Raw genomic sequence first — 112,352 nt, forward strand, 5'->3', positions numbered from 1 at the left:
GCCACATGACCACCAAACGCTGCTTCCTCCCTCCCCTTCTCAAGTGGAACTTTCTATCGCAATTATCCTATGTTTCCTCCATCATTATGACTCAGGTGTGTTGGGGACAGTTTACGTCGTAACTTGGCCTCCAGAGCCGGGCCCAGGGGCCCCGCTGATCTCAGTGAGTGCACGTCAGCCCAGCCCCCCATTCCTACTTGGTTGCCCAAGACGCACCCGAGGCCAGAGAGCCAGCCCAGGTCTCGGCACACCCGAGGGACCCGGGGAGCCGAGGTGCCCTCCTGGAGACCCCGTGTTCCTCAGCTGTAAAACAGGGAAACCCACGCGCCTATCTTGCAATGAGGTCACTGGCATGATACGTGCTTGATAAAAGGTCGTTGTCATTTTTACAGGGCCGGGGACCCAGTGCCCACTGAGCCTTGGAGCCACGCCTTGTCGCTTGCTTCCACCACGGAAAAGAACAACTATTGAAAACTTCTTCCCTGTTTGAACAACTGGGATGTGGATTTACGTGAGGAACCCGCAGGGAGCACGGTGTCTGCATGAAGGGGCCCAGGAGTGGCGTCTAGGAGAGGCCTCGTCCGTCTCTTCGGGACACCCCGGAGGTCCTGAGCTCACTGAGAAGGTTTCAAATGGTTTCCTAAACAAAGCGCTGACGCCCTTCCGACAATACTCTGCTGGGAATCAATTCTCTGTGTCCCGCCTTCTGCAGGGGGTGTGTTCTTTCTTGGCCACTCCTTCTGACTACGGGACTCTGAGCTCGGGACTCTGAGCTCGTTAACATGACCATCAAAGTACAAAACTAGCTTCTCCGTCTTAAATAGCAGGGGGGCCCGAGGTCTTACCAACAGCGGACCACGAACTATCCCCGTCAATGGATTTGCTGTCAGAGGCACACATTTCAAAACCAGTCAGTTGGACGGTTATTCGTACATCATTTTTATTTTTATTTTATTTTATTTTATTTTTAAATTTTTTTCATGTTTATTTTACTTTTTTGAGACAGAGAGAGACAGAGCATGAATGGGGAAGGGTCAGAGAGAAGGAGACACAGAATGGGAAACAGGCTCCAGGCTCTGTCAACACAGAGCCCGATGCGGGGCTGGAACTCACGGATCGCGAGATCATGACCTGAGCCGAAGCCCGCCACTTAACCGACTGAGCCACCCAAGCGCCCCATCGTACATCATTTTTAAACTTAGGAAACATTCCACCCATACAACAGAGTACAGATACTACAAAAAGAAGGTACGAAGAGAAAAGGAAGGGGACCCCAATGTTGTCACCGTCCCGGTTAACAGATTGTCACCGACCCCAGCCTGTCAGGCTCTCGCTTTGCACCCTCCGCCATTCCCACTGGGGGAAACCACAATCCTGCATCTGGGGTTTGCCTGTTTCTTTCTGTTTCATGGTCTTCGTAGGTAAGTATATACGTATATACCTCGAAACAAGATGTCACTGATGTTGAATGTTTAGATATTTATGTGACTGGAGCCACCTGTATGTGCCCTGCTGCAACTTGCTTTTTTGATCAACATGTTGTGGGATTTATTCACCATAATGGGTACAGCTGTGATTTGACAGGAGTTTCGTGGCGTCCAGGTTTCTGCAACAGAAATAGTGCTTTTGTGAGCACTCCTGTGGGAGTTTCTGGGCACACTGCTAGAGTTTTCTTTAGGGCACACACTTAAGAGTGGAATTTCTACGGGGCGCCTGGGTGGTTAAGTCGGTTAAGCGTCCGACTTCAGCTCAGGTCATGATCTCACGGTTTGTGGGTTCGAGCCCCGCGTCGGGCTCTGTGCTGACAGCTCAGAGTCTGGAGTCTACTTTGGATTCTGTGTCTCCCTCTCTCTCTACCCCTCCCCAACTCGAGCTCTGTCTCTCTCTCTCTCTCAAAAAAAAAAAAATAAATAAACATTTAAAAATGTTTTAAAAAAAGAGTGGAATTGCTGGGTGAAAGTTTTATGTGTCTTCAACATTACAGCCTAATACTGAAAAGGTTTTCAAAGTGGTTGTACGAATTTAAACCCTTCCTCCTTTCTTTTCCCCTCCCTGCAGCTGACTCAATTTTGGTCATACACAGTATTGAGTGACTTTAATTTTTGCTCGTCTGGTGTGTCTTTGTCTTTGTGTGTGTGTGTGTGTGTGTGTGTGTGTGCGCACTATATAAAATTTGCCGTTTTAACCATTTTTAGGGGTATAGTTCAGTGGTTTTTAAATTCATTGACTTTGCGGTGTAGACATCACCGTCATCCATCTCCAGAACGTTCCATCTTCTCCAGGGGACACAATATCCCGATTAAACAGTAACCGCTCCCCCAACCCCCGGGGACTCCCACTCTATTTTCTGCCTCTAGGACTCTGACTACTCTAGGGACCTCATATCAGTGGGATCGTATACTATTTGTGCTTTTGTGTCTGGCTTATTACACTCCACATAACGTCCTCAAGGCGCCTCCACATTGGAGCACTCAGAGTTTTAATTTGTGTTCCACGTCCCGTAATGGCGCGTGTCTGTGTGTTCTCCAGGGCACTGGGGAGAGGATCTGGGATCATGCAATTGAGGGAGCTGCCAGCCGGCCCGCTGTGTGCTTCTTATCTGCACAAGGGATGCTGAAGCTTGGAGACCGCAGGGCAGGGAAGGATGCCCTCTTAGCCAGCTCGGGCTGCTACAGCAAAATACCACGGCAGGGTGGCTTAAACACAGTTCTGGAGGCGGGAAGCCCAAGATCAGGGCTCTAGCCTGTTTGGTTCCTGGTGAGGGCTCCCTCCCGGGCTTGCAGGTAGCAGCCTTCCTGCCGTGTCTTCACGTGGCCGTGCGCACAAGAAGAGAGGGACAAGACAGAGACCGAGGCGCAGACAGACACACACACAGAGGTCTCTCTTCTCATTATTATTAGGGCACCAACCCCATCAATCACCAACCCACCCTGTGACCTCATTTCACCTGAATTATCCAAAACCCCATCTCCACATACGGTCACGTTGGGGGTTAGGACTTGAACATACAAATTTGGGGGATCATAATTCAGTCCACAACAGATGTAACAAATGGGACGGCAAAGACAAGCTGGAACCCACGTGCATGGGCTGGAGGCCATGGGGCCAGACGGTTGCCCGTGACCTTGATGCAGGTGTCCTCCAGAAGCTGGGGCAAGGGTTCATCGACACAGACCTAAACACACACGCCTGGCCCAGGAGTCGGAGAGGCGGGAGGATCCGGGGAAAGGCCTGGCCACTACCTTGTGCAAGGAGGTGCATAGCTGACCAGCAACACGATACGGGAGCAGAAACCAGACCTGCTTCACTTCTGGCCTCCAGATTCCCCAGGACCCCTTATGGCCCGACCCCAACAGGTGCACACAAGACAGGGAGTTCTGGTGATGTCGTGTCATTGCAAAGCCACCTCCTCTCCTAAAAGTGCCAGAACTTTTATGTTCACACGTGTTCTATAATTCACCAGAACCGCCTACACATACGATGCGATAGAGGATTCTATCGCCATCTTTAGCCACGCGATACTCGGTCTGCATTAGACTTCTCCACCGATCTGCATGTCGCCTGTTAACACTTCAAGACACCTGTAGTTCTGTTTCTTGGCTCTCTGGTCTTCCCTATTCACTGTCTTCTTTTCCCCACACCAGCATCGTTGCACAGCTTTTATAATGAGGTCATCAGATCCTATCTCCTGCAACTGGTCTTCTGAGACCGTTTATTTGGAAATAATCCTGCCGTGTCTTTGCTCCCTGTCAGGCGTGTCTTGCCTGTTTTTGGCCCTGTGTTCTTTCACGCTCTTGCATATGTAGTTTAGACTACATCAGTGAGCGTCACTACACATGTGTCAGAAGTTTGGATGCTGTTGTGCTAAATGTGTGATGTCCATTGGAGGGGACAGTTGACATCCTTATAATATTGAATCTTCTATACATGAATTGTGTTTCTTTCCATTTATGGGGTTTTTCGTATCTTTCAGTAAAGGCTTATAATTTCCTCCATAAGAGTTTTCACATATTTTTGTAAGATTTATTCAAGGCAACTAATTTTTTGTTACCTTTGTTGGGCTTTTTTTTTTTCAACTTTTTATGATGACACGGTTCAAAGATGCAGAAAGTATGGAATATTAGTATAATGAACACATGTACACGCTCCTCCTACAGCCAATTAGATGGCTTTTTCTGATGAACCCTTTGAAATTAAATTGCAGACATCATGACCCTTCATGCCTCAATCCTTCCACATGCCTCTTCTGAGAATGACATTCTCCCACCAAATCATGCTACCATTGTTACGTAAATGATACGTTTAAAAAGAACATTCTAGGGGGGCCTGGGTGGCTCAGCCAGTTAAACATGTGACTTTAACTCAGACCATGATCTCATGGTCCGTGAGTTCGAGCCCCACATTGGTCTCTGCTGACAGCTCAGAGTCTGGCACCTGCTTTGGGATTCTATGTCTCCCTTTCTCTCTCTGCTCTTCCCCTGCTCACTCTCTATCTCTCTCTCTCTCTCTGAAAAATAAATAAACATTAGAAAAAATAAACACATAAAAAATAAATAAAAAGAACATTCCAGTGGCTAGTTGGTGACGTAGAAGAAAGGAGACTTTTTTGTGCACTGTCTCTGTATCTACATTGACAGACAGCTAACCTTTCTTACAATCCTACTGATTTCCTCTTGAATCTTTGAGGTTTTGTAGGTACACAGTCACATCATCTTCAAATAATGACAGACTAGTTTCTTCCTTGGAAATTCTCATCAGGTTAATTTCTCACCCTGGCCAAAACATTCCGTACAATGCTGAATAGAACTGGTGTTAGCAATAATCCCTTTCATTTCACCACGAAGGGTGATGTTTGTGGAGATTTTTATAGATCTCCTTCATCAGATAAGAAAGCTTCTTTTTATTTCATCTTTGCCAAGGACTTTTATTTTTTATTATGGAGGCATGCTGAATTTTACTGAATGTTCTTTTTAAATCTATTAGGGAAGGTTTGTTATTGTGTTGAACTATACTGATAGCTTTTTTAATGTTAAAGCAATAGTATATTCCCAGGAGAAATCCAACCTGATCACAATCGTTTTTTGTAAAGTGTTGGATTCATTTTGTTAATGTTTGTTTAGGATTTTTACATTTATATTCATGAGTTAGATTGGCTTGTAATTTTCCTTGAACAGTCTTTGCTGGTTTGGACCTTGATAAATAAAAGAATTTTTTGTTTGTTTGTTTTTCGATTTCTTGGAAGAATTTTTGAAAGACTAGAATAGGAAGTTACTTAACTGTTCCTTTAAAAGATTTTTTAATGTTTATTTATTTTTGAGAGAGAGGGAGAGTGAGTGGACAAATGGAGGAGGGGCAGAGAGAGAGGGAGACACAGACTCTGAAGCAGGTTCCAGGCTCTGAGCTGTGAGCACAGAGCCCGATGCGGGGCTTAAACTCACGAACTGTGAGATCATGACCTGAGCTGAAGTCGGATGCTCAACCAACTGAGCCACCCAGGTGCCCTCTTAACTGTTTCTAGCAATTAACCTGGAAAATCATCTGGCCAATTATTTGGTGTAAGCGTCTACTAATTAATAAAGACTGCTCATTATGTTGTGCACAACTTCTATATTTTTACTGATGTTTATTTGTTTGCTTGACCTTTGATGGCTATGAGAGAAGAAGGCAGATTTGTAAAGATCTCATAACTGTATAAATGTTCCTTTATACATTTTTGAAAACTCTGTTGTTAGGTATATATAAGTTCACAACTATTATATTGTCCAAGCGATCTGTTTACTTTATCATTATAAGTGACCCTCCCTTATTTCCAATAAAGCCTTTTATTCTCAGATCTATTTTGTCCATTATTAATAAAACCAAACCAGCTTTCTTTTACATATGTCCATTCTACAGATGTCTCATAAACAGCATAGCACATGTCTTAAAAATTAGATGATCAGATAATTTATATATTAAAAAAATCCATTCCTATTAACTGGACAGCATAGAGCATTTACATGTAGTATGACTACTGATGAATTTGCATACACTTCTACATGTATACTTTGTGCTTTCTATCTGTCCTGTTCTTTCTGGGTTCACTTTTCCTCCTTTTCCCTCCCTCATTCTTCTTTGCTTCATTTTGTTTGACTTCATTTAGTTCTTTCCCACTTATTCCCTTTTTTCCTCTTTGCAGTTGGACATATCAACATATACTCTATTTCTTATTCCTTTGTAATTATCCTTTTAACAAGCATATCAGCAATGTCTAATGTTAATCAGTATATTTATTCTCCTCCAGAGGAATCCAATCATTCAAATACGTTGATCTTGTTCATTCCACTGGGGATACCACTGTTTTCATGCTATTATTTTCTGATATTTTAGCTCTATTTGTTGTTGTTGCTGTTGTTTCTACTCTGCCTTTGCAAATTACACATTATCAGGGGTGCTGCTTTTTGTTGCTTTGGTTTTTTTTTTCTTTGAGAGATAAAGAAAGAGCAGGGGAGAGACAGAAGGGGAGAGAGAGAGAGAGAGAGAGAGAGAAAGAGAGAGAGAGAGAGAGAGAGAGAGAGAATCCCAAGCAGGCTCCATGCTGTTAGTGCAGAACCCCATGCAGGACTCAATCTCACGAACTGTGAGATCATGACCTGAGCTGAAATCAAAAGCCCCACATGGGACTCAATCCCATGAAGCACGAGATCATGATCTGAACGGAAATCAAGAGTCAGACGCTTAATCGCTTAACCAACTGAGCCACCCACATGCTCCTCATGGGTGCTGTTTTATGCTGTCAATGTTGTTTAGATTTATCCACATTTTTACCACGTCCTTGGCTCCCTCCTGCCTCTGTGTGTCAGTCTTTCCTTCTGGGATTATTTTTCTTCTTCCTGAACTACATCCTTTTCAAGTTTCCTTCTTGTGGTCAATACTGTCTTGATTTGTCTGGGAATGGCTTTTCCCTCTTCCTTGAAAGAAATTTTTTTACAGGATATAAAATCCTGGGTTGCCAGTCACTTTCTCCAACACTTTGAACATTTGATTCCTTCCTATGCTGCCTGTCCTGGGAGGGGGTGGGGTGGGGAAGTCTTCTGCTCCAGGAGGCTTTTCGGGTTTCCTCTTTATTTTAAGGTTTCTGCATTCTTACTATAGGATGTTTAACTATGGATTCCTCTTTTTCCTGCTTTGGATTTGTTGTGCTTCAATAATCTAAAGATTCATGACTTTTATCAATTTTAGAAAAGTTTTAATCATCACTTTTACTTCATTCTTTCTGTTGTCACATTTTGGAGATCTAATCAGACCTATTTATCTTTTTTTTTTTTTTTTTTTAAGTAGGCTCCATACCCAGCAAGGAGTCCAACACGGGGGCTTGAACTCACCACCCTCAGAATGAACACCTGAGCTGAGATCGAGAAAGACGCTTAACCGACTGAGTCATCCAGGAGCCCCGGGACATAGTTTAGATCTTCTTCCTCTATTCTCCATACCACCTAGCTTCTTTTTCATACATTTTTAAAAATAACTTAGTCCTTTTGTGTGCGTTTTGGATAAATTCTCTAGGTCTGTGTCATGGATTCCCTCTTCAGCTACTGGAATGCTTCTTTTTCTTTGGAAGTTCTCTTTAGTGTTTCTCCCTGCAGGTCTGCTAAGTTATTTTTACAGATCCTTGCTTCTTATTCATTTGTAGAGTCTCTCTTTTTTAAAATATAGCGAACATACTTATTTTCTCATTTGTATCTAATAACTCCAGTAGCTATGGTCTGATTCCACGGCTTGTTGTTCTCGCTGACTTTTTTCCTAACGCCTTCTATTTGTTGTTTTAAACTAAATTAACGCTCTCTTTAATTGTGACTGTATAGGACTCCCCCCCCCCCCCCGTGCTGAGGGTGAATAGTCAGGGTCATCCAGAGAAAACAGAACTAACAGGATAGATCCACCTCTCTCCTCTCTCTCTCTCTCTCTCTCTATCAGAATCAGCTCATGTGATTATGGAGGCCAAGAATCTGCTCTCTGCGCACTGGAGAACAGAAAAGCCAGCGGCATGATTTAATCTGAGTCAAAGGTCTGAGAATCAAGAGCACCAGTGTTGGAGGGCGGGCATACATGGATGTCCCAGGTCAGGCAGAGAGAGCATACTTCGCCCTTCCTCTGCTTCCACATGGATTGGTGAGGGCAGTGCTCAGTGTACTAATTCAAATGCCAATTTCTTCCAGAAGCACCCTCACAGCCACACCCAGGAACAATGTTTTACCAGCAAGCTGGACCTCTTTTAGCCCAGTCGAGGTGACACATAAAATCAACCAACACAAGCAGCATTCCACGAAAGAGGACCCAAGTTGGCTCTGGCCATGTGCTGGGACATCCCCAATCTAGAACCACCTTAGATTAAATTCTTGGCCCGATGTTTTCTGGTCACCAAGGTAGTGAGAATTTAGGCTCAAAACTTAAACTGTCATAGGAGGACCTGTTTGTAGTTACAAATTCTCAGGGGAGTATTATTCCTTCTCTACAGAGAGCTAAGACTAAGATACAGACAAGTTTGTTGGTCATCACCTTCCAGTGGGATGGATAGCAATTTTTTCTTTGCATCCTCTTTCTTTCTGAGAGAGCTTTGTGTGTTTTGACGTGCTGTGGTGGTATCCTAGCCAACTTCCCACCTTGCTGAAGCCTTTGACTTTGCCATTCACCCTCATCCCCTGGGCGTAAAGCTCTTCAGAACATTTGATGGCTTCAGGATGTGTGCCACTGTGGCTCCTTCCTCCCTTCCCCGGATACAGACCCACACTTCACTTTTGTGTCCGGGAAGTTCCCAATTCTTCTTGCAAATTCGGCTGTAATTTTTTTAACGTGTACTTATTTTTGAGCGGGGGGGCGGGGGGGGAGCACAAGATCCCAAGAGGGCTCTGCACTGACAGCAGTGAGCCCAATGTGGGGCTCAGACCCACAAACCGTGAGGCCATGACCTGAGCCGAAGTTGGATGTTTAACTGAGCCACCCAGGGGCCCCAGTGCAGCTGTAATTTTAAAGGACATTAACAGGGAACCCTGGGTGGCTCAGTTGGTTAAAGGTCCAAATTCAGCTCAGTCCATGATCTCATGGCTCGTGAGTTGGAGCCCCGCGTCAGGCTCCGTGCTGACAGCTCAGAGCCTGGAGCCTGCTTCGGATTCTGTGTCTCCCTCTCTCTCCCCGCCTCCCCCACTCATGCTCTGTCTCTCTGTCTCAAAAATGAATAAACGTTTAAAAATATTTTAATGAAAAAAAAAGTAAGGTTCTGCTTTCATTGTATCACAGCTACTCCCCTTGGTAAGCCATTCTGATTTGCCGCCTGTATCCATGAAAGAGGTGGCAACGTGGGCCTAACTTGGGAGCCGATGTGATGCTGTGGTTCAATGATGCCATGAAGAGCTGGTTTTCTAGTCTTCTCTATGCTGTCATTTTGGAAGGAGGAACTTTCTCCACTGCACAAGGCAGTAGGTTTCTGGACGTTCCCTGAGAAGAAAATCCCCAAGCCCCTCCCCTAAGCCCCTCACCTCACGGGCCATGAGCCAGTCGTGAGCTCATCCCTGAAGCAGGAATTCTGGCAGGGAACGGGACAGAGCGGCTGAGCCGAGACTGGCCACATGGCCACCTCCAGCGTGGAGGTCAAGTTGGCTCCCAGGCTGATGGTCAACTCCTGGGAGGTGTGTCCACTCCAACAAACATTCCCCGCAGCCGTGCAGAGAAGGAGAAACGGACGTTGCGAGAATAACCAGCAGAAGAGGGATGAACACAGAGACACATGTGCCACCTGGTGTGAAGGTGGACTAGGGGGTTTGCTGGAACATGGGCTCATTTCTGGACAGCCCTGAACACGCCATTCAAAACCAAGATAAGTGAGTGGCCAGGAGGAGACCATCCGACCCGACCTATCTGTCATTCACAACCCCGCCTGGGCAATGTCCTCTACTGGGGACAACCCGGACACCTGTAAAGTATGAGAGATGGGTGGGTGCCGGGGAATATTCGGGATGGTCCCCTCGGTGGCTGTGAGCGTGGGAGACAAAGGAAAGGTCGGGAAGGGAAGAACTTACTAGGGAAGCCCAGCTCCCCGCCAAGAAGTCAAGTGAGTTGGCAGGAGGTAGGTTTTCTTCGGCTCCCACTTTATCAGAAAGCAATCCATGTTTTGTGTATTGCAAACTTGGAAAGAGTTCCTAAGGACAGGGAAGAGCCTGCCTTCTGGACGAAGGTTTATCTCCCCCGCTTTCCTCCCCCCCCCCCACCCCACCCCTTGTCCGTGATGCTGGGCAGCCCTTTCACCACTGCTGGGGACAAGGGGAAGGTGGGGGTGACTTGGGACCCGAAGGCAAAACAAAGGCAGGCACAGGAGGGCTGGAGAGGGTCTCGGTGGTCCTTGCGTGGGGACAGAGGCCACACGCTCTGTCCAGGAGCTCCCGGGGGGGGGGGTCTCCGGCGGGGACTCAATCACTGCCCCCCCCCCCGAAGTTCCCTCCTTAACCCAAACTCGAGACCTCGGGGCCCCAAAGCGCTCGCAACGGGGGCGGTCCAGGGGACGTGGGGAGGGAGGCGCGCCCCTCAGAGCCCTACGCCGCCCTCGGCCCTCCGGGGACCTAGCCGGAGCTCCAAGGGGTCCACCCCGCGGGCGGGGACCGGGAGAGCGCCCCGGGCTTTCCCGGGAGGAAACTCCTCCTCCCGCCGCCCCGCCCCGTCCCCTCCCGGTGCCCGAGGTGCCCCGGGACCGCGTTTAGGGGTGTCGCCCTGGGCGCTCCGACACCGCCTCCCGGGATTAAAGCGGGGACTCCGGGCAGAGGAAGACGCGAGTTCCGCAGGAGGCCGAGGAGGCGGAGGAAGAGGAGGAAGGGGAGGACGAGCCAGGGGCGGAGAGCGCCGGGCGGGGAGCCCCGCAGGTGAGCGGCGCGCCGGCCGGTCTCCCGGCGGACTCTGGGGCGCGGGTCCCAGGCGCGAAAAGAAGGATCTGGGTGCCAGGGGACAACCCAAGCGTCCCCCTCCCCCCCGCGCTGGGTGGCGGCGTCTGGAGGTGAGGCCAGGTGTGAGCAGCGCGGGCGCAGCAGGTGCGTCCTCCCGCCGGCGGGACGCCCCGGGCAGGGCCGGGCAGCGCGCCCTCGGTGGGGGCCGGAGGGGGCCGGCTTCGCGCAGCCGGGAACGTCGCTCCGCGTCCCTGGCTCTTTGGTCGGAGCCGAGAGTGCCTCGGGGTCCCTCGGGGTGGGTTCCCTCGGCCAGAGCCGGCTCCAGGACCCCCCGCCTTCTGCGGCCCCGGAGCTGGGGACCAGGGGTGCGCCTTTTCCTTTGGGGGGATGAGGAGGACGGAGCGTCGCCTATCCGTTTCTTTGTTTCGGGAAAATCTCTGCAGCCCCGAAGTGTTACCTGAACTCCTTCTACTTCTTGGTTCCCTCCCGAGGTGGGGAGAAACTGGAAACTCGCTGTAGATTCCGGGAGCGATACCGCCGGCGCGGCGGGGACGGCGGGGACAGGGCCCGGAGGGCCCCCGGGCGAGGCGCGAACGGCTCGGCCGGCCGTTCCGGGGAGGGACTGGCCCACAGCCCGGATCAAAGCCGGGCCGCCCGGGCACCGGGGTCGGCAGGAAGCCGCCCGGGAGGAGCGCTCCTGGCCCCGGACGCGCGCTCCCTGCCGGGGACAAGGACGGGGCCGCCCCGGCGCTCCGGTCCACCGCACGCCGTCAGGCCCGGACCTGGACAGTGGCTGCGGGGCTCAGCGCACCGGCCTGGCCGTGGACAGGTGTCCTGCCCGTGGCCCCACGTGCTCTGCGGAAGAATTGCCTTATGGCCCCAAAGTTCGTGCGTCCACACCCCAGAGGGCATTTGCCAGCCCAGAGCCCTGAGCCGGTGCTGAAGCGGTCGCCCCCACCCAAGGGCACAGCCAGGTGGCCTGGAATCCCAAAGCCCGAATCCCTTTTCAACCCACAGGGGAGGCGGGGAACGGTCAAGAGGAATCCTAGTGGCTCATTTGGGAGGGAAATGATAGCTGGGAGGCCGAGGTCCACCTGGTGGGCAGGCATCACCAGGGGCTCGGCCCTGACACAGCGGACCCCTAGATTCCAACTGGCGCAGCAGTTCCGGGGCTAAGATGGGCACACCCAGGGGGGCGCTGGCCTTTGTGCTCCTGGCCTAGCAGCTACAGAGCCTCACCAGGCTCATGGAAACTTACAAAGGCCGCCCGGAGGGAGTTTTAAGGTGTTCAGGAACCCTGAAGTGCGGGTTGTTGACTTAGCCTGGGAGGTGGGGGGAGGTTCTCCCGGAAGTAAGGCCGGTGCCAGCCTCCCCTGAAGGCCGGTAGGGGCTGGGAACGGGGACAAAGATTACCCAGGCCCAGGAACCTGGGGACGCGGGCTCTCAGGCTGCCGCTGCTGGGTGAGGCAAAGGGACCTGGTGGGCCAGGTCGGGTGGGGGGGAGCCCCCAGGAAGTCGCTGGCTTCCTTTTCTCAGCGTTTCCAGAGGTGAGGCCTGCCTGCCTCCCTCCACCACGGCAGGCCTTACTGGGGGTTGGGGTTACCAGGAAAGGGCATGGCCAAGCAAGCAAACGCTCAGCCCAAGAGTTGGGGAGTGGGGGGCGTTCCCGCAGTGGAGACCCTCTGCCTGGAGATCAGTCATTCAACTCCTTCCTCTGTTTTTGTTTTTTGTTTTTAAATATCAACCCGGGAGCAGTGTGGCCTTTGTTCTTGGCTTGGATGAGTCAGGCCAAGCCACTTTTCCCTTCAACATTCACAAGGTCAGGCTTCTCCTAACAAGGCTGTGTTGTTGCCAGAGTCCCGGACGCTGCTTGGAGCTCGGGCCTCGCACCCGTGGCTGGCTCTGCCCTGGGCTCAGTCCCCGGAATTGCAGGAGAAAACGGGGCCGCACTGGTGTTATAATAATAACGGCAAACCTGGATGAGGCACTGTCTTCCAGCCAGGTGTCATTCCAAACTCTTTGTAGCGTACTTAATTATGGGGAAACTGAGGCAGAGAGGTGAGATACTTGCTCCGGGTCCCATAACCCCTGGGAAGACCTGGGGAAGAAGCCAGGCTGTCTGGCTCCTTAGGGCTCTGACAGGTAGTGCAGCTGCCTTTCCTTCCTCTAGAAGATGGGAGTGTCATAGAAACCGTGTGGACAAGGGCTCAGGGTGCTGAGAGCGGGGCCCAGGGAAACCTCACGCGGAAGGGACTTGCTTGGGGGCCAGGCTCGTTCCCCCTATCCTAATACTGGAGCACCTGCCCACAGCCCCACCTGGACTCGGTGCTGAATCTTCCAGAATAATCCAGGCAGACGTGTGCAGGACTCCTCCGCGGGGAGAGCTGAACTCCCTGGCTATTGGGACATTGAGGGACAAGACTCAGGCGAACATGTGCAGTAGACAAGGAAGCCCAGATACCTGGGGGCCTACCCAGAAGTGCACAGCAGGAGCCCAGGCCGGTGGCTCACTCTTTTCCACCCAAACCTGTGGCAGGGGTCCTGGGAGAGCTTCCTAATGAGATCGAGGTAATTGTCCTGGTTCCAGTCGCTGTATCAGACTGACAGTGGGGCGGAGCTTGGGAATATACTTTCCTAAGCTCTCCAGAAAATCCCAGGGCTTGGGGGCCAGGGGCAGGTCTAAGCCTTGATAATAGGAAAATTGGCAGGGTCGAAGTTAGTGGTGACCAGTTCGGTTACGTACAGGTTGGAAGCCGGCCTCTGATGAAGGAGGTGAAGGGCGTCTGGAGAGGCTCTCGGGGTCTGAGTGCTTTTCCAGTTCTGTTTTCTCTGCTGCTCTGGATCTCCCGGGGTCATCCTGCTTCTCACAGCTGCTCGGCCTTTGCTCGCCCTCCCCGCCCCACCTTTCCGGGGCACCTGCAGGGACCTGCTGACATTGGGTCCTCCCAGGATGAGTTGGTGGCCTCTGCGGATGGGGTGTGAGGGCATCACATACCTGAGCGCTGAGACCTGAGTTGGGAAAGCACCGTGAGTCCCATCCTGGTTTGGTGCTGGGGACCAGCACCATCTCGGGCCATCTCGGGGAGCCCCGGCTTGTACGCCTCCAGGGGTAGTGGGCCAGGGGTAGAGGGCCTGGGTAGTGGGCCCTCTGTGCTCTGGGCCACCCTGGCCTCAAGTACATGAGGAATCCTGGGGAGTAGCAAAGGGCTTGGCTGGTCATACAGGCAGTTTGAGGGGGACGCCGTAGGGGCAAAGCTGGCCGTCAGGAAGGAGAAGAGCCGGCCAGGGAGTCTGTCTGTCCCGGCCGGCCACTGCATGGTGGTTGGGAGCAGAGGCACCAGCACGTATGGAAATGCCACGGTCACGGGCAGCCTTAGAGGCATCGGGGGAGAAAGGCAGACGCCGATTTTCAGGTGGGAGTGCGGGCAGTCATGTGGACTGTGAACGGTGTGAACTTTGAAGAGGGAAGGTGGCCCAAAGACATGCTCGTAGAGGCGAGTCCAGGAGGAGGAGGACAGGGCTTGCTGGGTAGAAACTCAGGGCATTTTGTTGGTGTGGATGGAGCTCAGCCGTGGGCGTCCCCGCTGTATGAGGGTGCAGGGGTGTGGTAAGGGAGCACAGGACGTTTGAAGGGCACCACGTGTCGTAGCGGCATTCTGGAAGCTTTGCGATGGCAGGAGAGATTGGGGGCTCAGGGGAAACCGGCAGGAGGCCGCGGCGTCCAGCGGACATTCGACAGAGAAATCTCGTCAAGCGAGAGCTGAGCTGGAAGGAGACGTGGCCTGGGCCTCACGACCACTGATTGGTGTACGAGGCAGGAGACCCAGCATCGGAGTCCCTCCAGGTCACTGCTCTGCGAGGGGCCGTCCTGGCAGGACCCCACACCTGAGCTCATTTCAACCCTTGATCTGAACTCCGGGGACGTGGGGCCTGTTTTCCAGGGGTGCTGGGTCATTCTTCGGGTGTCTGACCTCAGGCAATAAGAGTTCATCGTCCCTGGCCCCCCCAGTCAAAGCTCAGCACCCTTCTAGAATACGCTTGGACCAATACACGTGGAGAGCCCACCTGCCAGTCTCAGATCAAACATGCTTCCATTTGAGGAACTCTGTTCTCTCCAAGGCAACTAGTTGACTATTTAAACTTCCTCACTGTTGGAAATTTGGTTTCCCGGGATTGGGTTACACCTGCCTTTCTGATACCGCTGACCGCTTTGATTCTGGCTGCGTCCTTTGGATTTACACAGACTAAACTGAATGTCTCTCGCACATGACAGTCCCTTCGCTACAGGCAAGCAAATCTTAGCTGCTGTCACGATGTGATTGTTCAGTGCCTAGCGTGTGTTGGCCACGGTGTTGGAAATGGACACACTTGGTCCTCGAAACAACCCTATTACTTTATTATCCCATTCCACAGATAGACTTGGGCAAGGTCTTCAACCCTAGCCGGGGCCTTTGCACGTCTCGGGACTCCTCTCTCCTGCAGGGACCCGGACGCCTCCCCAGCCGGCCTGTCACATTAGGTGTGCACTCAGTCTTGTGCACCTGGGCCCGTGAGGTCCCCCACGTCCTCACCTTGGAGGCTGGTTTTGTCCAGGTGCAGACTTTCCGGTTTGCGCTGTCCCTCAGATTCCGTCTTACTCCTTTGGCCTCTGGAACTCAAGAACTATCGGAACGCTTTCTTGTATGCTAGTAAGCTAACAAAGCTTAGCTGTAAGAAAAAAGACAGAAAGAAAAAAAGGGACCCGACCCAATTCCTGCCCTAAAAAGTTTGTAATCTCAACCGGGACAATGAGGCATTCATAGAAAAAGAAACTTGGAGGATGCGGGCAGAACCTCTCCTGAGGTGATGACTCTGCCTCTGTGTGCCTGCACTGTTCCTGTGTGAATCACCACGTAGGCCTTTTGTCCGATTGTCTTATACTCGTTCATGTTGACTTGCTTCTTAAACCCACCACTGTCCGATAATTTGCACCTAACAGCGCTTTGGATTTGGGGAGGGGGGGTTAAACATTTTTTTAAGTTTATTTATTTATTTTGAGAGAGAGAGAGCATGAGCAGGGAAGAGGCAGAGAGAGAGAGAGAGAGAGAGAGAGAGAGAATCCCAAACAGGTTCTGCGCTGTCAGATGCAGGGCTCGAACTCGCGAACCGCGAGGTCAGGACCTGAGCCAAAACCAAGAGTTGGACGCTTAACCGACTGAGCCACCCAGGTGCCCTATAACGGCAATTGTGATTTGACGCAGTGGTTGAGGCATAAAGGGGCTGTCCTTGATCATTTGTTCATTGGATAAGGAGTGTCTGTCAGTACTGCTCGCTTCGAAGTTTGAAGAAAGGGGTACAGGGGTCAAGGAAGGGGGGCCTCAGAAAGCAAATGCTTTCTGAGATTTCCAAAGAAGAAATTTATCGCTTGGAAATAGCTTCGTCATGTCACGGGGTGCAGGCAGGACTCCACGGCACGGTCCTGCCGAGCAGTGGCCGGGCAGGTGCTCGGGGTGACCCAGCTCTCTGCAAAGAGAGCCCCGAGTGACCGAAACCACCGTGTCGTGTTGTGTGACTCAAGTGGACCTTTCGGTGCCGGCGTGGGGAGCTGGCCGAGGACAAGGAGGGGCTAGGAGCTTGGTCACACATCTGCTCTTTTGTCACTTAAAGAGAAAAGTGCTTCGTTATGGCTGGGTTTCCGGAATCGAGGACAAGCATCTGTGTCCTTTAAATGATAGGAAAGGATGTTTGAGAAACCACGTCTCTCCCCATCTAGGCTGTCTGCTCGGCTCAAAAACCAGTTGAAGAGCTTTGCTTGGCTGTGGAAATGCGTAGGGGTTTGTGTTTGTTTTGGTTTGTTGTGTGTTTTTGTGACACGTAACCTTATTTCTACACGTGCCGGTTTTGAAGATGAACCCGACCCCGTGTGGCCTCCCGGGCGGGGCTTCTTAGAGATCCAGTTCCAGAGTGAGACCCTGCCCCTTCCTTTCTTTTCAGCCAGAGAAAAGTACAGGCAGTGTGACTCCTGTCTTCTGTTCCAAAGTCCGGGGAGGCTGATCTGGGCGCACCGGGTGTTTCTGGTTCTAAGGTTGTGTGGCTCGTGGGATCTCTGGATGAGATAGGATTATCCTGTCGTGACTTCTGGGTCCTGTGGCTTTTACGGGATCATTCATGGCTGTGGCCGCCTGGGCTCCTTCCTTCCCTGGCTTCCTCGTCTCTCTCTGTTAGGGATCTCGAATGAACAAGGAGCATGGATTTCGAGCGTTGAGTGATCATTCCTTTCAGAGGGCTCTCAAACCGGGAAAGACGCCAGAGGGATCAGATTTTCATTTCCTGAAACTTCACCCAAACCTATAACCGGTGAGACAGCTCAGAGGCGCGGGGAGCCGGAAACCAGAGGGCTGAGAATGTTTGCTTGGGCAGAGGGCTTCGCAAAGTAACCTTGGGGATGTGCTGTGATTTTTTTCCCCCAACTTGGACCAGAGGGGAGCGGGAGACACTGTATGTGTTGGGTTTTAGAGCCCTTGTTCTTCAAGGGGCACACGTAGGACAGGTGGATTTTTTTTTTTTAAGTTTACTTATTTATTTTGAGAAAGAGCCAGAGAGAGAGAGAGAGAGAGAGTCCGAGAGAGAGGGAGAGAGAGAATCCCAAGCAGGCTCTGAGCTGACAATACAGAGCCCAACTCGGGGCTCTGACTCACGAGTTGTGAGATCATGACCTGAGCCGAAATCGAAAGTCACTTAACCAACTGAGCCACCCAGGCGCCCTGGACAGGTGTTTTAATATGTGATCATCACACCATGTAGAGGCTTCCATGGGGACCCTCCCAAGTGTATACTGCTCAGGTTTCTTTCCCCGTATCTAGAACAGCGTTGCCCCCTTTTGATTTTTTAAAGTGAAAAAATCCCACAGCTATCCCTGTGGACTCACGCGTGTATTTTGGCTCTATGTGAACAGTAAAGAAATGACGTGGTGCCTGTTTATCGTGACCCGCTCAGGGAGGTTTCCCAAGATTACAAAGCCACCCTCACATTTTCATTTACAGCAAGTTAACGTGCGTTTTGAGTTTGACGAGTCCAGTGATGATCGTGGGCCGGAGTGTCGCATCTCGCTCCCCTGGGGTTTCGGGGCGGGCGGACTTGGCCGTTGGGGAGAAGTACCCAAGGCAAGTCTGCAAATGCCTCCTCTCAGTCCCCAGCCCCCCAGCCCCCCAGCGGCAACATCTGTCAGCTTTATAATCACTTTTATTTAACAGAAATGTCTGCATCTCTGACCTTTTGCAGACACCGAGGGCTACATCGGTATCCACTCATTTCACAGCTCATCAACCCGGTAGTGGGGGCTGCTCTGATCTCCTTTTGTGGATGAGGACGCTGGGGCATGGGAACGTTAGCTGACCTGCCCCAGGTCCCAGGTCCCGGAGGGGACGGGCTCACCCACTGCACTGTGCTGCCGGCCGCCGTTTGAGCACCTGCTGTGTGCCAGGCACTTTACAGGCCGTGTGAAGGCCAGAACTTTCTCACTGGGAGCACGGTCTCGTGGGTGGAGGGCTTGGAGGGCCATTTCTTGCAGTGTTCTTTGGCCATTCCGAGACAGCAGGGAGGGGCCCAGGGCAGCCCTTCCTGTGCCCACAAGAGGGAGGGAGTGATGGCCGAATGGGGGCTTTACTATAACGCATCCCGTGTGGATGGTGTTTCCAGAAATTGCTGTCACAACTGTTCACAAACCTCTGCAAACAAAAGCGCCTTCTTTTCATTACCGCCAACCTCAGAAACGATCAAAATGGTCAGTTCCGAAGTGTATTTTTTGGATTCGGGGTAGTAGGTGGTGTAATGGGCACGTGTGGACGTGTTTTACGGAGGGTTTTTTACGTGTGTTTATTAAGAAGTGGGAGATTCCACATGGCTTATTTGGAAAGTCCGGTGTGACCTCCCTCGGGTACTAAGTTCGGGACCACGTGCTCTCCGGGGGACACCTACCTCCCCAACCCCCACCCCGTCCCCATGGGCGCTCAGCAGGAGCGAGGGAGGGAGCCTCTCTTGGCCAGCTGTCGCTTGCTTGGGCCCCCTCATGAAATCCTCACTGGGGGGGGCGGGGGGGGGCGCCTGGGTGGCTCAGTCCGACTTCCGCTCAGGTCACGATCTCGCGGTTTGTGAGTTCGAGCCCCGCGTCGGGCTCTGTGCTGACCGCCGTTCCAGATTCTGTCTCCCTTTCTCTCTGCCCCTCCCCCGCTCACACTCTGTCTCTGTCTCTCTCTCCAAAATAAGTAAACGTTAAAAAAGAAAAAAAAATCCTCACCGGAACGGGACCGTGCCCGACTCCATATCCATTTCTGTGCCAGATTCAGAGAGGTTCAGGCGCTGATGCAGTGATACCTCCAGGAAGGGGTATCGCCACGAGCTGACCCCAGGTCTCTGCCCCCCCGTTAACCTCGCCTGAACTTGAGGGTCTGAGAGGCACCTCGTGCCTGCTTCTATTGCCGGGATCCTCTGTTGCAAGAGGCAGCCTGGGGATGTCTGGCCAGAGCCGTGTTAAGCGTCGCTGGCCTTGGACCCTAAAGCAGGCAAGCACCAGGCTCCTTCCGCCTGTGCGCGGGGAAGAGGCGGGTGAAGGTGAGGGCCAAGGTGAACGGGTAGAACTTCTGTTTCTTCCGGAGCTAACTCTCACCTAGAAAGCCTTCTGGTTCTTTCCCCATGGGCCTCCTAAAAACTCACCGGTATGGAAGTACCACAGTCTTATCATTCTGTCTTCTAGGTCGTCTTGAACGTTCCGGATCTCTACCATTACCTGATGCTGCTGATAAACTCAGGATGGCTTTAAACTCAGTAAGTGGTTAATAATTACCTCCCCAGCCTTTTCTTCGTGCCCTTAATTCCTGCTGTTATTTTCTGAGGTGTGTGCTGGGCAGCATTTTAAGAGCTGGCCGCAGGGAATGCATGTGCTCCATGGATGCTGGTTGGGCCTTCTCTCGGTGAGGCTGGGCGGGAGTGCGGACACAGCAGCTGCACCCCTTGAGAGCGCCCCAGAGCTGTGGGGCGGTTGTGGGGTATGTGCACTGCTCACTGGGGCCACTTCTTTTCCTGCCCTGCGGGTGGGTTTCAGGATAGGATGTGTGGAAGGAAAAGGGGCAGGAGGGTGCCCGGAGGGAGGCAGTCCCAGGGAAGGACAGCAGACCCCTGTGCAGCCGCGTGTCCTGATGACCCGGGGGAGGCTGTGACCGAATGGACCACTGGGCTGACCATCCCTCTCTCTGGACGCCCCCACTGCCAGCAACTCTGGAGACTAATGCAGTGTCCTTATCCTTGGTCCCCATTATCTCTCACTGATTTATCTTTTTTTCTCAATATATGAACTTTATTGTCAGATTGGTTTCCATACAACACCCAGGTGCCCTCCTCACTACCCATCCCCCACCCACCTCTCCCTCCCACCCCCATCAACCCTCAGTTTGTTCTCAGTTCTTAAGAGTCTCTTATGCTTTGGCTCTCTCCCACTCTAACCTCTTTTTTTTTTCCTTCCCCTCCCCCATGGGTTTCTGTTAAGTTTCTCAGGATCCGCCCAAGTCTCAGTGATTTATCTTATACCTGGGAATGCACGCGTTCAGGGCAGTTGTGTGTCATAACAGACATTTCCCGTATCTTCTATCTGGAGAATAGATCTTTACGCTTTTTCCCCTTTAGCCATTGCTGGTAGCTACTGTCACTGGATCCATTTAAAACTTCCTATCCGCTGCACAAGACTCTGCGGGGACAGGCCACTGTGCCTGCTACAACCTTCCCTGGGTGGGACAGCATGTTCTTAGATGCTTCCGATAGAGACCAAACACGTGTGCTTTTTTTTTTTTTTTTTGCCTCTGGTGCCCCATTTAGATTAGAGATTACACTGTTTCCCTTTCTGTGCACTGCTCTGGTTCAGAGTTACAGTCTTTGAACTTCTGAAGGAGAGCGTCAGTGAGTTATTAAGCAGAGGTGAACCCTGAGAGCCCGCCTTTGGTGCATTGCTGTATAATCTCGCTTCCCTGGAGGCCCCGCTTAAAATGCTAAGTGTGGTGCCTCCTCTGCTCGGAATACCAGTCCTGTCGGAGACCATGGTCCACAAGAACGGAAGAAATGAATGAGTGGGAAGAAGGCTAGGGGGGCACACGTGGCCTCCCAGCGTGGCCCAGCCGGTGGCCGATTAAGGAGGACGGATACAGAGGACACGGTGGGGGTCCAGGCGGGGTCTTGAAGGGGCAGCCGGGAGAAGGCGGCGTTTAGGCAGAGGGAGAAGAGAAGGGCATTTGGAGAAGATGGAGGGAGCCGGAAAAAAAGCTCGGGCTGGGGCAGCCGCTTGCACACCCTGTGCGCTGAGACCCAGCGGTTGCCCTCAGGGCGACAGAACCCCTCAGGCTCCCTGCGGACGTGCGTGCCCACAGCCCCCATCCACAAGCTATTTAAATGTCCGTTAGTAAACGGCGACACGTCTCTGTAAGAGACGAGGAGATAGAAAAAGAACTTTTAGAATAGCATGTATAATGTGGACCCTTAGGTAAATTTCTTAGCCTCCATCGTTCACGTTCGTCTCTGCAAAATGGGCGCATCCGTCAGTCATCCCTGCACCATCGTCGGGGGGTCCTGCTTCCAGGAGGTCGTGAATGCAGGTGCCTGGCTGCCGCTCAGATACAGCCGGTACTGTTCCCCTGAGAATCTCCGTCCCTGGGTTTGGGTATTGACCCACTCCCAGACTCCTGCACGTTTTTTCTTTAATTTACATTTTATTCTTCACTAAATTGCAGCGTTGACCGTTACTCGCTCTTTACTTCAAAAAATGACTAGTGAGCAAATACAAAAACCGTTGACAACTAGCTGGAAGTTCTGGCTAGCTCTTACTGCAGGTAAGTTCCGTGTTCGGCCCGACGGGAGTCTGCAGCAGCCTTATCAGTACCTTGTCTGAGGACGCGGGTTGGCGTGTAACCTTTAGGGCAATTGGGGTTTTATGTGATTCATCTTCTTCTTCATTGTTCAGGGGCCCCCGCCAGGTGTCGGACCTTTCTACGAAAACCATGGATACCAGCCTGAAGGCCTGTACCCCCCGCGGCCCGCCGTGGTCCCCAGCGCCTACTCGGTGTATCCGGCTCCCTACTACCCGCCCGCGGTGCCCCAGTACGCGCCGAGGGTGCTGACGCATACTTCCACGCCCAGCAGCCACACGCAGCCCAAGTCCCCGTCGGGGACAGTGTGCACCTCAAGTAGGACCCCTTTGCATCTACTTCCTACAACAGTCCAGGCGCTGGGGCCTGTCTTCTCCGGTGGCTCTGTCGCTCACCGTCCTCTGTCTGCCGGGGCTCCCCTCTCCCTCGCTGTCCCTGCCCTTCTCGCCTCAGCCTCAGCCCGCTGCAAAGCCCTCTCTTCACTTTCCTTAACCCTCCTGTCGCAGCCTTGTCCCCACGCAGGGCCTCCCTGTCCTGCTCTTGCCTGCGGGGCCTGTCGCTGGGTCTTGCGGAAGGAATGGTGAGCTAGGCCACGGGAGTCACCACCCACCCTGTCTTTGTGGTGTGGTTCCCTGGAACAGCGAGTTGTGTTTGAGATGCGGGACAAGGCCTTTGTGCTCAGCGAACGAGGTGGCTGGTGTGGTTGTCTCGTATCTCGTGGCTTTAACGATCTCGTGGAGGGGGGGCGGGGGGCGGGGGCGGGGTGCTGGGTGGCTCAGTCTGTTAACCGGCCGACTCTGATTTGGGCTCAGGTCCTGATCTCACAGTTTATGGGATCGAACGCGGAGCCTGCTTGGGATTCCCTCTCTCTCTCTCTCCCTCTTTCTCTGCCCCTCCCCTGCTCACACACCCTCTCTGTCTCGAAATAAATAAACACATGGGGCACCTGGATGGCTCCGTCGGTTAAGCGTCCGACTTCGACTCAGGTCACGATCTCGTGGTTCGTGGGTTCGAGCCCCGCGTCGGGCTCTGTGCTGACAGCTCGGAGCCTGGAGGCTGCTTCGGATTCTGTGCCTCCCTCTCTCTCTGCCCCTCCCCTGCTCACATTCTGTCTCTCTCTATACATATATATATAAATCTCAAAAATAAGCTAAACCTTAAAACATTTTTTTAAAGTACACATTTAAAAAAAAAATAAAGTAAAATAAAAAAAGGATCCCGTGGACACAGCAGAGCAGGGGTAGACCAGGTAAACGAGTACGGGTATTAGTGACGCAACAATTCGCATTTTTGTCGACGGGGTTTTTGTTTTGCAAGCACCATGTGCACACAGCTTGTACGGTCAAAGATTAGCAACAAAGTGCATTTCCACCTGCCCCCGCAGCGCATCGCAAAGCACAGAAGTGAGTCCCCGTGGCCTGTGCTGCTCGAGGCTCTGTGTGCACGTCTCTGGACCCCTGTAGCCCTCAACCAGCGCCGTCACCCTTAATTCCGCCCCGACGCTTCCGTCTGCTTCCCCCACCCTTCGCAGATGGTTCTTGTTCCTTCCTCCTCTCGTCAACCTCTACTTTTTTTTTTTAATGCCAATTGTTGAGAGACAGAGACAGAGTGCGAGCGGGGGAGGGGCAGAGAGAGAGGGAGACACAGAATCGGAAGCTGTCGGCACAGAGCCCGACGCGGGGCTCGAACTCAAGCCATGAGATCGTGACCTGGGCCAAAGTCACATGCTTAACCGACTGGGCCCCCCGGGCGCCCCAACCTCTACTCCTTTTTATTCCCACATCTCCTACCCTTCAGTCCTCCTCCTCCTCAGTTACCCCTTCTCTTTTCCTATACGGTTCCCTCTTTCCCTCCACTGGTTCCTCTCGGATCAAGGAAACGCCCGCCTCTACACTGATGTCTTTCTGGTGGTAGTTGGGGAGGTTGAGACCGTGGTTCTTAATCGGGGCTGATTTTGACCCCCACGGACACTGGGCAGGGCCTGGTCATTATAACTGGGGAGAGGCTGTGACTGGCAGGTGCCACGGATGCTGCTGAACACCTGTGGTGCACATGACAGCCCCCCGTCACGGAAGACCCGGCCAAGATGTCAGTAGAGCCGCGCCCAGAAGCCCCAGTCTTAGTTCATCATGGTGGTTGGAAGGAAGCCAGGGTGTAGACGGCTAGGGAACTCCTGACAGTGGTACCTGCCTCCCAGAAAAAAGGGGGTGGTGATCAGAAACCAAGGGTCCCCTCTTGAGGTCAGCACCTTGAAAGGGCAGGCAGACAAGGGGCGCCCACTCACCTGACACCCACATTTCCACTGTTCTGGGGGGAAACCTGGTGATGACAGGCAATTGGACAGGAATCTGCATCGTCCTTATCAGTGACTTTATAAGGGAAGAACATGAGCCTACATGTGTGACTTTGTATTACAAAACTGCCCTTTAAACTCAAAACGAGCTGAGTGAACCTACCTTTCTATTTTTAAGACCTTTTTAATTGACTTCTATAGACGCGACAGACATTTTATAAGTCTAACGTTTGGCCTTGGAAATGTTTTTTTAATTAGCAGACAGTTTTTTAGAGTAGTTTGTAGGCTTACCCAACAGCAGGGCGCAGTCCCTCTTACCCCTCTTACCCCCAAGTCTGTCCCCTCATCTTGCCGTAGCGGGCCCCGCTCGTTACAATCGATGAACCAATATGGATACATTGTCATTAAAGTCCATAGTTTTACATTAGGATCACAGTCTTTCCCTTGTGTGTCCTGTGGGTTTTGACAAACGTACAGTGGCCTGGCCGTCATCACAGGAAAGAACGGAAGTTTCAGCACCCTCAAATAGCACAGATTCGGGAGTGCAAGGGCCATTTGGGGACATAATGCATCTCTTTGCTGTAGCAACGGTCCTAAATGTTTCACGCTGCGTCCCAGTGCGTGCACTGCTTAAAGACTGGGTTTTGGAGGAATCGAGGCCAACAGTCAGTGATGCACATGCTTGGTCCTGGGCTCGCTAGGGCCGAATCAACGGCAGACCGAATCGATAACGACGAAGGGGCATGGGCAGTGAGTTGTAATTAAACCCAATAGTAGCACGGTTGCAAACCAGCCCCGAGTCAGGTCTGGACCGACCAGACGCTGACTGCAGGATGCCTGTCCAGCGAAGGTGGGATCGGGGGTCCCGCTGCGCACCTGCTCCTAGTGAGAGGCAGGCAGGTTGCCCTCTGCCCCTTGAGAGGTTCAGAATACTTAATAGCGCCTAGCTCACCGGGCACGTTATTTTATCCTAGATCAAACAGCATACAGGGAAGCTCCCCGAAGCGAGAAACTGTCCTTGGCTAACGGGTCAAACTGGCCATTTGGAATTTCCCCTGTGAGCGTCCCCTGCCTCTCCGCCCTGCCCAGTTCTGGTAACTTCAGGGCTCTCCTCAGACCAGTGGCCTCCGCCTCCCTTGTGAGCCTGTTAGAATTGCAAATTCATGCCTCCCCGCCCCCAGTGGAATCCGAATTCCTGGTGATCGAGGCCAGGAACGCTGGTTAGCAGGCTCCCTGGTGATTCCTAAGAACGTGATAACAAGATGAGAGGCGTGGCTTTGAGCCCAAACAGATGGGCCAGCCCTAGTCCACCTGACTCCCGAAGCTGAACTCTCGCCCCGGGTGACTTCCAGAAGCACAGACGTGTACAGGTGGGGTTCCCCGGGCCTCCCCCACCCTCCGGGACACCCAGGTGTCCCATAAACAGAGGGGGTCGGAGGGTCTGTTGAATGCCCTCTCCGCCTCCCTGCCCTCTGCCTCTCTACCCTCTGCTCCCCACCCCCCACCCCGGAGCCACTAATTACTGGGTGTGCCGTGTCTGGCCCTGCCCTCTGAACCTTGGCTTACACTCTGACCAGCAACGGGCCCCTCGTTTTGTTTTGACTAGAGAGCGCTGATGACCCTCTGCAAATGACTTTATTCGTAGCTGAGGTGTGAGCTCAGTGCTCCTCCTCCAACCAAAAGGCTGATGTCAGCACTGCCCGATGGAACGTTCCGCAGTGATGGGAATGTTCTACACCCGCCCTTTCCGTACAGCAGCCCCCGGCCCCGTGTCTGTTGAGCGTTCGAATTTACGGAACTGTTCAATACCCCTAATGATACGTAACTGAAGTGCAAACAGCCACGTGTGGCTGGTGGCTGTCGAACGGGACGCTGTGGGTCTGTGGCATCCATTCGCTGACCTGCCTTGAGTAAGACAATTTATTCTACCTTGAACCCCAGCACCAGGGAGGTGATAGTTTGGGGACATTATTACTGCTATCTTACGCTTGTATTTTTTAAAAATTTTTTTAAATATTTATTTTTTGAGAGAGAGAGAAAGAAAGTGTGCAAGCAGGGGAGGGGCACAGAGAGAGGGAGACAGAGAATCCGAAGCAGACTTCAGGCTCTGAGTTGTCAGCACAGAGCCTGACGCGGGGCTCGAACTCACAAACCGCGAGATCGTGACCTGAGTCGAAGTTAGTTAACCGACTCAGCCACCCAGGTGCTCCTATGCTTGTAATTACTAAAACAAGGCATTTTCCCTCTTTGGGGCAATTTTTTACACTAATCACTTATGGGACTATTTTAAGAAGATACTTTTTTTTAAAAGAGCTTAACATAAGTGTATGTTACTTCATATCATGGCTTCCTGTTTTGCTTTTGTGCCCTAAATCGCATAAAATTGAGTGCGCGGAAGAGGTTGAGACCTCCCAGGATGCGTTCTTAAAATTAAAAGCCTCATTTTTAAGTGGATAAAAAGTTATCATGGGGCACCTGCGTGGCTCAGTCGGTTGGGCATCTGACTGTGGCTCGGGTCACCATCTTCTAGTTTGGGGGTTCGAGTCCCACAGCGGACTCTGTGCTGACCGTGTGGAGCCTGCTTGGGACCCTCTCTCTCCCTCTCTCTCCGCCCCTCCCCCACTTGGCTTTCTCTCTCCAAATACATAAATAAACTTAAACAAAGTTATTATCGCATGATATGCTGTACTATACAAGCAGTGGTGAGATGTGAGAGTGTACCTTCTAAGAAATTCTGTAACCACATGGTGTGCCCACCCCCCTTTCCCCAGAGGCGAAGAAAGTGCTGTGTATCACCTTCACCTTGGGGGCCGTCCTGGCGGGAGCCGTGCTGGCCGCCGTCCTGCTCTGGAAGTTCAGTAAGTGCAGGGGGGCATCCTCGTGGGGTGTCCCGCTCTCCGGGGGTGGGGCTCGTTGCTTCTGTTTGGTGACGGGGACGCAGAATCCCCATCCTCCTCCTCCAATCTCACGGTCCCCGTTGTTAGGAGTCACTTTCCCGCTTCCTCCTACCCCATGGGTCGCGGGAATCCCATGCTGTTGGTGGAGTACTGACCACGGTGGGTTTACGCGGTGCTCTGGGGCGCTAGCTGCCGCCCCGGGGCCACCTGTCCCCTGGATCTCTGTGCAGCATCACCTGCTACGCGCTGGGGCGGGTCTTGCCTGCAGCAGCTCTTTAACCACAGCCCGGCCTTTCCGTCCACCCGGGGCAGGGGACTCAGGGCATTTACGGATCCAGAGGTCACCTGAGGAAGGCGGGGGGTGCTGTCCAAGCCCAAGGCTGGGAGCCCCTCCCCGCCCCCCTGGAAGTGATGCTCCAGGGCCCCCCCTGCCTCTGACGGCCAGCCCTGTTTCCTTTGGTAGATGATGGGGTCAAGGACGCATCCGCTCCTTATAAAGACAAAGGGGGGACGTGCTCTTCTCTCCTGCCGCTTGGGGCTCGGAGAGCGGACGTTGGCATTCGCAGTGGGTGCGTGAGGTTTTCCTGGTGTCCCCAGCTGACTGGGTCTCCCTCCCGTCTCTCTGCAAGTGGAGAACAAGTGCTTGGTGTCCGGGATCGAGTGCGGGTCCTCGGGAACCTGCATCAGCCCCGCTCACTGGTGTGACGGGGTCCTGCACTGCCCCAGCGGGGAGGACGAGAACCGATGCGGTAAGTCGCAGCACTGCGTGCGCCTGGGGACGCGACCGCTCTGCCCGGGGTGCCCCGGCTCCTGGTGTCCACCGCAGAGACCGCAGCCCCATCCTAGGCAAGATGGCCAGGCCTGTGTCCGGCACGGCCACCCGGGAGGTCACTGAACCGCTACCTGGAGGCTGTACCTTTGGTCTGACCGCAGATGAGGACCCAGGCTCAGAGAGGGTGTGCTCCTGGCCCAGCAGCACACAGCAGGGACAGAGGGGGACTGCAGGGCTGGGTCACTGTGACAGGGCGCCCCCAGCTGGCCCGGGGCGTCACCTCACAGCCACTGCAGGAGCGAAGTATTTAACGTGGAGATCAGGGGGTGCAGTATGTACTTTCAAAGCCGGCTCGCCTTTAGAATCGTGTGTCTATCATCACAGAGCGGGCACCTGGCTTTGCTTTCGGTATTTTCTGTCGATTGTTGCAAGTGATTTCAAGGGTGGTGGCGTGGCTGTAATCGGAGATGGGGCCTGAGCGGGAGCGGTGATGCATCCACCGACAGCCACCCGCAGAGTGAGTCTGACCTCAGTCCGCACCGGCCGAGGGGACAGCACGCCGGCTGGTTGTTTCCCGGCCGTGCCCGTGTGGCCTGGGTGGGCGGAGATGGAGGAACGAAGCATCGTCTAAGGTGCAGGTAACTGAGCTCCACCCCTGGCTGGAGCTGGCTTATTTGTCTTGAAAAGCTTTTACGTTGCGGTCCTCCCGCGGAACATGTTAGGCAGTGTGACCCAGGCACGCGGGGACCACGGCCGTGGCGCTGTGATGCTACGTCCCCACGCCCTGGATCCTGCCGCACGCTCTGACACGTTTACATGACAACCACTTGTTTTTAAGCAAACAGAAGTTTCGGCATTGTAGCGTCAGGGGCATCGCCAGAAATCTCACGAGCGGCTTTACTCCTCTCCCGTCCTGTTTCTCTTAACTCCCGAGGGTTCCATTTAAACATGAGGCAGACTAGGGGCGCTTGGGGGCCTCAGTCGGTTGAGCGTCTGGCTTCGGCTCAGGTCATGATCTCACGGTTCATGAGTTCGAGCCCTGTGGCGGGCTCTGTGCTCACAGCTCAGAGCCTGGAGCCTGCTTCGGCTTCTGTGTCTCCCTCTCTCAAAAAAATAAACATAAAAACATTTAAACACAGGGGTGGAGGATGTGGGTCCCCTTTCTTCTCCTGGGCCTTCCAGGGTGAAGACAGCTTTCCTGAATGTCCTCTGAGCCAGGTCGTGGCACCTGTGCGGGACACTCCGCTGGCCCCGGCTGGTGGGACCCCCCAGTGGGGAAGGCTGGGCCCTGGGCCCCAGCTCTGTGTGGCCCGTGGGGCGGCCTGTGTCCATGTCCCACACCTCGGTCCGTGAGCCCCCACAGCACAGCCTTGCCGGTATCCCAGAGAGCATTTGCACTTGGCAGTGACCCCCCACCCCGCCCCCCAGCTCGTTAAATTTTCAACACACCGCCTTGCCTGTGTGTTGGTGACATATTTGTCGCCATTTTCCTAAGTAGGGGGCGTTGCGATTCAGAGCGTGGTGAAGCGATCAGGTGTGATGGCTTTTGGTGTTTTCATACGCGTGGACGGGCACACATGGGCAACCCTGAACTCTAGCAAGACGAATTGTTCAAGTTCCTCTTCCTCCCTGTCTTCTTAATGTTTACGTTGTGTCTGTTTCCTTCAACACGTTGAGCTAACGTACCCGGGCAGATCAAAATCAGGAAGTACCCGAGGATGTGCGGGAAAACACAACCTCCCCCACCCTGCACGCACACGCGCGCGTGCGCGCGCACACACACACGGTCATGTGCCCATCCACCAGCCAATCACGTTTCTCTCTCAAGGGCAACAGATATGCATCTCTCGCTTCTCTTCCGGAGAGTTTTTAGGTGAAAAAGCAAATACGTGTGTGTGTGTTTTGTATTGTCCTCACTTCCCAGTGGTCACTGCCCCGCTGACTGCACGGGCCTTGATGACACATCCTGGGACCATTTCTGATTGGGACGTGAGCCCTCGCTTTCCCACAGCCACACACTCCGTGCTCCTGGGTGTAGACATGCCTTGGGAGGCCTCTCTTCTGGGGGACCCAACATGCATGTTCCAGGCACAGGAGAATATTGGTAGGAAATACCTCCGGAAGCAAGATCGCTGGGTCAGATTTTGTAATTGGATAGACCCACCTTAACTTGGGATTATTTAATTTCCACATTGATCATTTATATAAAGCAAAACAGGTGACCGTGACATCGTGCGTGTCTTCTGCGTCGGATCAGAACACACATTTGATGTGCTTGCAGTTTGTCTACCTTGTGGGGCGGACATTATTTTCACCAAAATGCACATCTTCTGACACTAAAGAATACCGCCCGTCCGGTTGAAAATGTTCAAGTGTAGGCAGAGAGCGTTCTTTTTCCAGGGGTGCGTGTGTTCTTGAATATATATATCGAACGTATGCGTATTGTTAATGCTAGTCCGCTTTCTACATCCGTCGCCCTGGTTTCTGTGGCCATTAAATGTCGCCAGGGAAACTGGAGAACCACTCGAGGTGACCCAGTTACCGTACTGTTCTGTGCACTTGAGATCGGCTGAGAGGGGAGACCTTAGGTGTTCTCACCGCAGGAGAAAGGAAGGAAAAGAAAGCTGGATCTGTGCGAGGTGGTGGGTGCGTTTGATGGTGGCACCCGGTTCCCAGGGTACACACGTCTCAAAACACCAGGTCGTACCCCTTAAGTATGTGCAATTGTTATCTGTCCTTTAGACCTCAGTAAACCCGAGAAGTTCCTGATACTTAAAAAAAGAAAGAAAAGAACTTGAGCTTGGGACCGTTTCCAGCTCTCTGGGGCGTCAGCTGTCGTGCTCTCCTAGTTACCATTTGTCTAAGTGTTTATTTAAACTGCAGTTGGTGCACATACAGTGTAATATTCGTTTCAGGTGTACAGGACAGTGATTCGATAGTTGCATACATCGCCCCGTGCTCATCAGGACAAGTACCCTCCTTAATCCCCATCACCTGTCCTAGTGAGCATTTGTCTGCAGAGACACGAGATGGAAGGAAAAAAAAAATCCCTAAAATTACCACAAACCAAAAAGGAAACGTCTCCTTCACTTTCTGCTATGCCACGGTGTCAGTTTTATTTTTAATTTTGGAATTATTTTTAATTTTGTTTCATGTTTATTTTTGAGAGAGAGAGAGAGAGAGCAGGGGAGGGGCAGAGAGAGAGGGAGACACAGAAGCCGAAGCAGGCTCCAGGCTCTGAGCTGTCAACACAGAGCCGGACGTGGGGCTCGAACCCACGAGCCGTGAGATCATGACCTGAGCCGAAGTCAGACGCTTAACCGACGGAGCCCCCCAGGCGCCCCAGGGCCCCCTGCCCTGCACACAGTGTGCCCTTATTTTTAACACCTTACATCGGTATGGGACTTTCATTTCAATTGATGAGCCAGTTATTAGTATGTCATTATTAACACAAGTCCTTAGTTCATACTTGGCATTGTGGACAAACGTGTAATGTGTTTGCATTTGGACAGCGGGTTAGAACAAATGTGCAATGATGTGTACCCACCAGTACAGTATCACACAGAGTATCCTCACTGCTTTGAAAATCCTCTGTGCTCTGCCCGTTCATCCCTCCCTCCCCCAACCCCTGCAACCACTCCATTGTTGTGCCTTTTCCAGAATGTCCTATGGTTGGAATCATACAGTTTGTAGCCTCTTCAGAACGGCTTCTGTCACCTGGTGATACGCATTTCAGTTTCCTCCCCGGCTTTTCCTGGCTTGATAGCTCGTTTCTTTTTAGCACTGAATGATGTTCCATTGCCTGGATGGACCACGGTTTGTTTAGCCACCTCCGGGAGCTCGTGGCTAGCTCCCACATGGCGCGTGGGGATCACCCATCCAGGAAGCATTAGGAAATTATCAGACCACGGCTGGTCACGTCACAGGGAATGAGCCAGAACGTCCACTGAGTTGGGGCCACAGAAGCGGGGCAAGAATGAGGTCTGCGATAATCAGGTCCTCATTTTATATTTTAAGTCACATGTATTCCCCCCGGAGCTCAGAGCACGGGCTCACATGCTTTTGCGCATCAGTGAACGTCGTACGTCACACAGCGTTTAGCAGCCTGCCCTCCTTCACGGCATGCCGTTTTCAAGGTCATTCGTATGAATATGTGACACCAGTTAATCCTCAAGCCATATGGGAGGGACCCGCTCTGTGGCTGTGCCCCTCCTGATCCAGCCGTTCATACATGGAACGTTCTCAGAATTCTGGATTGTGGTTACCCCTAGGGAGGGAGAAGTCACTGGCATAGAGAGAGGTTTAGACGATGTCTAAGGTGTTTCATTTCCTTAAACATAAGCACTGAGGTCATTTGGGCGAAGTGTGACTGAATTTAGAGGCAGAACCTTGCACCAGGGGGGTGTGGCATGTCTCTGGTGCTCTGCCAGGTTCCGGGGTGTTGGGCAAGAACGGTCGATCTGTTGTTCAAAATGATTGTTTAAAGATCATTTCTGGGGGCGCCTGGGGGGCTCAGTCAGTTAAGCGTCCGACTCTTGGTTTCAGCTCAGGTCACGGATCTCACAGTTCGTGAGTTCGCGCCCCGAATCGGGCTCTGCGCTGATGCTCGGAGCCTGCTTGGGATTCTCTCTCTCCCTCTCTCTGCCCCTCCCCCACCCACTCTGTCTGCCTCTCTCTCTCTCTCTCAAAATAAATAAATAAAACTGAAAAAAAGACCTTTTTTTAAAAAAAAAAAAAACCTTTATCTTTTTCATTTATTTTTAAATACTAGCTTTATCAAGATATGGCTGACATGCCATAGAATTCATCCCTGAGAACATACAGTTCGGTGGCTTTTCTACGATCACCCCCTCCCCCCACCCCAGGGCCCCCCGCAACCACTAATCCACAGAGTGTTGCTCTGGATTCCCCACTCTGGGCCTTTCATACAGCGCATGGGCCTGCGTGGGCCTCCTTTCAGGGCCGATGACACTCGTGGCGTAGATGGGCCACCTTGTGTCCATTCATCCGTCCACGGTCGCTTACGTTCTCTTGCCTTCTGGCTCTTGTCTGAACACCCGCTGCCCGTGCTTTGGGGGTAAGAGCACTTTAGAGCCGGGAAGGGGTGCGTGGTCAGTGCCGTGGGGACAGGACCCTTCATGTCGCCGCCTCTGAGCCTTTGTGTGGGGGCGGCGGGGGGGGCTCGGGTGGTGTCGGGACGTCCCCCAGAATCTCACAGAGCGTCTCCTTCGCTGCAGTGCGCCTCTACGGACCGAACTTCATCCTCCAGGTGTATTCGTCCCAGAGGAAGTCGTGGCACCCCGTGTGTCAGGATGACTGGAGCGAGGGCTACGGAAGGGCCGCGTGCCAGGACATGGGCTACCGGTGAGTGCGGCCCCACCGCAGAAGCGGAGGGAAGATTCTCTCCGCCCTCCCCGGAGGGACCTCTGGCTCCTTCCCAGAGCTGGTCAGGGAAGCCAGCAGGTGCCCACCGCATCCCCCTGCCTCCCTCCCCTGCACCTGGTGAGCAAGACTCACTACCCCCCAGCCCTGCCGCCTCCTGGACCTCCATCCACTCCCGGTTCCCCGTCCGCTCCCACCCACGGTCAAGGTCACCGAGGTCCAGGGTGCCGGCCGGGGACTCCTTTTCTCAAGGAGCTCTTAAGGAGCACTGAGGCCTCACCTCCTCAGGCCTCCCTGGCTGGGGGGGGGGGGGCGGCGGGGGGCTGGGGGAGGTCAGAGGACACAGATGTGCAGACGTTCACTGCATACATGCTTGGGGGACGCACTGAGCCTTTGAATGGGGGACAGGTGGCATCAGATTGCCGTGGAAGAGAATTCAGTCCTGCCTGTGGCCACAGGGATGGGGGGAGAGGCAGGAGGGACCCTCCCTGGGGCTCCCAGCCAGGGGCTCCCCAGGGTATCCCTTGGCGTGCATGGCAGCCCTCTGGCCGCACGGGGAAAGGCTGTGTGATTGTATTGTCACTATGTCTTCCTCGGGGTGTCTCTGTGTGACTTCTGCGCAGCACTGGGGGGGTTCTCCATATGCCAGTAGTCAAGATTAATCACTGCTTGATAAGAAGCGTGACATCTTTGGGGGTGGGGCAGAGGGGGAAATGGGTGATGGGCATTGAGGAAGGCACTTGTCGGGATGAGCGCTGGGTGTCGTATGGAAGCCAGTCCGACAATAAATTATGTTTAAAAAAAAAAAGAAAGAAACTTGGCATCTTAGCCAGCGAAATCTCTCCAAATGCCATCCCCAATGGACACAGTAACGCCCCCATCGTGTTCAGGACGCGACGGGATTTTATAGCGGGGGAGTGTTTTAACATCTGTAAATTCTCTTAGGTTACATGTACTCACGTCCCCTCTGTCCTTATTTCTCTATCCTCGCCCAAACTAGATTAGAAAAAGGCCCACGGAGGGCTTTCACCTGACGCTTCCGGGTTATTGGGTCCAAAGAGGATTATTAGACAGCGTCACTTGACCAGACCTTGTGGTTTTGTTTCCCACATGCTAAGGTGTCCCCCCTAATCCGAACACCGTATGAGAGAAGTATGGCGATACGGCCCAAGGACTTGCCGTCGCTTATCATGAAGCCATTATTTTAATTGAGGTTTTCCGTCTCCTTTAGGAATAGTTTCTATTCTAGCCGCGGAGTAGCGGATGACAGTGGGGCCACCAGCTTTATGAGGGTGAACGCAAGTGCTCACCATGTGGATCTCTATAAGAAACTGTACCACAGGTATTTGGTGATTTCTTTAGTTTTCCTTTAAGAAGTTTTGTAACGAGAGCGAGCAGGACACACCATGGGGAGTCACGGTCCCGAGGTGGCGTTCTCGGACTGAGATTCCAGTATCGCTGAGAGTTTCTCTCCGGGAGGAGATCGGACTCGGAGTGGGGGTGGTTCATTCTCGGGGAGCAGCTGAGGGTCATTTGCCATTGTCTTCGTGCCCTCTGCCCTCGGCCCTGGTGGCCCTAGAAAACGTGGCAAAATGAAAACGGAGAGTCCTCCTGATCGCATTAAAATACTCCCCAGACATTAGAGACGGACGGACTGCGGGTCAAAGTATGTCTCCACGAACCCCCGAGAAAGTCAGCGTCCCAAGGGGGGTGACCAACCCATCCCGCTTCGCCCCGGGATGGTGCCCGTTTCAGCCCGGAAGTCCTGCTTCCCCAGGGGCCCCCTCGGTCCCCAGCAGCAGGGATGGCTGGTCCCCCGGCCCCCAAGCCACCCTGTCAGATGGCACCCGGCCGGGCGTGCGCGGCATCCCGGGGGGCCCGGGAGGGAGCAGCTAGTTCGGTTCAGCCTACGTGTCCTTTAGCTCGAAGCCAACTTGTGGCCCGGGGCGGGTCTCAGTGTGTCCCGTGGGTGGAAGAGACCCTGAACAGCAGATCGCAGGATTGGTGGCCCAGCTGGTTGGGAAGATGGGGGACAGGGGGTGCTTGAGCTGCTCGTTTCGTCTCGCGCGTGTTTAAAATGTTCACCGTCTCCCCAGACCGTCGTTGCTACCTGCCTGCTCTTTCACATGAAAGTCGCACGGCGTCTTTGTGTGCGAGCCCTGGTCAGCTCCCAGGTCCCCATCGCTCATGCCCAGGTGACTGGCCAAGCCGTCACCTCCCCGTGGGCCAGGTGCCAGGGGCTGCCCTTGGGGCGGGTGAGGTGACGTGGCACCCCTCCTTTCCTTTGAGCGGGCGGCCGGCGGCGGCTTTGCGTTCCCGGTGGCCGCTGGCCGTGGTGGCTGGGGGGCCGATTTCCGCCCAAGCTGCCCAGCCTGGCTGTCCCCAGGAACGTGACAGAGTGAGCCCAGGAGGAGGGCTGTGCTCACCAGGTGCACATCAAAACGGCGGGGCCGCGGTCTGCCTGCCCAGGAAGCTAAACACAGCTGCCTGGGCTCTTTGTCGACGCTGAGTGTTTCTGTCCTTCCCGGCGACACTCCCGTGCGGGATCAGGGCTGCGCGGGGAGGGAGGGCCACCACCTCCGGGACTCACAAGGTGGCTGCCGGGTGGCGGTGGGGGGGCGGAAGGCTCCCTTCTCTTCGCTTTGATCCCCGAGTCGCAGACTCCACGTGACCACACGCTGGTGGCCGGACGGCGGCCCCTCCACATGGAGGAGAGTCGGCCTCGTGACCCTCAGAAAACATTTTCTTTTCATGGGGACGTGCCTTCTCTTGGCGTTGCCATGCCGCACAGCCGACGATGCCTGGGACACACAGTGTCCGTGGAACCGGGGGGCATCTCGATGTGAGGGTGTCAGAAGCTGACTTTATGTGTGGAACTCGGGCTTGTGTCGAGTCGTTTGGGGGAGGTTCAAGGAAGCAGGGCTCTGCTCTGGATTGGATGCTGTTGGGAAGCGAGGCGATTTTGCGATTGGGACCTTAATGCCTTTTTTCCTTCTAGAAGGGGGCTGGCATGAAGCCAGGCTACACGGAGATTGGCGGCCAGCAGAGGGGGCTGTTGGTCACTGTGGTCTAGACTAGGCTTCCGGTCAGGCCCCGGGGGGACCCCCTGAATGTGGTTACGTTGGGTGCAACCCACGACCAGCTACCTCTCTCCTCCACCATCTGTCAGGGGAAGATTCACTCTGATGTGTAAAGCAGTTACAGGAACCCGGAAGGTTACAGATGACTTCCTTACAAAATTAGAGGGTGATTTTCAGTTCTGGAAATAAAAATAATAGCTCATGTTATTGGGTGCTTACCCTCACAACCAGTCTATGGCCAGGCACTGTTATCCCACTCTACAGATGGGAGAAACGACGCACAGAGAGGTTAAGTAACGAGCCCGAGGTCACACAGCTGTGACTTGAAACCCGGGCTGGGACTCAGTGTCTGCTCGATGCCAGTGTCCCCCACGTGGATGTGCTCTCCTTTTTTGACTCTTCAATCGCGGGCCCTTCTGTGTCTGGGGAGGCAGGGGGGGTGCGACCATGGGAAGAAAATGTTTATTTCTAAGTATTTTGAGGGTCAAGCATCTCGTGTATTCTAGTGACCAGAACACCCCCTGTTCTTTTGTAGTGATGTCTGTTCGTCAAAAACGGTGGTTTCTTTACGCTGTATAGGTAAGCAATTCCTGGTTTCCACCGCCCCCCTCCTTTTTTTCTCCAAAGGGAGCACCCTGTACCTTCAGAAATGCATCCCCTGCGTCTGGGGAGGCGGGGTGATGGGGTGGGATGTGTCTGAGCCTTGCGCCCGGTCCGTACCCCAGCTCCACTCAAGGAACACCTTTCTGGAACTGCGGTGTCCTGGAGATGCCTCCGGCCTCGGGGCCAGGGACGCAGCCGTCCTGCGGGGACAGGCAATCTCAGGAAACTGACGGGGCGCCGGAGGCCGAGGGTCTCCCCATCTCGTGTTTGGCTTGCTTCTGGCTTCCCAGCCTCTCTCCGTGTGGAAGGCACCCTCCCCGTGCCCTCCTCTTTGGTCCTGTTTTCGAATGAAACACCGGTCCTGCAGCTCAGCTTTTCAGGGTGAACAGGTCAAACTAGCCGATGCCCCCGGGTGGACCGCGTGACCCGGGATCCTGGCCGTAACTCCCCAGCCAGGCTCAGCTCAGGCTCTTTCAGGCACCAGGAGGGCATGGTGCTCGCCCTGCCCTCCGGCCCTCACCGTCCTCCTCGTGGGGCAGGAGGCCCACCCCCTCGAGCAAAACCTCCAGGCAGCCCCCATTTGATGGACACTCGTGGAGCCCCGCCTCCTTTGCCCTGGCGGTGACGGGGACAGGGCAGACACTGGAGGGGCTCGGAGATTTACCCAGGGAAGCCCCTGGGACGTTAGCATCCCCTCCAACCTCCCTTTCTCCCTGGGTTCGGGTCCACTGTGAACTTCTGCCTGTGCCTCTGAGGCCCCTGCATCACCCGCCCGCACGACCAGGAGCCTCTGTCCTGTGGCTCCTTCCCCGCCAGCGCTCAGAGTTTCCAGAGAGGAAGCGTCCTCTCCCTTTCTGGCAAAGAACTTGTCACAAGTAGCAGCAGGCCAGGCCAGGCATTGAGGACTCACACTCGCTCTCCGTCCTCCTTCTCCTTCCTCCCTCCTCCCTCTTCTCTTCCCCTCCTCCTGCCTTCTTTCTCTTTCCTCCCTCCTCCTCCTTCATTCTCCCCCTCCTCCCTCCTCCTTCTTCCTTCCTTCTTCCCTCCTTCTTCCTCCTCCCTCTTCCCCTCCCTCCTCCTCCCTCCTCTCTCTTCCCTCCTTCTCCCTCTTCTCTCCTCCTTCTCCTTCCTCCCTTCCCCTCCTCCTCCCCTCCTGCCTCTTCCACCCTTTCTCTCCCTCCTCCCTTCCCCTCCTCCCTCCCACACCTTCCTCCTCCCTTTCCCTCCTCCTTCTCCCTCCTCCCTCTTCCCTCCTTCTTATCCTCCTCCTCCCCTCCTCCTTCCCTTGCCTTCCTCCTCCCTTTCCCTCCTCCTTTTCCCTCCTCCCTCCTTCCTATCCCTCCTCCTCCCCTCTTCCCTCCTGCCTCTTCCACCCTTTCTCACCCTCCTCCCTTCCCCTCCTCCCTCCCTCGCCTTCCTCCTCCCTCTCCCTCCTCCTTCTCCCTCCTCCCTCCTTCCCACCCTCTTTTGCAACGTTCAGGAGTCTTGGGGCCCCTGAGCGTTCAGTCTGTCCACGACTCCAGCAGGCCCCAGGGCCTTTGCTCCCCAGGATGGCCGCCTGGGTGCGCAGGGGACACGGGTGGCGTCTGCGCTGAGCGAGAGGGGGCGTCAAGTGCCAGCGGAAGTGCTGCTTCCGGGGGGGGGGGGCTGGGGGAGCGTCCCCTCCTCCCCTCAACCGGAAACAGACCAGGACGCATGCTCTGTAGTTCAGACCCCAAACGCGTGGGGTGGTCCCCCAGCCTGGCCGGACTTCGGGTGGAGGGGCCGGGCCCACCCTGCGGGGGCGGCGGGGCGGCCCCGCCCGCGCTCACCTGTTCCGCGCTGGTCGCCTTCAGAGTGCGGGGTCACCGCGAAGATGGGCCGCCAGAGCCGCATCGTGGGCGGGACCAGCGCCTCCCCGGGGGACTGGCCGTGGCAGGCCAGTCTGCACGTCCAGGGCGTCCACGTCTGCGGAGGCTCCATCATCAGCCCCGAGTGGATCGTGACGGCCGCCCACTGTGTGGAGGAGTGAGTCCCCGGGGGCGGGGGGAGGTCTGGGGGGGGGGGGGCGAGGGTTTGGAGGTGGCTCTGGGGCCGCGTGACCTGGGGCGGAGTCTCCGATCTCTTCAAGCTCCGGTGTCCTGGCCCGTGCGTGCGGCCCGGCGCCCCCTTCGCGGCGTGACCGGGGGCCTGGTGGGCTGGAGCGCGGGGAGCGGGACCCCTTCCTGCCGCCGGCTTCGCGGCTCCTGCCTCTCTCGGGAGCCCCGTCCTTCTGGGAGGGCCGGACTCCCTGGAAGCCCGTCCTCACCACCGGAGGCCAGGGGGCTTCCCGCTGCCCTGCCCCAAGGCTCCCTGGGACCCACGGTCAAGCATCCCTGGCCACAGCGTGGCCCTCAGGACGGGGCAGCCGTAATTTACAGCGTCCGCTTTTGTGGACGCCGCTGCCCCCTCCTTTCTCCTTAAACACAGACTTTTTTGGCCACACGCCTCCTTTGGAGGAAACCACTCGGCAGAGACGTCTTTCCGACTTAGCGTGACCTCGTGCCGGCTGCGGTCCTGGCCATGCCGTCCTCTGGCTGTGTGGCCCCCGACCGTTCACGCAAGGTGTCTGACCGCAGTGTCCCCTTTGCACACCTGCAGGACAGGTGTACCTGCCCCTCCCGAAGGCCGTTGGCGGAGGGGGGGGGGAGGAGCGACGTTTGTTACCCACTGGTGTTCCCTCCCTGACTTGCTTCCACCAGATTCCGATAGCTCCCGGGATCTGGGGTTCTCCCAAAAGGGAAACACCTAGACGAAGCTAATGCCCTAATGGCTGTGAGGCCTACAATCTAGCCATCCGTATGCACTTATTAAGCACCTGTTGGGTGCCAGAAGATGCCCTGATACATGAAGGCAAGTAAGACCCAGTCCTGCAAGAACGAGGTTTGGAACCTCAGGGAGGCATTCAGGCCAAGAAACAGCGTTCTTCGATGTTCTGAGGGTTTGCGGCTGGTACAGAAGTATGGGGGTGGAGGGGCTGGGTGGCTCAGTTAGTTAAACGACCCCCTCTTGATTTCGGCTCAGGTCACGATCTCACGGTTTGTGAGTTTGAGCCCCCCATCGGGCTCTGTGCTGATGCCCACAGCCTGCCTGGGATTCCCTCTCTCCCTCTCTCCCTGCCCCTCCCCTGCTCTCTTGCTCTCTCTCTCCCAAAATAAATAAAAACACTAAAAAAAGAGAGAGGCACAGGAGGAATGGACCTCATTGTCGAGGTGCAGGGGTGGGTGGGGCCACGGCACAGCTCGAAGGGACAAGAGCCCGAGACCTCGCCGGCCTGGCCGTGTTGCTTCCAGAGGGCCATGGCACCTCCGGGACACCTGTGACTTTGGAAGTCACCAGAGGAGTGTTTCCCATTTGCATTTCTGAGGCGCTGAGTGGTCTTCGGCTTTACCTTCCAGACCACTGAACAACCCACGGCACTGGACGGCCTTCGTGGGAATTTTGAGGCAATCTTTCATGTTCTACGGACACGGGTACCGAGTGGGAAAAGTGATCTCCCACCCGAACTATGATTCCAAGAGCAAGAACAATGACATCGCTCTTATGAAGTTGCAGACGCCTCTGACTTTTGATGGTACGTGACCGCGTCCGTGGGGCTCGGGGGCGTGTGGACGACTTTGACCGCGTGTCCACGGAAGATGGAACCAGAGGGAGGGGGGTTGCGCTGCGTGCGGGGGGCGTGCGGGAGGGCCGCACCTGTGTGCTCCTGTGACGGGCTGGGGGAGGGAGTGAGCGGCACGCTTTTCCTCTACCGTCCAGAGTCGTGATTTAATCAACAAAGTCCAGACGGGCTTTCCAACCACAGCACTGCTGGCCTTCGGGGTCGGACGGCACTTTGGGGCCGTCCTGGCCTGGTCTCCATCCACCAGATGCCACTGGTGCCCTTCAGTTGTGACACGGATGTCTCCAGACGTCGAGAGACCTGCCCTGGGGGTGAAATCGCCTCTAGCTGAGAACCGCTGATCTAAAATTTGTCAGGACTTTACTTTTTCACATAAATCCTGAAAACAAGAAACTTGACGGTTTACAACAACGAAAAGCAAGCCATGGTTTCCCTTAGCTTGGGCCCCCATTCTAGTCCATCCAAGGGGTCCTCCGGAATGTTCCAGCCCACACGGGCAGAGACAGACCAGACCCTCATCCGCCACCACACCCCCCCCCCATCAAGGTGTTTGCATTCAAGTTGGGACACAATGTGGACCCAGAAGAACCGGTCCATGGGGGCCGTGTCCAGCATGGCCTCCGAGGCGCAGGCTGGGAGTGCCCGCCAGCTTCTCGAGCCTCACGTGTGTCCTCTCTGCCCCTCGTCCCCTGCCGACAGTGTATATTGTCAAATTTTTGTTCCTTGAAGGTTTAACTGTGAAAAAAGCTTCACTAGTGGCAGCCTCTTTCTTAGTTCTGTTTCTTGAAGAGTTCGGCGTGAATTTCTAGAAGCAGAGCTAGCAAACAGTTCTGTTTCTAAGCAGCTTAACTTCCAGAGAAGGGAGCACCTCGCCTGTGAGAAGGAGGGGCCCGGCAGGGACAGAACGTGGGCGTGCGGGGACAGGTCGGGGTCTGGGACTCTCCTGGGGTGATGGTGGTGGCACCGGGCCCCGCGGCGTGCAGATGGGGAGGGTCCGGGCTGAAGACGGTCGCTGCAAAGCCTTCAGTTAGACCAGACTGGCTCACGCTGTTTTTCTCTTCTTGGAACAGACAAAGTGAAACCGGTGTGCCTGCCCAACCCAGGCTTGATGCTCGAGCCGGAACAGCCGTGTTGGATTTCCGGGTGGGGGGCCACCCACGAGAAAGGTGAGGCTCTTGGCCACGCGGGTCCCACGGAGCCCAGCACCGGGCTTGGAAGTGGGGGGGCCGGGGGGTTGATCCCGGATCTGCTCCCACGCGATCAGATCACTTCGGCCACGTCGCTCAGGCTCCGTGCCTCAGTTTCCCCATCTGCTAAATGGGGAAAAAAAAACCCCGTGCCTGCCCTACCTGGCACTGTGTCCTTACTAAGACACAAGGGAAGCAACGTGTGTGGAAACTGCTTTTCGAAGCGTAGAGGCCGCATCAATGCCAGGGACGTACAGGCTGTGCGATCGCGTCCCCTTGTTGCTAACGGCTTGCCACGGAAGCCGGCCGTGCCCTCCGGGGGCTCAGGGACAGTGGGCTCGGTGAGGGTGGGCTTTCATGACCCGCGATGGCCAGCCGCAGGCCGCTGGAGCTGCGTCCGTCTGCCCCGACGCCCCAGAGAGGGGGGGAAGCTGCACAGTCGTGGTGCAGACCCGCTCAGCGGGCTTTGCTACAGTTGACTTTCCTCTCCGAGAATACTTTCCGGAGGAGGGGAGCTTAGCGGTTCCACTTTTACGAAGCGTGAGAAGCGCTTGGTGGTACAAAGAGGCCTCTCACGCACTGTCTACGTCCTTCTGAAAAGTGTTCAAGGCAACACCCAAGAGACCCTTTAGAACAAGGCGGAAAGTACAAGAGCTGGGTGATGTGGGGGCAGATCGGGGCGACGGTGGCCGAGCCGGGCGTAAAGGAAGTTAGCGCAGCTGAGCCTTACCCTGGGCTCGCAGTGGGAAAATCGACACGTGTTTGTGGAGCACCTCCTATGGGCTGGGAGGGCATCACCGCACAACATAAGACAGGAACATCTGCCCTCAGGAATGTCGCATTTCCTCGTGGATGTCTGGGGGGCGGGATGTGGTCAGTCAGCAAACAAAGAGCAGAACTGGGTGCTTTCAAACGGCAGAAAGTTGTCACGGCGGGGGCCTGGCTGCTTTGAAGGGGTGATCAGGGAAGGCTTCTTGTAAGAGGCGACACTTGAGATCTGAACGATGACGCTGTTTAAGGAACAGAAGGGTCAGTGTGGCGGGGTGGGGGAGATGGCGAGTCAGGGGTGACGGTGTAGGCTGTGGGGGGCCTCACAGGCTTTGGGGAGGACCCTGGCTTGTATTCTGCGTGAGCTAGGGAGCCGTCGGGAGCTTTTAAGGAGAATGGCATGAGCTGGCAGCCTTCTGGGGAGTCACAGGAAGGATGCAGGCAGGAGGGGGCTGACCCCAAGTGCAGGGGAATCATGTCTGGGACGCGCTGGCGGCTCAGCTGTGGGAGGTGGGCCTGGGGGCAGGAGACCATGTCTGGGGCAGACCCACCCCACCACCTTGCAGGTGGACTGAACATCAGCAGGGGGAGAGGGAGGCATCCAGGGCGGTCAGCTTCTTGCTTGGGGATCTGAGCCCCAGGGTGGGTGTGGTGCCGCTTTCCGAGCCAGGGAGGACGGGTGGTGAGGACTTGGGCTGGAGGGGTGCGGTGAGAGGCTCTGTTTTGTCACGTGAGGCCCGTGGCGCCTGGAAGAACCCCACGCGGAGGGAGCGAGATGGGAGGGAAGAGGTAGATGGACACAAGGGCCCACCCTGCTGTGGAGAGGTTTAATGGGCAAGGGAGCCGGGAAGCGGGACCGGACCGTCGGTGGAGCCCCGTGGGGCTACGGAAACACAGCCTGACCCCTGTGGGCCCGGGAGCCGTCTGGCGAGGACGGAGCCCCAGAACCAAGGCGCTGGGCGGAGAGGGAGGAAGATTCTAGAACACAGAGCGTTCCGTAGCTCCAGGGCCAGGAAGGCCTCCCTGATTGGGAAGAGCTGTGCCAAGTCCGAGCCGTCAGCTGTCGGGATGACCCGGCCTCCCTGGAGGAGGAGGAGGGAGGGGTCGTGGCCCCCCCGGTCTCGGGTGCGCACTGGCGCGTCCCCAGGAGGGAGGCCACTGTTCCACGGGAGCCGCTGGCCGCACGGCCGCCCGATGCTGTCTTCCGTCTCAGGGAAAACCTCGGACGAGCTGAACGCCGTCATGGTGCCCCTCATCGAGCCCTGGCGTTGCAACAGCAAGTACGTCTACAACAACCTGGTCACGCCGGCCATGATCTGCGCGGGCTACCTGCAGGGGACCATCGATTCCTGCCAGGTGACTGGAGGGTGTCCTCGCAGCCCCCACGGACACGGGGTCCATGTCCCTGGCACGCGGGGGGTCAGCTCCGGGGTGGCCGTGGCCAGCCGCCGTGACACTGACGGTGTAAAAGCACGCGTGTGCCCGGCCACCGGCCCCGAAAGGTTTTATTTTGTCGGCTTGGGAGCGGAACAGAAGTAAGTTTTGCAACCGTTTTAAAATACGGCCAACAATTTACTTAGTAACTAACTGCTACCTGATGCAGGCTAAAAGTCGTCACTGGAAGAGTCTCTTTTGGGGATTATATTACTGTCCCTCTTGGTGGGGGGGGGACACAAAACCCGCACACTGTGTCATAACTGCCACGGGGACCCCCACTCCGACCCCCGCCCTGACCCCATCCCCATCCCCCCGGGCGTGGCCAGTTGTGTGTGCGGGCTGTGGCTTAAACTTCCGCCCTTGCCGTGTCCCCCAGGGTGACAGTGGAGGCCCCCTGGTCACTATGAAGAGTCACATCTGGTGGCTGATTGGGGACACGAGCTGGGGATCAGGCTGTGCCAAAGCCAACAGACCAGGCGTGTATGGAAATGTGACAGTATTTACGGACTGGATTTATCGACAAATGAGGGTAAGTTCCTGTCCCCCTCCCCACCTTGCTCTCTACTCTTGTCCCAACGCCCAGAAGTCCGCGGGGTGTGGTGTGGCTGCCGGGGGCTCAGGCTGGCCAGGGCACGGAGGGACAGGGCCGGGTGGCGGGACAGACGGCAGAGGGAAGCCGGCACTGAGTAAGCATTTGCACCTTCATGGGCTGCGGTCGACTTGCCCCTCCCAGACGAGGCTACACGGCTCACTTCCGCACGTTCTCGCTCCTGCCCCGTCCTGCCCTGTCTGCCTGGAGCCCCTTCCTTCGGCAGCCTGAGTCCTTGACCGTTGCCCTGTAGGAAAAAAAAGTCCCTTGGCCCCGCTAAGCTTGCTGCTTCTGTTATAAGTCAGTCTAGGAGACAAAACGAATTTGCTGCCTTTTTGTGTCTTGAGAAAATAAAGCCGTTTCTTTTTTTCTCGTTTCCTTTTTGAACAGGCAAACGGCTAATCCGCGTGGCCTTTGTCCTTGACACCGTTCCACAAGAAAATGAAGGGGCTGATTTTTAATTCCCCGTGCGTGATGTGCTGTATTTTTAGAAATGATTCGGAGGTCCTTTCGTTGTTATTAAATAGTGTATTTGTCTGTCTTCGGCACTCTGCATAGTTCTGTGCAGGCCACAGGCCCACGCTCCTGGACCCCTGGTCTGCAAGGCGTGACCAGGCCCAGTGGGGTGTGGGCGCCCAGGGCCACCGCAGGGCAGAGGGATAGAGGCTGCCCAGTGGGGTCTTCCTTCTAAGCCCACTCGGGGGGCCGATGCACCTTTTGGATGTACCTGAGGCTGGTGACTTCTCAGTTGCTGGACGGCTTGAGACAGAAAGGGAAGAAAGCCGGGTGGGACTTTCAGGGTCAGCCTGCTGGGGTCACTGCTAGGGAGGGCCAGTCTCCCCCCCCCCCCCCCGGGGGTTTTCGCTGATCATTGTTTAGTGCCTTCTTAGCAGCCCTGGATGGTGGCTGAAAATAAAGGGACCAGCCCTTCATGGGTCAAGATGTAAAGGCAGCAAGAACCTTCTCTCCGGCTCAACAGGGTGAGAGTGTAGACAGACCCCTGGGGGAAAGGGAAGTCCTTGCAAACGCAGATGCCACTGTGTGCGGGGCTGGGCGCCCCCAGGGAGACCCAGCCCCACTCCCCCACCCTCTTCCCTTCGGATTGTGGGGTGCAGCGGAGTGGGGTGCTGTGCTGACCCTCTTGGGGCCTGCTGATTACATGGAAATTGAGGTCACCCCCTGGGAGGGGGGGGCGGGAATCAGGGATGTGTGATTAAAGATACACTGTTTCCATGTAAAGTTCCTACGTGTTACTACCTCAGTGCTCCCGGAGTCTTGGCTGTGATGTCTCTAAGTAGTTGCTACATTGGCTCTTTGACACTCTTGGCCTTGCCAAGTGGGCTGCGCGGGTGACTTGAGGCACTTTCCAAAGTGTTCCTTGCCGGGGTGTGGCGTGTGCTGGCCACAGAGAGGAGAACTGTGTGTTCTGCATTCCCTGCGGCCCCTTCCAGCCCCTTCCAGCCCCTCAGGCTTCCCCGGGAGGGAAGGGCCGGGGTTGAATTGCCAAGCGTGGAGCCTAATTGTGTGCTGAGTCCTGCTTTGGGGGGGGGGGGGGGAGCTGCCTCCTCTCAAGCGCACTGGTTTCCAAGAAGGAAATGAACGATCCCACCGCTTAGGGCTTAGCCCCGAAGGGCTAGGGCTTAACCTTGAAGCGGGAGGCAGTGGCGGCCCCACTCCCCAGATGGATGCTTCCGTTCTGCGTGACCCGCCACACCGCGAGGTGCCCGCTCCCCGAGCCGGATCTTAAAATGCATTGTCGTGGTGAGAACGTGTTGCGTCCCTGGCTTCTTTTTATGTGACGCCTGTTTGTCCTCTGTTTTGTACCTTTTTTAAACTGTAAAATTCAATTGTGAAATACTGTACAAATAAATTATACATTTGTTTTCCAAGTATTTATGGAGTCTCTGCAAATGGGGATGGTGAGCAGAACCAGTCTGCACCTCCTTGGAGGGCGGTGATGCTGGGGGGGGGGGGCGGCTGGGGGGGCGGCTGCGTGGCGGGGGCAGGGGGGAGGGGGGCGGGGCTGAGGTGAGGTGCGGGGTGGGGGGGGGGCTGGTGGATGTGGTCCCGTCGGAGGTGTCCCATGGTAACTCCTTTTTTTTTTCCAAGTTTATTTGAGAGAAAGAATGAGCAGCGCAGGGGCAGAGAGAGTGAGAGAGAGAATCCCAAGCAGGCTCTGAGCGGTCAGCACAGAGCCCGACGCGGGGCTCGAACCCACCAACCATGAGATCATGACCCGAGCCGAAGTCGGACGCTTAACCGACTGAGCCACCCAGGTGCCCCCGTCCGTGGTAATTCCCGCATGGCTGTCACCCATGGCTCCCGCTTCCCCCTGACTCAGACCCTGAGACCTGACTGTCTTCCAGATCTCTCTGCCCGGTATCCCACACATCCTCAGCCCCAGCCTGTCCAAACCCGCGCCCAGCATCTTGTACCCTGAAGCTGTCTCCCCAAAGTCCCTGTTATTTCTGGGTGACAGAGCTGCCTCCTCGGCTCTCTTGGGCGCCAGTCCCATGGAGTTGGGACTAGGACTGTGGGCAGGAGAGAAACACTGAGTGAGTTTTTTTCTCTGCCTGAGAACAGAACTCCATTCGGATCCTTTGCATCCCCCAAATCCTGCACCCATGATGGGTGATTGTTTTCATTATGTGTTAAAATTATGGAAAGACACGTGGGGCGCCTGGGTGGCTCAGTCGGTTAAGCGGCCAACTCTTGATTTCAGTTCAGGTCACAATCTCAAGGTTGGCGCGTTGGAGCCCCGGATGGAGCTCTGTGCTGGCAGTGCTGAGCCTGCTTGGGGTTCTCTCTTCTTCTCTCTCCCTGCCCCTCCCCCCCCCACTCGTGCTTTCTTTCTCCCTCAAAATAAATAAGTTTAAAAATTTTATGTTAAGACGTGTTAAAATTATGGAAAAAGTGGTCCTAAAAACAGGGAAAGCACACATTTTTGCTAGACAATACCCTTAAATACAGTGGATTCTCACTCATGGTAATTATGTTCCATAAACCCATCACGAACGCTGAATTCGTGAATGGGGAATCGTTGCTTTTGGGGGACAGAGACAAGGTCAGGTGCCGACGAGCCTCCGGTCTTTGTCAACCAATGGGTTCATGACCTTGTTTTGTGGGTGCTTCTGTTCAGAGACGCCTAATTGGATATATAGCTGCTGCACCAACACTGAGCCCGAGCAGATGGCACCATCACTCCCGAACTTGCTTATCTGCACGCGTGTTTTCCCCGTGAGGCACTTCACGGAGACCACGCTTCTCCACGACACCTGGGGCCGTGTCAAACCCAGAGATCACCAGCCAAAAGTGCAAAAATGCTGGAAACCTGGCACCAACCAGATCACAAAAGGACATTTATTGACAGCGAGAGCTGAAACGAGAAGGAGGACTCCACTGGGTGTCCTCGGCGAGGCACCTCCCCTTTTTTTGCCGCCCCGCACGCCTGTCCGCCGTAGCACCGTGAGTGCTCGTTTTGGAATTACGAATAAATGTTAGCAGGTAGGGGGACTCAGAAATAAAGGATCTGCGAAGAGCAGTGAACCGTATACCTAGAGAGTCCACTTGGGACAAGGCAGTTAACAATCTTCAGTTGTATTTTTCACGCTAGAGTCCCCGGGTGAGTGGTTTTAACTTTGGATGAGGCTGATTGCACCTCAAAGATCTAGCCAGAACGCTGGAGCTAGGGAAATATTGATATTTTTGTCTTAAAGGCTTTATAAAAGATGTAAGTTAATTTGCTTGATGTAAATGAACCCCAAACACTCATCATTAAAGGGAAAACACAAGTATTAATAAAAGTGAATCATTTGTGCTGATTTGTGTCTCTCCTTGCCACTGGGTCAGTGGGTGGGTTTCCAGCACTGAGACATGTGCCCTCCAGGGGCACCTGGGTGGCTCAGTCAGTTAAGCGTCTGACTTCCGCCCAGTTCATGATCTCACAGTTGTGGGTTCCAGCCCCGCGTCGGGCTCTGTGCTGACGGCTCGGAGCCTGGAACCTGCTTCGGATTCTGTGTCTCCCTCTCTCTCTGCCGCTCCACGACTCGTGCTCTCTCTCTCTCTCTCAAAAATAAACAAGCATTAAAATAAATTTTAGAAGCATGCACCCGCCTCAATTTGTGTCTGGCTGAGCTGTCAATGGGGGACAGTCCTGCCTCGAACCCAGGTTCCGGGTCTGCTCCCAGCTCTTCCTCTGTCCCCCTGTGGCTTCCTTGCCCCCACTCCGATTTCAGTCTCTTCCCCTTCTGATCGACGCTTCCCCTTCCCCAGTGTTTTAAGAGAAGTGCTAGAATAAAGTGACATTTAAAGATTCACTGATGTACCAGCTGCCCCATGTTTAACGAACCACCCCCATAAATGGTGTTCGTCAGTCACTGTGACCACAGAGATGCATCTTATAACCAACCGAAATCCCACAGAACCGCTTGGACTTTTCTTCCCTGGAGAAACAGAACAGGTCTGACGGAAGCCGCGCTGTGTGCCTCATTCCCTGCGACCTGGTGCAACATTCGCGGCCTGGATTCCTTTCCTCTGAAACAAAACCTGACATTTGGGGGAATTCTCTGGGTGCCTGATTGTTTGGTCCGCCTTTCCTCGAGAAGGACAGTATAACGGCAGGTGCTCTGGGGGCGCCCGGGGGGGCTCTGTCGGTTAAGCGTCTGACTCTTGACTTCAGCTCGGGGGGTGACCTTGAGTGGGGAAAGGGTGAACATTAGGCAGGGGGAGGTGAGGGAGAGGCAGTGGGCAGCTGCAGGTGGAAGGCTAGAGCGGCAGCGGGGTTTGAGAGGGACCAAAGGAGAAAGGTATTCCAGCCCCGCGTGGAGCCTCACGGACTTCCCGATCAGGTCCCCATAAAAAGTCAGGGACAGAAATGCTCGGCGGCTACCCAGTCGGGACCCCTCTCCCTCTTGAGAGCTTTGTGCTTTCTCTCATTACACTCTGCCACTCTGCTCACTCTCTGTCGTGTGCAGGACTCGTGCTTCGACTCTGTGAGACCAGAACAAGCTCACAGTTCGGGAGTTTGGGGCTGTTGTGCTGACAGCGGGCAGCCTGCTTGGGATTCTCTCTCTTCTCCTCTCTCTATCCCTCCCCCGCTTATGAGCCCACTTGTGTGCGCTCGCTCTCTCTCACTCAAAATAAATAAACCTAAAAAAAAAACCAACAGGTGCTCTGAAGCATCTTAGAAGATAGTCACGAATCCAGAAAGCCATTTGAACAAATGCCCAGCATGTGTCATGCCCCGCTCCCTCTCATAGCATTTATTAAGCACCGACAGCACATCAGACCCTGTGTTCTGGAAAACCCAGGCTTTCTATGTCAGTCTGCTCTATGTGGCCCCTCTCCTTGCTCTGCTCCAGACTCAGTGCCATCCTGTGGGCTCAGTAGAGCCCCAGACGTACCGAACGTGAAGGGTTCAGGAGTGGGCATCACGGATATTCTAGCATAGTCTTCACAGACGGATGGACCTTCCTACTAGTGCTGTAGGGTGGGCAGCAGAATCTGGAGACGCAGGGAGGCTCTAATCCTGGCAGTGTCCCTCATGGGTGGGGGCAGGGATGGCGGAGGGGAGATTGGGGAGCACGTGAACCCTTTGTCTGAGGCTGGCTGCCCTCGGAGCAAAGAAGTGACCCAAAGTGGACTCCAGGGCTCTCTCTCCCTGGGTCCTGAACACACGGGAGAAGGGACCGTACACTTCCCCTTTGTTGGTGGCGGCCTAGGACAAGCCTGGGGGAGCCCTAGACACCTGCTCTCTGGGGCCAAAGTGAAAGTGACCGCCAGCACCTCGTGAGTCCGCGGCAGGTGGGCAGCCCGGGGAGGTCCCTTCTTTGGAGCACATAGCCTTCTTCCCCCATCCCCCCTTCAGTCCCCTGCCAAATTGGAACCGCAGCAAAGAAGACCCCTTTGCGACTCCGGCGCCTCTGGCCGTCCCTGGTCCCGGCAGAATCTTCCTGTGGGCGGCGGGAGAAGTCACTCCGGCCAGGCCTGCGAGGGGGCCGGCTCCAGCCGGGGATTGCTGCGGTGGCTCCCGGCACCCCCGTGAGAAGCCGCCCGCATCCCCCCTGCGCCAGGGGCACACGCCTCGTGCTGGACTCGGAGCGCCCGCACCACGCGCCGGCCTTCGCTCTTCCAAAAGCCCGTGCGTATTGCCGGAGCGTTTCCTTTCGGCCCCAGTGAAACTGCGCCCTGCGAGCCTGAGCGGCCGTGAGCCACCCCTCAGGCGTGGGGCTGACAAGAGGGGTAAGGCGCCGCGCCACAGTGGGTGCCGGGGGGACCCCGCCGAACGCCCTTCATGCTCCCGGCAGCCTCTGTCGTGTACAGATTCTCGGACGGCCCCTGAAAATACGGGGTCGCAGCGGCGTCGGTGGAAACGGGTTTATTACACATCAGCGAAATGCAGCCTCTAGGCACACGCACACAGCACCAAGGCTCCAGAAACATCAGGCGCGTGGTAGGAAGCGGCGCAGAGCAGGAACTAGGCCTTCCAGGGTGCTCCCCATGCGCTGGTCTCCGGCGGGAGAGGGAGAGGGGTCCGGAGGGACAGTCCCCAGGTGGAGACTGGTTTCTCCTAACCAGGGAGGCGGCGGCGTCCACCCAGTCTAACTCTCCTTCGTCTTAATCCTGACCTAAGTCTTCTCGCCAGGTCCCTGCCCTCGAGGGACAAGCACAGACCACAGACGGTCCCAGGAAAGACTGGCTAGTAACTCCTCGCGCCTGTGAAATGGGCCAGCGGGGAGAGGGCGGAGCTGAGGGAGGGTCCCTCCACGCGCCCGGGGCTGGGGGCGGGGGTGAGAGCGGGTCCTCCCACACGTCCGGGGCTGGGGGCGGGGCTCCCCCACGCGACCGGGGGCTGGGGGCGGGGCTGAGAGCGGATCCTCCCACGTGTCCGGGGCTGAGGGCAGGGCTCCCCCCAAGCGTCTGGGGGCTGAGGGCGGGGCTCCCCCCCACGCGTCTGGGGGCTGAGGGCGGGGCTGAGAGCGGGTCCTCCCACGCGTCCGGGGCTGAGGGCGGGGCTCCCCCACGCGTCTGGGGGCTGAGGGCGGGGCTGAGAGCGGGTCCTCCCACGTGTCCGGGGCTGAGGGCGGGTCTTCCCACGCGTCCGGGGCTGGGGCGGGGCTCCCCCCCCCCCACGCGTCTGGGGGCTGAGGGCGGGGCTCCCCCCCACGCGTCTGGGGGCTGAGGGCGGGGCTGAGAGCGGGTCCTCCCACGCGTCCGGGGCTGGGGGCGGGGCTCCCCCACGCGTCTGGGGGCTGAGGGCGGGGCTGAGAGCGGGTCCTCCCACGTGTCCGGGGCTGAGGGCGGGGCTCCCCCCAAGCGTCCGGGGGCTGAGGGCGGGGCTCCCCCCCACGCGTCTGGGGGCTGGGGGCGGGGCTGAGAGCGGGTCCTCCCACGTGTCCCGGGCTGAGGGCGGGGCTCCCCCCCCCACGCGTCCGGGGGCTGGGGGCGGGGCTGAGAGCGGGTCCTCCCACGCGTCCGGGGCTGGGGGCGGGGCTCCCCCACGCGTCTGGGGGCTGGGGGCGGGGCTGAGAGTGGGTCTTCCCACGCGTCCGGGGCTGGGGCGGGGCTCCCCCCCACCACGCGTCTGGGGGCTGAGGGCGGGGCTGAGAGCGGGTCCTCCCACGTGTCCGGGGCTGAGGGCGGGGCTCCCCCCCCACGCGTCCGGGGGCTGGGGGCAGGGCTGGGGACGGGGCTGAGAGCGGGTCCTCCCACGCGTCAGGGGCTGGGGCGGGGCTCCCCCCAAGCGTCTGGGGGGCTGAGGGCGGGGCTGGGGGGCGTGGCTGAGAGCGGGTCCTCCCACGCGTCAGGGGCTGGGGCGGAGCTGAGGGCGGGTTCCCCCCCCCCCACAACAAGTCCGGGGCTGGGGCGGGGCTGAGGGCGGGTTCCCCTCCCCCCCACAACGCGTCCGGGGCTGGGGTGGGGCTGAGGGCGGGGCTCCCCCACGCGTCCGGGGGGATGGGGGCGGGGCTGAGAGCGGGTCTTCCCACGCGTCCGGGGCTGGGGCGGGGCTCCCCCCCACGCGTCTGGGGGCTGAGGGCGGGGCTGAGAGCGGGTCCTCCCACGTGTCCGGGGCTGAGGGCGGGGCTCCCCCCAAGCGTCCGGGGGCTGGGGGCGGGGCTGGGGACGGGGCTGAGAGCGGGTCCTCCCACGTGTCCGGGGCTGAGGGCGGGGCTCCCCCCAAGCGTCTGGGGGCTGAGGGCGGGGCTAGGGGCGGGGCTGAAAGCGGGTCCTCCCACGCGTCAGGGGCTGGGGCGGGGCTGAGGGCGGGCTCACCCCCTCCAACGCTTCCGGGGCTGGGGAGGGGGCTGAGGGCGGGGCTCCCCCACGCGTCCGGCGGCTGGGGGCGGGGCTGGGGGCGGGGCTGGAGGCGGGTCCTGGAGATGGGGGCGGGACAGGCAGCTGGACTTAACCGGGGAACTTGGCCAGGCGGCGCCGAGCCTGGGCCAGCCGCGCGAGCCGCTCCTTCAGGAACTTCCTCTTGTCGCTGGTGTCGCTTCGCTCCTTCAGGAGCCAGCTGTAGGTCTCCTTGTCCTGCAGCAGCTGCAGCATACTCTTCTGCAGCCGCTGGCCGTACACTTGCAGGATGAAGTACTGGATGATCAGGGGGATGTGGCTGGCGATACGGTTGGCGGCCTCCTGGCAGGGAAGAAGAGTTCACGGAGGGTGAGGGGCTGACGTCAGCACGCCGGCGTCAGGAGGGGCCGGGCCTGGCAGGTGCGGGTGCCCGCCTGGGTGTCTGGGTCTCGAGCCCAGCAGCGGCCTCTGGGCCAGAGGGCAGCCTGACCCCGCCTCCCTGCCGGGGCCACTCGGGCACCTTCGGCTCGGCTCGAATGGGCTTAATAAAGGTACGTGGACTGAGTACAAAAACCCCGTTTTCGAATTAAACTTTGCTGAAAAGATGTTGCAATTTTTTTTTTTTAAATCAACGCTAAATATTCAGCAGGAAAGAGGCCGGGCCGCCCAAAGCCACAGGGAGGAGGGAGCCCTCTGCGGTGTCTGCGAGCCCGGAGCTAGTTTCAAGCCCCCTTCACCCTCCCCACGCCCTGCCTGTTCCTAAAGAGCTCTTTCCTGAGATAAGGCTGATCTCTCGGGAAGCCGATTCGTCCGGTGCCTCAGCAATACCACTGCCCATAAAACAGTGGTAACATTAGCGCCCGGCCTCGTGAGACGGCTGAAAAGATTAAACGGACTGAAGGATAAAAAGTTTAAAAAGCTGCGGGGTGTGTTGGGGCACCTGGGCGGCTCAGTCGGTTAAGCATCCGACTTCGGCTCAGGTCGTGGTTCGTGAGTTCGAGCCCCGTGTCGGGCTCTGTGCGACAGCTCACAACCTGGAGCTGCTTGGGATTCTGGGTCTCCCTCTCTCTCTGTGCCCCTCCCATGCTCTGTCTCTCTCTCTCTCTCTCTCTCTCTCTCTCTCAAAAATGAATAAATGTTAAAGAAAAAAAAAAAAAGAGGAGTGCCTAGGTGGCTCAGTTGGTTGGGCACCCAGCTTGATTTCCGCTCAGGTCACGATCTCAGTTTGTGGGATTGAGCCCCGCATCTGACTCTGCGCTGACAGCACAGAGCTTGCTTGGAATTCTCTCTCTCTCTCTCTCTCTCTCTCTCTCTCTCTCTCTGTCTCTTTCAAAATAAATACACAGAAAGAAAAATGTCATGTCATAAAGATGTCAACTCTCCGGGTGCAGACTGATAAATGAATAGGATTGCGACAAGAATGCCCACAGCTCTTTTTTCATCACAGACAGAATAGGCTGATTCTAAAACTCCTAGCGAAACCAACGGAAGAAGAGGCAGGATAATTCTGCCTAACAAAGAAGCAGGGGCACAGACAGACACATGGCCGTGTTCACGGCGGCGTCATCCAGGGTGGCCCAAAGGGTGCCAGCAGCCCAGATGCACACAGACAGGTGAATGAACACGCAAAATACGGTCTCTCCATACAAAGGAGTATGATGCTACTTTTAAGAGGAAGGGCAGTCTGACGCACGTTATGGCAAAGGTGAACCTTGAGGACCTGACACTAAGCAAAGTCACCCGGACGCGAAAGGACAGAGATTGCATGAGTCTACTTAGGCGAGCTCCCGGAATCAGAAAGTCCACAGGATCAGAAGGTAGAATGGGGGCGCCGGGGCCGGGGGAAGGGCTGGAGAGGTGCGTCTCATGGGGGGCAGGGTCTCAGTTTGGGAAGGTGAAGAATCCCGGAGACGGAGGTGGAGATGGCTGCCCAACAGTGTGGACAGGCTTTGTGCCACCAAGCTGGGCACTTAAGGATGGTTAAGACAGTACATTTTATGTGATACGTGTCTCAACACAATGCGGAAAAGAAAAAGAGGAAGAGAAGTGGGCAGCATTACGGGAACAGTTCTGGCTGTGCTAGACATTTAAACCTTGTATAAAAATCCGCTAATGCAAAACAAGGTATGTGAATGTAATCTTGTTGATGCTGACATATGAAAAGTAAACCAACAGAAAGAGAAACGGGTTTCTACTGGGCCTTGGTTTAGAGGCTTGCCGTTCCAAGAAGGTCTCTGTCCTCGGAGCCCGTTAGAAATGCGAAACCTTGGCCCCACCTCACACCTGCAATCCACATCTAACCTGCAACCAGATCCCAGGAGATCTGTGCGCATGGTCGGGTTCTAGAAACACTGCCTTACGACAGATGCTGGTGAGGACGCGGAGAAAGAGGAACCCTCTTGCACCGCTGGTGGGAATGCAAACTGGTGCAGCCACTCTGGGAAACGGTACAGAGGTTCCTCAAAACACTAAAAATAGATCTACCCCACGACCCAGCAATTGCACGACTAGGCATTTATCCAAGCGATACAGGTGTGCCGTTTCGAAGGGACACATGCGCCCCCATGTTTATAGCAGTGCTATCGACAATAGCCAAAGGTTGGAAAGAGCCCAAATGTCCATCGATCGATGGACGAATGGATAAAGAAGATGTGATATATTTACAGTGAAGTATTACTCGGAGATCAAAAGGAATGAAATCTTGCCATTTGCAACTACGTGGATGGAACTAGAGTGTGTTATGCTAAGCAAAAGAAGTCAGAGGAAAGCATCATATGACTTTGCTCGTCTGTGGAACTTAAGATACAAAGCAGATGAACATAAGGGAAGGGAAGCAAAAATAAGATCAAAACAGAGACGGAGACAAACCCTAAGAGGCTCTTAAATACAGAGAACCAACAGAAGGTTGCTGGAGGGGTGTTGGGTAGGGGGATGGGCTAAATGGGCAAAGGGGCATCAAGGAGGACACTTGCTGGGACGAGCTCTGGGTGTTACACGTAAGTGGTGAATCATTACATTCTACTCCTGAGATCATTGTTACACGCCCTGTTAACTTGGATTTAAATCTAAAAAGAAAAAAAAAAAAAAAGAAACACTGCCATAAAGCATCCAAACAGTGACCTGGTGGAGATATCTGATAAGCCAAAAGATGACTATTGGCTTTATCTGTCCAGGTTTTGACCTGTCTCAACGGCTCTAGCAGAGCTGTGTGTCCTTCCCCAGCGTGAATTAGACTGCTTTTTCACATGCTTGGAAATGTACAGTAGCCACAAAAGCGTGTGTCTCTGCGAGTGGCTCCTGCCATCGCGTCCCAACCCCGAGCCAAGGGCTCCACCCACGCTCAGCTGCCAGAGTATTCACGAGAACCCGGTGAGGAGGTACCGCTCTACAGAGAAGAAAGCTGAGGCTCAGAGAGGTCAAGTAACTTGGCCAGGGCCACACAGCCCGTCAAAACCAGACGTGAGTGACTCTGAGCCTTAGCCTCGGCTCATCCGCCCGAGGCTCGATGCTTCCACGGAGGCTCACGGAGGCCGGGCACACGGGGCTGGCTGACGGTCACCACACAGAGACCCGGAGACTTAGAGAGAGGCATCCACAAGAAAAGGAAAGGGAACGAAAGCCGCCTTTCCGAGCCGCCTGCGGACTTACCTGGCGGTAGGCCAGCAGGTGCTCCAAGATTTCACACAAGGAGACGTTCCCTGAAGAAACTTCTTCAGAGATCGGACTGTTTATTTTTTTATTCCTCTTCTCATCCTCCGAAACCCTCTCTCTGACCCTCTGCAGCGCCCGCTGGTAGATCTGGTCCTGACAGTAGACAATCTGCTCCATTTGGAAGTGAAGTCGGATCGACTTCTCCGCTTCGTTTTCCAGTTCAAACTTAATGTCTTCGATTTTGGACTAGGGCAAAAGAGAAGCGGAACGAAGTTCGCTCAGAAACAAATCGCCGGGTCGAGGAAGGGGGTCCTCCCTGAAGCCCGCAGCCAACCGGCTCCTACTGGAACGCGCCACGGCCTTGCGCACCCCACGCTGGCTTATCTAGGACGGGGCGCTCCCTCCCCGGCGGGGTGTGAGGGGGCGGGCAGCGCGCCCAGACCCTGAACCCCCTGCCCTGAGCCTGGGGACCTGCACGGGCTCTGCTCGCGGGCCTCATTTCTCTTTTGGGGGCTTTCCCGTCTCATCAGGAGTATATATGCCCATCACAGAGACCACGGGGGTAAAACGGGGGCCAAATTGAAATCCATTCAATTCCGTAGGGTTCATGTTCCTGCAATTTACAGAAACTGGCTTCCAGAAGGTCTGGGAATAGATCTCTCGCACAGAAAATATCTGCCCTCCCCAGAGCCCACTGGGAGCCACCGACTATGATGCATAAGGCCAGGTGCACCCCAGACATTTTCTTCTGTGTTCATGACACCTTCCAAACAAGGTATTCTTAGTCGTATGTCGTGGATAAGGAGCCAGAGGCCCGGGCAGCTTAAGTCGCAGGCCCCAAGACCCCAGCCTGCGACAGGCCAAGCCAGTGTTCCCAGCGGTGCTGGGTGCCAGGGACCGAGAGTGTGTGTCTCCCCAAATCCGTTAAGTTGAAAGCTTAATCCCCAAAGTGATGGCATTGGGGTGGGGGGTTGGGAGATCCAGCCCATGAGAGTGAAGTCCTTACGGATGATGCCAGTGTCCTTATGAGAAGGGACACCAGAGTGCTCTCTCCCTCCCTCCCTCTGGCTCTCTCTCTCCCTGGCTTGGGAGGATACGATGGTCCTGGCAGCGATCATGCAAGCCAGGAATTGGGCCCTCGGCAGATTCCAGATACGCCACATTGATCTGGGATTTCGGGTGAGCGGCCCAGCGGTGCTCCGTTACAGTGGCCTGAGCTGACCACGCCGGGGGAGCCCCTGCTCCTGAGGGTAGACGCTTCGGGTCTCAGCTGCATGATGTGGGGGGCCTCGCTTCCTCCTGACTCCTCACTCTCGGAAAATGCCGGGTGTATATGTGGCTTCCTCAGTGAGTTGCAGGGTTGGGGCCGTTTCCCTCAGACGAGGCCATTCTCCACACACTCTGGCTCTCTTTTGTGATTTTAAATATTTATTTCCAGAGTCCGCCTCGCTGACTGCTTACTGCTTCTTCCCCTGGATCACTGGTGATGCCACTAATAAAGTTCGCCACTGAGCCTGATTCTCTGCTTCTCCGCGAAAGCAACAAAGCTGGGATGGTCTTCATCCAAGAAATCTATTTTCTAGCATCAGGCTGACTTTTTTTTTTTTTTTTTTTTTGGTTAAATCGCATGTGGTCAGTGTTACCTTGGTTGTTCTGTAGAGGTTGAAAAACTCATCAAAGTTTCCTTTCGAAATATTTGCAAAGGCAAGCTGGACCATATCTGAAGAAAGGAAAACAAGATTCGTTCAAAATCATAGATGGCTGGGGCGCCTGGGTGCCTCCGTCGGTGGAGCGTCCGACTTCGGCTCACGTCATGATCTCGCGGTCCGTGAGTTCGAGCCCCGCGTCGGGCTCTGGGCTGCCGGCTCGGAGCCTGGCGCCTGCTTCGGTTTCTGGGTCTCCCTCTCTCTCTGCCCCTCCCCTGCTCGCACTCTGTCTGTCTCTCCCTCAAAATGAATACACGTTAGGGGAAAAAAAAAGGGATTCAAATAAATAGAGTATTTTGAGACTGTGGAATAATCATCTCAGCTGCAGAGCCGACCAGAGGTGTGGACGATGAGAAAGGTGTATTTTGTGGGTGCCCCTGGTTCCTGACACCCAGCTCCTAAATCCCTTAGAAACTCCCGGGTGACAGGAGCATCTCTTGTTCTAAGAAGGTGACTCTTGGTGGGCCCCAGACTGCTTCAGGGTGAGGGCTGGTCACCAGAAAGATCGAGACCAGATTAGAAGCCTGGAACTTTCAGCCCCACCCCCACCCCCCCACCCCCATCCCACCTCGCCGCCTCTGAGGAGGAGAAGATTGAGTTAATAACTGATTATGTCTTTGTGATCATTGATTCCACCTCATTAAAATCCCCTAAACGACAGGGATCAGAGAGCTCCCAGGCTGGTGAACACACCCACGTGCCCAGAGGGTGGTGCCCCCCGCCCCCGACTCCACGAGACAGAAGCACGTGTCCCAGGACCCCCCCCCCCCCAGGCCTCATCCTCTATACTTCCCTTCACACCCTTTATAATAACCTGGAAAAGGGAAGTACATCCTTTAAAATAAACGCGTAGAGGTAAGTCAAGTGTGTTCCTGAGTTCTGTGAGCTGTTCTGGCAACTTATAGAACCTCGTGAGGAGGGGGCCGTGGGAACCCCCGAGAGCCTGTCCGGCAGGAGCACAGCCTGACGTGGGGGCAGTCCCCTGGGGTGAGCCCTTACACCGTCCGGTCGGCGCTAACCCGGTTAGTGTCGGAACTGAGTCCAAATGTCGAACACCCAGTTGGTGCCCCGGAGAATCAGAGAATTGACTGGGTTCTTGGATACTGGAAAACACCCCGGGGAGGAGAGCTCTCACTGGTTTTGATCCAAGCCTTTCCCGGGCCTGGAAATAAAACGCCGAAAAGCCAAATCAAGAACTCACCAGTTACCGTGCGTAGCATGTCGACAGCCGGCTCTTCCAGCTCTCTGATTTGCTGTTTGATAATAATCTCAAACGTCTTGTAATTGACAAACCCCGGCAGCTCTCTGCCACGATACCGATTTTCAAATTTCTCAATTTCTTTATATATCGCTTTGTACCCTGGAAAAGAACGGTGCTGAATTATTTTACAAAAATAACCCTGTGGGCTTTTCTTTTTCATTTCCTAATTTATTTTGAGATAGAGAAAAAGCATGAGTCGGGGGCAGAGAGAATCCCAAGCAGGCTCCGCACTCTCAGCACAGAGCCTGACATGGGGCTCGAACCCACATACCACGAGATCGCGACCTGAGCCGAAGTCGGACGCTTCACCGACTGAGCCACCCAGGCGCCCCACAGGTTTTTCGAAACACAATACCATTCTGGACTTTGTGAAAACACAGAGCCGCATGGAAAAAAAAAAAAAATTCAAATCGGATTTATCGATGGAAAATAATTCAGGGATAGCAATAAAAAAACAGATCTCAAGATCATTTTCCTTAGTCGTGTCAAGATGGCAAGTACAGAGCCAGGGTATAACGCCAGGGGGCAGGGAACGCAGACGTTCCCTGTATCATATAAAAAATAAAAATGACCACGAATGCCATCCAGAATCAGCGACACATCACAGAGCATGAGTACAAAGTGTTTGTAATCAGCTTGGGATAGCGGACTAGCCAAGCCCATAAGACCACATTCACGGGATCTGGTATCAGTGTTCGCTATATAAAACACTTTGTTGTTTCTTTATACTTTTGGAATTCTTTTTCTTCTCAACAAACTGGACTGTGGAGGACACTGGGGGGTGGAAATTCAGGAAGGCCCTAAGAACTAACCAGGAGGGGCGCCTGGATGGCTCCGTCAGTTAAGCATCCAACTTTGCCTTAGGTCATGATCTCACGGTTCATGAGTTCGAACCCCGCGTTGGGCTCTGTGCTGACAGCTGAGAGCCTGGAACCTGCTTTGGATTCTGTGTCTCCCCCTCTCTCTGCCCCTCCCCTGCTTGCACTCTGTCTCTCTCTTTCTCTCTCTCAAAAATAAATATTTTTTAAAAATTAAAAAAAGAAAAGAAAAGAACTAACCAGGAATCATGGTCTAGGTATCCTCTTTTGGTTGGGAGATATTTTCTCGTAGGAATTTTGTACAAACTGAGATAAAATTCACATGCTATAAAATTCACCCTCGGGGGGCACCCGGGTGGCTCAGTTGGTTGGGCATCCGACTCTTGGTTTAGGCTCAGGTCAGGATCTCACGGTTCATGAGATCAAGTCCCACGTTGGGCTCTGTGCTGACAGCATGGAGACTGCTTAGGATTCTCTCTCTCCCTGTCTCTCTGCCCCTCCCTTGCTCACGCATGCTCTCTCTCTCAAAATAGATATATATACTTAAAAAAAATTTTTTTTTAATTCAACCTAGTCAGGGCACCTGGGTGGCTCAGTCAGTTAAGCACCTGACTTCGGCTCAGGTCATGATCTCACGGTTTGTGGGTTCGAGCCCCGCATCGGGCTCTGTAATGACAGCTCAGAGCCTGGAGCCTACTTCAGACTCTGCCCCTCCCCTGCTCTCTCTCAAAAATAAAACATTAAATCCAACCTAGTCAAGTGTAGAGCTCAGTGATTTGTTAGTACATTAACAAAATTGTGCAACTGTCCCCAGTAGCTTATTCTCAAACACTTCTATCGCCCCAAGGAACCCTGCGCCCTATCAGGACTCCCTCTTCATTTCCCTCCCCCCACCCAGCCCCCGGAAACCACTCCTCTACTCTCTATTTCTAGGGACACGCCTGTCCCGGACATTTCATATCAATGGAACCAAAACACATGTGGCTTTCTGTGTCTCGCTTCCTTCACTCAGCACAGTGTCTTCAAGGTTCGTCCATGTTGCAGCACGTTTCGTCCTTCATGCTTTTCCATGGCTGAACATTTTCTATCATCTGCTGTCACAGGCTGAATTGTATCTCTCCAAAATTGGTATGTTAAAGTCCTAACCCCCAGCACCTAGGAAATGTGACTGTGTCCGGAGACGGGACCTCTGAAGAGGCGATCGCACTGAAATGAGGTCATTGGGGTGGACTGAACTCCAATCTGACTGGTGTCCTTATAGGAAGAAAGCAGGACACAGAGCCACGCAGGAAAGACCATGGAGGACACATGGAGAAGGTGATGTCTACGTGCCAAGGAGAGAGGGCTCCGGAGAATCGAAACATGCTGGCACCTTGATCTTGGATTTCCAGCCTCCAGAATTGTAAGAAAGTAAGTTTCTGTCATTTAAGACACACAGTCTGTTGTGCTCTATTGGGACGGCCCTAGCAGACCAATACACGGGTACGTTAACATACCAGCCACCCTAGTGCGTGTGAGATGGGGTCTCCCGTGGCTTTGGTTTGCATTTCTCTGACGGCTAATGACGCTGAGCGCCTACTCGTGAGCCCAGAAGCCATTTGTGTGTCTTCTCTTTAGAGAAATGTCTATTCTCATCCTTTGTCCACTTTAACTTGGATTATTTGGCTTTTTGTTGTTGATCTGTAAGAGTTCTTTGTATATTCTGGGCACTGGACCCTTGTCAGATGTGTGATTTGCAAGTATTTTCTCCGGTTCTGTGCGTGGGGGGTGGCGCCCTTTGACCCACACACGTTGTTTATTCTGATGAAGTCCCCCTTGTCTGTTACTTCTCTTGTCGCCTGTGATGTCGTGTCCTGTGCAAACACCGCCTCTTCATCCAAGGCCACGAAGGTTAGAATCCAGGTTTTCTTCTAAGAGTTTTATAGTTTCAGTGCTCACAGGTTGGTTTCTGATCATTTTGAGTTTATCTCTGTACAGGGGGCGAGTTAGGGGTCCAAATGCATTTTCTTGCATGTGGGAACCCAGTGACATGCAACTGATAACTTGTTGGAAGGAATTTAGCATCTTAAAATGAGAGCTGTTTTCTCATGGGCCGCATGCTGTAATAAGCTTGCTGAGCCATGCACGAGGGGGGTTGCTGGAAGCGAAGGACTGTTGTCTTCCCGCAGCACGGTCAGCAGCTTGGGAGTGGTGCAGAGATGGCAAGTGGCAAGTGGCAAGTGACCGCCCCAGTCTTCTACCAGGGAACGCTGTCATTTATCTCGTCCTGCCCTCCATGCCCTCTGCCAACGAACAGACGACTGAAAGGCGTGGCCGTCGAATTATGTCGACAATGGCATGATGTATCCTCTCACGTTCATTACTCAAAGCCAAGGACAGCGGCCAGTCGGAACCTCCAGTCAGCTCAAGGTACATTATGGAACCCGCCACCAAGCTGCCCAAGTAGAAGCAAAGTCACTTAAAATTCCCCTCAGCTGCTGCCGCTTTATCACTGGCCAGTATATGATTGACCTCAAGCATCTTGAAATATTAAAAAAATTAACTTCAGGTCACACTCTCTACCTTTTTCGGACTCTTGAGAATTTGGTGGTGTAGCGATGGTGTCCAGGCTATGTTTCGTTTCCCCTGCGTCGCTGCTGCAGCTACAAAATCCACTGAGATACACACGGGCTTCAAGGCCACGGCCAGCTGACCACGAAGAGCATGAGGCAGTGGCGGGCGCCATGTTGACCTGCTACTGTTGCAGGAGGGCTGATTCTGGTCGAAGCCCTTGCGGACTTGGGCAGATTCCTCTGCGTGTTCTCTAGGTGTCCTCCGAAGTCTGCAGCAGGCGCTGGCTGGCCTGGGTTCAGTGACGTTGGGCGGAGCAAAGGCACCCCCTCCCCCCTCTGGCCCTTCTCGCCATCCGCACCGCCCGCCTTGACCCACCTCGCCAGGCCTACGGCGGTGCCTGGCACTCACCTTTCTGGAACTTCTTTTCAATCACGATGCTCCACTTGTGGAATTCATGTCTGATTTTGGTGAACAGCCGACTCTCACCCTCCCCCACAGACTCCTCCCCTTGTATTAAAGAGGTGATGTCATGATTAAATGCATTGATTTTCTGTTAAGAAGGAGAACGTACGTATAAGCGGAGATGTTCCAGATACAAGTGGGGTGGTCTGGAGGCCGTGTGTAGGCTGAGGGTGGGCAAGTGACGCCTCACCACGTGACAGGGGTACCAGACCCTCCCACACCCCCAACCGCCCTCGGGGTCTCGGGTGAGCACGCGTGATAAGCAATCCATACGGCAAATGTGACCATCTGTCACTGCCCATTGTCCCTCCGCCCTGGCCCCTCTTTGGTGTTAAATGGGCACAGTGAGCCTGGGTCGGCTTTCGGGGAGTGAGAGAAAAGTGCATGAGGCACACGATCCCTTTCTGGACAATGATGTGTGAATCTCCGACTCGATGCTACGGGCAATACTCACATCTATCAGAAAAAACATTTTTTCGTGTTCGTCTTCTGGTACATCTGAGCCATACTTTTGTAATTCCTCTGTTATTTTCTCATGATTCTCCTTTATTTGATTCTCTAACAGGGGCAGAGATTTCTGAGGAAAACAGAAAAGAATGCAAAGACATAAATACGGACAGGGAAGGAGCTGGAGCCCCCAGGCCACCTGTACGGTACACCTGACCTCCTGGCTTGCTCTAGAGTGAAGGTGGAGAGGGAGGCACATTAGTGGGCACTGACTCCACCCAGGCCTCCCCACATTCCCACTCCTGGGGGGAGGGGAGACAGTCTCAGGGACACGCCAAGGTGGCTACTCTGCACGGTTCCTGCATCCTGTCCAAGCAACGCCAGGAAGAGCTCCTTCCACGATCTGCAGGGACATTAGAAAGGGCCACCTGTCTTGTGGGCTCTGAAAAAGCAGCAGTTGGGACAATTTGAGATTCAACAACTTTTGTTAACAGATTTAAAGTTTTCAGGGACTTCTGTCTCTGATGACACGGTGGACAGTGCATGCTAGCGCCCTCTTCCACCGCAAACACCAAAAAATGCTGGCTGGCATATCAAAAGCATCCCTTGAGGGGCGCCTGGGTGGCTCAGTCGGTTAAGCGGCCGACTTCGGCTCAGGTCACGATCTCGTGGTCCGTGAGTTCGAGCCCCACGTCGGGCTCTGTGATGACAGCTCGGAGCCTGGAGCCTGCTTCGGATTCTGTGTCTCCCTCTCTCTCTGCCCCTCCCCTGTTCATGCTCTGTCTCTCTCTGTCTCAAAAATAAATAAACGTTAAAAAAAAAATTAAAAAAAAAAGCATCCCTTGAAGTGTATCCATGAGCTGGCAGGTACTCAGAGGCACAGACAGGTGACACGGGTGCCCAGGGGCGGACGGGGAGAGCGGGAGTACAGCCAGATTTGGCCTCGCAGGGCATTTGTAGGAAAGAAAAATTGAGGTGACATTTCAGAGCCTCACTTGGTGCTGGGGCAACGAATAAATCCCGGTGGGCTTGCTCGAGGCGGGGACTCTAACGAGCCAACGTCTTCTTACCCTACAAAGCTGGGACCCCAAAGAGCTAGGAACAACCGTGCCCTCTGTCCCCATTCCTGGGGACTGAACTCGGTGCTGAGCGGAAGGACATAAAATCTCTGCTGAAAATCTGTAACCACAAACCAGCCCTCAAACAGGTCTGCTGCCCAAACTCATACTCCCTGAGGGGTCCCCCAGGCCTCGAGCTGAGAATCTAAAATGATTCAGGCCGGAGGCTGCACCTCCCTGGAGAAACCGATTCTGAACCTGGGCTTCCATGAATACCCACAGATCAAGTTCCAGAAAGGATAGGCCCAGGGTCGAAACCCTAGTCCAGGTCATTGTGGGTGATGGCTACCAGGACCCAGTGCACCTGACACTCGAATCCTCGAGCGCTGCGTACAACAGAAATATGTGCAAAGGAAACCTTTTTAAGGGACCGCACAGGTGAAAGAGAAAGGGATTCTGTCCAGACAAACTTGAAAAAGAACCACGGAGAGATTTAAAATATGAAATCTATGACCATGACCGTTGTCAAGCCATTGCCATAGCGGCTGGCAACGAGAAAGGAACAGGTTCGTGCAGGGCGCATGAGATTTTAGGCCAAGCGGATGTAGTCTATCAGGTCCCGCCCAACATGTGGTGCCGCAGTCACACACCGTCCGGGAGCTTGCTCGAGGATCCCAAGCTGTGCTCCAGACCCGCCGAACCTGAGCCTGCAGCTTAACGAGATCCCCGGGGAGATGTGTGTGCGTGCGGACGGTGAGCGAGCCCGCGAGGGTTGGCTCTGGGTTTGTGGGACTCGAGTCAGAGAACGGACGCCTCTACATGTGCTTACGCAGATGTGCATGATGAGTTCAGTGGTCAGTCTGTCCGCCAGACAGGGCACGGTGGCCCTTCCTTCCTCCAGAAGAACCCTGCGGACGGAGAAGAGAACACGACATGCACAACCATGCTGGTGTGGCCAGAAAACGCAAGCCGGCTTTCTGCTGCAGGGAAAGGCAAGGCAAATCGAGTTATTCCCAGGCGGATGGAGCGCCCTGCCGCGGGTACCCAACAGATGTGCAGAATTGCCCTGCGCGGAACGAGGGCAGGGTCTTCATTATTTCGGACACTTCAAAAATGGCATAGAGTTGGAGAGAATTGTACACCTCAAGCTCATATAACACTGTATGTCAGCTGACCAGGACTAAAATAAAAAGCTTTCTTTAAGAAATGGTATAGAGGGATCCCTTCCAGCTGAGACATTAAATATGGCTCATGACATTTGGAACGCCTGGGTGGCTCAGCGGGTCAAGCGTCCCACTTCGGCTCAGGTCATGATCTCACGGTTCGTGGGTTCGAGCCCCGCGTCGGGCTCTGTGCTCACAGCTCCTTCGGATTCTGTGTCCCCCTCTCTCTCTGCCCCTCCCCTGCTCACACTGTGTCTCTCTCTCTCTCAAAAATAAATAAACATTTAAAAACATTTTTTTAAAGATGTCTCATGACATCTGACTACAGAACTGGTCTTTATAAAGATACGCTTGGTCACCTATGGATATGTTTTCATAACACACACACCCTTCTTCACGTAGGTAATATGCACATAAGTCTACGTAATGCATGTCGGCATAGGATTTCACAAAAATACCCCGACACGTACCTACGTAGGTGTATGGATGACATTGAACTATGGGACACACCCTTCCCCAAGACAAGAACCTAAACCATGGGCTGCTTGGAGGAAGGAAGGCCTATCCTCGCTGTATCCAAATCTGCGTTCGCCGAGTTATTATAGATTCTTTATAGTTTAAAGAACTTTTTAGGATAAAGGGCATGCCTGTTTGTGAAAGTACACTCACAGCTAGGCTCTGGTCTCCACATCTGTCAATTTTTAAAAATTGTGGTAAAAGGTACATAACATAAAATTTACAATTTCCCCCAGTGCCCCTGACTGATAATCAAACTGATGTGGCCCGCGATTGGAAAGGCCACATTTATCATATAGGAAATGTATGTCTCTGGGTCAATTTCTGAGCTTTCTAATTATTTTTCTATTCTGAGGTATTTATGTTTTCTTCCGGTATTTGTGTTTCTATTTAATTTATTTTCAATTATCGTAGCCAGTTCCCTCCCCATCTGGCTGTGGACGTCTATTTCCTGCTGTACTTTGTCAGTTCCTCTTTTGTTCTCCTGGGCAAATCCCACGGGCATTGTCAAGGTATAGACACACTCACACACCCACTGCGAACGTCTGCTTTTGGGCGGCAGCCATGTTCCCCAGGAGAAATGGAGGGCCTACGTTTTGGTTTGCCCTTTGCGGAAACACGGCCCGGGTACCTGAAATGTGGGTGGTCCTCAAAGAAGACTCTCTCTTTCTCCAGAGCCTCGGCCAGGCTCAGCTGGTCCTGGATGTCCTGCTGGCCCCGGCACTTGACGACCATGTAGCCCTTCTTCAGGTGACACACGAGGTTTTGTGCCACGTCGACCACCTTGTCCTCGGTGCCTCTGTCCACCAGGTCAGGCTTTGTCAAGATGCCTGCAAGCCGGAGCCTTTCCATCAGAGAACGCTCACAGTTTCCTCTCAGCCTTGCTCGTGGGGACACGACGGCACCCCCAACCCCCAAGTCCACGGTTTGAGGCAGAGCCCCTGGCCAGTGACAGAACTACAGCTCAGGCCCCAGGAAGATGGCATGCCCCTCCAGGCAGCTGTGGGGGGCTTGCTTCACCCAGGGCTTGGCCCTCATGCCAGAGAGACAGCAGCCTGTGACGGCCATTTAATTTCCCTTCTACCCAGTCGAAGAGTTCATGCTCTATTGTGATGACTCTCCACCGCCCCAGTGAGGCACACTGGGCTGTCAGCCCAGAGCCCGATGCGGGGCTCGAACCCACGGACCGCGAGATTGTGACCTGAGCCCAAGTCGGACGCTCAACCGACTGAGCCGCCCAGGCGCCCCACTAGCATTTCTAAACATTCTCCAGTTACTTCTGGTGCAGATGGGGCTTGGCCCACGCTTGGGGAAACACGGGTCCGGCCGAGACCAGAGGCATCATTTGCTGAGCCCACGGCCAAGTAAAGCCCTCCTATGGTTTCTAGGTTCTTCCCTCTTCTTACCTATGGTCCTGTCTCCATCGGGGTCCACCTCCTGAGCCATGCTCAGGGCCTCTGTGGTGGCGATGTCCACATTGCAAGGGACCACCACCAGGTTGATTGTCTCCTGCTTAACGATGTACTTCCTGATGAGTTGCTTGGTCTGTAAGAAAATGAAGGCGTATGAGGGCAGGGACAGGTCCCGACCTTGCCCTTGCGTTGGGACCTCCACGTCCCAGGGGTATCTCCCCGAAAGAAACAAGCCTGCAGCATTTCTCAAGCCAGAGTTACAAGAAACCAAGTCTCCCGTGGCAGAAATGGAGCTCTGGGGTCTGGGGAAAACCGCCAGATCTTAGCTCATTAACTATCTCCCAGGATTCCACAGAGGACAACCACAGGGAAAGAGAAGATGCCACCAAGTGCATGACGGTGCCCTAGATCTTAATCTCTTGGGTAACATTTGCCAACATGAAAATGCCATCATATCTGTTGCTAATGCTTTCTCTCCCCACATAAAACCCCTTCCTGTACACGCCAGCTTAGATACGCCACAAAATGTAACTCTAACCAAAAATGGGTCCCTGTATAAAACCGAAACACCGTAAAATGGATTTCCAGTTCTGCCTCCTTGCCTCGCGCTCCCCAGAACATCTCCATCTGACTTGGTGGAGGCCACGGAGCCCACCCTTCACACCTCCTGATAACCACCCTCCCAACTCAGCCCGGAACTCGCTGGTGTCCAGGGCACAGCCCCGGTCCCCCCCAGACCGAGGTTGTACCTGGCGTCCGATGTCGGCCGGCTGATTGCCCACAGCCACCCTGGTGATGCCGGGGAGGTCTATCAGGGTCAGATCCGGGACGTGAGGGGAGCTGACCTCCAGGTTGATTAGCTCATGACTGATCCCCAGTCCTTCCCCAGCGATGGCATTCTGGGCTAGGGAAGGGGGAAACGAGAAAACCTGAAGAGAGCATACAGTACAAGCATCTCCCTATAGCAAATCCTCCGAAAGCACCTTCTACCTGCCGTGCTTGGATAAGGCATATCTGGAGCAGATTCACTTTTCCGGGGCTAAAAGGAAACTCAAAGGACAATTCAGGGTTCTCCCTGCCAGTGGCCAGAACTGTTTGTGGAGAGAGCAAGAGAAACATCTCTAAAGGTGCACCTGCACCAGGCCAGAGCGGGGCCGACCTGAGCTCCTCCTGGCATGGCACCTAAATCCTTCCCCTGACGTCACTAGGAGATTAACACCAAAGCAAAATGAAAGCAAATAAAAACACATGGGCACGCTGGGACAGGATTTGGGAAATGATGGAGGGGAACGTGCTAGTTTTGAGCAAAACGAGCCCTGGCATTGACATCCTATCAAGGGACCTCATTTGGCTCCTGCCTCCGTAACGATGACAATTTCAAGATCTAAATTTATTTATCGGTATTCCCTTCCGTCACTGCACGCACGCTCCTCTCCAGGGCGACCTTCTCCCAACCGGAGAGTCTGTCCCTCTACCTCGGGCTTGCCCATGGCTGACAGGACATCACAGAATGGACTCCAGTAGAGATCGAGACCTTGCGCCTGGGGGATCCTCCTCCCTTCCTGCCAGGAACCCGTCCGCCACCACGCAAAAAGCTAAGCCTGGCCTCCTGGAGGAGGATGGCCACCGCATGGGGAGAACGCCTGGTCTTTCCAGCCCAGGGCCTGGGTATGTGACCGAGGCCATCCTCGACGGTTGGCCCCAGCCAAGCCAGCTGGAGGGAAAGAACTGCCCGGCTGATCACCGAATCGCGAGAAACCAATGCTTCCAAGCCACTGGGCTTTGAGATAGCGTTGTTACACAGGAAGGGTGAGAGGTACACACAGCGGTTTTGAGTGTTCTGCCCCTGGAGCCAATCTAAGCCCAACAATCACACAATGACGTTCTGACTGTAAAAGCATCCTTCAACTTTTGTAAAACAGTCTATAAATGCGACTTAGTGCTTCTATCTTCTTTTTTTAATACAATTTATTGTCAGATTGGTTTCCATGCAACACCCGGTACCCATCCCAAGTGGCTGCTACCTTCTTAAGAGCCAAGCTCATTCTTTGCCACTTCTGCTCCCCAAATGACTGAGACTAGGCTGTGACACACTAGGAAGAAGCGAAGGTCCACGTGGCAGAGATTATCTATCCGCCTTGCTCACTCTCAGCCACAGCCAACCCTGCCACCACTTGTCCTTATATCCTCCGCGTGTTATCTCATTTCGGATGCTTCATGGGGACAGGGTGATCTCTGTCTCTGTGGCTGGCATTCACTGAGACGCACTGTAGGTCAACCCGAGCTGGGATTGTGCAAACACATGCAGAGGAAAAGGCCTATGAAATGCTTCCAGAGAGGGTTCGGGGATGGTCCAGGATGCCTTTCATGAGGCTAACGGGGAAAGGGGTTCCCTGGCCCCACACTCAATTCTTCTTCCATCAGATCTGTGGAGTGGGGAAGCCTTTGAATAAGGGACAGATACTCCTTGTTTAAATTTTAAAGTCCACATTACTCTCCGATGCTTGTTTACATACTAAGCAAGTAATTGCTGAGGTCAGATTCTGCCCAAAGCGCTGGTCTTACTGAGGGAAAAAGAAGAGAAGACACAAGGGAGCCGGGGCCTGATGCAAATGAGGGCCGGAGGGAGGCCCCCAGGAGAACAGGACAGGCCCAGAAGGGGAAGAGGGGGACAGTGACAGATGGACCCCTTCCTCCCTCACCCAGGTGGCCAGATGTCCAAACAGGTGATGGCGAACAAATGTGGGGCACTTACCTGTATTGATTGCCTCCTCCACCTCCGAAGGGTCTGAAATCTCCGTCTCGAAGTCCTGGTAGCTGACTTTGCCTCTCCATTCATCCTCATTCATGAGCTTCTTCAGCTTCAGCACCAGAGGACACCTTGTGACAATACCTGGAGGCCACGTCCGCATCAGTCCTGCACTCTGCTGTCAAGAGTCCTAGACGGTGGCCTGAGGTCAATGCTGCGCAAACTTTTCTATAATCATCTGGGCAGGCTGCTAAAAGCGCCTGGTCCCCTTGTGTGACACTCGGATGCATTAGGTCTGGGGTGGCCTTAGAAATGTGCATATTGAGTATGCATTCCAGGTAATTTTTTGCTCACTAATGCTTGAGAGCCACCACTTTCGGCTTCTCGCTTCAACTCACTGTTTTGCCATCAGCTCGGGTGGCGCACTCTCGTAGGAAACCCCCAAACTCTGATAAATGTCCTCCGCTATCCCCCAGGATACACCCATACCATCAGGAACACATACTGCCCTCACCAGGCCCCCTGACCACGTCCCCCTGCCGTAAACTTCCAGACCCCACCCTCTCCTACATCTGACCTGTATTTCAAGGCCCATCTCAGGTCTGCCCTCTCTCCCCTGGAGCCCCACCGATCCCTTGACCTTGGCACTCAAATAGCACCACTAATCAGAGCACCAATCTTTACCTCCCATTTGGAAGGTCACCTCTTGAGAAGGGGCTCAGGAAAGACACTCACATGCACGTGGTTCTGGGCTGGGGGTGCAAGTACATATACTCAGACCTGCCATAATGCACAGGTTATACACAACCCACACAAAAATGTGCAACAAGAGGGTGCCATGAACTGACTCACGTCCCCCTCCCAATTCATGTGTTAGAGCCTCAGCCCCCAGTGTGACCACTGGGGCCACTCCTTAAAGGGGTAATTAAGGGTAAATGAGGTCAGAAGAGTGGGGCCCAAGGTGACTGGCATCCATACAAAAAAGGAAAGAGATGCCAGACGTGTGTGTGCACAGAGAAAAGGCCATCTGAGGACACAAGGAGATGGTCATCTGCACAAGGAGAAAGGCCTCGGGAGAAACCAACCATGCCAACACCTTGGTCTTGGACTTCCAGCCCCCAGAACTGTGAGAAATAAGTCTTTGTTTCAGCCACCCAGTCTGTGGCATTTTGTTATGGCTGCCTGAACTGATTAAAACAGAGAGCAAGTTCTTACCGCTGCCTCTGGGAAGGGCGACCCCTGACAGGGCCTCCAGCACTGAGCTCTTGCCCGAGCTCTGGTCTCCAATGACAGCGATGGCGGGCAGGGCCAGGTCCTGCTCCACGCCCAGGGCACGAAGGGAGTCGATGAGGTCAATGCAGGGGCGCACTTTCTCCTCATACTGGCTACATAGGCTCTTCTCGAGTCCCTGAAGAAAGCAGAATCAAAGAATTCTGTCATGGCCTGCGGGTCATGTTCCATCAGAGACAGACAACTTCAATCAACCTATCACAATAGGTGAGAAGAGATCCCAAAAGAGAGTGGGAAAGGAACACAAAGAACTATTTAAAGAAATGATAGGTAAAAATTCCCCACACTTGAAAACAATTAACTCAAAGACCCAAGAAGCTCAATGAACCCCAAACATAAGGTACATAAACTACATCAAGGCAGATTATAGTCAAATAGCTCAAAACCCGCCACAGAGAGAAAATGTTTCAAGCAGCCGGAGAACACGTTCCACATTGAGGAGCAAAGATGAAATTTATAGCAGATTTCTCATCAGAAACAATACAAATAAGAAGATAGTGGAATAGGCTTTTTAAAATACTGGAGGGAAAAAAAAATCCATCATCCTAGAATTCTATACCTCGCCAAAATACCTTTTTTAAAAATGAAGGCAAATGAAGTTTTTTTCAGACATAAAAAAGTGAATGAATTCATCACCAGCATTGGCACTACAAGAAATGTTAAGGAAGTCCTTCTGCCAGAAGGAAAATGATTCTGAATGAAAATCTGAATCCACACAAAGGAATCTACACCAGAAATGGTAACTACTACATTTTTTAGAAGTAACTTACATATCCTTAAAAGATATATGACTGAACAAAAATAACAATACATTGTGGGGCTTATAAGTCAAATTAAAATTCATGACAAAATCAACATGAAGGCTAGGAGGAGACAAATGGAAGCATACAATTGTAAGGTTCTTATTTAAATATTAAGTTATAGGGGTGCTTGGGTGGCTCAGTCAGTTAAGCGTCCGACTTCGGCTCAGGTCACGATCTCACAGTCTGTGAGTTCGAGCCCCGCATTGGGCTCTGTCCTGACAGCTCAGAGCCTGGAGCCTACTTCGGATTCTGTGTCTCCCTCTCTCTCTGCCCCTCCCCTGCTCATGCTCTGTCTCTCTCTGTCTCAAAAATAAATTAAAAAAACATTTAAAAATTTTTAAATATTAAGTTATTTACTATCACTTCAAGTTAGACTTGACAAGTTAAATATGTAAAATATAAACCCTAAAATAGGCACATTTAGTAAATCAACAAAGGAAATAAAATAGAATCATCAAAAATGTAGTTGATTAATTCAAAAGAAGGTAGAAAAAGAGGAAAGGGGAAATAAAGGACAGGGAAAATAGAAAATAAATAGCAAAATGATCTTCTCAAACTTCATTAACAATCACAATAAATATAAACGGTCTAAAACATTTTTAGAACAAACTGACTTTGAAAAAGAAGAACAAAGTTGGAGGGCTAACATTACTGATTTCAATATTTATTAAAAAGCTGCAGTAAGCAAAGCAATGTGATACTGGTATAAAATTGAGAAAGAGATCAAAGGAACAGAATATATGTTCCGAAAATAAACTGACATTGTGTATGGACAACTGATTTTGACAAAAGTGCAAGGGCAATGCAGTGGAAGGATAAAGCTTTTCAACAAATGGTGCTAGAACAACTGGGCATATATATACCCCCCAAAATAACCTTGTATCCATATTTCACACCATACTAAAAAAATAACTCACAACAGATCATAGACCTAAATGCAAAATCTAACACTACAGAACTTCTAGAAGAAAACAGGAGAAAAATCTTTATGGCTGTGAGTTAGGCAATGTTTTCTTAGATATGGTCCCCAAAGCACAGTTCATAAAAGAACCAACTGATAAATTGGACTTCATCAACATTGAAAACGTCTGGTCTCTAAAAAAGACTAAGAGAAGGAAAACAAGCCACAATCTGGGAGAAAATATTCACAAAACATATATTTGACAAAGGATTTGTACCCAGCATACATAAAGAACTGCCAAGAAATTCCTTGACAATAAGAAAACAAACAACCTGATTAAGAAGAGACTATGAGAATATGCTTTATAATATACATAAGTTTTACTAGGTAGTTCCTTTATCTTGTGGTGAGAAGCTATTTATATTTTCTGCCAGGTCAGCTTTTGTTGTTGGGGTCTGTCCTATGCATTGCAGGAGATTCAGCAGAATCCCTGGCCTCTATTCATTATTTACTCTGAGTTGTGACCATCAAAATGTCTCCAGACATTGCCACATGTTCCAAGGGGCAAAAGTGCCTCTGGTTGAGAACCACTGCCTTACAAAGTACATGAGTACAAGAGTTTGTATACAGGCAATGCTGGCAGATTTCTGCAGGGGTGAGGGGGGGGGGTCCACACTGACAAGGGCCTCCTTGACCAAATGCTAGCAAGCCCTCTTTGACCACCTTGAGCCCTCTTCTCCACTTGGCTTCTCCTGGGCTGCTGAGCCCAGACTTAGCAAAGAATCCTTCTTAGCAAAGAATCCCCTCACCTTTAAAAGCTAATCAAGCTCTTTCTCCTGGTCCCCTTGATGATAACCTGTTCTTAGTCATTCTTTCTCCTCTCCCTCACCCTTCCTGCTGGCTGTAAATCCCCACCTGTCCACCCGTACCACCTTGACCTCAGTCTCTCTCCCTTATGGCATTAGGCTGGAATAAAATCCTCTTGGCCATTTTTTTTTAACAAGCGTCTGCTGCCAGTTTTTTCTATAACAAACTTCAGAAAGGTGTGGAGCACAGCTCCACAGGGAAAGCCCTATGGTACCAGAAACCTGGGTACACCTTCGTACCCACCAGCCTCCATCTCAGCCTTCCTCATGGGTTCTTCTTTGTTTTCATTTCTTTACATCACCTATTCCCAAGAGTTTATAAAACATGAATAATAGTACCAACCACCTGAATTAAGAAAACACATAACCCCAGCCCATAAGACACTCCACGCACCCTTCCCCATCACTTTCCTGCTGTTACCCCTTCTCCCCACCAAGGGTCTCTCCATCCTGAGGCTCGTGAGAACCACGTTCTTGTTCTTCTTCGCGGTTTTACCACCTACCCATCTTTCCCTAAGCAATACATTGCTTCTTGTTGCCTGAATTGGAACTTTGTATAAGTGGGGCCGTACCATACATTTCTTCTATGACTCAATTCTTTGTTTTGCCACTGTTTTTTAGATCTTGATGCTTTGATGCTCACTTCCAAGCAGAATTCTGCTGCATGAGCATACCGCTATTGACACATTTGTCCACGGCTCACAGGCCCTTGTGTTGATTCTGGGTTTTGTTATCATAAACAACGCCATTATGAACATGGCTCTCAGAGGGCACCTGCAAGTTTGCATAGTGGTTTAGCACAAATAGAATCGCCTGGAAGCACTATTCGAACACAGATGTGGGCCCTACCCCTGGAGTTCCTAGTTCGTCAGGTCTGGGGGGAGGTGGATGTGTGGGCTAATCATGTACAGGTCAAACTTCCCAGGCCTTGCTGAGGATGCTGGTCTGGGGACCACACGCTGAAAACCAAGGTCTGTACCTAGAAATGGAATTTCTGGATTATAAGACAGCACCGTTCAGCATGACTGGAAAAGGCCAAGCTACAGCCAAGCAGGTGGGTGTGAACGGTATGAGTTCTTACTGCCCCATACGCTGCCGGTTACAGTCAGGCAAGAAACACAGTTATATTGGGGACCTTCTTATTTTTCTGTGTGCTTCAATGTGGCTTTTAGTATTGTTTAATATTGTTTAGCATTTATTATGAAAATGGAGTCAACGTGAAAGAGGCTGATGATCCATGACTTTAAGACACACGACAGCAGTAAAGGGACCTCTCTCTCAACAGTCACAGAAGGCAAATTCTGTTATCATTCCCATGTTAGAGATGGAGAACCCAACTTGCACACCAGGGAGGAAGAGCCATCTTAGAAACAAGATCACACAGCTGGAAGTGTTTGCATTGGGATAAAATTCAGATCAGACCGATTTCAGAGGCCAAGTTTGGTTCCCATCAAAAATACGTTCTGGATTCTGGGGAAAAAACGATGCCGCATGGCTTGCCGGTGAGGGAATGGAACCATGTGGTGGGTGTGGGATAGCACAGTGGCCCTTGGGCCCAGAGCGAGGCCAGTTCCTACAGGAGCCGGACAACACCCCGCCCGGCTTCCCAGGCTGAAACTGCACCCCAACCAACCAGTGTCAGCTATGGCGAAACATCTACACTACACTTGGTGGCCAGATGGGCCCCAGAGGGACGAGGAGGGGATCACATCAGCAACCGCGGCAGGAGAGATCAAGAAGCAGGCGTCCCGGGTCAGGAGCATCGCCGTCTACAAGGACAGCCCTCAAACACGGCTATTTTCAGGCGGCAACTTACCATTTCCTGATTTTTCTCTGCCTTATCCGCAAGTCCATTTAGTAACAGATGATCGGATACAGGATCTGAGTCAGTCATCTTTCCTTTAGAATTAACCATCTCCGCCCTTTATCAGCTTAAAATCAAGCACATCGGGATTAACACAATTCAGAAGCCAGGTTCATTCAGTCACAGAATCACCAGTAGATACACTGGGACACACTGTGGCCTCCTTAACTCTTTAGGGACTGAAACGAAACAACAAGGAGCCAAATGATGGATGGAGGCAGCTTAGCCGTCTTCAGGAATGGGCTCCCAGACCGCAAAAGAGTCTTTAAAACTAGGTGTTTCCTATTACAATTTTAGGTTGAACGGCAAAAATTTTTTCACCATCAATTGGAACAGTGGCAAAGAACAAAATTTCCGTGAATTTTTAAAATCCGCATGTAAAAGGAAACTTATTATAGAACCATTCCCAATGTTGCTGTGGGAATCTCAATATAATGGAAATTTGATACCCAAGATTATAGTTGAAAAAAAAAATGCCTAAACTTTAAGTTCTTTTACTCTGTTTGTTTTGCTCCTGGCTTCATATTTTTATTCCATTTCCCCCCATACGAGTGTATCTTAATGACCTTCACTTTTTTCTATTTTTTCCAGTTTCATGGGTTTGATGGATCGACATCCATCACTGTGTACGTTTGAGGCACACAGCATGAAGGTCTGAGGTACACACTTTGTGAAATGATCACCACGATGGCTTCGGCTAACATCCACCTTTTCATATAGATATGATATTTTATTTTGAAAGAAGCTAATCGTCCACTTCACCATACTTGTCTGTATCCCTCCAGATTCGTACATATATGTCTGAAATTCATTTTTCAGAATTTCTGGGGGCGCCTGGGTGGCTCAGTCGGTTGAGCGTCGGACTTCGGCTCAGGTCATGATCTCACGGTCCGTGAGTTCGAGCCCTGTGCTGACAGCTCAGAGCCTGGAGCCTGTTTTGGACTCTGTGTCTCCCTCTCTCTCTGCCCCTCCCCCGCTCATTCTCTCTCCCTCTCTCTCTCTCTCTCTCTCTCTCTGTCAAAAGTAAATAAACATAAAAACATTTTTTTAATAAAGTAAAATAAAATTAAAAAATTTCTGGGACCCCATACCTCTAAATAGTAAATTTTACACATCTAATCATCTTGGGTAAAAGTGAGCGGGAATTTTTCTATGACTTGAAACAAATTATGAGAAATGTAAACCGCCTACTTACCTCCAACACACCTTCCTTTTCCCTTGACGATGCAACGTTGACTTGTTGGATAGAAACACGGAGCTCTTCTCCCACGCCTCCTTGAAATCACACAAAACTTACAAATTAGGCCAAAACCCAGGTGAATGTATGTGACGACTCATCAAGGTAAGGTCCCATTGTTAAGAACGATGCACAGAGGCCTCACGATGAAGCGAGTTCATGGTTCCCAGAACCCTTTTGGTAAATCTTGAGTATTTTAATTCTAAGAGAGACCGATAAGGCACAGAGCCTTACTGTTAATTTACTGCCTGAATCAACGATATTTTCTGATGTTCTCTGTGCTTCTTTTCCAAGACCCTCCCCCAAGAGCTACGCGATCTTCCTTTAATATTGGGGCAGTTGAAAGGGACAGGTTAAAAAAAAAAAAAAGGGAGGTGCGCTTGGGTGGCTCAGTCAGTGAAGTGTCCGACTTTGGCTCAGGTCACGATCTCTCGGACTGTGGGTTTGAGCCCCATGTCACGGTCTGTGCTGACAGCTCAGAGCCTGGAGTCTGCTTCACATTCTGTGTCTCCCCTCTCTCTGCCCCTCCCCCACTTGCGCTCTGTCTCTCTCTGTTTCTTAAAGATAAATAAATGTTAAAAAAAAAAACTAAAAAGAAAAAAAGGGGAGAAACGTATTCCTTTTATCGTAAAGTGGGAGAAAGGTGATTTGGAAAGGCAATCAATTAGAAAGAGTATGACAATCTGGAAATGTATTTCCTAACCTCCCCCCGACCAACCATGCCTTCGGAGATGCTTTGTGCGCTCAGGGAGTCCCAGACTGGGGCCCCACATTGAAGACCACAGCTGCCTCAGTTGGCCTTAGTGCACCCAGTCAGGTGGCATCATTGGTCCCCAGGTCCTACAGCCCCGTGACCACGGGTTCAAATTCCGTCAACACAGGATTGTGTGAATGCATTCCCCTCCTCTGTTTGCTTCATATAATGACATTCCTTGGACACAAAATCTTATCTGTGCATCTTAAATGTTTGTACCTTTCATAGATGATCTTTGAAGATCAGTTTGGAGTTCAGGGGCAGGACAATCTCAGGAATTAAAGCCCGTTTCTTACTTATCAGTTACACTCGGCACCCGGCCGTCAAACCGAACCGAATGCAGTTGCCAGTTGTGGCCATGGTGGAGTCACGCTCTCAGCCCGCGTCTGCTCCTAAAACGTCTAACCCACACTGTGTGTTTAAGACAAGACTGTGGGCTGCTCTCTGAGGTAGGCACATCACCCGGAACCCCTCTCCGCTTTCATCTTCCTCCCCCCACCCCTGCCAGCGGTCAGGATGGGCTCTTCCCTCACTGCCCAGGTTGGGGCAGGGGATAGAGAAACTGCCCAGGGCGGGTCTGTGGACACTCAGGCCCCCCCTGTTCTCGGACGAGGCTGTCTGGCTGCCCCTGCACTTTGGATTTCAGAGGGTGGCTTCCAGACCCGGACACTACCCACCAGCGGCATCCCTGGAGAGTCTCTGCAGCAGAGGGTGGGGGCACCATCCAAGGGCGGTCCCGTGGGTCGCTATCCTTGTGGGAAAGCTTCCTCCAGCCCAGACCTCACAGAGGTCTCCCAACCCCTAATAAGAACCACCCACCTGTTGCGTCCTGCTGAACCCCTGACCCGGGCAGTCTGCCACTTGCCCAACACAATTGAGTCCAGTTTTTAAAATAATCCTCGTAGGACTTACACTCACGTTTTCTCTTGGGAGTCTTACATTTTTATGGTGGAAAGGGAGAACATTGTGCTCTTTAGACCTAATGCTCTCTACCAAACCACCCGGAGGGAGCTCAGTACCGGGAGGTGGGGAGAGGGAAGCCAAGAAGGAAATGGAGGGGCAGGGGGCATCCTGTCCACATGACAGGGGTTCCCGGCCAGCAGCTCTGTTCCAAAGTGGGAAAATGACACGGCTAGACATTCGAGGAGCCGTTTGGGACTGACCGCTAGGGGTTAGCATCACTTGAGCCTGCTTCTGACAACCACCTGATTTAAATTTGACCAAATGATTCCAAGAGCCCCCACATGCACAGCTCGGGCGGTCACGCGGGGTGGAGTGCAGGTGTCTCCGAGCCTGGCTCCCTCCGTCAGCCCCCAGGACGGTCTTAACTCCCTCAAAACTAGCCTGTCCCCTGCTCAGTCCCACCCCGCTGCGCTAGCAGCTGAGAAGCGGGTCCCTGGGCAGCCCCCCATTCCCTGGGTCGGGGGGGGGGGTACGTTGGGCGGGGCACTTCCCCAGATGCCGGGCCCCTCCCTCCTTGCCCCTCCTTCCTACCCGGCTGCTCGTCCACTCAGGACGCCCCCTAGCGGGGACCCTCCACCCTAACCTCCCTGAATTCTGCAGGATAGTGCAGACCCCCCTGGTCTGCGCACTCCCACTGTGGACTTGTCTGGTTTTCACTCCCCAGCAATGTGAAAACCAATAAAATTACTAAAGTAGTGGGGAGGCCAGAAGGCGGAGGCTGTACCATTTCTCCTCAATCATAGGAAGAATTGTCAGTAACAGACCCCGACCGGAGACAATCATCAATTATAGCCCCCCCCCCCCCACAGGGACAGGCGGGTACGTCATCTCCTACGGGAAACCGCCACCCCTGCCACTCAGCCGCCAAGAACCTGCCATCGCCATGACCTCTTGCATTTCTCCGGTGGACTAGGTTCAAAACAACCCTCCCCAAGCCCCTTCCAGAAAGCACTGTTCCTGTCCTTTGTTGGACTTGCCTATGGTTTTGCCATGGCTTGCGCGTCCCGGATTCCAGATCGCTGCTATTCCTGAAGAAGCCCACGTTTGCTGATCAAAGAACACACTGTTTTATTTTTAAGGTCGATAGCAGGAAATATAAACTGATACAAGCCATGGGCCACCTTCGGGGTGGGCTTGGAGGGCGCCCAGCACTGAACGTGAAACTTTCTCAGTGCACACCCCTGGGAGACCCCCTTGGGAGACTGGCCCCCTGGGAGACCCCCTTGGCCCCCCTGCCCTCCACGGGCCCACCTCCTCAAGCAGAAAAGTCCTCGAGGTGCGGGGGGTGGGGGGGCGGGCTGTTTCTGATAAGTCATCCAGGAGTCTTAGCAGCCTGTTGGTCAGAAGCAGAATCAAGCGGGCTCTGAGCCCAGCCAGTATTTCCATCATCATCGTCACTGTCACCGTCACCATCACCATCATCACCGTCCTCACTATGACCAGCTTCTGCTCCCCCATGCGTCCAGAGAGCTTGTCTCTGCACCCAGCCCTCCCACCCCAGCCCCCCAGCTTGCAAGAAGGTGCTGCTATCCAGGAACGCGACCCTCACCTGTCCCCGCGCAGCTGCCAGGGCCCCTCGCCGCCGCCGCCGCCGCCGCCTCCCGGCTTTTATGCAGCGCCCGCTCCGCCCCCTCGCTCTCGTCGTCCCCGCCTCCGAGGAGAAACGAAACTCAGGGGATGCGAGGGAGCTAGATCCGCCTGGTGCAGAAAGGAAACCGAACCCATCACCCCCCACCGCCTCTCCCCACTCCCCCCACCCCTGCCCGGTGCCTGTCGGCTGCCGCAACTCCTCCCGGGGCTCCGCGCGCCCAGCCCCATCCCAGGCCCGCGCGTTCGTGTCTCTGCAAGCTGGGAGGAAATGCAGATTCTGGGGCCCAGACCTGCTGACCCAGAAACTCAAGTGCAGGGCCCAGGAAGCCCCCCACCGCTCCGAGAGCAGTCTGAGAACCGCTGCCCTACTGGCCTTGAGCCACCCGGAGCAGAATGCAGCCTTGAACCTAGACACGCCCATTCCCTTAAGCCTGGTCTTCCTTCCCAACCCTCTTATAACTGGCACCGATAATTGGGCGTCTGAATTCCTGCTAGCGGTTCACAGGGATCATTCCGGCACCAGCAGGAATTCCCAAGCGCTCTGCCAATGGCCAACTTCCCCTTCCCCATGCAGACAGCTATTAACCGTAAAAATAAAGGTTATTTTACCACCAAAAGATGGGTTTATTTGGGAACAGTAGAGAATTGCAAATTGGGACAAGCAAGCTGTGGCAAAACCACACGCGAGTCATTTTACGGAGAAGTTGGAGGAAGTTGGGACGTTTTGGTTTTTTTTAATGTTTATTTCTTTACTTTAAGTTTATCTTGAGACAGAGAGAGGGAGAGCGCAGAGGAGCAGAGAGGGGAGAGAGAGAATCTGAAGCAGACTCTGCTGCTGTCAGCGCCCGAGTCCAACGTGGGGCTTGAATCATGAACCATGAGATCATGAGCTGAGCTGAGATCGAGTGCTGATGCTCGACCCACTGAGACATCCAGGTGCCCGGGGAGGAGTTGTTTTGAACGAAAGACTGTTGGAGAAGAGCAGGCATTGGGGTGATGGCAGTTTGTCCTTGGCTGAGCTGCAGGGGCGGGGCTTTCCGGTAGGAGATGCGGCGCACACGTGTCTCCCCGCTAGGCGCCCTCCCCCAACTGATGGCTCTGTCCTCCGGGGAGTCTTCCGCTGGGTCTGTGATTGATGACTCTTCCTGTCATTGACCCGGAGTGATGCCCCCCCCCCAACCTCCCCAGCTAGCAGCCAAGTCCACTTTCGTGAGTTTCCCTTTATTCATTTTCGCCGGACCCACACCATCTTCCTCCTCGTCCTCCTGGAGCCCTCTCTGGAGTTGGGCTCACCTGATTTCTCCAGGAGAGAAATGGGTGGAAAGTGGAGGCTGAGGTCAAGCAGCCTCCAGAGTGGCCCTCTGTAGATGGAGAGTGACATATCCTTTTGGAAGGGGCTGGCCACCTACCTCCATTCTCCTTAGCTCAGCTCAGAGTCCCGGACAACAAGCTCCCCAAAACTGTGATTAGGAAGGGTCGCCCCCACTCCGTCCAAAGACCCAGAACCCACCCCAGCTCCAAGTCCTGGGGTCGGCCAAGCCTAGATGGAAACAAATTCAGCGTGGCTCACCCCGAGAAGGGGAGGAGGCCCCACAATACAACTCTCTGGCTGAAGTCCCCTTGTTCTGCAGGGTCCATTGCTGGGTCCCGGCAGCCCCATCCAGGGTGGCCTGCTGGGAGACACATACTCTCCCCGTAATTAGCGAGGAACGTTTGTCCAGCCACTCATCACCTCTGGGCCTCAGTGCCTTTCTCACTAGGAGGAAGAGTGACACCCTTTCCTGATGGGCTGTGAGCAGGATGGAGGAGGGAATGTGCCATCCGTACACGGAAAAGCGAGAGCAGCCAGGCAGAGACACAAGACTTCACTGCGAGGAGGGATGCGACTTTTTCAAACCACGGGAGGCTCTCCCCAGCCCCCCTTGTTGAGGAATAAAACCAGAAAGCGCCACGGGCGAAAGCGAAAACCAAGTGGAACCAGCCAACGCCAGGGCCAGGGCTAGGCGAAGGTGAGTGGCGTGTCTGGTGTGCCAAATGTAAGGAGCCGCTCGCGCGCGCGCTCTCGGTGGCGCGAGCGGCTACTTACACTGGCGCCCGGACGCTCCAGGAGCCTCCCTCTCATGACTCCACTGACTCCTGGTCTGAGATGTTGGTACCTCGCTGTTTCTAATTGGCTCCTTATATGAACTTCCCTGAAGAGCCCAGGGGCTTGTTAGGGGTGAAATTCGGAAATAATAAAATAACAACTCATGTGCACCGTGGAAGTATGTGCTACGTGTCAGCCTGTGAGAATAAGTCACCTTCACAACCATCCTATGAGAGGAGTACGGTTATCACTCCCATGTGACACACGAGAAGACAGAGACCAAGGAATTAGGCCACCGTTGGGTGCCCTAACTAGGAAGCAGCCAGGAAGTGGGAGAGCTAAGATCACAGTCTAAGGTTTCACTCCCTGCGCTCTAGAATCTTCCCCCACCATCCTAAAATCAACAAGATCCAGCTCCTGTCCTCCAGAAGCTCACAGCCTTCCCCCTGAATTGCTGACGATTCCTTCTCCACCAAAGAAACACTGATTACATTCTCTGAAGTAAGTGTCAAACCCTGAGCCTTTGAGAATTAGCCTTCAGGATCAGCACCCTAGTCAGACATCCCTAAACGCGGCCGGCAATTCTGGTGGCCTGTCCTTCCCCCTAGGCTCCCGGAGACATTCTCCTGCCCTGCCAAGTCCCAACTGTGATGTTCTCTGTCTATGCAGCTGCCCCTGGGAGCTCCTTTCAAGCCTGGGTCCTTCATCCCGGCTCGCCCTCAGCTCCTGGGGCTGCCACCATGGCACAGCTGGCCCTGCCCTCTTACTACTGTCTCCTGTGCACAAAAATAATCTGGCAAAAACACAGCATCCACAAGGGAGCATAGTAGTAGGCAAACAGTCACACTGACCCCACCCCCTGCTGCCAGCGCAGCCCAGGGTGCCCAGGGAGCTCCAGATCCCTCTGGTCCTTGTCCAGCCCTCTCTCCAGCTGCCAGCCTGGCCCCGGGCCCGCGGAGGAGAGCTGGTGCTCATGGAAAGCTGTGACAGAAAGCTTCCACGCCATCGCCCCCTACCTCCAATCCAGTGCATGTCCTCGACTCCCTGCGGGGAGTGGACAGCACCCTGCTTAAATGCTGCGGGGTCGCCCACTGCAGGGGTGGGGTGGGTGGGGTAGTCCCAACTGCTCAGCTCGGTGTGCCAGACCTAGCCTCGCCTGGCTCAGCCCCACCCCCACTGCTTCTTGTAACACCTTGCTCACTACACAGAACTCCTTCGGCTCAGGGATGCTCCTCCTCCTACCCCTCCCTGCACACTGGGCTGCTTTCCAGGTCACAGCCTCCGGCCATCCTTCCCCAGACCCGGCGGACTTGCTTCCCGGGCGCCCCCCTGTTCCCTCCCACCCGCACCCACCCACCTAGCATAGTGTCAGCACACAGCCTTGACCTCTGTGAACGCCCATTTCTGCCCCCAGGTTGTCCACAGGGCAGCTCCGGGCCCGAAGTGTTGCTGTTGTCCTTGGGACCTAGCAGAGTTCGTGGCACATAGCATTTCAACGGATGTTTCTAGAATGAACTAATAAACGAATGAATGGTGAGTCTGAGAACCGGCTCTGATCTTGCAGACCCGGTCCTCAGACGACCTCTGGCGAATTACCCTGAGCATCTCCTCCCTGATCTTCCGTTTCCCAGTCAACTCAGGTTCAGTTTCAGTTTCTTTTCTCCTTCTTGGTTCCCAAAAAAGGAAGTGAAGAGGGAGACTCTAAGATTCCAGGAACTAGAAAGAGACAGAGAGAGAGGCGGGGGTGGGCGGTGCCGGAGGCGGAGGGGCGGTGCCAGGGGGGCGGAGCCGGAGGCGCGGCGCCTGGGGGGCGGAGCCGGAGTCGCGGTGCCAGAGGCGAAGGGGCGGAGTCTGAGGCGGAGGGGCGGTGGCGGAGGGGCGGTGCCAGGGGGGCGGAGCCGGAGGCGCGGTGCCGGAGGCGAAGGGGCGGAGTCTGAGGCGGAGGGGCGGTGCCGGAGGCGGAGGGGCGGTGCCAGGGGGGCGGAGCCGGAGGCGCCGTGCCTGGGGGGCGGAGCCGGAGGCGCGGTGCCGGAGGCGAAGGGGCGGAGTCTGAGGCGGAGGGGCGGTGGCGGAGGGGCGGTGCCAGGGGGGCGGAGCCGGAGGCGCGGTGCCGGAGGCGAAGGGGCGGAGTCTGAGGCGGAGGGGCGGTGCCGGAGGCGGAGGGGCGGTGCCAGGGGGGCGGAGCCGGAGGCGCGGTGCCTGGGGGGCGGAGCCGGAGGCGCGGTGCCGGAGGCGAAGGGGCGGGGTCTGAGGCGGAGGGGCGGTGCCGGAGGCGGAGGGGCGGTGCCAGGGGAGGAAAGCAGAGACCAGGAGGGAGCTGAAACCCAGGCGGTGAGGGCGGTGAGGGAGGTGGAGGGAACCGAGCCGGAGGCGGGGCGGACGGGCGGACGGGCGAACGGGGTGGGACCGGTGGAGGCTCTCCGGCTGGGGTGCCTCTCGAAGGCCCAGCGCAGCCTGGACACGGTTCTGGCGGTGCCGGGGGAGGGAGATGGGGAGGGGACGGTGACGGTGACGGAGAGGAGGTTGGGGTTGGGCCGGCGCACGTGAGGCGGCCCCCGAACCGCAGAGGTCGCCGCGCCCACCTCTGACGCCGTCCTTGCTCGGGGGCAGAGCAGTGCGCTCCCGCGCGGCGTCCCTTCTGTGCGGCCCGGAGCGCGGAGTCCAGGGTACGTGGTCCCTGGCCCCGTTTTTGTTTTCTCCTCCATAGACCCTTGCCATGGATCGGTGCTTCTCAAAGGAGGGCCCAGCAACACTGGCTTCACCTGGAAGCTTGTCAGACCTGCAGGGTCGAGGGCCACCTCAAGATCACTGAATCCATCTGAGTTTCAAGAGGGTTCTCCAGATGATTCGTTTGCAGTTAAAGCGTGAGAACCTGGAGCCTGCAAGGTTGCTATTTATTTGGTCCTTAAGGCCAGGGTCCGATTTTGCCTTCTCCGCGGCCCTCTCCGTGCCAGAGGAGATAGAAACTGAAAAGTCTGGCGAAGCTGAGCTGGTTGGTGGCCCTGGGCCCCGGCTTGGTGTCGTGTGGCCCACCCAGCCTGTAACCACGGGAAGGCTGGTGGCCTAGCCTTTTCCCGGGATACAGCCAGCTGTCTTCTCTGGCATTCGCCTGGTGATCAGCGCTCTGTGAAAGCTTATCTTTCAGATAAAGGAGGAAATAGCGCTGTGACCTGCCCTCCCAGGACCTTTCCCAGGGAGCTTATGGGAACTGGCACAACCACTGGAGAATTCCCCCTAATTCTCAAATTCCACCCCAGGCCGCCTCCTTCCTCCTCTGCCTGCAACCAGGCTCAGTGTTTCATAGTCTAGAAAGTGGGGTGCTTGCTTCGGTGGCCGGTATATGGTGTAGGAAATGGAGAGACCCCCAACACAATACCTTTGTTAAAAATGCCACCTTGTGGCTGTGGAGCATTCCCCGGATATTGACCTCCCGCCCCCCGTAAGATAGCAAGCCAATTTCTTTACACACGTGGTCTATAGAAAAAAATCAGTCAGCTAGGAAATGGGGGCTCAGAGAGGTGGGTTCTTGGCCCAAATCACACAGCTAGTGAGAAATGGAAATCCCTTTCCACGCTTTCATGAGCCATCCTGTTCTTTCTGTTGTCACTACAGTCACCCGCCAGCCATCACTCATTGCCTCAAAACAGCACCCGCCGTGTGCCAGGTGCCCCAGGTGCCATGATGGAAACAGGCGCGTGCATTGAAGAGTCGTTGCCACACTACCTGTCTTCACACTCACTTGGGCAACCTTAAAAAAAAGTCATTCAATTCTATTTACAAAATGCCATCCTGATCCTGATAATCCTATAGACCGTCCATGTGGGTTGCCATGTTGTGGTAAAGTCCCAGCATGCGACGTGGCAAAGAAATGATGTCTTTGGCCAAAGGCCACCCAGGGCCTGAGGCCTGTCCACAGACAGGAGAGTGAGCTTGGAGCCCGTATCAGTTTCCTGCAGCTGCTATAACAAATTGCCACAAACACAGTGGCTTACAACAACAGAAACTCTCTTACAATTCTGAGGCCACAAGCCCAAGGCCAGTTTCACGGGGCTAAGGTCATGGTGTTGACGGGGTCATGCTCCCTCAAGAGACTCTGGACAGAATCCTTCTGCTCGCCTTGTCCAGCTTCGAGAGCTGTGTTCCTTGCTCTCTTTAGCTCGTGGCCCCTTCCTCCACCTCCAGAGCTGGCAGGGTGGTCCCTTCCGATCTGCTCCTTCTTTGCTTTGCCTCCCTCTCATGAGGACACCTGTGATGGCGTCTGGGGCCCACAGGGACAACCCAGGGTCACCTTCCAGTCTCAGTCTGTAGTGTGCCCAGACCTACAAAGACCCCTTTCTCCATTTAAAGAACCTGACACCAGAGGAAGGAGGGTGAAACTAAGAGAAAACAAGAGCCTTATCTGGGGTCTCAGAATGACACCTGCGAGAGCACCGATCCCAGAGTGACCAGAAAAAGTGTCCCGCTTGGGTGGGGAAAGCAAGGGGGGTTTTATGAGAAAGAAGAAGAATCTCCTATTTAGATAAACCAGAGAAGAGAGAAAACCTGTTAATTCCGTGCTAACCAGCTGAGCAGTTTTCAATCACCGCCTAATCGATTCTTCTCTGCCTGCAACCAGGCTCAGTGTTTCATAGCCTAGAAAGTGGGGTGCTGTCAACACAAACTGTTCCTGGCCTGCATTAGTTAACTCTTTGCTCTTCCTAAAGTTCTGTCAGCAGTTTTGTGGTCGAAGGCCAGTCGTTCTACAGGATGTGATGAACGACTGCTTGTGAAACAATTACAGATGCTGGCCTGGTTTGAGAGCTCATTGGTTAGAAAGTGAAATGGAGCCTCATCATGGAGCCTCTCATGGGCAGAGAGTTTGTATGGGTCCACATCGCTATTGCCGGCACCAGGGATTAGAGCCTGGCTATTTGGGGGGCCGTTATGCAGCCCACCACAGAAGCTGGACCAGCTCTGTGAGACCTCCCCCCACCCCCCCACCCCCACACACACACACACGCACAGCCAGAGGCACCTGCCAGGGCCCATGTGAATTCTTGATCTGAAGAAACCGAGAGAGGAAATTTTGGGGGTAAAACTTGGGATAATTTGTGAGGTGACAATAGATAACCCACACACCATGTCACTGAGCATGACCAAAGGGGCATTGGAGGCCCTCCCCCCGACCAGGGGTAGAAACAAGATGGGGGAATCCGGATTTGTTTATCCCACCGGGTGATACCTCTTCATGAATACCCTTCGGCCTCATCACTGCGGCGTTGATGGAAGGGAACACCACCCCCCTCACTGCCGCCCCTGTGAGGAGCATCGGGGGGGGGGGGTGTAAAGACGGGGTTGTGGATCCGTGCACCGTCAGCCCAGACTGGGGTTACAGCATGTGTCACCTGCCGGGGCAGTCCTGCAGCACCAGGGCCAGAGAAGGGAAAAGTCTGAGAGACGGACTATACTCACACGGCGGCCAGACCATCCGTAAAAACAGAGCTCTTGCAACAATCTGTTCTCTGCTGTAACCGGCCCCAGGGGCCAGCCTCCTGGAAGTCAGACTTGCAGAAGGCAGACCGTTTCCTACCCACGATCTCGAAAGTGAAGCAACAACCTCTACAGCGACTCGCCCCCAGGTGACCAGGGTTTGCTGAATAACTGACAGCTTCCCTCAAATTGTGTCCCTATTTCTGATTTAGGACCCACCAGAGAAAGCCGAATATATATGCCTAACCAGCCACAGGGGACGTCTGCCTCTAGCTCGCTGCCCTCAGCCCCCACCCAGTGCTCACACGGAGCCTTCTCCCTGCCTGTGAGGCTTTGCCCAAACCCCTGAGCGACGCTGGCTGACCTCCTCCTCCTCGTCGTCATCAGCTCTCGCTAAATACCTTTGCTCCTTCCCCCTTGGGTGGTCTTCCTCTATTTCCGCACTTGTTAGGAACAAAACGCCAGCCCACAGGCGCATTGCAGGAGGAAACGTACGTGTGTGCACATGTGTGCCTGTGTGTGTGAGTGAGTGACCCCGGGATAAGAAGGGAGAGCAGAGAACACGCCTGTTCCTTTACTCCCGTGTTTTGTGCAACGAAGGTCCCCCACGGATGTAGGGGCGGGTGTGGCAACAGGCAAAGCCGGTCTCCCCTGTTGGCTCAGCTGGACCACATTTCCCAGCCTGCCTTGCAGTCCTCTACACATCCTCTACACTCTCCCGTTCCTCACCTGCTGGTCAGATGCAGAGGGTCTGGTGGGGACTCGAAGGAGCCGGCGATGGTGGGGCCATGAGGTAGAAGGATGCTGGTGGCCCAGGGACAGTGTGGCTCAGAACCCTGCCAGTCGGCCTAGGACATCCGTGATGTGAGCGAGGGGCACGGCTGGGTCGTGGTAAGCTGCGGAGGTCTTGAGGTGCTTGTGGTCGCCGTGAGCTTATTCCGATGGGAACGTGGGCCCCGCACTCAGCCCCACGCTCCGACCTGCTGGGAAGCCAGGTGTGGTGGGCTACCTCTTCAGAAGCCACGTTCAAGGGCTAACCCCCGAAGCCTCTACGGACCTAGAGAGTACAGAAGAGAGGTGTTTGATGAGCGGGAAGAGTCGCTGGATTTGGGGACAGGTAGCTCATAGAAATGGTTTCACTTAATGTTCCTAAAATTCCCCTGAAATTAACTATTGCTTAGCGTGACGAAGAAAATAAAATTAGCCGTAATCCTCCAATCTAGAGATGACCACTGGTAGGAAGCTCGACATTTTTTAAAAACATGTATTTTTCTGTGTGCCTGGGGGGCTCAGACGGTTGAACGTCCAACTTGGGTTCAGGTCACGATCTCGCGGTTCGTGGGTTCAAGCCCCACGTCGGGCTCTGTGCTGACAGCTCAGAGCCTGGAGCCTGCTTCGGAGTCCGGGTCTCCCTCTCTCTGCCCCTCCCCTGCTCACCCTCTGTCTCTCTCAAAAATAAGTAAACATTTAAAAAAACATTTTTTTTCCTTATAAAACTTCTCTTCAGGGCTTCACATAGCAATGGGAGCTCATCGCAGCCAGAGAAACAGGACAGATGACAATCAGTATCACGCCGGCTCGTTTCTCCTGGGGGTTGTAAACACGACCGTGGTCAACAGTGGGGAGCAGGTGGCACAGCCAGATTCCTCTGAGAGTGACCAGCTCAGGGACACCGTCTCAAACGACCAAAGTCTGGAGCTAAGCCATAGCAGCCGGTCACCCTCATCATGCATTTGTTCAACAAGATGTCATTCATTAAGCAGCTACTAGGTAACAGGTGCCATGTAAGATCCCGGAAATACCAAAGAAGAATATGATACGGACCTCCCCACTCTGGGGTCTTATAATCTGATGGTGGGGAAGATGAATTAACAAAGAAAGAGAGCAGTATTTGAGAACCCCGTAACTGGGGAGCTGTGGGGCCCAAGGCCCGGAGAGCCATCTCTCCCGGCAGAGGGGACCGCCCCGGGCGTGAGTGCCTGTCAGACCCAAACTCTGGTGCTGCGTGCAATCCAGCGAAGGTGGACAGGGAAGGCGACAGAGTGCGGTCCCAGATGCGGAGCCACTTCGTGGGCCATCTCACGGTGAATGCACGGCGGGAAACACCCCAAAGCATTGCTGCCCTTTTGTGCATCCGCGCCCTTTAACTGGATGATTTCCGGAGAGCGTGAGCCGGTCAGTTTTCTCCTTAAGGAATCTCCTCTCGGTGGAGGCATCGCTGGGTTCCTGAAGCAGCCGGGAATAGTGGTCTGTCTCCTGTAGTATCTGCATCGTGGCTTTCTGTAAGCGAGTGCCCGTTTGCTGCAGCATCAAATATTGAATTACGAATGGGATCTGCTTGGCCAGACGTTTGCTGGTTTCCTGGAAGAGGGAGGAAGAAGGGTCAGCCGGAGGGGTCTCGGCCTGTGCTTGCAGGGAAGCCTTGGGATTCTCGGATGAGTGGATAGTTGCCTCGAGAGGTCCCGGTGGCCCCGTCCACCCCACTCCAGTGGTCAGCATCCAACCACGGCAAGGCGCTCTCTGTGCTGCCCCGAACTCTAGGATCAGGCATTCCCTCTGGCACTATGAACCCACCCTGTAAGCTGGCAAACCCATAGCACGTTCTGGACATCCCAGCCTTCACAGGAGCTCCTCCCCCTCCTCCACCCCCATGAGAGACCTCTGGGCCCCTAGATCCCCTGGCCCCTCCTGGGAGCTGATCAGGATGTGCTTCAAGGCTCACCTCGTTCCCTCTCTTCACAGGGATGCCCAGTTTGCCTGGCAGCTGGGCCCCACATCTGGGTAACTACTTTCTATTCTGATGAAGAAAAGGCTTCCAGAGTTGGGCTTCTTTGCGGGTTAAAAGCCACCTTCCGTTCTATGCACCCCGCGTGGGCAGAGGGTTGGAAACCTTGGAGGTGACGGGGCTACGGGATCTAGGGAAAGGGTTTTTCTTTCCTGTCTTGTGGAGTCAGTGAGTTCGAGGCTGCTCCAGACCTGAGTGCCTTCTGAACCTCAAGGAAAACCAAATTATAACGAGTAAAGTTAGTGCTGGTTGTATTTTGCTGAATTCCAATAATAGTGGCTTGGTAATAGATGCATAGCATGAAATATAAAGAATTCTGCGGTTGGAACTGGTTTTGAGTAAATGCTTTGCCGCATCAAAAACCTGATTCTGGGGCACCTGGGGGGGGCTCAGTCAGTTAAGCTTCAGACTTCGGCTCAGGCCATGATCTCACAGTTTGTGAGTTCAAGCCCCTGTGTCGGGCTCTGTGCTGACCGCTCAGAGCCTGCTTGGGAATCTCTCTCCCTTTCCCTCTCTCTCTGCCCCTCCCCTGCTCTCTCTCATTCTCGCTCTCTCTCTCAAATATAAATAAACTTTAAAAAAAATTTTTAATAAAGAAAATAAAAGCCTGATTCCCAAATTAATTAAAAGTCCCTTGACAGGGTTACTGTTAAACTATAACTGAGATAATATGTGAGTATTTATCACTGCAGAAGGGATTTAATACACAGTAGTGGCCCCTCCCACCTTCTCTCAGTGACACAACTGTCAATCAGAGCGCCCGGCATCTGCTGGGCAAACACCCGTGGCACTGACCTACACGCTCACCAAGAAATACGCACTCACGCGCACAACTCGATCTCAGTGATGGGCGAAGTCAAAGACCGATCATTTGAGAAAGACCTTTTCTACTCAAGGTCCTGCACAGGATTGCCCACTGGGTTAAAAACCTCTTCCCGGACTCTGTTCAGAACCACGCGGTAAATCTGGTCTTGACAAAACCAGCTGTTCCATATTCCAAACTGAAGTCGGACCCGATTTTCTGCTGCCTCTGCTTGTTTCGTTTTCATGTCTTCAACTTTGTCCTGGTTGGATAAGAAAGAGAAACATGTTCCTTCTTTTCTCGCCCTTGTTTAAACATCGTAGGAGGCACTATTGTGTTGAGATGGAATTAAACACAATTCAAGTCAGAGAAGGCCTGGCATTTTACATGGTGACTTTAAGAAGGCCCTCGGCAGCCCATGCTGCTGTCCTCATCCGTCCTGTCCTCTGTCCTTTGCAGGTCCTGCCCTCTCCACTGCCGTGGGGCCTCCTCTCCAGCCTGGAGAAATGATGATCCAGGACAGGGCCTGTCCCCCAACCCCTGGTGAGGCACCCGGGGGGTCAGACACAGCCCCTAGGAACGGTGGAGCGGTCATAAGTCAGGTATCATTTTTACCAACTGGCCAAAGAGATAAAAGACAGTCAGTTGAGTCAGTTGTTGTGGGAAAATGGCAGAAATCCTTTTTCCTGCTCACCTGAGTTGTGGAATGAGATTCAGACCCACCGACCCAGGCCTGGGCAGAAGAGGGTTTTTATCTAGAGCGCAGAAGGAAGCTGGACATCCCTGGCACCCCATTACTGAGAGGGGGATCAGAGTTGTTGAAGGGGAAACCCACACAGCTGTGGCAGTGTGTTTAAGTCCAACTTATAAAGATTTTGGAATAGGACTAGTGGACAATTCGGTCTTTGTAGTAAAGATTCAAAGAACGGGTCAGACAGCAGGCACAGTCATGTATTCAGAGGATCAGCACTAAGCCTACATCACCCTGTGCTGCAGAAGGTAATGCAGAAATGAGAACTCGGCCGGGTGCTTCCTTCCATCTCTCCCGGGGAGCACGAACTAAGTCCTCAGCAGGTGCAAAACAGCAGGTGCTCCTGGAGCGGCCAGCCCAGCAAGCCCGCAGCTATAACCTTGGCCTCAACTTAAAAAAATTTTTTTTTAATATTTATTTATTTTTGAGAGATAGAGATACAGAGTGTGAGCAGGGGAGGGGCAGAGAGAGAGACATACACAGCCTCTGAAGCAGGCTCCAGGCCCCGAGCTGTCAGCACAGAGCCTGACGCGGGGCTCGAACTCACGAACTGTGAGATCATGACCTGAGCCGAAGTCGGACGCTCAACCGACTGAGCCACCCAGGCGCCCCCGTGGATAATATTTCTAACTGCAATACCAAACAAACCACCGTGGTGAATTCTATAAATTCCCCAGACATTTTAAAGATAGGAACTTTTTTAAATTTAAGTCTGGCTTACCCACTGTACCCTAAGGCAATGTTTCTAAATGGAGATTTTTTTCTTTTCTTTCTTTAAAAAATTTTTTAATGTTTATTTATTTTTGAGAGAGAGAGAGAGAGCATGAGCAGGGAAGGGACAGAGAGAGAGGGAAACACAGAATCCAAAGCAGGCTCCAGGCTCTGAGCTGTCAACACACGGGGCTCGAACCCCCAAACCATGAGATCATGACCTGAGCTGAAGTTGGACACTTAACGGACTAAGCCACCCAGGTGCCCCGAACGGAGGTTTTTTTTCATAATGAGAAAAAATTTATGATCTGATAATGCTAATTTAAAGAAAACTGACTTTTTTTTTTAAATTTTCAAGTAGATTGCGTGCCCAGTGTGGAGCCCAATGTGGGGCTTGAACTCACGACCCTGAGATCAAGACCTGAGCTGAGATCAAGAGTAGGATGCCTAACTGACTGAGCCACCCAGACGCCCCAAGGAAAACTGACTTTTAGGAAACCAAATTGTTATTCTATGAAAATACATTTCAGTTGAGGGTATTCACCCTGAGAGAGAAGCTGAGTGTTTGTAACTGGTAGAAAGCGCTGGATTCGTTCAATGGAAACAGAAACCTATTATTATAGCACTTGCAGATCTCCTGAGGGCACATCCAGACACGAAGAGTGCTGGTTTTATTACGTGCTAAAACAAAGATACAATGCACGCGTGCGCGCACACACACACACACACACACACACACACAAACACCCTCCTGGCATCAGGGCTACAGCAGAATGAAAGTTGGAACTTCCCCAGGCAAAGCAGGGACACTCTTATCAAACCACTGACCCGTGTGCTCGCTTCGGCAGCACATACGAAACCACTGACCTCTTTGGTCGGTCGTGCACTAGGGGTGAAGACAAGAAGGGAAGAGAACTAAGTCGAACTGTCCAGCCTCAAAACGAAGAAGCCAGAGAAAGTTGGAGGCGGTGGAATTGTCTCCTGGTGCGGGCGGGGCTCCACGTTGGTGGCTGGGAAGCAGTTGTAGGAAAGCCTAAGGGGCCCCGTGGTCTCTCGCGTGGGCATGTTCATCTGTCTGCACGCTTCTTATGTGCCAGAAGTAGCTTCTGGTCTTGGTAAACATGACGCCGTGTTTAGGCGGAGCCTCGTCCTAGGACTTGCCGTTTGGGGTATTGGCTGTAAGTGTGAGAACCCAGTTTTTAAACTCCTCCCTGATTTTGTTGTAGAAGCAGGTCTCGTTCTGCCTTATGACTTCTTCTCCTAACTTTCCGAGGTCCTGATTAAACACCTTAATTTTCCGAAAATGAGAGTCGTCGATCTGAGCCGTAACCGCATTGAAGAGCTGGGACCTGCCTGGGGCAGCAGCGTGTGGTGTTGGGCTGGGGGCCGCGAGAGGATCCCATCGGCCACCCAACCCTCCCATCTCTCAGGCAAGACAAATGGAGGGCAGCTCCTGCGTAACGGGGCGGCCAGCACACCACAGGCAGGGACGCGAGGAGGGCCATCTCAGGATGTGCTGGGCCACCAGGAAGGATGCGGCCGTCTAAAGGGAGCGGGTGACACAGACGCCAGTTTCTGTGCCTGTCACCTGGAGTCCCCAGGAATCCTCATGGATCAGAAAGAACATTTTATCTGCTTCATTGCTGGGGATGCCTCTCCACACAGGTGCGGCCTCTCTGTCGCCCTCCGGTGGCTCTCCCTTATTTGCTTTTCTAACGACGGGAGTGATTTCTGAACAAAATAGCGAACGATGACACTCTGCAGCTTGATGGAACTGGCTGACAGATTTCTTCCATACGTGGGCCGAATCCCCTGTGACAGCATTCGAGGGGGTCCGGAATTTCTATTTTTGTGCGAAGTTCGCTAAGACGGGCCCCTGTTGTGGCGCCTGGGTGGCTCAGCTGGTTAAGTGTCCAATGCTTGACATGGGCTCAGATTATGATCTCGCGGATTCGTGAGATCGAGCCCCGTGTTGGCCTCTGCACTGACAGTGTGGGGCCTGCTTGGGATTCTCTTTCTCCCTCTCTCTCTCTCTCCCTCCTCTCCACCTTCTCTCTCTCTGTCTCAAAATAAACAAACATTTGTAAAAAAATGTTTAAGTTTAAGATGGACACCTGTTAAAGAGCCCAAGGATGGCTTTGCATGCAATACAGCTCAAATGACCTGGTGTGCAGTTTTGTTATGTCACTGGAGTGGGGAAGTGCCAAGAAGCGGCCGGGCTTGGGTTTGGCTTCGCGCTTTGTATTTAGAGAACAAGTACACTTGAAAATAACATAAGCTTTCTTTACGAAAATGCTCTGTCAGTGATCATTTGAGTGTTATAAACTGATAAACGGCGCTTTGGTAGGGGATGTGGCCTGGATATTGGTGGCAGGCGGGGTACAGTCCTAACCAATCAACGATGGCGATGATAATGAATGGGAGGAGAAGGAAGGACACAGAGAGGCACCACAGAGGGTTGTCTTTGGGCCAAGCACCCTCCACATCTCAGTTAAGCGACCCCCCCCCCCAACTGCAGGACAAAGCACGTGGCTTGGTTGCTTCTCTGTTTTACAAGAGAGGAATCTAAGGCTCAGAGAGGCTAATGGCCAGATACCGTCACGGAGCGAGTCAGTGGCGGAGGGTCCCAGGGCACACCCAGCTCACCGCCTCCGCAGCCCGTGCAGGTGGACACAGATGCCTGAGTGCCCAGCGGGCCCAGCTTCTGCCTCGGCGAATGAGGTCCCCGAGCCAGGCGGGAGGAGTGTGTTGGGGTCTAGAGGCAGTTTGTGGATTAGCATACCGAGGCCTCGTAAAATGCGGATGACTTTGGATGACACCAGGAAGTCATAAGGTCTCACAGGTGCTTTGGAGGGGGGGAGGGGCAGTTTGAATCTATAGTCAGAAATGTATGAAATTGTTTCCTGATCCTTCAAATCATCATTATCATAATCGTTATGAATTTTTAAAAATTAACTTAAAATATCACAAATGTAAAATTAAAGTTTGAATGTAGACGATTTAAACATTGTGAAATGTACTATCAAAAACGGCTATCAAAATGCAACGTCTTTTTGCAAAACACCAAGGTTTTTGTCAGTTTGACAAGGTTGTGTCTTTTAGACAGGGATACGTCTTTCGAAGCCCTCTTCTGTGAACCGAGGGGAATCCCACTAGAGTTGGGGCTCCTCAAGGTATGTTCCCTGGATCACCTGGGAAGTTAGAGGGGCAAACTCATTGCCCCCTCATCCCCCTGATTTATTGACCCAGAAACTTGGATTGGGACCCAGGAATCTGAATTTAAATAAACTTTCCAGGTGATTCTTTTTTTTTAATTTTTTCAATGTTTACTAATTTTTGAGTGACAGAGACAGAGCACAAGCAGGGGAGGAGCAGAGAGAGAGGGAGACACAGAATCCGAAACAGGCTCCAGGCTCCGAGCTGTCAGCACAGAGCCCGACGCGGGGCTCGAACTCAGATCATAACCGGAGCCCAAGCTGATGCTTAACCGACTGAGCCGCCCAGGCGCCCCCAGGTGATTCTTGTGCACATTGCAGTTGGAGAACCACTGGCTTCTTTCTTCCAACTCAATGTTCTTGGGAGTACGTGTTTCCTGGCTCAGAAGAATTCGTTGCTTTTGTCTGACAGGCTGGGAAAATAACTGGCTGTTTCACTGTCAAGGTCGACAAAGTGTGAACCTGTTAAAAGGATACATTTGCTGAGTCAGTGTTCATTCCTTTTGCCCTCCTAAATGGTTTATAGTTTTCTTCCTTCCCTTCTTGCTTCCCAGATTGATCGGCTCTTTGTTTCGACATTAGGCAGTTGTTACTTCCAGTTTCGGAAGCTCCCCTGTGAGCCCCTGGCCACGAGCGATTTGGTTTCCAGAACGTGCTTGTTTCTTGGCTTGTGTGGGCAGCTCAGTGGGGTGTCTCAACCACCTCAGGACGGAGTGCCTTGGGTAGGCTGTAACTTTTGCTACTTGCAACTCAACCCATTGAAACTCAACCCGTCGACTCACACTGACAAGGCAACGTGAGCCCATGGGTAAGTCTTCCTGCCAGACGGGGCACCGTGGCCTTTCCTTCCTCCCAGGAGAGCTCGGAAACAAGACGGAGCACAAGGGCATTCACGAGGGACCCTGGTGTTAATGCTCAGGGAAACCTTGCTGCAAGGGAGTCGGGAAGCCAGAAGGGGGAGCTCTCCCTCCATACCACTGTCCAAGAAGTGTCCCTTACAGACCCGGCAGAGGACTCCTCAACAGGAATCATCAACTGTAGGCCCCAACAGGAAGAGACGTGCACGGCATCCCCTACAAGCGACCAACCACCCCCTGCAGCTCAGCCAGGGAAAAGCCGTCAGCACCCTGAACGCGTGCTTTTCTCCGATGGACTGAGTTCAAAACAACCCAACTTTCTCCTTCTTCTGTATAAAATAAAATTCTTCTCCTTTGTTTGTGGGACTTGCCTATGGTTTTGCCATGGCTTTTTACCCCCCAAATTGCAATTCTCTGTCATTCCCAAATAAATTCATTTTTGCTGGAGAAATAACTATTTTATTTCTAAGGCCAACAACCTATGTGAGTGATCATTTTGCCAATTCTGGGCTTTATAAGGGGGTCGGTAAGCTCACCTCCCCAGGATGACACATGCCTTCAGAAAAGCCAGGTAGTGCATTAGGGCGACAGTTGCTAATTACAGAGTGAGCCCAAACCTAAGCAAGCATGGTGTTAGGAAGGCGAAATTTATTTTCTCTTTACCATCCCAATAAATTCATGAGGTATGTCACCTGTTTTATCTACAGGAAAACAAAACAAACTTAACTTCGTAGAGGTTATGTGACTTGCCCAAACTAGTATTTTATTTCTTGTAATACAGAATTACCTCCAAATAGCCAAATCAATCTTGATAAAGAAGACTAAAGCTGAAGGCATTATACTTCTTGATTTCAAACAGATTGGACAAATCTACAGTAATTAAAACACTATGGTACTATATAAAGGTGGACATTCAGACCAATGGATCAGAACAGTGAGCCCAGAAATAAACCCACACACATGCAGTTAGCTGGTTTTTGATGGCGGGGTGGGGGCGGGGGGGGGGGGTAGGTCCAAGAATATACCACGGGGAAAGGATAGTCTCTTCACCAAATGATGATGGAAAACTGGAGATCTACATGCAAAAGAATGCAACTTACACTATACACAAAAGCCAGCTGAAAATTGATTAAAGGCTTGAATGCAAGACCTGAGATGGTAAAACTCCTAGAAGAAAACATAGGCTGAAATCTTCACGATATTGGTCTTAGAAATTATTTCATGGGTATGATACCAAAAGCACTGGCCACCAAAGCAAAAACAGATAAGCTGGACTACAGCTTAGTGGAAGTGGAAAAGCTTCTCCACAGCCCTGGAGACAACGAACAAAGGCAAAAGCAACCTACAGAATGGGAGAAGATATGTGCAAACCATATAACTGATAAGGGGCTAGTTCCCAAAATACTTAAAGAGCTCCCACAATTTAACAATGATGACAACAATAAAATCCTAAAAACCTAATCAAAACTGGGCCCAATACTTGAATAGAGATTTCTTCAAAGAAGACATACAAATGGCCGATGGGTCACGACCTCATGGTTCGTGGGATCGAGCCCTACGCTGGGCTCTGTGCTGACGGTGTGGAGCCGGCCTGGGATTCTCTCTCGCGCTCCCTCTGCCCCTGACCCTCTCTCAAAAATAAATAAATATCAACATTTAAAACAAACCACACAAGTGTGAGCAAGGACGTGGGAAAATTAGAACCCCTGTACACTGTCGGTGGCAATGCCAAATAATGCAGCCGCCGTGGAAAGCCATAGAGATGTTCCTCAAAAAATTGAAATATGGAGCAACCGTGTGATCCGGCAATCCCACTTCTGGGTATTTGTCCAAAGTAGTTTAAATCAGGATCTCAAAGAGATATTAGCACTCCTTTGAGGATGCTGGCCCGATCAGAAGATGTGGAAACAACCTAAGTGCCCACAGGTGGATGAATGGATAAAGAAAATACACACAAAGGAATAGGATTGGGCTTTTACAAAGAAGGAGATTCTGCAGCATGTGACAGCATCGATGGACCTCGAGGACGTTGGGCTGAGTGAAATAAGCCAGCTACAGAAGGACGAAGACTGGACGATCCCACTTACGCGAGCCATTTAAACAAGCCAAACTCACCGAACCAGGGGGTAGAATGAGGGTTGCCAGATGTTGGGGGAGGGGAAACAGGCAGTTGCTAATCAACAGGTGTGACATTTCAGTTATGCAAGATGAATAGGTCTAGACGTGGCCATACGACATCGTGCCTGTAGTTAACAAGACTGTATTGCGCACTTAAAAATTTGTTAAGGGGCGCCTGGGTGGCCCAGCCGGTTAAGCGTCTGACTTCAGCCCAGGTCATGATCCTGCGCTTTGTGGGTTCGAGCCCCACGTCGGGTTCTGTGACTGCCTCAGATTCTGTATCTCTGTCTCTCTCTGCCCCTCCCCTGCTTGCACTCTGTCTCCCAAAATAAATAAATATTAAACAATTTTTGTTAAGAGGGTAGACCCCATGTTAAGTGTTCTTACCCCAATAAAATTAAATTTTAAAAAATGTACATGCTGTTTTCTAAGTGACGGCACAATTCTAAGGGCTTTACAAATGTGAATGTATTTCATCAGAAAACGATTGATGGTAAAGGCCCAGAGAGGTTACATGGCTTGCCCAAGGCCACACACCAGGCAGTCTGGCTGCAGAGTATTTGTTATTTACGTGAACTCAGGGAGGATCGCTGGGGCTCATTTTTCCGACACCACTCTGAATGCTTCTCACGTCAGCGGTGAGTCCCCAGCACCTGGGCCCTCAGGATTTACAACCAGACGCACGATGACCGACCACTTCAATGCATTTGCTCATCCAAGACTTGACTTTCCCAAAGACCTTGAGTGGTGGTTTTCAAAGTGTGGTCCCTGCACCAGTAACATTGGCCTCAACTGGGAACTTGATAGAAACATAAATTCTTGGGCCCCACCCCAGACCTGGTGTGACTATAAAACTTGTATAATTTTATCTCTATCACTTGGTAACCTTACCTTGGCCGGTTCCGGAAGGCAGGGCTGGCTCCCACGGAGTTCTGTTCTAGGACCGTCCTGAAGAATGTCACCTGAAATACCGATGTGTCTGGAAGAACATTTCTTCCTTCGTTGCCTCCGCCAACGTCAGCTTGTTCGTGATCTGATCTCCTGCCGGCTCCACACGTCGCTATCCCGTAACCCTTCTCAAGACGGGACGTGATATTCTACACCACACTCACGACAACTTTTCGGTGCCTTGCCCGCTACATCTGCTTTGGTCGGGATTCCTGTGAGATGGTTAGCGAAAGGCAGTGGAATGTTCCGTTTTCTCCTCAAATATACTTGAAGGCTGTGAGGCTCTGGGATCCTTCTTTGGCCAGGACCAGAGAAGCCTTCTGTTGCGATGGCCCCGCGCCTGACACCCTCTCGGTGCATTCCATCGCCACCCCTCTTATCTGCGTGTTTATTGTTCTTTCGCTATGCAATTCATTAATTGCCTTGTGGGATTTATCGAACAAACATTCCCGGGCACCTGCTGGGTTCCAGACACCAGGCAGCGCGCATCATCATTACTGACCGACGCCCACCGGATTGCCCGCAAGGGCTCGGTCCCTGCTGTGCAGAAGGTCGGTGCCCCTCTCAGGTGTCTCCTGTCACAGAATCACGCTGCCCTCCTCCTGTGGGTGCCTCCATTGACATTGTCCTCCCGGCCTCCCTGTCTCCCCGCTGCCCCCACATACCCTCCCACTTGGATTGGATCGAAAGCTTTGAATTCTGAGTATTTCTTTCGATTCTTGGGGCATCAAATGGCCACTGCATGTTTCTGTTTGTTTGTTTGTTTGTTTATGTTGGGAACCGAACGTCATCTTCTGCTATTTTCGTCCTTGTTTTTAATTTGTGGTTAAGTCTGGCCATCTGGCCTATCATTTCCTGAAACCTTCCTGGCCTCTAAGCAGCTGAATGTCTGTCTCTCTGTTTTACCTTCCTATTGGCAGAAGTTGTCCTTCTTGTTACTAACAGAGCCGACACATCTCTGAATGTACGCCCGCACTTCCCAAAGGAAAGGAGAGGACCCTCCAGTGGGAGACGAGGTAGCAAACCTGGGGAAGCCCCTCCTGGGAGCCAGCAATCATTCAGGAATGCCTACATCCCTGTCCTTTATCCTGAGAAAAAGTGGGGAGATAATAAAGAGTGAGACTTGCTATCAGAATTCACGCTAGGGGGTGCCTGGGTGGCTCGGTCGGTTGAGCGACAGACTCCGGATCCCGGCTCAGGTCAGGATCTCACCCTTTGGGAGTTCGAGCCCTGCAGTGGGCTTTAAGCATCATCTAATATCCCAACTATTGCGCCACAGAGAAGGGAACGGTCACCCGTTTTTAGATGCTTTAGGGTTTTTTTTTCTCTTTTTAAATTAACTCCTTCCTGCATACCTTGCACATTCATATGGAATTGAAAGATGCTTATTAAGCACGCTACTTTAGTTGAGGAAGCGGCAGTGAACCAGACTGCAGAGTCCCTGTTGTGTGACTACCCCGTCACCTTCCAGCGGGTAAAAGCCAGATACATTAGTCTTGTGATTTGCGAGAAATAAAGAAACATACCTTGAGAGTAACGCTATTGAGAAGCGTTACGCAGAGAAGTGACATCCGGTCATGTGCCGGCAAATGAGTGCAGGTGGGTGTGGGTGGTGCGGTGCTGGGCTGAGTGGACAGAAGGCCTCTGGGAGGGTAGCGTTATGGGTTGAGATCTGCACACCCAGCCCTGTGAGGAAGGAGAAAGAGCATTCCAGGCCCTCGGGCTCACAGCTACACTGAAGGGTGGTGGGAAAGGCAGAGTGGAAGGGAACCATGCGCACAGAGGCGGATGGAGCCAGGTCACAGGAGGGTTTGTCGTCCAGGAAAGGAGCCTAGGGTTTTGTACGTGGCGTGGACGCATTAGGGTAGAAGCAGAGGAAGGGCGTGACTTCATTTACCTGTTCAAAGGTCAGTGGAGGGTGTACTTAGGGCAAGGTGAGAGCCAGGAGGCCAGCAGGAGGATGCTTGAGTAGTCCAGGCAAGAGAGGAAGGGGGCCTGGCCTACGTGGTGATGGAGCGTGGTGGACAGATGTGGTTTTGGTTTTGGGGACAGAGTCATCTGGACTCCAGATGAATTAAAAATGGAAGCAGGGGAAGGAGGAATCAAGTGTGACTCTTAGATTTAGTTCTAGAACTGGGCAGGCAGATGTGGTGCTGGGAATAGGAGGAGAAGCCTTGGGAGGGAGGAGGACTGAGGCAGGGTGGGGTATCAGGAGCTATGTTTTGGTCGCACGAGATTGGAGACCTTTGACAGACATCCAACTGGAAATGTCAAGTCTAGGGAAAGGGAAGGGTCACAAATTTAGATCTGGGAGTTGCCAGCTGATAGAGATGAGCTCACCTGATAAGCTTGCCTAAAGAGCACGTGTTGACGAGGGAGGATCTCAGAGCAAAGTTTTGGCTTTCCGACTTTAGGGATCAGAGAACTGAAGAAGCAACCAGACCAGGAGACTAAGAATGTGACCTCCAGTGGCCAGTGAAGGAGGAGACCGAGGGAGAATGGTGAGCCAGAAACCAGCAGGCTGTGTGCTACAGCAAAGGAAGGAAAGATTTCAGGAAGGAGGGAATACGGTCAGCCATGTTGGCTGAGGTCGAGAAAGATGGGGACAGAGAAGTGACCACATGTTTGGCAGCACGGAGGGCACCGGTGACCCTAACAAGTGCCATCGCTGTGCCATGGTGGCGACAGGAGTCGAGCTGGAGCTGGCTGTGTAGACAGTGTGCAGTTAGCAATGGACGGGTGGGGAACCAGTCTGGTGGAGAGTTTGCAAATATACTGACTCACAGCTCTTTTTGTAACTTGGTATTATATAAACCACCACTCTATTAGTCACCAAATTTGTTCGTTTTCACCCTTTTGGAAGTACTGTATAGATAATCCATTTAGCTTCCTATTAAAAAAATTGTGGTAAAACACACATCACTCATGCATACAAGAGAATCATTCAGCTAATGAAAGTATGATTCTCCTGCCTTCACTCCACCTTCAGTTACCCTGGTTTTGAAACTTACGTGCGTTTTAAAAAATTGTGGTGAAATAGGCATCACATACACGTTACCGCCGTAGCGACTTTAAATTGTACTCTCATTGTTGTGTGACCATCCCACCAGAATTTTTTTCATCTTGCAGACCTAAAACTCTGTACTCGTCCATTAAGTCCCAAGTGCCCCACCCCACCCCACTTCTACAAAGATTTTGATATCCAGATAGATCTCCCTCCCAGACCGATGATATTACCTACTGTGGCCATCAGTAAAACACCCTTCACGACTTAGGATTGAGAGGAGAGAAAGAAGGTTGACCTATGATGACTGATGACCCAAAGCCTGAGTGTTCTCTCTGGCTCAGTGCGTTTGTGATGCTTGGAGAAGTCAACAGCTAACAGGCCGCAAGCGTGGTCCAGCGCGTGGTGAAACGTTATACTTGAGGGGTTTGCCCCTACTGTTTATTTCTGTCCTTACTGGAAAACCAGGCATCTATGTGGGAAGAAATGGGAAAGGCGGTTATATGACGAGTGTGCATTCAGTCAAGGGAAATGACCTGCAAAGTTCCAGGAAGGTCAACTCGACGGGTAGGTGGGATGGTTGGTGGAGAAGGGATGTTGAATGGTAATATTGCAAATTAAAAAACATAGCAGCAACCGTTTGTTGAGAAAATACTATGCGCACAGACCTAAGTAGCATTGTGTACAGTATTTCTTCATGGAATCCTTCCAACAAGCCAGCACATAGGTACTTACTGGGAGTACCGTTTCATGGATGAGGAGACCGAGGCCAGGAGAGGTTAAATATATTACCCAAGGATATGTAGCCAGAAAGTGGTAGAACAAGGACTCAAACGAGACAGTGTGTGCTCTTAAACCAAGTTCCCTGTAATGCCTTCCAGGGTGACTTTTTTTTTTTTTTTTTTTTTAAGAAATTTAGGAGACCCCAGCTGCCTACAAATTCTGCTTGAATATACATTCTGCAGGCCCTCTTGTTCCAACATCGGCCCAGTAGAATGTTCGCTGAGACCTTATAAAGGTGCTTTCCATGCACCAATGGGTCCCAAGAACTTTACCTGTAGCAAGGCAGATCTGAAGGGCCAGTCATTTTCTCCTTTCCAGACCATTGTGGGATAGCAGATAAGGTAGTTCTCGCCCCCACCCCATCCAGTATGGTTTGTGAATGCAAATGAGGGGCAGAGGAAGAAGGGTGAGGAACCCCCAAATTCTGGCCACGCCTCTAACCCTGTGAGTGGAGATACCCATCCACAGGGTGTGAATGCATCCTGAGCCCATGGAGCTTCTCCTGGGAAGAGCTCTTGTCTCTAACGGTGCTGCATTAAGGGACCTTCTAAATATATAAGAAGTCTCCCCCTTCTTACCCGTCTTCTGGAAGCTAGGTTCTTTCTTCTTACCTCTGGCCCTGTCTCCATCGGGGTCCACCTCCCGAGCCACGCTCAGTGCCTCTGTGCTGGCAATGTCCACGTTACAGGGGACCACCACCAAGTTGATGGTCTGTTGCCTCTGGATGTATGAGTGCCTTGATCTGATGACAAAAAAAAAAAAAAAAGAAAAAAAGCACACAAAGGAAGAGTACATCTCTGGGCATCCAACAATACGGCCAGACAGGTGTGATGGTGGAAAACCGGTAACTGAGACCATGACCTGGTTTTCATACTCCTGGGCGTTGGCTTGGCCAATCCCTTCCACAGGAAGGCCTGCCCATCTGCCTTTACTATGTTCTCTGTTGATTTCCTACTTTTCTTCAAAACCCACCACTGGTGGGGCGCCTGGTGACTCAGTCGGTCAAGCCTCTGACTCTTGATTTTGGCTCAGGTCATGATCTCACGGTTCTTGAGTTTGAGCGTCAGGAAGTCCCTGCACCAAAACTGCTTTGAATTCTCTGTCTCCCTCTTTCTGGCTCTCTCTCTCTCTCTCAAAAATAAATAAATGTTAAACTTTTTTTTTTTTTAACCCACCACTGGTATTTCTTCTTTCCCGAAGACTCTGCCTCCTGTAGCCAGACGAGACCTCTCCTTTTATAAATCTCTCCTGTGATGCTTCTAAGATTGTGCCTTCTATGACAGTGTTTGTGTACGTGTTGTATTTGCCCCAAAAGCCCAGGGGTGCCTTTGTGACATGTCATGTGCCATCTCAGTGTCCCCATGCAGTCCCGCAGAGGTCCCCAAGCCACAGGTGCTCTGTGCCTGCTGTGATAGGATCTGATGTCAATAAATGTCTCTACATGTGCTCATTCCTAATATTAAATACTTTTTCTGGAGTCTGTTCTTGGAAGGGGTCACTCAAATTAGAGAAATCCAATAAAATTTCTTAGAATCTGCAGAGAGAGATATGAGCAGATAAGCCTCACACACCAAATTTCAATCATGTTTTTGCCCACAGACAATACAAACAAGGAAAGGCTGACATCTAGGGACATATTTTTAAAAATAGTTTGCTACAGGGGCGCCCGGGGGGTCTCAGTCAGTGAAGCGTCTGACTTCGGCTCAGGTCATGATCTCACGGCTCATGAGTTTGAGCCCCACATCGGGCTCTATGCTGACAGCTCGGAGCCTGGAGCCTGCCTCGGATTCTGTGTCTCCCTCTCTCTGGCCCTCCCCCACTTGTGCTCTCTCTCTCTTTCTCAAATAAAAATAAACATTAAAAAATTTTTAAAAAATAATGAAATAAAATAGTTGCTCCAATTGACACGTGCTTTAGCTCTCATGATGTCCCATAAAATTATGTTAAGCTGCACACAGAAGATAATACTGCATAGCCACAAGTAGGAAATTTGCATCACATAAGCACAAGCTAGCATCATATAAACAATTAAGTGCCGGGGCCAGATAAAGACGACAAATATAAACAGGCCAAATTAAGTCCTAACCGTGGGAAAACTTCACCGAGGAAAGTTATAGTCGACTTCGGGAAGTGAATTTTAACGTGAACTGTCCTTCAGTTAAAAGGCATCTTCTCGTTGGTCTTTATTCCCCCTGCTACCCCCATGCGTAGCACGCGGTCTGATGTCTGTGAGTGAACAGACCATCCAGCGTTCTCCACCTCAGCACCATGGACAATTTGGGATGGATGGTTCTTTGTGGCAGGGGCCATCGGGTGCATTATAGAAAATCTAGCTCCATTTCTGGTCTCCACTCACAGGATGCCAGTAGCAAACCTTCTTTCCCAGGTTGTAACGACCATAAATGTCTCAGACGTTGCCATTGCCGACGTCCCTGGGGATGAAGTAGGCTTGGGGTAGAGACCACTGTATGAAACACATATCTTCCCATGCATTTTGACAGGGTCTTGGGGAGTGGTAACTGCTCCCCAGAATGTCTGCCAGCAGAGAGAGACCCCATAAAGATCACCTTCTAGTCATGCATCAATTACGGGCACTCATAGGCATTAGGTCCATTCCAGGGTCTGGAGATTCACTATTACGCACACAGGCACTATCCCTCAGGGGTTTGTGCCCCAGGAGGTAATGTAGACAACAGACACAAGGACCAGGTCCAGGGTATCGGGCATCCCGGAGAAGGTGGCATTTGTCAGAACTTTGAGGGAAATAGAGAACGTGCCACGTCAAAGCTGGGCAGGGAGAACGTTTCAGAGAGAGGGAAGAGAAGGTACAAGGACCTTCTGGTAGGTTCGAGGACCACTGAGGATTCAGGTGTGGCTGGAGTGGATGAGGGATGGGGCACAGTGATGGGTGTGGCCAATGAGCGAGTGGGGCCAGAGCACATCAGCCGCTGGATGCTTTTATTTGTAAGTTAATTTCTTTATTTTGAGGCGGAGAGCACAAGTGGGGGAGGGGCAGAGAGAAAGAGGGAGAGAGAGAATCTCAAGCAGGCTCTTGCTGTCAGCTCTGAGCCCGACACAGGGCTTGAACTCACCAACCGCAAGATCATGACCTGAGGCAAAATCAAGAGTCAAACGCTTAACTGACTGAGCCACCCAGGCGTCCTGGCCATTGGAAGCTTTAATGATGATGGACATGGAACCACACTGGAGAGTGTTGGGGAGTGATAGCCTCTAACCTGTGTCCTAATAGCTCTGCCCCGTGCCCTGGGCACTGCTACCCCAGTCTCCTCCCCAACCACTCAGCACAAGGGCAGGGGAGGCACACCAGAAGCCCTGCTGCTGCCCGCAGAAACCTAGAAGTCTCCTGAACTTCAGCTTGGCCCACTCCCAAGTTCTAGAAAGACCTAGAAGTCTCCCGAACTTCAGCTTGGCCCATTCCCAAGTTCTAGAAAGACTTGCCTGCAGTCTGATGTCCTGGGGCTGGTTTCCCACGGCCACACTGGTGATGCTGGGAAGATCAATGAGGGTCAGATCCAGAACCTCAGGGAGGTGATCTCCAGCCTGATGAGCTCATGGCTGATGCTAACTCCAAGGCCAGCTATGGTGTTCTGGGCTGTGGAGGCGCAGAGACGGGAAAGCCAGCCTTCAGATTAATGACCCATCCGAGGAAAAGCAGTGGTAGGAGGCTCCAAATGTCTCTGGTGCTTAGAAAACACTTCACAGAAGCCTGGGGAGTGGTCTCTGAGGCCACTAGTGTGGCCATCAAACACAGAGGTAGCATAGATATTCACCTTCCGAAAGCCTGGAGGAAAACATACCGACACGTTCATGGTGGGGTTACAGAGGGATTCTGTTCTCTTTCTTTACCCTTCTTGATATTTGCCAGTGACCGCGGCAGTGGCTTAAAATACACCCACAAATTCTTCTACACTCTTCCCTCCGAAAGGTGAAACCTTGAGCGCGAACCAGACATAGGGACTTCTGTCTAAAGATAGATGTGGCGGAAGTGACCGTGTGGGACTAGCAGTAAATGTGTCGTGACTGCCTCTTGCCTTCTCTTGCATGGCTCGCTCTGGGGGAGGCTGGCAGCCCCATCCTGAGGACACCAGGGACCGACGGAGAGGTCCACAAAGTAAGGCACTGAGGCCTTCCGCTCACGGCCACGTGAAGAGCGGCTCACCAGCCACAGTCGAGCCTTCAGCCGATGCAGACCCCGACAATACCTCAACCACGGCTCCCCAGGGACCCTGAGCCACAGCCCCCCAGCCGAGACCCTGTAGTTGCTGACTCTCACACTGTGGGAGAGAACAAATTCTGTCTTCGAAGTCACCAGGTTCGGGATAATTTGTTATGCAGCAAACAGATAACGCACACAGGTATATACTACTTTTATGAGAAGATAAACACAGACACACACACGCTAACACGTACACAAAAGCACGTACCAACACACACACATAAACGCACACTACGAACACACACAGTCAATTGTGTGTTTAGCACAGCGTGTTTCTGGGCGACGTAGACACCCCTCTACTTCCCGATACTTAAGGAAAAGCCCATCTGCCTGCTTCCTGTCTGTTGGAAAGGGGGGGTCGATCGGAAGGCCGGCGGTCAGTCTGGAGCTAAGCAGACCCCTGAGAAGAGGGGACCTCCCAGGGTCAACCCCCGGCCACCCCAGGGTCTGCCAGAGGGACGGCAGAGGAACTCAGGGAGTGGGACCCCTCAGCCGAACAAGATCACGTAAGCAGACACACCGTGTCCGTAGTACCCGTGTCCCTGTTTAACACCACCTGCCACTTCTCTTAGGTCCTGGAACGTTTTGTAGGAATCCCCCTGCACTGTCTCTTGGGGGGTAAGAGGTATGGAAGGAAGGGATGGAGAAAAGGAAGCAGAAGGAAAGCAAGATTATTTCTTCCCTTACGTTCATTTTTGCAAGTAGATTATTTCTGTAGAGTCTTCACTGGAGGTTCAAAGGACTTTTTGAGAACGGCATCTAATTTAGGGGATACCGAATATGTATCCCAGCCTACACGTAAATCATACACAGTGATGGGCATCTGGGCGGCTCAGTTGGTTAGGTGGCCCAGTCTTGATTTCAGCTCAGGTCACGATCCCGTGGTTTGTGGGTTCGAGCCCTGCGTCAGGCTCTGTGCTGACAGCCCGAAGCTTGCTCGGGACTCTCTCTCTCCCTCTCCTCAGCTCTCTCTCAAAACAGGCAAATAAACTTAAAAAATACTCAGTGATTCCATCCTGTGTCTCAGATTCCTCCTTACTGTGGAACCGATGGCGACCTTTAACCTGCGTGGGCGGGAAGGTCTACTTGTGTCCGGGTTCCATAAGCCGTCGATTGTCCTAAAAGTTTTAAAAAAACAGTTATGTCATAGATATGACAGAAACAATCTATAATAGTGCTCAAAAAATGAAAAAAAATTTATCCTTGAGCTGGACTTGAGCCTTGTCCGTGGGCAGGACAGTTCCTGTTCTAGAGGATGGCCAAAGGATAGGGTCCCTGGGCCACAAGTCCGACGGCGTGCACACTTGGTAACAGAGACCCAAGTGTCAGTAAAGATGGCCCCTCAGTGCCATCGGCAGGGACTTCCCATCACATCTGCAAGCCAAGTCTCAGTGCAGGGGCGAAGGACAGGCGTGGTAGTGGAGAAGTGACAGGCAGATTTGGGCCCCGGGGTTCTCCACGAGAGCTTTGCAAAGCAAATCTCGAGGCCGGAGGGAGGAGATATAGACAGAGCTAAGAAAGTCCCCCCACCCGCCTCACTTCTGTCACCCCCTCCCAGCTGCCCGGCTCTGCACGCACTTGGCTCGGCTGCTACTCACAGTGATGTCCAAGTGGCCTCAGGCCCAAGGGGGCACCAGACATGCCATGACGTGCTCTTGGGAGCAAGCCCCGTAGGTGAGCTGGAAAAAATGGGAGTCTTCCCCCGGGTTGTTTTTCAAAACCAGAAAAGGGACCAACGAGGATATTTTGTGCGCACACACTCAGAACCAGGACTAATCCCGCGGAGCCCCGTGTTCGGAAGGGTCCCCTCCTGGTTTGCTGTCTGCTTTCACTATCTTGAGAGTCTAAGTCATTTCGAACGAGGGGTCTTGCTGTTTTATTTTGCTCTGAGCCCCTAAGTCGTATAGCTGGCTCTGCTCTGAGCCTGGTTTCTCAAACTCGAGTGCACACGACCCATTTTGGAGCTCGGTTCAAGTCCAGATTCTGACTCAGCAGGTCTGGGGTGTTTTTCCCCAGCCATTTCTGCAAGCCTCCAGCAGAGGAGGTCACACTGAGGGGCCAGGGGCTAGGGGACGATCTTGAAACGAGATGATGTCCAGGATGATCTAGGTGAGGGGAGGGTATCGATGGCAGAAATCAGATACGTGGGGCACGCGAGCCAAGGACAAGACAAGGACAGAGGTCATTGGTTACCAGCTCAAGCGTGGAGACATAAGGATGATGCTCCCCAGTCACCTCGTCTTGTCCCCGTGGGTGTCCTCAGTCCTCAACACCTCCCGGCGTCCCACTTCCTTCTCCTCTTGGAATTAGCCGCCGATCCACCCAGGAACAGGAAGTGAGTCCTGGAAAATCTGGCCTGGAAGATCCTTCTCTGTCCAGCAGCCTTGTGGGGTGGTCATCCATATTTGGGGGTGAACACAAGGACTGGGGGCAGGACTTCTCCATTCTGGAGGGGGTCTCTCTGCTCAGCCATTCGAGGCCTGCAGACACGAATTCTCAGGGAGCTGAGCGCGGGAAGCCACGGAAAGGCCTCGACCCCGGACGCTGTGTTACCGGTCACATGGAGCCCCGCGTCCCACAGGGCCCGCTTTCATCATCTCCAGAGCAGTGCCCCAGGACAGCGGTGACCAGGACAGCCGGGAGTCCCGCGGGGGCCTTTCTCAGAGGAGGACCAGCACATGGAAAAGCCTGGAAGGAAGAGGCAGCGGGCTCCCCGGCGGGGACCGAAACACCTGGTGGGGACCAGGCAGCAGAGGACGAGCCAGGACAGTGAGGGAGCGGCCATCAGAGCCTCACCTGCAGAAACCCCGTGCCTCCCACCTTCAAGGATCTCCTTCCTACCTGGGAGGGGTCCTGAGGACCGGCCGGAGGAAGCCGATTCTCTCAGCACCAGGTCACAGGTCCTGAGCAGTTTTCCAAACATTCCAAGTTCGCAGGTGCCTTGTCCTCTCACCCCCCAAGGGAGATGCCCCAGTGTCCCCAGAGTCCTGGACTAAAATTTCTGTCCCTGTCCAGGGCTGGGAGGTGATGGGGCCGCCTGGACTGGGCGGGCACAAAGGAGCACAGGCCCGGGGACAGAGGCATCGGCAGGGGAGTGTCTCCAGGCCGACCGTGGCCACGTCCCCACGGTGCTGCTCTGTCCGCCACACGAGCCGGAGTCGCGGCTCAGGGTCTGAGGGCCCCCAGGACTCCCGGGCTGGAGACAGGCCTCGGGCTTTGGCCACAGGACCTGCATTTGTCCAGGTGGCGGCTGAGGAAAGGGGACAGATGGAAATGTGGGGAGCAGGGGGATCCATGCGTCTCCAAGCCCCCTCACAGTTGCGGACGGTGGGTGCAGGGAGAAGGCAGCAAGAGCCAGGGCAAGAGTCTGGACGTCCGAAGGAGGGGGTTCAAGGGAATTCTCAGTGGGCAGTTTGCACAGCCGGAGCTCAGAAAGGCTGGAAGCGCCCTGGGCTTCTTGGGGCCGGGCGTTCCTGTCGCCGAGTCCTGAGCACTGATGTATCCTTTGTATTGCTGGCCCTATAAGGGCGTTTATCGTCTCCTCCAGCCTGGGGACATGCCCAGGGGTCACATGCCTGCCACCGGCAACCAGACCCTCCACCATGTTGCCCCCTCTCCCCAAAATGCCGACCCCGCGGCAGAGCAGAGGGACGACTGCCCCGGATCCTTCCTCTCTGGTGCATCAGGTGTTCCGCCGGGCTGACCGGGATCCCACAGGACCCCCTGGGATCAAGGACTGGGCTGCCAGTGACCTGGAGGGAGCCCAGGCCGGGGCATCTGGCGAGG

General features: G+C 53.5%; 3 protein-coding genes across 4 annotated transcripts; 1 reads left to right on the forward strand and 2 right to left on the reverse strand.

Annotated features, from left to right (window-relative positions):
* Nucleotides 1-10,774: 10,774 nt before the first annotated feature.
* TMPRSS2 (transmembrane serine protease 2) lies at nucleotides 10,775-46,328 on the forward strand. Its single transcript, XM_042956495.1, has 14 exons — nucleotides 10,775-10,889; nucleotides 19,642-19,712; nucleotides 21,892-22,114; nucleotides 26,861-26,947; nucleotides 27,616-27,735; nucleotides 32,996-33,122; nucleotides 34,372-34,482; nucleotides 36,756-36,799; nucleotides 38,659-38,830; nucleotides 40,240-40,415; nucleotides 41,534-41,629; nucleotides 43,632-43,774; nucleotides 44,232-44,384; nucleotides 44,835-46,328. Exons 2-14 carry the CDS (start codon nucleotides 19,698-19,700, stop codon nucleotides 44,844-44,846), a joined length of 1,479 nt encoding a protein of 492 aa, XP_042812429.1. The 5' UTR covers nucleotides 10,775-10,889; nucleotides 19,642-19,697; the 3' UTR covers nucleotides 44,847-46,328.
* Nucleotides 46,329-52,787: 6,459 nt separating this feature from the next.
* On the reverse strand, nucleotides 52,788-80,872 carry MX1 (MX dynamin like GTPase 1). Of its 2 annotated transcripts, none has more exons than XM_042956493.1 (15): nucleotides 80,760-80,872; nucleotides 77,452-77,531; nucleotides 76,209-76,323; nucleotides 71,748-71,940; nucleotides 70,539-70,676; nucleotides 68,533-68,687; nucleotides 67,778-67,916; nucleotides 67,003-67,201; nucleotides 65,522-65,600; nucleotides 63,642-63,764; nucleotides 63,134-63,275; nucleotides 59,295-59,453; nucleotides 58,031-58,107; nucleotides 56,385-56,633; nucleotides 52,788-53,078 (listed from the first exon to the last, which is right to left on the reverse strand). In XM_042956493.1, exons 3-15 carry the CDS (start codon nucleotides 76,305-76,307, stop codon nucleotides 52,848-52,850), a joined length of 1,983 nt encoding a protein of 660 aa, XP_042812427.1. In that variant the 5' UTR covers nucleotides 76,308-76,323; nucleotides 77,452-77,531; nucleotides 80,760-80,872; the 3' UTR covers nucleotides 52,788-52,847. The 2 variants fall into 2 exon arrangements, with proteins under 2 accessions (XP_042812427.1, XP_042812428.1); XM_042956494.1 differs by having other exon boundaries at nucleotides 77,452-77,528; nucleotides 80,760-80,806.
* Nucleotides 80,873-96,886: 16,014 nt separating this feature from the next.
* Nucleotides 96,887-107,991, reverse strand: LOC102956399 (interferon-induced GTP-binding protein Mx2). Its single transcript, XM_042956619.1, is given in 9 exon segments — nucleotides 96,887-97,081; nucleotides 100,486-100,639; nucleotides 100,641-100,719; nucleotides 100,721-100,754; nucleotides 104,941-105,065; nucleotides 107,653-107,662; nucleotides 107,785-107,877; nucleotides 107,880-107,942; nucleotides 107,988-107,991. Coding segments are annotated over 8 exon segments (495 nt in total). The 3' UTR covers nucleotides 96,887-97,081; nucleotides 100,486-100,552.
* Between the last annotated feature and the right edge of the window lie 4,361 nt (nucleotides 107,992-112,352).

The sequence above is a fragment of the Panthera tigris genome, chromosome C2, assembly GCF_018350195.1.
Source record: "Panthera tigris isolate Pti1 chromosome C2, P.tigris_Pti1_mat1.1, whole genome shotgun sequence".
Taxonomy (NCBI): Eukaryota; Metazoa; Chordata; class Mammalia; order Carnivora; family Felidae; genus Panthera; species Panthera tigris.

Bases quoted from the DNA above. Each gene is read 5' to 3' on its own strand.
- TMPRSS2 (XM_042956495.1), top strand. The intron at 36,800-38,658 runs GTAAGCAATTCC...GGTCGCCTTCAG, and splicing joins GGTTTCTTTACGCTGTATAG to AGTGCGGGGTCACCGCGAAG. The intron at 38,831-40,239 runs GTGAGTCCCCGG...TTTACCTTCCAG, and splicing joins GCCGCCCACTGTGTGGAGGA to ACCACTGAACAACCCACGGC.
- MX1 (XM_042956493.1), bottom strand. From the start codon at position 76,307: ATGGTTAATTCTAAAGGAAAGATGACTGACTCAGATCCTGTATCCGAT. The intron at 63,276-63,641 runs GTGAGTATTGCC...CCTTCTTAACAG, and splicing joins AAATGTTTTTTCTGATAGAT to AAAATCAATGCATTTAATCA. The intron at 58,108-59,294 runs GTGAGTTCTTGA...TCCTTTCTTCAG, and splicing joins CATGCTACGCACGGTAACTG to ATATGGTCCAGCTTGCCTTT.